We start from the raw sequence: 116325 nt of genomic DNA, 5'->3' as shown, positions 1-116325 counted from the left end.
GCTGCCTCCAAAGCTGGAAGTAGCACATAGCCACAATGACGAGTATCCACTGATAGCCTTATCCTCCACAGGTTTTGTCCAGTCCAGGGATCACCAACCTTTTGGGGTCAGTGGGGACCCTTGGAATTTTGAGAAACTACCATGGGCACCAGTCCAAAATTGGCTGCTATGGGAGCATAGCATAGCACAAACTATTTTCAGTTGGCGTAACAAACTTTGGCTGCTGTGAGGGAATGATATATAATGCAAAATGCCTGCTAAAATGCTGCTTCCATGCCCCTATCATCAAAAAGGCCCTGGACATCTGCCACCACACTACACCTCTCTTTTCAGAACAGATTATGCCTTGTCCTGGCGTCCAATGATGTAAGGATATGTTTAGGGCAGTGTGTTCAATGTAGGAGAATCTGAGACAGTGCAAACAGGAAGAGCAAACTGTCTCCCATTCATTTTTGGAGGGGATATTACTGACACATGTGGGTGTCTCATAGGATATACCACACTGGGCTCAGTGGCATCATGTTGACAACTCCAAAACCATCTAAATTGGTGGCCATGACCGTATCATATAGATGCGTTCCAACTTCAGATCGGGCAAAGAAGTCACGTGCCACCAGGAACTGGGTGTGCTTTGGCAGTGGCTGGACTGTAGGAAGAGAAGATGAAAGACCACGGTGTGGGGAAGACCAAGAATGGCTCAGGCAAAAACTCACACATTACCTAGTGTGGGGTTGTATGCAATCATGAAGGATAAGGTCACCGGTATCTCTTAGGCCTCCTCTGTCAAAGGCAGTGGCTTCTGAATTGCTTGACTCTGCAGGAGGAGAGGGAGTGCTGTACAGCTCAGGTCATGCTTGTGTGCTTCCTTCCCATAGGCATCTAGTTGGCCATTGTGAGAACAGCATGCTAGACTTGATGGGCCACAGGCCTGATCCAGGAGGGCTCTAGTTATGATTGTTTTGGACAGCTTCACACATATCCCATTGAAAGCCCAGCCAGATCTCTAGCTGAGGGTCCCCAGTCTAATTGCCTAACCACAGGAAACATTTATGTGTTAAAAAAACATGGCATATGGTTGTGCTTTTCTTGAAATATAGCTCTCTGCATTTGGCAGCAAACACAGTTGCTTCCAGCAGACACGGAGGGTGTTTGTTGTTCATCCCCCTGCACTCTCAGCAGGAGGCTTCCCCCTCATCAGATGGAACTAGGAGTATTACTGGCACACTCCTAGGGAAATGCCAGTGAGTAAAAACAACTGAATGTTCAAAGTGGGTATCCTTTCTTATTATTCTTTTTATCTGCACAAAGCTCACTCTAAGTGGGGGGCATACTGCTTTGGGGTGGCTTAAAGGAAATAAGATTTCACTGGCAATTTGACTAATGAGATCACTGGAATAAGGCTCAGTTCATAGCAGTCATGGGATGGCTTCTAGCTCCATAGCAAAGCACAGGATTTGTGTCCAAAAAGTTGCAGGTTAAAGGAAGAGACCACTGCCTTGGAACGCTTGAGAGCCACTGTCAATCACCAAAGACAATACTGGGCTGAGCCAATAAAAAGCAGATTCCTGTGTTCTTTTCTCTGCTATTAATGCTATTCCCCCGTCTACTTTATTATTAATGCTTTATTTTGCTGTTTTCCCTCAAAGGGAACATACTGGGTTCCTGTTTTTGGGAGAGCAAATTGGGGCACCCCCCCCATCCCACTGACACCATTGCTTGCCTGCTCGCCCTTCCCTTCCCCCTCCTACATTTGCCCACTGGCCTCCTCCTCCTCCTCAGCCGCAGGAAGCTGCACTGGTCTGCATGGCATCGGGAGACACTGTGCCAATCAGTGCGGCCTCTTCCTCCACTACCATCGGCACCACAGACAGAAGGAGGAAGAAGAGTAGTACTGTGTGAGTCAAAGTAAGTTTTCCTTCTGCTTTTTGGTCCTGCACTCTGGTGTTGAGCGGCCAGAGCACAGGAGTCAAAATGAGACACCCAGGACTGCGATCAGCTTCTGAGAATTCAGAATGTCCCGCTTAAAATGGGACACTTGGAGGGTATGGTATTCCCTCTCCCCTTAAAATTCCATAGACCGTTTTCTGGTTTAGTAAATTTCAGGACTTGTTTCATGAACCTGTTGTGGCCTCAGCCTTGCTGAACTATTGAACAAGGGATCTGGTGGCAGCTGGGGATTTCAAAGGGCAAGAATGGGGCGCATAGAGGGGTTCACTCTGTGTTAGCTGGGAGCACGCTACTGTCAAACAGCACATGACCAGGATAGCTGGGAGGCGGCCATCACAGATACCAATGCAAAAATGGAAGAATAGCATGCAAAAGATACTTTGCTCCAGATGATGCACCTGTACCCAATGGTTTGATTCCTTAATAAAGGTATTACTGTCATGACCCCTGACATGACCCCTTTTCACTTTTCAATTTCACTTTGTATGAAATTGTAAGGCATTTGTATACTGCCTTTCTATATTGCTATACACAAGGAGGTTTACAACAACAAAATATACAACAAAAATCACAACCTTATAATAACCTGACTCAATATAAAAAAATTACAATTACAACATAACTTTAAAATAAACTTATATCAAATAAAGTAATATTCAACAATCCATTAGCATGTAACAGTATACAACAAAACTAAATCTCGAAATATCGGCAAATAAGAATTAAACAGAAATTCATTCGTAACCATTACAATAAATCATTACAGTGGCACCTCGGGTTAAGTACTTAATTTGTTCCGGATGTCCATTCTTAACCTGAAACTGTTCTTCACCTGAAACACCACTTTAGCTAATGGGGCCTCCCGCTGCCGCCGTGCCACCATAGCACAATTTCTGTTCTCATCCTGAAGCAAAGTTCTTAACCCGAGGTAATATTTCTGGGTTAGCGGAGTCTGTAACCTGAAGTGTATGTAACCTGAAGCCTATGTAACCCGAGGTACCACTGTACTAAACTATAATCTATTTTTTTAAATAACAGCAAGTCACAATGCATAAAATACTGCAATACATACAGAAGCATGTAAAAGGGTCACATTGAGAAACAAAGACACACAATTCATAATAAACAGTATGTAATACATGCAAAATAGTAGTTGTAGCAGTTCAGGGCCTTTTGGGTGGTAGTTCCCCATTTATGGAATGCACTCCTCCAATGGCATAGGATGGGTTCCGAGCATCGAGGGCCATGCGGAGTGGGTGGGAGGGAAATGGACAGAGTATGCATTTGTATTCAACTGTCTAACAGTGTCCACATCACCCAGGAGACCGCAGTTGCAGAGGTAAGAAGGGTCATTCTGTTGTCTGGAGAGGTCACTTCTTGGTTTGCATGGAGAAGCTGGTTTTTCCCCCAACAGTTCCCAGTGACAGAAGTGCTCAGCTGTATTGAGGGAGCACCAGGTGTTTTGCACCCCTAACAATTATGTGCCTGGGGCGATTGCCCCTGTGCCCCCACCATGCTATGCCCCTCCCCTGTGAAGTGCATCTCTCTTCTATTGACATTTAGAGAAGCATTTAGACTCATGAACTTGAGATTCAGAATCTCATGTTCTACCAACTGAGCTATCCCAGCATCTAAATTTTTTTTACGCCAGATGGTATTTGAACCCACAATCTGTGGCTTAGGAGGCCATAGGTGACTGGGGCTCCACAAGCTGTGACAATGTCTGATTTTTTTTAAAAAAAACCAAACACTTTTCTAAACTTTTTGTGTTGTTGAGCTGTTTTGTTGTCTGCTGCTCAAGGCTCTTTTAGGAGGAAAGATGGGATAGAAATTTATTAAATGAATGAATGAATGAGCTGTTTTGCAAAAAAAGAAAAAAAAACACCAAACAAACCACCAGCCCACTTTTTCGCCTTAATTAAGAGGGAATGATAACTGTGAATGAGATTCTTCCTCTGTGGAGACAGTTAAGTGCAGATTTGTTTAAGAAAATGTTAATATCAACACAACACTTAGAACATCAAAGAGTGCAATAAGCTGAAACTTGCCTAGGAATGTACCTAGCTTCACCCTTTGATTTGCACTATTAAAGGAAGCTAATTGAATGATGTGAGTCACACATTTACATAGAGGGAATGGCATCCTACAAACGGCAGTTCCCAGCTTTCTTCGATCCAGGAATTTTGGAGCTCCAGGTCTAATACCAAAGTTGTCCAACCTCCAACCCCACCCTGGGTTTGGGAAGCCCTTGAGGCCCAGCCTCGTTCTCTTCCCCCCATCATTCCCACAGCTGTTCATACAGGCACTGCCCTGATGGGCTGGTGTCAGGAATGTGATCTCATTTGAATAGCTCTCCACTTTATTTTGATAATGTTGTATTTTATAACAAACACAGCCGACTGCTACCTCACTCAGTTTACTCCCTGTCCCCACTGTGGTCCAGCTTGGGTCCCATCCACATTGTACATTTAAAGCACATGGCTTTCCCCAAAGAATCCTGGGAACTGTACCCTACCCCTCACAAATCTACAATTCCCAGCACCTTTAACAAATTTAAGTTCCCAGGATTCTTTGGGTGAAGGGATATGGTTTAAATTAGGCTTCCTCAACCTCGGCCCTCCAGATGTTTTGAGACTACAGTTCCCACCATCTCTGACCACTGGTCCTGCTAGCTAGGGATCATGGGAGTTGTAGGCCAAAAACATCTGGAGGGCTGAGGTTGAGGAAGCCTGTTTTAAATGCATATGGTGTGGATGTACATGCTCATCCTACTCAGAGCAGTCCTGTTGATATTAATTGACTTAACTAACATAGATCCATTTATTTCAAGGAATCTACTCTGAGTTGGATTTGGTTGGATACAACCCATAGTCCAGCACTGGATCCAGCAGCACTGCCATTGGGAGTCCAAGTAGCTTCAGGGGACAAGGAGTGCCTATTGCCAGTTATGACCAGTTCATAAGCTTTGGCTTTTCCTGGATTGGGATAGCCTTACCCAATGCTTTTGCAACCTTGTGATGAGATTGCTACAGTGCACTTTATGTGGACCTTCCCCTAAAGATGGTCTGGAAACTGCAGCTAGTGCCAATCGCTGTAGTCAGAGTATCGACAGGTGCTTGGGCACGTAGCCGTATTACACTTATTTATGGAATCTGCACTGACTGCCCAGTTGCACCAACAGGAAGTATGTGGCAGTGGCTACACCCATCACAAAGAAGTGACCAATTTGACACATTGTCATTGTACCATGGAGCTATGGTGCATCAGAGGTGGCAGTTAAAAGCAAGAACACTACAGCATCTTCCGTATGAAAAGTTTGCTGGAAGCTGTGGACCATACAAGGATTGCTACATACATATGCCAAATGAACATCCTAAATTTTTTGAGGACTCAATTCTAATCAAATGCAGGAGTGCTTGTGATCACCCTGATACCTGTTCCTCAGTGCACGGTACAAAGTACATCTGGAGAGGTCCCACATATACAAAAACAGTAAAAATAAATCACACATCTAAAAGCAATTTCAGAACTGGTTTAGATACTGGCTGGGATAAAACTCTTCTCTCAAAAGGTTTGTTGAAAGAGGAACAACTTCAGCAGGTGCCCAAAGGACAAGAGCAAGGGCGCTTTTCTGAAATGTAAAGAGAAGGAATTTCAACATTGCGCAGAACAGACCTCCTGCTAAGATGAGATCTACAGGATGTCATCTCCCACGGAGTGCAGTGATTGGTTGAGTATTTAAGGGAGGAGACAATCTTTTAGATATCCTGTTCCCATGTTGTGTAGAGCTTTGTATTCTGGTACCAACACCTTGAACTTAGCCCAGTAGCTAACTGGCAGCCAGTGCAATTCTTGCAGCAGGAGCATAATATGATGGTGATACTCTGCCTCTGTCAACAGTCAAACTGTTGTATTCTGCACTAGCCGCAGCTACCTAGTCAAGCTTGAGGGCAGACCCATCACAGTGGACAGTGCCCTCTTTCTTGTTGTGCCTTTCTTGTGGTATGGAATTCCGTTTCCCAGGAGACATGGCTGCTGCAGTTCCACTGTCAAGGAAAAAAAGAACATGGCTGTTCTCATCCAAAGGAAAGGAAAGCTGAATGAGGCTACATGGACTTTCATGCCTACTTTGTTCTTCTAGTAAGATGATGGTGGATGTGACAGGGGAATATTTTGCTTATTAAGTTATTTTTCTTTTCAAGTAGCAGAGACCCATTTCAGGTGATGTTCTGGAGGAGAAGAGGAAACTCAGAAAGCTGGGGGTACATGGAAGGGGTCCCCAACTTTGGGGGAGTCCAGCAGAACGTATCAATTTCACAGGGAATAAACACCATCTCCTCCATAACAGGCAAAACTCCTACACAAATGCTCCCAAACAAATGAAACACAGACAAAAAAGGCCACCCCTAAAAGGTACAAAAAAACCAACCAACCAACCACACACACACACACACACACAACTCAGTTTTTAAAATGTGAGAGGAGTAGGGGGCTTTTGCAGGCATCTGGGGGGTATCTGAGGGTGCCAAGTTGAGAATCCCAGAGCTAAGGAATAATTAGGTTGTATCTTATGTAAGAATTCTTCCCAGTTGGGTTGTTTGTAAACAGCTCCTGCCATTTCCAATGTTATTTTCATTGTGATTCCCAAAGCATTGGAGGTAAAGTTGGGACGAGTGAGCAAGAGCAGGTCTGATTTATGTTCTCTTGATAGTGCAAGATGTTCTTCAGCAGCTGTGGACAGGTTACAGCATGCGCCTAATTATATATCACACAAACATGTTACTGCTGAGTTTCTATAGGCAAGGTTCCAGGAACAACATGGGTTTGTACCGAGTAGCAAAATAAATGGCACCAGTGAAGTGTGAGAAATAGTCATTGAATACCGGGCAGAAATCACTCCCCTTCTGTACGAGGTGTCACGTGTGCCTCATTATGCATGTCATAAAGCAAGAAAAATGGGTATAAGAGTTAAGAAATGGGACAGGCTGGTTTCTTGGTAAGAGTTAGTGAAGCAGGACAAAGTCAGGAGGAGGAGATCCATTTCAGTAGCAAATTCCTCTACTATGACACTTTGTAATCCCACCTGCAGGCCCAATCAGAGGTCAGGAGAGGCCCAGATCACTTCCAGCTTTTGAGGGCCATAGCAACAACAACAACAGCTAATGAAAAGAAAATATGGCAGAGAAGAAAATAAGAAGAGTGATATATATAATTTGATTTTTAAAATTTATTTAACACTCTTTTCTGTTTCCTGTGGAAATGCACTAATTATTCAGGGGAGGGGGTGGGGAGCTAGCTTCTGTGTACTGTCACAGTCAATATTAGGCATGGCAAGACAATTTGAACTCTCCTGAGAGAATGTGTCACATTTTGGTCTGATGTGCTTAAAAAACAGATTGTGAAACTGATCAAATATGAAAAAATTAATAAGGGCCTAAATTTGAGGCTCCTTTGGAGTTTAAGGCCCTGAGCTGAATGGCTCTCCTGACCACCATCCTCTGATTGGCCCTCATGATCTGATATTGTTAAACCAACACATGAAGGACCAGATGTTGGGGGAAAGCAGTGGAGCCAGAAAGAGCCACACACTCTGGGGCAAAGGTGGGAAGTCTGTTGCCCTCCAGGGGTTGCTAGACTACATCTCTAACCTTTTTTGGACCATTGGGAATGCTGGCTGGGGCTGGAAGGGGTTGGAGCCTAAAAACAAATGGAGGGCCAGTTATACAGATGCTAATAATTGTGAGTTATGCATTAGTGTTAATTTAGATGTTTTAATATGCATAGGCAGATACAGTTGGATGTACTGCAGGGATGGGGAACTGGTGGCCCTTTAGATGCTGATAGGCTCCAACTCCCACAAGTTCCAATCAACTTGGCCACTGGTCAGGGATGATTAGAGATGGAGTCCAGCAATATCTGGTGCAACCAGCCTACAGATCCCCAAATGAGGAACAGAGGAAGCTGCCTTATACGAAGTCGGGGCATTACTCCATCTAGCTCAGTATTACCTGCACGGCAGCTTTCCAGCATTTGAGGCAGATATTCCCCCCAGCCTTACCTGAATATGCTAAGGATTGAACCTGGTACCTCTTGCATGCAAAGCAGATGTTGTACCACTGAGATTCAGCCCTCTATTTTATGTATTTTTGCATGTATGTATATATATATATATATATATATATATATATATATATATATATATAACAACAAGCTTATTGTTCATTAGCCAATCAGGTAATTTGCACTGATGGGCAATAAGAATAATGCACATCCAAAATGAATTAAGCCATGCTACAATATGATTATTGTATTGCTTTTAACACTTGATTGGGAGCTGCCCAGAGTGGCTGAGGAAACTCAGCCAGATGGGCGGGGTATAAATAATAAATTATTATTATGTTATTATTATTAAAAATTATACCATGGCAACCAGCTGAAAGGAATTAACATGCATTATAATCTAAAACAGTAAGTATCTTCTACTTCTCTAAAGTCACTTTTACAAGTTTTACAAGTCCTAAATACAACGTAGTAATCTATTCTGGTCAATATTAATAAAGTTTTCCTTAACAGAGTTATTTCTTATCCCAACAACAAGGTACTCAAATTAAGGAATCCTCAGATCTAGAATCAAAGGACGTTCAAATGAAAAGTGTGCCCGTATCCTCTACCTTTGGGCATCCAGTAGGACAATGTCCAAGCTGAAGGAGTGCCTCTCCCTACAGAAACTGACAGGGACCCTGCAATCACCTGGGACCCTTTTTCTGTGCACCTTCCATGAAAGATACGGAAGGTAGCAACAGCAGAACAAGCTTTTTCAATGGTGGCTCCCTGCTTGTGGAATGCTGCCCTGCCTGGGGAGGCAACCTGGTGTCATCTTCATTTTTATTTAAATGCCACAAAAAACCTTTCCTTTTTAACTTGGCTTCTGGTCCTTAATCGAATGGTTTCATATATTTGTGGTGTCTTTTAGTGAGGCCAGCTCTTTAGGACAATTTTGTATAGATCAGTTTCTAAGCTGTGTGTGTTGTAATGTTTATACAATTTTTGTAAATCACCTTGCATCACTTTTGTATGGAAAGTTAGTATAATAACAATAAAAAACAACAACAATAAGCACCAAGCACCATAACTTTCTTTAACCTCCAACAAACTGCAAAGAATTCAAACTACATTTGGCCAAAAGCCATCTCAACTCCTGTGAACATATAAGGGACACATATGACTGCAATTTTCCCAGGAAGGGCAGAGGAACCTTCATATATCATATTGGAGCAACTCCTGGTCACCAGTTCAATGGAAGTCTGAAAATCCACATCAATTAATTGTCTAAAGACCTCCATCTGGGCACCGTCATAGCCGCTCATAATCAAGTGGGATAACAAAAAACTAATGTGGGGGAGGGGAGTGTAAACACCCTGCCTATCAGTGCAAGTTACCTAGGTTATGTAAATAATTATGTTAGTTGTGTAACTTACTTTAAATAGTGAGATGAAGAATGTAGCATTTGGCAGAAGCTGAACTGCAGGATAATAGGAGCAGCATTGATTGTGATGAGTACACTTTGGAATGGAAATTGTTGCCTTCTTACATCCCTGTTCTCCTCCCAAAAAAGGCTCCGCCTTTCGCCAATGCCCAGGTATTCCTTTCTGCACAGAATCATAGAAATATAGAATTGTAGCGTCGGAAGGAACGACAAGGGTTCTCTAGTCCAGCTCCTTGCAATGCAGGAAACTTTTGCCCCAATATGGGGCTCAAACCCATGAGTCTGTCTTCCTTTCGCTAATTCATCTGTAGAACTTCTATTTCTTTTACCCCACCCTCTCAGCTGAGCCCTTATCAAGAGGGACAGACAGCAAGGTCAGAGTGCACAAAGAGAGCTCATCTCCCTCCAGAACAGAGGGGAAGGAGGTGTGTTTACAAAATTCTAGGCTTCTGTGATCTGGCATGTTGTGTACACACCTGTGTAAATGGATCTATCCCTTTGAAACTGTTTGGTGGCTGGTTTTTAATTAAGTGGCTGTTGATCCCATGAACCTACCCAACTATTAGGGATTAGCTTAAGTGAAGCAAAACAAATCCTGGCCTCAACAGACAAGCATGGACTATGTATATATTTTTTCTTCTTCCCAAGAGCTCCAGGGTGTCAGAATTCATGCTCTCTCTGCCTCACCACAACCGTGTTAGGTGGGCTAGTTCTGCATAAACTGACCTAAGATTGCCTACCAAGCCTTGTGCCCAGCCCAAGCAAGTACTGAACCTAAATCTTCACAGTCAAAATTCAACGCTTAAACCATTGCACTGCACTATACTGGCTCCCATTCATATTTCTGTGTGGGGGTGATGGTAGCCTATTCTGCCATACCAATTTTGCTAGCTTGTAAACCAAAGGAGAGTCTTTGGTTGGGCCGGCCCTGCCTTTAAGCAGCATAAGGCAGCTACCTCAGGTGGCAGATTGGAGTCGTGGAGTGGTGGTGAAGTATTGAGGGACAGGGTTAAATGTGCACCAGCTACAATGTGCACCCAGCTACAGCAAGCCCTGCATCCCCTTAGCTAGCTTCCTGCCTGCAGATGCATTGGAGGATGCTGACCCACTGATAGGGGTGAACAACTGTCAATGTCAGTTTCTCCTTTTCCCATAGTTAAGTTCAATCCTTCGTTTTTCTGCGTCAGTATGCAATTGTGTGGTTTGTTGTTGTTGTTGTTTAAAAAACAACCTTCCAAAAATTCACCAGCATTTAACAGATACAGATAATTTTTCTTACATATACTGTTGCTATGAATAATAGAAAGCTTGCAAAAAAACAGTAACATAGGTTAATCCAATATATGAATATGTTTCAATAAAAATGTTTGCAAACGATTACATTGCTTATGGAACACTGTTATTCCTCTTCTTAAAAAATATTAAAGCCTTATTGAAATCTAAGTAAAGTTATTAGAATAATATATGCAATGTTAAATATTTCACCATGAACATAAGAGCACCAGAAGAGGCTGCAGAATCATGCCATGATACAGTGGTACCTCAGGTTAAGTACTTAATTCATTCCGGAGGTCCGTTCTTAACCTGAAACTGTTCTTAACCTGAAGCACCATGGAGCCTCCTGCTGCCGCTGCGTCACTGGAGCACGATTTCTGTTCTCATCCTGAAGCAAAGTTCTTAACCCGAGGTACTCTTTCTGGGTTAGCGGAGTCTGTAACCTGAAGCATATGTAACCTGAAGCGAATGTAACCCGAGGTACCACTGTACTAAAGTTTTATGATACTGCTTTAAATATATGCTGCAGGTGGGGACTTTGGTGTAGCAGCAACATATCTTGGACCATCCCTGAGTATTCCCAGGAAGAATAAAGAGGATTACTCACAGGGAGTCCCAGTTGAATATGGGACTACAGTCATACCTCAGGTTACAGACGCTTCGGGTTGCATGATTTCGGGTTACGCACCGTGCCAAACCCGGAAGTACTGGAATGGGTTACTTCCAGGTTTCGGTCCTTGTGCATGCGCAGAAGTGCTAAATTGCACTTTGTGCATGCGCAGAAGCACTGAATCACGATCTGCACGTGCGCAGACGCAGTGCTGTGGGTTGCGGACGCTGCGGGTTGCGAATGTGCTTCCCGCATGGATCACGTTTGCAACCCGAGCGTCCACTGTATTCTATTCCTTTTGCTCCTAGCATGGCTTGGTGGAACCATCCTTCCTGAACTTATTTTATCAATTGGACAAGGGATGTTTGAGAATTCTGATGAAAACAGAGACCGGAGTGGAAATTGCAGGTGCTCCGTTATTCAGTATTTGCTGCTTCTGTTTTCAGTCTGTAATTGATAATGCTTCCCCCTCCTCATTTGCACTGCATACCCGCCAACATTTTTCCGATGAAAATAGGAACGTTCTATTCCATAATGCTAATTTTACTATTTATACCTCACACATCTCATTGGGTTGCCTCAGCACTCTGGTCAGCTTCCAACACATATAAAAACATAACAAAACATTAAACATTTTTTTAAAAATTCCCTGTACAGGATTGCCTTCAGATGGAAAAGCGGGACATTCCGGGATCAAATCAGAAACTGGGACAGCTTCTCTAAATCAGGGACATCACTGGAAAATATGAACACCTGGAGGGTCTGGCATTGTGTTTCCTTTGCATTGCAATTAATAGGGTGCAATGGCATGATGCCAATGGAATTTACTTAATTTACTTACTGTATTTTTCCGTGTATAAGACTAGGTCCCCCCCCCTAAAAAATAATGTCCAAAATTTGGGGGCGTCTTATGTATGTATAGATCTGCCCCCATTTTCTTAAATCCGAGTCCCCAAAAATAAGGGGCGTCTTATAGACAGAAAAATACGGTAATTGCTTATGTAAGTTTTGCCACAGTGGACAGCAAGGTGAATAATGTAGTTTTTGGTGTAAGATGAACTGCAGCAGCATGGAAACAATGCTGTATGTGACAAATAGAAGGTGGAATAGAAAACAGTGCCTTCTTACATCCCCTGTAAAATGTTGCACCCTTAGTTGCCCTGGTAAGGGAAGGGAAAGGCAGGGCCAACACAAGGCACCTTGCTGCCTGAGATGAAGAAAAAGATGTTGTCTCTTCCCCATTCCTTGCACAGAAGGTGACTTCAGCACCTAGAGAACAGTGCTTCTGTATCTGCAGATGTCAGATAGTAGTGGACATCATTCAGTACATGTTGCAAGGCACATTATATGAAACTCCACGGGCAAAATATTTAAATAAAATTCTAGAGCCAACCGCCACCCTCGGTGACATTCATAAAATTAAACATCTGCTTAATTTTGTGGCTAAGCCTGCCATGCTTAATATAGCTATGTCTGCAGTAAAAAAGGCTCATCTCAGGAAATCCTACGAGTCTAGCCTTGCAGCCTGGGATGTATGCCACATGTGCAGGCATGTTTTATGTATTACATGTGTTTTATTACACATGTTTTATTATGCTGTTTTTATTATATTTGCTTGCCTGTTAAAATCTGTTTGCTCATTGGGGTTTTTGTTTCTTTGGCTATAACCTGAATTTAGTTGACCAATAAACTTTGGACTAATAATGAAACAGCACCCTTCACCATGGCCAGCTAGTTAGAGAATGCAGGGAGTTCTAGCTTATGAACTCAGAGGGTTGCTGCTTCCACCTCTCTGCCCCCCTCCCAAGATACACCACCTGAGGCATCTGTGTTACTCTGGTCAAGCCCAAGCCATTCATTTAAAGTATATGTCTCTCCCTTACCCCCACCCCCAAGAATCCTGGTGGACTGTAGATTACCTCTCACAGAGCTACAGTTCCAAACACCCTTAACAAACTACAATTGGTCTGCTGTTAATGTTTTTCTAAGCATGCCTTTTACAATATATGGGGCAGATGTGACCTCTGTCTAATGGTAGAGCATGGAGGAACCCTATGCTCTGATGGCATAACAAAACTGGATGTGCCATCCTATGTTGTAAAAGAGGGGAAAGAAAATAATTCAACACAGGGATGCCATTTTCTGCAGCAATCTTCTCTCATCAAGCATAAAGTGTAGATCTGCCTTAAGCTACGAATCTGTGATCATCGCTAGCCTGGAATATTTGTGCCTGTGCGTGCTAAAAACTAGAACTACAGAAAAGACATTTATTTGACTTGGCATTTCTTCTTTTTGTAATGCCATTATGTGCTAAAAGATTTCAAGTGCAAAATTAAGTTTAAATATCCCAGTGAAATCATCCAATTTCATATTATTTTCAGTAAGCTTAGTCATCTTATTTTTTATTTTATTTTTTGCACATTTTATGCTATACTGCTTTTATATCAAATGCTTATTTCTTTTGGTTCATTTACTTCCTCGACATTGCGTACATTTTTGTATTCAATTATTTGCAGTAAAAAAGACCAGACACAGAGATAACGGCACTTTTGATTGAAATGTAAGCTTCTGGGTGGGGAGAGGAAGGGGGGGGATAAATGGTAGTATTATTATTATTGTCTCAAATGTTGTCCATTCATCGAAGAACAATAAAGGAAGGTAATTTTGGTAGCCCATAATGGAAAATTGATCTCATTGAGAGAAATAAGTCCTCAGAAAATAATTCATGGAAAGTAATTTGTAAAGTGCTCAATGGGTATATAAAGAAAAATATGTTGAGATCCACAACATTTTATACTTTTAAAAAATCTAATAATACTAAAAGAATAAACTGATCCATGCAAAGTTGTGATTATAAGTCTTCTCTGCAATTACTTTGAGTTATTGAGTGAGTAATGATTCCAACTGGCAAGAGTTACTTTAGGAAATGTGAGTGCTTTCATAGTTCCAAGCAGAATGAAGTTGTGCTTTCAAAGGATAAAGGATAGGGATAAGGAACCTGTGGCTTTCAAGACGCAGTTGGACTCCAACTCCCATCAGGCCTGGTCAGCAGGCCCTGACACAGATCAACAGTCCAGAGGAAAAACAGTGTTTATAGTTAGTGATGTGAAAAATAGGTAGGGATGGGGGAATTGGTTCAGATGACACTGAAAAGCTAAATATTGCAGGGATGGCCTAACTTCTGTTGCCCATGCTCTGGTTAGATTATTGTAATGTGTTATGCATGGTGCTGCCTCTGAAGACAGTTTGGAAACTTCAGGTGGTGCAGAATTCAGTGGCCAGGTTGCTCACTGGCACAAGATGGTTTGAGCATATTATACCAACCCCGGCCCTACTACACTGGCTGGCAGTTAGTTTCTGGGGCCAATTAAAGTGCTGATTTCAACCTATATAGCCTTAAATGGCTCAGGACTGCAATACCTTAAGGACCACCTTTCCCCATATGAACTGACCTGGATCCTGCAATTATCATCTGAGACCCTTATTCCATGTGAGGTCCAGAGGGTGGCAACATGAGAACAGGCCTTTACTGTGGTGGCTCCCTGTTTGTGGAATGCTCTCCCCAGGGAGGCTTGCTTGGCATCTTCATATCTCTTCAGGCACCAGGTGAAAACAGGCTTTAACCAGGCTTTTGACTGATTAACATTCTATGTCCTTTTAATTGTGTTTGTTGGAGGACGGTTAATGATTTGATTTGTTCTTGTTTTTATTATGTATTTTGTGTTTTTATTTTGTATTTTCATGCTTTATACAATAATAAATAAAATTAAAATAAATAAGTAAAAAGGTAAACTTAGCTGCTCTGGACTTTCCAAACTGAAATGCAAGGATAAACATAGGCATCCTTCAAAATTTGCTGTTCTCCAGCTTTCTAGCTGAGTAATGATTTAAAAAAATGCATATAGCAGAGTAACGTGTACATATAGATGTATATATTAGTGGAAATAGCATATATAAATGCTTAATGTTACAGAAAATTGCCTTGGGGTTGTCACCAGTGATGGAAGGATATGTCAATTTTGTTTCACTAATTTTCTCATTTTTCCATTCTTAAATTCAGTTCTCCACATTTTGCAGCAATTAGAACTTTTTTATTTAAAATGACTTTGTGAAATTTTATCAGCATTTTAGTGAGAATTTCTCTTAATAAACATACTTTTGCCTGCAGTTTTGACACATTTTCCGAGCAGTTTCCACTAATATAATGCCTATTTATTGTACGTTATTTTTATTGGTATCTTCATCTTTATGCACACATTCCCCTAATATATGCAGTTCTGTAAATGTTGCTTGATAGGAGAACTGCATCGCAAAATTCAGACAAGTGCTGTGATTTGGTTTGCATATTGCTTTGGCAAGCAAAAATTCAACAGATTCAGTTTTAAATGCAAACCGGATTGATTTTCTTCCCCCACCCATAATTGCAACACAGAAGAAGGCAGAAGCTGGGTCTCTTCCGCCCAAAGGGAGGACTAGATCTAATTAGTTTTCAGTTGAACATTAGGAGAAACATTTTAATGGCTAGAGAGCATTGCTTGGGGTATAATATTTCCCTTGGGGGTGGGGGCAAAACCTAAGTGGCCATCCCATAAAAAAAAGACCTGTTATGTTAGGCAGACCTAACAGTCCCATTACAGTCCCTAGCAAACATCCCCAAATGAAACCTGGTCAGTAACAACTACTTGTTACCCTCATTGGTTTTGTCTCATATTTATTTGTTTAGAGAATTTGTACCCCGCTTTTCATCCCCAAAGGCTCCCAGAGCGGCCTACCTACATCAAAACAAGACTGTCCCTACCCGCAGGCTTGCAATATAAAAACACACGATATGCAAGGAAAAAGGGGCATTGATAGCCTAAGGTGGGAACAATGCTGTGGGAATTATGTTAAAGTTGATGTGGGAGAGGTACTGTTGACTATGATGACACTCACCCGATTATCATCTTGGGGTAACAGGCTATACAGGTTTTGGAGAGAGTTTAAAAAGCCTGAAAAACCTGTTTGAGATGAGATTATGGGAGGTACAAAAGAAACGTGTGTGTAAACGATGGACAGTAATGGCTCCATGTACCACTTCAAAGCTCCTTACAAGATGGAGACAGTTTGTAAGTAGAAGGTGCCTTCAATGTGCAAGGAAACTAGGTGCTTAAGCGCGTACCCTGCAACTGTCATGGAAAAACTGGGACATCCTGTTTTCCCCCTGTGAGACCATGGTGGCCATTTTGGGCACTGTGCCCGAAAAACATGCTTTTACCCAGGCCATGATCTAGCATGGATCATGCAGGAGTGTGGCCATGGAAGATGGCAACCTGGTTTTCCCCTGAATTGCGTTGGAGGGCATGTAAGGGTTACCTCTTGCTAGTGTCTCGCTTGAGGTGGCAAGCACTGGACCATGATCCTCCACCCCTTAGCATTGATGGAAAGGTGAGTGCCAATGCAGGGGAGCAGTTATAGCAGCCACTGGTCTTGCTAGCTAGGGATGATGAGATTTGTAATCCAACAACCTCTTGGGACCCAAGATTGAAAAAGGCTAGGTTAGACTGTCAGACTAGGGCCTGGGAGGCCAGGGTTCTAATCTGCACTCAGCCATGTAGCTCATTGGGTGGCCTTGAGCCAGACATTGCCTCTCATCCTTACCTACCTCACGGGGTTCTTGTGGGGATAAAATGGAGAGGTGCAGTAATGCGTATGCCACTTTGATAGTCCTCAGAGGAAAGATGGAATAGAAATGCAATATATGAATGAGTGAATAAAACAGAAGCAACAGCATTTGCTCCTTATGCTTCCTAGAACTGCCACTCACTTGTATTTGAAGGATGCCTATTAATAGGGAACTATGGGAAGAACAGGATACTCACAGGGCTCTATTTAATGGGCAGCCCAACACCTAAATGGGCAGTTAAAGAGAAAAATGGGTAGTTCAAAAATTCAAGTCCGTTGTATTATGTGAGGTGACTGATCACAATGCGAAAAGGAAACTAAGTAGTCACAGAATCATAGAATTGTAGAGTTGGAAGGGATCCCTGAGGGTCATCTAGTCCAACCTTCATGTAGGAATCTCAATTAAAGCCTGTGTGGCTTGCCCAAAACAGTCTCCCAGGCCAAAGCGGGAGGTCTGGTGGGCCAAATTTGGCTGAAAGCCTTACGTTCACCCTAACACACTTTACTGGAACCCTGTGCATAATTTCCATTTTTGTCTCTTAATGCAGACCTAGACTTAGTCCAAGCTCCTTTGGAACCCCAGACCTTTGATGAAGCACACCCATTTCTTCTCCCCTTCCCAAAGACACTCCCTGTGGGTTCCACAGCTACTGCTGGATGCTTCTTGCGTGATGCTTGACCAGAACACTCTTCTGCATTAGCATTGCCTGATTATCTTCTCCCACTCTGTGGAGGCACCTAAATGTCACAGAAGGGATTCTAAGCAAGAAGGGATGTGCGAGGAAAATGCACTTGTGTGCTGTAGCTGTAGCTTTGTGTGCAAATTAAAATTGCACACCAAGTGGGCAGTAATAAATTTTTCATTAAAATCCCTTGCCGACATATGAGCTTCCAAGCAGCATCCGGTTGGCCACTGTAAGAACAGGATGCTGGACTTGATGGGACTTTGGTTCTGATCCAGCAGGACTCTTCTTACGTTCTTAAAAGTCACGGGCATCTCCAGTTAAAGGACTTAGATGGAGAGTGATATGATATGAAAGCAATACGAATGGTATGCTTTCTCTGGCTGTGGAGGTACCAGTTTCTGGGCACAAGCTAGCAGGGATTTTGCTATGTTCTTATCCCCTGTGGGCCACAGTGGGAGCAAACAAATAGGTAACTATAATGACGAGGAGCAGGAGCCAGGGGCTCTTGATGATGGCCTTCCTGTTAGGGCGTGAACCTTGGAAGATGCCTGTCTAGGCCATCTCCTGACATTGCTTGGCATCAGTTGCTGCTTGCATATAACTTCTCCCCCTCCTTTATTTTCTGATCAGTTTTCAAGCAAAGAAAAGAGAGTGTTTAATCTTTGGGAAGGCATGCCTGCAGTTCACCTTCAGAGATATAGCCAGAGGGATGTGGTGTTTGAACAACATGATTCAGTTTCAGTATAGGCTACGCAGCTTGCCAGAAAAGAAAAGTGTAAGAGGCAGAGAGAGAAATCATACCATACCTGTATGGGTGTGAGTGAGCACTCAGAAACTCCCTTTCCTTGACCTACATTGGGTTAAACATCTACAGATGTTCCTCTGTTCTTTTAATTCTGAAATTAAGGGTTGGTGCCCCCCCCCCCCAGAAAAGCTTCTTTTTTCCTCCTGGGGGATCAGTAGGCAACAGGAAGTGTTTCTCTTATTCCTTGGCCTTTGGGATACCACAAGCTTCTTTTTCAGGTCTGACACATATAACTTGATTTGGTCTTCTGTTAACATTTGCACCAACAAACCCTTCTTTCCAACAAATATTAGAATACCTAGGGAGATGGATTGGATAGTAGAGGTTTAATGGTCCTGCAGCTGGCTGGACAGGTACACCTTTTGTTAGTCAAATATGGCAATACGTTTCCTTGGGAACCAACTGTTAGACTATAGTTGGGTTCTCTTCTGAAAAGAGAGAACCACGGGAATCAAGGATCAGTTTCCCTGCTCTCTTAGTTGGAGATTGTATTGTTACGACTTTGTGCGTGCGGGACAGCTATGATCTCTGGATCCAGTAAGTGTTAGCATTTAATCAAGGCTTGGGGTATTAAACAGGGTGCCAGACACTGAGTCCCTGGGACCTAGCAAGTGTTAAGGGAGCCAGTGTGGTGTAGTGGTTAAGAGCGGTAATCTGGTGAACTGGGTTTGCGTCTCCGCTCCTCCACATGCAGCTGCTAGTCCTTGGGCTAGTCACACTTCTCTGAAGTCTCTCAGCCTCACTCACCTCACAGAAGTGTTTGTTGTGGGGGAGGAAGGGAAAGGAGATTGTTAGCTGCTTTGAGACTCCTTCGGGTAGTGAAAAATCCAAACTCCTCCTCCTCCTCCTCCTCCTCCTCCTCCTCTTCTTCTTCTTCTTCTTCTTCTTCTTCTTCTTCTTCTTCTTCTTCTTCTTCTAGGCTAATCAAGCCAGGCTAGCTGTGTTCGGGTGATTGTGTGAGTGATAGGCCATTATGAAAGCATAGGAAAGGAGCCCTGTGTGTAGGGCTGCCACACGTCTGCCATTACCAGGATTTCAAAGGCAGAATTGATGTCTGGGAGGAATTTTTGAAAGGTGGAGCTTTGTCCTGGATCTTAGGCAAATCAATTGAAAAACCACGGGTTTTTGGTGTTATAATAATAATAATAATAATAATAATTTTAAAAGCCCAACAACTTTGGGGTTTGTCTAAAAAATGCTCAACAACTTTCGGGATGTTCTGGTTTTTACTTTTTGAAATATGGCAACTCTACCTGTGTGAGACTTGCAGGTAGTGAGAAGGACAAAAGCTAGAGTTCAGGGTTGAAAGTGTGTGTGATGTGACCTAGAGGAAAAAGCTTCAGGGTGGAAAGGCAGAGAGAGAGAGAGCCATGACTGATTTCTTCTTGCATCCAAGGCAGTGGCTATGGGAGAAACAAGCCCAGATGTCTAAACGAGTACCTATTCCTATATAAAATATCTGAAGGAGCAAGACCTTGTCCTATATAAATGTGTCTTTGCATTAAGATTGCCAGAAGAGGCTCTTTCCCATAACTCATCATTAGGAGAAGTGTATGCACACTTCTCCTAATGATGATGAGAGGCTTTCTCTGTGGTGGCTCCTCAGTTATGGAATGCTCTTTTTTGGGGCACCAGGTTAAATCCTTTTTATTTGCCAAGGCATTTTAGATTATAATATTTTTAGCTGATTTAAACCCCCCCCCCAATTTTATTGTATCATGGAATATATTTTATAATGAATTTGTAATTTGAACTTTCTTTGTATACCACCCTAAAATGCATTTAAAAAATAAAATAAAATAATACAAATTAAGTAAAACTTAAGCAGATATCTGTCACATCTCTATCAGTGAGTGCTGTTTTTCGTTTGTTTGTTAAAAAAACATTTTTATACCTACCCTTTGTCAGTTCTACAAGGGCAACTCAAAATAAAATAAAATTTCAAGAAAATCAACACACGAAGCATATCATACTCCACAGTATATTAGTTAGTATATTAGCCAATTGGCACCCAGGCTCAGTATTAGCAAACTATGGTTGCACATGTAGTTAAAGCAGCCCTATTGATGCACACACAACAAGGTATTAGCAGGATTCCATAAGCACACAAAATCTGTGGGGGTGGGGTCACTAACTTTTTAATCTGAGAGTTGTTGAGGAGGATGTATTAAAAACCACGTCACAATGACCCTGAAGGGTTGGGCCACATAAGTTGTGCTTATGGCGGTTCCCTGCACGTGTCCACTGGGACATTAGCCACAAGAAGAATGTGACGTGATGAACATCATTGCAAAACCCTCTGCCTAGGACAACTGGCTGTACAGAATTCCAGGTTTTGCTCATAACCTATGACTCAGGGCTAGCTTACTCAATCAAAAACAAGCAAGTGGTAAAGCTCTTCCAGAGCAAGAACTAAAAGGGGGGGGGCAGGAGATGCACATGCTAGACTACTGCTATGCTCTCTGTGTGGGGCTTCCCTTGACCTTAGCTCCAAAGCTGGTACAGATTCAGCAACTAGGTAGGTGACTGGGGCATCCCATCAACACCAGGGAACACCTCTGCTCAGGGAACTCATCATCCTCATCAAACCTTTTATTGGCATCACATACAAACATCCAAAACAAATCAATACAGAATTCCCACTTCCCCAGTGGCACAAAACATTTGCTAAAAAAGAGGAGGCAGAGCAGTCTGTCGTCACATCTCTAGGTCTGCAGGGAGATCAGACGTCTGCAGTGTGTTTCGATGACAAAAAACCAAATAGAGATATTTAGCCACTAACTTGGCGAGCTCCTGATCATTTCCCAGTAATAGAAAACGTATGACCTCCAACTCTGGTTTCCATTTGGGGATACAGAGTTGATCTAGAAATTGCTGACGGAGATCAGCATACAGTTTACGAACCATATGTGTAAGGGTTTCCACCAGGTGGTCTTCACATGTGCAAGTTCTTTCTCCTTCCACCCTGCCTGAGACCCTTCCCCAAAGGAGGTTTGATGGTTTTGAATTAAACCTGGCCAGCGAAAATGCCCTTCTTTCTTGAGGGTTAAGCAGAAATTCAAGGTAATTGTGGTTAGTTTCATGTGCCCAAGAAAGTTGAAAATAAAGAGGGGAACATGTTTTCTCTGCTGCTACTGTTAGTTCTTGGCGTTCAATATTCCACAACCTAATTTTTATAATAGCCTTGACAGATGGTAGGGACATCGATTGCAAAAGTTTCACTGACAACCCAAGTTGCTGTACCTTCTTGTTAAACTGTTGTAGCCCTGGGGAAAGAAAGGAGTCTAGCAAAACTTCGCTGAGGAGAGGATATTTATCTGATGTAAGGAAGATGTTTAACCAGCATAGAAGAAATCTCACCCAGGCAACAGTCTCTACCTTGTGTTGGATGTGAGGGCGATCTGGCTGTGACATCTGTCACCCCATTGATCACCAGGGTTGATTCGGCTGCTCTGGCTGGCTAGGCAGGTGTCCCCTTCCTCCCTCACCGCTCCATGTGCGTCCCTCCCGAAGCTGTGCACTCGGTGGAAGAGGACGACTATCCCAGATAGAAGGAGTGTACCATTCTTCGGCTCAGGGAACCGCAATGCCAGTATTGCTACCAGGCACAGTTCTAGGTTTTGCTTTTAGCAATAGCAGCGCTAAACAACTCAAAACCTGCTAACCTAACAGACTGCCTCAACTGCATATTTACCTGCCTGACAATTACACCTTAGATGAGGAATTGCAATGAGGACCACATGCCCCAGAGGTGCACTTAGTATGAGACCAGGCTTTTAGTATTGCCGCTCCAGCCCTCTGGAATCAGTTACCAACTGAAATGAGATATAAATATATGGTGTCTTGATGTTTAGGCAGCTGTGAAAGATATTTTTGTTTAGGAAGGCTTACCCTGAAGTGTGACCCAGTTATTTTATAGAATGTTAATTGAGCAATTGTAGATATGGTTTTGCTGATTTGAGTTAATTGTGCCAGCAATCTTTTGCATTTTATTTCATTGTACACTATTTTCTGTAGCATTTGGATTTGAAGCAGCTTATATATCTGCAATTAAATAAATACTTATGGGCCCATGTTGCTAGTAGGAATGGGAAATAAATTTAGTCCATTTCTCATTTACAGGTTAATATACCTAACTTGTTGTTTCTGAAATAGTGCATGAACTGAAAGACAGGAATATTTTGAAATGCACACTTTTCCAAATTTTGCAACACAGTTCCCCAAACCAGTAATGTGAGTAAAGTGTGCATTTAAAAAAATGTATATATTAGTGCAAACAGCATAGATATTAGGTGACATGCACACTAAAATGCTGACAATTTTTCATGAGGATTAAAAAACAAAATATCACAAACTGATGCTCAGATGTGGCGAACTAATTTAAGATTAGAAAAATGAGAAACCAAAATTGACAGATCCACTCATCTCTAGTTGCTAGTTGCCTGCTGATATGTCTACCAGCCCCTTCTCTCAAAGGTTGCTCAGCGAAGGTGGTTACTCGGCACAGATTTTCCTTCCCTTCCCACCCCATGCATTGCATATACTGTTACTCTCCACAAATGCAGTCAAAACTATCCTGCGCAAGAAATACTATGCTGGCTTGCAACTGCTTTGAAGGCTGACTAGATCAAGGCACAAAACAGACAAGAAACTGAGTTTCTCCTTCTGTGTTTACTCAGCAGTTTCTGTGGGCTTCCAAGTTCTACACAGCCTGCATTGCGGCAGAAGCTTGAGGTAGCCTTGCAGGACCAATTAGAGGCCTGAATTGCAGCAGTGTAGCAAATTATGTTTGCATTTCAGTGCTGCCTAGGCATCATCTCATTTGCAGATTTAGCGTAATTTATTTTATGAGATATGAATCAACAAGCGTGCATTATGTAACAGGTGTAGGCCTTTTTATATTCCCTCTCGGTTAGTGATGATGATTGCAGTCTATTATTCTTTGATCCTTGGTGGGTGGAGTTTCTGTGAAACCAGTTTGACTCCCGATTATACAATTATTTCTTCTACTCATGCGGCTGAAACAGTGCTCTCAGATTCCTCCTGGGTACAAAGCACACAAATACTGGGAAACAGTCAAACGTTTGAAAATTCACTCCTGTGCCAGTTGTCACTTTGTGGTGAATGGTTCATGAGTACCACAATCTTTGCACTCAACCTGATCATACACTCTGGAGCCAGGAATTGGTGGGTTGACTGTGACATGAAATCTGTCTGGTTTGACAAGGTTGCCCTTGCAATATATGTTCCACCCCAGCCCATAGTGGGGAGCTGTGAATTTTCAGCATGTTAGTGAGTGATGCAATTAGGTGATTATATACTCTTTACTTCAAATTGCAGTATGTCTGCCCTGATGTGTTTAAAGATCCTTTTGCTCATTCTGCTGAGTGGGGCCCTAGGCTTTTTGCCCCAAAGTCCTGTCTTGACAGCTTCACAGATGACAGCTCTTGGGTATCTGTGAAGTCTTAAATGCTGTAACATGGGGCCAAGACAGTTGTACATGAAAAAGAGACTCACAACACTGTGAACACACTTTGAGATGCTAAACAATGTCTCTGTGCACAATTAAAACACACTGTTCCACACACAGAATTCTGGGAAAAGTAGTTTCTTAAGGTTACTGGGAATTGTAGCTCTGTTGGGGGGGGGGGGACAACTAATCATGATCCAACATGGTAGGAACAGAGAATGTGACTGTGTGTTCAATTTTTGAAACACCTCACAAGTGGGTGGGGAAGAAGTTCCTAGAACTACATATTGCAAGGAGCTGCATTTTTTAGATTCCTGGTCAGGTCCCAGAACACTGTGAAGATCCTGATGAAACCGGAACAGGGCAGTTAAAATGTGCCTGCACTCACATTTTGAAACTGCCTGAGGATAAGGACTTAAGCTGAGCCCTGCTGAATCAGAGCAAATGTCCATCAGTTCTGGCATCCTGTTTCCAACACTGGTCAACCAAACCATCTTTGAGAAGTGCCCAAGCCTTCCTTCACTGTTGCCCTGCTTCAGCTACCAGTATACACACAGACTCTGAACTATGTAGTTGTCTTAGCTGATAGCCAACAAGCAGGACCTGTGACACAATACTGCAGCACAAATTGTTCTTGTTCAGGGCCCTCCGTTTTCAGGGATACACAATGTCATCCCCCCTCCCCAGCCAGTTTGCCATTTTCCTGCAGTCAACACCCTGCGGCTGCTGAGCATGCTCAGTCTTCAATAGGCTACTTCCCTCCCCTCTTCGGTTTTTTTTTTTTTTTTGGTCTTAGGATTTCTTCTTCTTTTTTTTACATCTGCAAACCTTGGGTTCCCCCAAGCCTGCCAGTACCTCCTTCTTGTGGTTGGGCGGTGCTGTTTGGGCAACATAGGCAACAGCACTCACACCCGAGGGAATAATAAAAGGAATTATAGACCTATATTCCCATGAATATCTCTCATCCGCTTTACAGCCTTCTAAACTAATGGGCACAGCCCACATCTTGTAGCACTGGATTTTATATGCCACTGATATGTTATGTGAAAGTACTTTCTTTTGTCTGGACTGAATCTACTTCCAAACAGTTTAATGGGATGAGCTCCATGTTCTAGTATTGGGGGGATAGGGGAGGGAGGAACCCTTCCATCTAACCCCCCTTCCCGAAAGCATAATGTCATAAAAAGAGGCCTTTCTCTGTTTCCCTCCCCTAAGGGGGGCTCAGAGTGTGATCCCAAGGGGCATGGCCTTTTCAGTTGTGGCTCCCCCGTGTGGAATGCTCTCTCCCCTGAGGCCCACCTGCTGCCTTTGTTGACATGTGCGTGATTCCAAGTAAAGAGTTGCCTTTCTCCCAGATCTTTGATGGTCTGAGTTGATTCTGTTTTACTGCCAGTGTGCTTCCAAAGCTTTCTATGGCTGTAATTGGGGGTGGGGTGGGGCATTAGAGAGCTGTTTCCTTGAATGGAGGCTGGGTGCAGGACAAACAACTCCCCCCACCAGGAATGACATGGGAAAGGGTGGACAAGGCATAAAGCTGTGCGGAGATAAACAACAAGAGGGGACAACTTTTGAGATTTCCCCTCACAGAGCTATAATCCCTAGAAATGGAAGGGACTATGTGATGTATGAAATGTCTCCCCCAGCCCCCCAGCCCCCATCCATGCATGTGCACCCTTGCACAGATAGTTGTGCACAGACTCCGTCTATTTCACACCCTTTGTTTTCTCTCACCTGCCAGGTTTCAAATTGATATTTCACTAAAACAGGGCTTGCATTCCAGCTCTGTAGTAATGGCCAGTAAGTCTGCCTTCACTGCATCAAAGGCATATTTGGGGCAGCATTACCAGTTCTGCCATGCTGGGAACCGAGCCTAGGGGCTGCTGCATGGCACTGCAACAATGACATAGTGAATTGAGTGGAATGAAAGGTGAGAGGCGAGGGGCCGCTGAATTTTGACCGTGCACAGAGTGCCACTGAAATGCAAGACCAAAGTCCACCCTGACCTTATACAGTGTTTGTCGACAGTACCTGGTCTTCATCTGGTTCCAGCTCCAACAGACACCCCGAGTGGCACCCCGAACACCAGAGGAGGTGCACAACATGAACTCCCCACAGAATGCAATTCCCAATATGCGGCTGGAATTTTGTCTTAGAGAGATGTGTGTGTGGTGTGGGGGTAAAGGCAGAAACGGTCAGCAAGCAGAATTTTTTTGACACCTCCTTCCCAAGCGCTTTTCCACATATATTCAGCCACTACCGATCTTCACCTCCCACACTGCATTTAAAGCGCGATGATGCCACTCGAAAAACAATAATGTCTTCCCTGCAAAGAATTCTGGAAGCTGTGGGTAGTTAAGGATGCTGTGAGATGTTAGGAGACCTCCATCACAGAGCTGTAATTGTCTGTGTGGTTTAAGAGTCAAACCCTCTGGTCTTAAAGGAACTTTGTGCTCAAGTTGCTTAGAGCTTTGTGAATTAACACAACAACCTTGAACCTGGCTTGGAGTTGAGCATTTGGGCAGGTTCACATTGGCGTAAATCATCCTTTAGTTGACTAAATGTACTGAATACATCCTGAACGATGACTTACGTAGCTAAGAAGAATTCCTTACTAATCACCTTAACTCCACACCCTGGTGCGGATGGGTATGTAACCATCTTCTGTCCACATCACCTTTCCTTTGCTCTTCATCCTCATTTGTTCAGCTTGTGTTAAATCTTCTTGGCTAAGGCAGAATTTGAAAGACAGCAGTGGGTGGGTGCCCCCCCCCTTGAGTGCCATTCAGCATTTCTGGGCATCGTGCCCATCTGTGTCCTTCGACTTGTACTCATTTTAAAACATGGACCAGGAAACAGCAGTGTACTTTGTCACCCAATATTCCTTCTGACTGGCGTTTGCATTGAGTAATTCTTAATATCATTGGCAGTGTAATTGCAGCATTCCAAATGGATCTAACTACACACAGAGAAAGAGAATATGAACCAACATAATTATTCCAGGAAGGAGGGGAAACCCAGGTTAACCTTTGCACAGCCCTTTAAAGGTTGAAGTTGTGCCTCTTCACATTCAACTTGCAGTTTGTTTGTTTGTTTTAGAATACAAATAGCAGGAAGAGGAGAGGGGAAAATTTAAGCTCTGCTGTGTCACTAGGGAAAATTATTTACTTCCAGGGGGAAATCCACCTGTTGGCACCATTTTTATCAGAGAAGGGATTTTGCTCCTGGCCCACCACATAGAGCCAGGTGCAAAACAGTGCCTCAAGGGTGGGTGTGTGGGTGGGTGTGTTTGTGTGCGTGTGTGTATGCATGTGTGTGTGTGGTCTACCTCACCACATGACGCTTAGTGGAATGACCTGCGTATAAAAGTACACACCTAGGTCAAAATTACCGCAAATCAGGAATTCAAACAGCATAATTTAGAGAAGAGGGAAAACCTTGGGGTTCTTGCTATTCTGACAACCGGGGGGGGGGGGGGCTTCAGACTTCAGTGTGCATTTTGCACATGAACTCATTAGATTTTTTACAATTTTGGTGAGATCTTGCAGGAAACTGGCACTGCTTCTCCATCAGATTACTGGCAGGTCACACTCGGGGAACAGAGGCTGGAGTCTGACTCGGGAGAGCGGGTCAGTGATTTGTACCAGCCAGGGGGCAAGAATTAGAGGCAGGAGAAGATTCAGAGCTGCCCAGTGTCACCCATCTCCGGCCTGCTAGGTGCCCTGCAACCGCTTTGGATGCCAAAGCCTTTAAGAGCTGCTGCCTCGCTAGTGCAACTTTTCTGACTGCAACCTACAGCCCTGGGGTGGCTTTGTGCTGCTCTGACCTCAGCAGGGTCTCCTCCTGCCGACTGAATGTGGCTCCTTGTGTTGCTCTGGTCTCCCCTCTGCTCTACGACCTGAGACTGATATTGTGGCAGCCGCCGTTGGGCTATCTGTGCAGGCACCCATCCCCTTGGCTGCGCATGCGTGCACCCATCCAGGCCCCAACCCGTTTCTCTGGAGCCCATATGATGTCACACGCGTGACATGTTGAGTTGCCCAGCCGAGCAGCCGCAGTGGAAATTTTGTTGGTGCCAAGATGCCCCGAGATGGTGCGTTTGCTGCAGGTGTAGTTTTGCACATTCTCAAGCAGGAAGACAACTGTGGCACAGATGTTGCAGGACGCTGCAGCAGCTCCCTTGCCGTTCACATGGATCTTGGTCCTACACACACTGAGAGACAGTGTTCAGGCCCTTACCCTCAAAATTCCCTCACCAACACCTCTGTTTAGAAGTCCTGGTCATGAGCTGGCAGAGGCTGCAATCACCTAAATATGCTGCTGGCTGCTAACTCCTCCTCCAACTCACATACTACTGGGGGGGGGTGACAATTTTTGTGTACTGAAGGATGAATGATGAAAGATAAATAAAATATACAGTGGTACTTCGGGTTAAGTACTTAATTTGTTCCGGAGGTCCGTACTGAACCTGAAACTGTTCTTAACCTGAAGCACCACTCTAGCTAATAGGGCCTCCTGCTGCTGCCGTGCCGCCGGAGCCGGATTTCTGTTCTTATCCTGAAGCAAAGTTCTTAACCTGAAACACTATTTCTGGGTTAGTGGAGTGTGTAACCTGAAGCGTATGTAACCTGAAGCGTATGTAACCCGAGGTACCACTGTATTTGGTTTTTGCATGTTCCTCCCCAAAGCTGGTATCTTGAAGGCAGGATAATGTCTGGCTATGAATAGGCTCCAGTTAGACAGAGTTGTAATTGGCCCAAAACATCCAGAAGCATTACTACTGATGACTAGTGTGTTGGTGTGCCTGTTTTTTGCCCCTTGGTTTCTGCAAGCGATGACTGTTGTTAGGTATAATAAGCAGACTGCAGGTTCTTCATATAATTTCCACCTGCTTGTTGGCAAAGAAGCTCATTGCCTGGCTTTAGGATTGCCACTTTTGCCTTTGGGAACCACAGACCAGACAGAATTTCAGGAGGTGAAGCATTCCTGTTGTTGCTTCTCCATGTTAGGAAAAGCTTCACTTAATGCATTTGTGATATTTTTTGTTTTTTGTCTTTGAGAAAAGTAAAAAAAACACACCAAAAGAGTCAGACGCCTTAAAGGCTTTGGTAGGGCTGTAAAAATTTTCCCATGTGTGAGAATTCTCTTAAACAAAAATCCTGTCCTCTCCTTACAACAGCTTGTGGCGTTGAGGTGCTGATCTTGCACAAAGTTCTTTGCCAATTAAAGGGTGTTGGCTGGATATGATCTCTCCTACTCCAAAAAAATAAAATATTTTTTTTTAAGTGCCCTGTTCCTGCGAGCCTATGTGAAATGCATTTGCATGGGAAGCTCAGAGAATGGTCTTCCCTACAAATTTAAGTGGCCTAGCTGTGATGCAGTAGGGTGAAGCTCCCAGCTTCAGGTGGCATTGTGAGGAAGAAGAAAATAGATGAACTGGTGTCTGAAGGGTCATCTTGGGCCATCCAGATGTGAGCTTCCATAATCCCTGGCCATTGGCCATTCTGGCTGGGGCTGATGGGAGTTGTAGTTCAGCAACATCTGGATGGTCAAAGGTTCCCTACACATGGATTAGACCAGGGGCGGCCAACTCCCAAGAGACTGCGATCTACTCTGAGTGACCGCTCCCCGCTTAAAACGGGGGGCGCCCTTTGCGTGGACGCGCGCAGCCCTGGATCTGGAGCGGCCCCATCAGCATAGGCTTGGCTTTGCCTTCCCTCAGGTGGGATACCTGGAGGTCCCCGCCTACCTCAGTCAGTTGTCCAATCCCACCTGGGGGAAGCGTTGCCAAGGAGATCAGGCCAGGTAGGGGGAGGGATTACCTGCCCACACAATAGAGGGAGGATCGGTCCCCGCCTACCTCAGTCAGTTGTCCAATCCCACCTGGGGGAAGCGTTGCCAAGGAGACCAGGCCAGGTAGGGGGAGGGATTACCTGCCCACACAATAGAGGGAGGATCTTACCTGGGAATCCTCACTTGGCTCCAGAGCTTCTCCCACCCTACCCACCCTCAGTTAATGTCTTCCTTTGCAGGTTAACTTTTCTTCATAGGTTTTGCAGGTTAACTTTTATTCACAGGTATGCGGGCGCTGCTACGATAAGGTCGCTGTTAAAGGGCCGGAAAGGAATTTCCCTGCATTGGCAGGTTTCGCCTTTCCCGTAGCAAAACGTCACAACTTTGGCGGTATCAGGCCTTGGGCGGAATCCTTTAGTCCATCTTCCTCTTTGCGGCGGCGATACCAGGGTTCCCCGTTAAAGTGGTTTCTGAAGGGAGGCTTTGACCGTACGCCGAAAGGTCGTCATTGCTCTCCCCTGTGGCGGTGGCGTAACGGGGGCCGCTATCTCTGCCTGAACATATGTTCTCCAGAGCCGGCCCATCCCCCCCCCCCCACACACTGGATAACCCTGAAGCTCCCTAGGTCCCCGGCTGGGGACTGGGGAGGGAGAACGCCCAATGCCTGAGCCAAGGTCTACCCACATTTGAAATTTAATAAAGTTGTGGCCAATTTAATCCCATAGCACGTTGTCTTGAGTCGTTACTCCACATGACGGGGGGGACCGCTCGGGATCTGGGGACTCCGCCTGTCCGCGCAATTAAAAACTGGCAGTGATCTACCCCCTTTTGTTGTTTTTTTCCAAAAAAATTATTAGTTTTCACATTAATCACATACAAAAGAAACAAAGAGAAAAGAGAAAGAAAAACATTACAATGCACAAAAATAAAGAAAAACACATTAAAAAAGTTTTCACTTCCAAATCCTAATTTCATTACATTGACAACTGACTTCCTCGAATCCCCTCTAACTGAATTTCATTTTATCACCTAATTAGCAGTTCTCCAAATTCATATTTCTAATAATATTAACTTCTTTCATTTACTTCTCCATTATTAATACTCCAAGCATTTGTATTTTTTTAACAACATGATCTACCCCCTTTTGGGGGGTTCAGGTCAAACTAGTTGAGGTTTTTTCGGAAGGAGGAAGGTCAGAAATGCTAAGCTTTTTTTTAGGGGAGCCAAAGTTGTTGAGCTTCTTTGGGGGGAGCCAGTGATCTACCAGTGATCTACCACAGATGTCCAGTGATCTACTAGTCACGATCTACCTGCTAGACATGCCTGAATTAGAGGATCAACACCAGAAGGGTGGGGTACAATTTTGGGTCTGCTTCAAATTATATCAGGACAGCTGCATCTGCTGAAATTTCCTTTTCTGCTTGCATTTAAAAGCAAGCCTACCTGCAAACCGAACAAAGCAACATGCAAACCAAAACAGAGCTATCATTTAAAACGGGCACATCTCTGATTTTGCAATGCAGTTCTCCAGCCAAGAAATGTGTAGTAAACAGCATGTGCTAGGGTGAAAAATGTGCAGAAAAATGTATGTGTTAGTGGAAAAAATATCATTCAAAAATCAATTATATTAGAAAATATTGCTTTGGAAAAAATGTGTGTTAGGCAAAACTGCACATGAAAATGTGTATATCAGGAGAAAGTCACACTTAAGATGTCGGTGAATTTTCTTGGCCATATGGAGGTGCCAGCAGGGATTGAAACTGGCACCTTCTGCTTGGGGTCTCAAATGTCAGCATTGCCCTGTGCGATGCCAAAATTTGCCCCCTTCCCCTGCCTCTCACCTTCCATTCTACATCATAGTTGTGGCGCCCCCTGCAGTGTCCCAGAGGCTATAACTCCCATCAGCTCTAGCAAGCATGGCTAATGGGACTAATGGGAGTTGTAGTTTAGTAACACCTGGAGGGCCCAAGGTCCCTCACACTTGACGTATTGCGCAACGTAACACTATAGCCACTTAATTCACACCATCCTTACCTTCCCAAATAGCATTTCTCTAGCAGTGTCTGGTAAACTGCATATGAAAAGGATACACACTTATTATAGGATTGCTCTCGTGTGGCTTTAATGAATACTATAACTAATTTGCATTGCCTGCTTCAAGATATGGGGATATAATAACAGTGCAGCCACTGCATGCCGATAAATTACAGTACAGATATGGTTATTATGTTACCGAGACAAAAAGCTTGCTAGAGGCAAGACTGGTGTTATTCTACCCTCAACAAGCACATTTTAACAGCTGTCTTTAAAAGCTGACATGAGGCAGAAGCCGTTGTCAGTCTCTTGCAAGAATTCGGGGGGAAATATATGATAGTAATAATTGGTTTAGGTATGTAATTTTAGGGTATGATCTTAATGCTTGTGGGGGTGTGGCGGGGCGGCTCTTTAGATGGCAACGGGCACTACTTCAGTGCCTTCAAAATGTGGCAAGCCAGTCCTGCTGAACTGTGGGGGGGGGGGCCGGGTTGCTCATTTGTTTTTTAAAACGTTTGAGCACCTCTTATTTCCTGGCATAAATCCAGTGCAAGTGGTTCTCTCTGTTTTGCATCACTCCTTCTTAAGAGCAAATTCAGTGTCCCCATGCCAACAGCATCGGGGCCAGTGGACTTACCGAGAAAGAGGCACTATCAGTATGCATCACAGAATTTTAGAGTCAGGAGGTACCTTGAAGGTAATCTAGTTTGACCCACGGCTCAGTGCTGGATCTGCAGTGCAGAATGCCTCCACAGCATCCCTGACAGGTGGGCCAGCCAGCCTCTGCTTAAAATATTTGCAGCAAAGGTGAACCCACCATTTCCCACAACAGTTCGCTCCACTGCTGAATGGCTCTTGCCATTAGGAGTTTTCTTTTCTTTTTTCTTTTTTTAAATATATTTTTATTATTTTCTTCCTTAAACAATACTTTCAACAATACAATAACAAACATAAAACTTTCTGCTCTACCGAGCATGCGACTTCCCTTCCTCCTTTCAGCAGGTTTTCCACTTTCAAATCCTGTCCTGCATTTTAGTTCTTTCATCTATTGTCAATAATAATAATAATAATAATAATAATACTTTATTATACTTTTATACCCCGCCCTCCCCAGCCAAAACCAGGCTCAGGGCGGCTAACACCAAATATAAAAACAATTGATTGAAATACAGCTTAAAAGAACAAGATTAAAACACATTAAAACCTTAAAATGCAGCCTCATTTCAGTGGAAACTCAATCAAAAACTTTTTTGGGGATGAAAACGTCAAGTCTTCACCAAGGCTACCTATCTACATGGGCCAGAGAAAACCCAGGAAAGTCCCCAAATAGGAGTTCCAACACAGAAGGAGAAAGAATTGTAGGATTTATTTCAATCCTGCTACTGTCTACAAATTTTTACAATTACTGTATGATTCAGATAAACAATAAATTTACTCCAGTCCCTTTGAAATTTTTGATGGTCCTGGTCTTGAATTCTGCAGGTCAGTCTGGCCAGTTCTGCCTGCCACTCTGCAATCGTAGGTACTTCCACTTTGGGGCCATTAAAGTTCTCGCTGCTGCTGTGGCATACATAAATAGTCTTTGATCTATCTTCGTAATTGCCTCTCCCATCAAACCTAGCAAAAATGCTTCCAGTTTTTTTGGGAAAGGTATATCTAAACATCTTTTTAAAATTCATTATAGATCTATTTCCAAAAGTCATTAGGAGAATGAATAGCTGAATTTCCCCCCATTTGTTCTAGATATGTCCTCTTGAGGAACAGTGAACAAGTCTTCTCTTCAGATATCTGAGGACCACTAGAATGTCTCCTCCCTTAACCTTCCCTTCTCTAGGATAAATATTCCAAGCCTTTCCATTGTTCTTCATGGGAACTAGTTTCCAGGCCCTGTTTTCGCCTTCTCTGGACATGCTCCCATTCATCAATGCCCCTCTTAAAATTTAGCATCCTGAACTGGACACAGTACCCCTGATTCAACCTGACCAGTGTCGACTGTGATCTGGAAAGTAGGCATTCTACCAAATGACATTGGGCATTTGGCTGACCCCAAATAATCCAGTGAACTTTATTTTCCATGTTCCTGTGCTATATGGAGGTGCTCCCCCTTGACAGGGCCTTCTCGGTGGCAGTTCCATCTGTGGAATGCTTCCCTGTGCTAGTGTCTTGATCATCACTTTTGACTTTCAGCAAAAGTGAAACTCCAGTCTTGTCTACCCAAACAGTTGATGGCTGAAAGATACTGGCCATGGCAACCTTCAAATTAGCAACTGTGAGGGCATGTGATTGTTTGTAAATTTCTTTAGATGTTCTAAATGTTTTGAATTGTTTTCAGCTGGGGTTTTAAAAATGTTTTAAAAGTGTGTTTTATTATTATTTTGAATTGCATTGTTTTAACTCTTTGATGTTTGCAACCTTGGGCTCCTTTGGAAGGAAGGATAGGCTAGAAATGTAATATAAAAATAAAAATGTGTAACTCATAGCAAAGTAACTTGGAAGAATTAAGAATATTCAGTCTGCTGAATCAGGTTAATGGTCCATGAAGTCCTGTTCACACAGGCAGAGGCCCATGGGAAACCCATATAGAATTCATTGCCACAAGATACTATTCCCGCGGCTTAGAATAATAGAATTTTAGACACTATTTGAGTGGCAATGCTCACCAATTTTTGCAGGGGGAGGCCCCCTCAAATATTTTATTGGGGGAGGCGAAGGGACTTCGCCCCCGTGGAGTGGCCCCTAGAAATTTGCTCCTATGCTTGGAACTAATCCCAAATGAACTCAATGGACAGCAAAGCTTAAGCAGTCCTTATACGGGAAGAAGAGTATTACACGCGATACGCAAAATTGCTTATAAGTTTGCACCGGAGGTTTTTTGCTTTTCAGATGAACCTAGACTGGGGGAGAGGAGCGGCCCAAATGACAGTGGCGAGTGCAGGACAGGCGCACCGTTGACCTTCGCCTGGAGGAAGGTGGCGCCCTGCTGTTCACAGGGCGGATTTTTGCCAAGTGGGTGGGCGTGTAAAAGGCATGAAAGTGTTATTATTAATAATAATAAGAAGAAAAAGAACGGATTCTTGGCCAAGAGAGAACGAACAAACGAAGTAATTTATTGATTTGTAAGAAACCACGGTAACTCTAAAGAAAACAGTATTAAAGCAAAGGGAAGAGACGAGTGGGGAGAGGCGGGGTGGAAGCGACTGTCGGCTTTCGTAGCCGCGCCTCCGATAGGGCCAAAGTCCCCTCTCGCCTGGCGCGGAGGCAGCAAGAGCGTTGCCCGGGCGGGTGCTTGCTTTGGCACCTGGGATCCTGGCTTCCTGCCCGTTTCCCTCCTGGCGGTCTGGCTCTGTGCCCGGGGCGGAGCGGACTCAGGTGAGCTGAGCCACGACGGCGCGGCAGGCGTGTCCCCAGCGGCGAGGGCGGCCCATCCTGCTAACCCCACGCCCGGCGCACCTGCCCGGCCAGTGCCAGCCCGCCAGCTTCCCTCGACGGTCCTCCAGCCAAAGCCAGCCATGTACGGCATCCAGCAACAAACCCAGGCGACGACGCTGCCGCCGTGCATGCGGCCGCCGCAGCCCTGCTACACCCCGCCGGCCCCTTGCTACGTGCCGCCCGCGCCGGCCCCCTGCTACGTGCCGCCACCGCCGGCCCCTTCCCGCCCTTGCTTCGAGCCTTGCGGCCCTCCGACGATTCCCAGGCCGCTGCCCCCGCAGACGTGCCCGGCCCAGCCGCCGGTGGTGACCGCCAGGCCCTGTTACGAGCCGTGCGGCCCGCCGTCGGTGTCCCGGCCGCTGCCCCAGCAGACGTGCCCGGTCCCTCTCCCAGCCACGCTGCCCCGCGCGCGGCAGAACCGCCCCGCGCCGCTGCCGATGCCCCTGCAGTGCCCAGACCCGGTGCCCTGCTCCCAGGACGGCTGCCACAGCGGAGGCAGCGTGGTCTACGAACGCGTCCGGACTTACAGCAGCCCCGGCGGGAAACGCGTGCAGCTCCTGGACCCGCCCAACTGCTTGCCTCGTGCGCCCTCCCCCTTGGAGACCACCCCGGGCTGCCAGCACGTCATCTGGAGCAGCGACCCCCCGCTGCAGGTAAATGATGGTTTTCCTTCCCGCCCCGTCGAAGGGCGCTGGCGTCACTCGGAGGGTTATCGGGGGCTTGGTTTCCGACTTTACTATTTTGGTCCCCAACCCGGCTTCCTCCGTGGCTCATTTTTCACGCGTTACGCTTAGCAAATGCACTCCCCTCCGAGGTAAGGGCAAACGTGTCCAAAAGGGCAGTTGCATTCATTTTCCTCTCTTATCAGTTTCCTTGTCCAGCATCATTTTATCAATTGGTCTTTTTATTGGGGGGGCATAGGAGGCAGCTCCTTGGAGGCCGAGGTCCATTGCCCCCCCATAAAACATTTGAGGGGGCTGCCCCCCAAGTTGATGGTCATTGCCATTCAAATGGTGTGTGATTGATCATATGGGGCAGGCCTTACCTGTCCCCTCCTGCCCATATTTTATTCAAGTTGGCACCCTTTTGGGGGGTGGGGGAGGTTACTGATTAGAACACAGCTGTGTTAATCAATGAGGCTCACCCTGATCCCCAAGATTAAGCACTTGCTAACTTTTGGGGGCATAATGTTAAACGGCAAGGAAAATTTTTGACTCACCGCATCCCCTTGGGTTGGTGGCTCATCTCCCTGTCAAATTCTGCATTTATGGCCTTGGTCTGTGGTGCTTTGCTTGTTGGAAATTGTCCCTGTGAATTCCTACCTGTGTCTTCTTCAAATTTAAGGGCCATTGAGTTCCATGGGACTTAATTCCCAGGGAAATATCAGTAGGATTCATAGAACCATAGATTTGGAAGAAACCTTGCGGCATCTAGTCCAGGGGTAGGCAACCTAAGGCCCGGGGGCCGGATGCAGCCCAAAAGCCTTCTCAATCTGCGGACTGTCCGGGAATCAGTGTGCTTTTACATGAGTAGAATGTGTCCTTTTATTTAAAAAGCATCTCTGGGTTATTTGTGGGGCATAGGAATTCATTCATTTTTTCCCCTTCAAAATATAGTCCGGCCCCCCCACATGGTCTGGGGGACGGTGGACCGGCCCATGGCTGAAAAAGGTTGCTGACCCCTGATCTAGTCCAGCCCCCTGCAATGCAGGAATATGCAGCACTCCCTTATGGGGATCTAACCAGCAACCCTGGTGTTACCAGCGCTGAACTGTATCCAGCCGAGCTATCCCATCTAAATCATCGGGAGGAATCCATTCATAACTGCTGAATGGTCACAGAATAAAAAGTATTTAAGAGCAGGGGGTTGGATTATATGACCCTACTTTTCCAACACTACAGTTCTGTGAGAAACTGCAATCCGCTTACAACCAATTCAGTTTCTAGTTTTCATTGGTGACTTGACCCAAAATATATTTTCACAAACACAACTTTATTTCAGGGATAGTGTGTGTGTGTGTGTGTGTGTGTGTGTGTGTGGTAAAGAGGAGCTGAGTCCATGTGCACATTTGTATTGGAAACGATTCGCCTCCCACAGGCATGAGTGGGAGCGAAAAGCCCACAGGCCTTGGTAAACACAGCTGCCTGTTTGCCTAGGGAAAAGCAAATTCTGTCTGAGCCAGATCATAGGGTGAAGAAGGGAAGATAGTGTCTGTTTATGTTGATGCACCAACAAGATATAGTAAGCTGTTGACAATGGGAATTGTTATTAGTATAGAAACATTTATTTCCTACTTTTCCTCCAAAGAGCTCAAGATGGCATGCATGATTCTTCATTTGGTCCATTTGATTTTTCCCAACAACCCTGTGAGGTATGTTAGGTATGTTAGACAGCAAGTGGTCCATTGTCACCTGGTGGACTTCATAGGTGATGGGGAATCAAATCCAGTTGTTATACTCCAGCTTCCATAATCCCTCACTCTCTTGGGTTGCAAACATTGGTCTCTCCCAGCCGTACCTGGAAATGCCAGGGAAAAGAACCTGTGATCTTCCTCATGCAAATCTGATGCTTTACTACTGAGCTATGCCATTTCCCCCCAAAAAAGGAGTTGAACATGTTCTATGACCCCCTGCTGGATTTGTGTCTGGACACGCCTTTGGGAAATAACTTTAGGGAACATAATATTTGGTACAGAGGAAGTTCCATTTGTTTCTCTGGAACAACTTGAAATATCTTTTCCTGTGAAATGGATAATCTGTATGTGTTGTGTTATCTCCATGGTCAGTGGACTTTGGACTATGATAAAAGCAATGTAGTGTTTTCACTGAGAAGGAAAGGCAGGACAGTAAGAACAGCATGAAAGAAATGAGCATAACATAGACCAGCTTTCCTCATTCTGCTCCCTGCAAGGCGTTGGCCGTGCTGGTCGGGGCTGATTGGAATTATAGTCCATCAACGTCAGGAGGGCACCAGGTTGGGAAAGGCTGCTATCGGCCTTCAAGACACACTAGTTCCTTAACAGTGAATCCGAAATAGTTACCAGAAAGAAGACAATCCTTATATCTTTGAAGGTGGCTTTTTGGGTTTATAGTATATTCTGATACTAAAAAACAATAAAAAAACAATAGGGCTAATTTTCATCTAGATGTTAGAAGGCAGAACTGGGAGAGTACTGTATGATGAAATTTACAATTACTTGCAGTAGCACAATGTTTAAAGATTGCTCAGGGGACAGTCCATTCAGGGTTAGCTGCAGGGCTTTGTGATTTGCTAACTACATCTAAAGGTTTTGCCTGCGCAACAGTTTCATATGCAACCACCAATGAGGATAATTGGATTCTGACTGATCTGAACAATTTTATCCAAATCTGCTTTTTCAGAATTGCTACTGTTCATAGGATCAAAGGAATCTGCCTTTTATTGAGTCAGACCATTGGTCCATCTAAGCTACAGGTTGCCAACTCTACTCGCTTAGCCTGGTTTTCACATCACGCCTAGTCAGCCATGTCTTAGCTCAGCAGCAGAACAGCCAGGGAGGAGCGATCGGCGTCGTGGGAGCCAGCATGCTCTCTTGTTCATGCTAAACCATGGTGAACTAACTGGCAGTGGCTCTCCAAAGTTTTTAGATGGGGGGGGGGCTTTCCCCAGCCCTACCAAGCGATGCCAGGGATTGAAGCTGGGACCTTTGGCATGCAAACCAGATAACTCTACTGTGGCTATTAGTTAAAATTAGGGGGCAAGTACTCAATATACTGTGGAAAGTTAGTTTCTGCTAATTCCAAAGGAAATAATGTTTTGTACGCTAAACATGATTTAAAAAAACAACAACTTGTGTAGGTGTGTTGTGCCACATCAGCTTTTTGGGCTGTCCCGATGTTGCGAGGAAGGAGGTATGTCAACTCTAAATGTCAGGCAGGGTAACTCCCTGCAACTGCATTTGGTGGATTTGTCAGATGCATGGGTTTTTCCTTCCTCCACAATTGACCTTTCGGATGGCAGCCCACTCCATCTGGAGAAGGGGAAATCATGGAAGCTGGTGACTGGGGAAAGCCACAGACTTTCGTGACGTCTGCGCCATACATGTAAAGCACCAGGTTTCCGTGTGTGGATGTGACTTCAGTTGTTCCCAGAGGCCAGGGGATGGTACCTCACCAGCAGTTCTCTTGCTCCTGCCCAAGCCATCCTTTTCCACTCCCGCTTCACATTGCCCACCCATTCCACCTCTGAGTAATTCTTGGCAGCTGAATCGTCTTATTGCACTGAATTCTTGTGTCATAAAAAAATTACACAAAGTGCAGCAGAGAAGAAAGCATGTGTAGAGTTTACCTTTGTGCTAAATATGGATCTCATGGGGATATAGGGAGCTGCCTTGTTCTGAGTCAGATCCTTGGACCATTCAGCTCAATATCGTCCGCACTGATTGGCAGTGGAGAGTGTTTTCCCCCCTAGATCTACCCAGAGCTGTTGGGGACTGAACCTAGGATTTTTTTTTCATGATAGGCAGATACTGTGCTACTGAGCTAGTCTGCAGCCTTTCTTAACATCTTGGTGTGTTGAACCTGTCCATCTGTAACCTCTCTCTGTACAAGCTGGGCATGAAACAAAACCTATCATAGATATTTCAGAACCTTGCATTTGGCATTTATATCCCATTGTCTTTGCCCCTTTTGGCCAGTACTCTGGAAGAAGAGAGTCAGCTTGCTTCTGACTGAGCAACTGGGCGTAAATGCAGCTTGTGTATCATCCTGTATATATTAACAGAAAAATCATTCTCTGGTTGTGGATCTGTCTGAAGTCAAAGTGGCACCGTTCAAGCACAATAAAAAGGAAGTAGCAGCAGGCTCAGTGAAAAACCCTACTGTTTGCAGAATGATGGCTCACTGACTCTAAGCGGGGATGAAAAACAAGGGAGAAAGAATGAGATGGATTATCCTGGAATAAGACATGTCTGACAGGCTGGGACCCTGAAACATGTGCAGTCTGCACTGTAACATTTCATACCCTCCAACATTTCTCCGATGAAAATAGGGATGTTGTAAGGAAAAGTGGGACATTCTGGGATCAAATCAGAAACTGAGACAGCTTCAGTAAATCCAGGACTGTCCCTGGAAAATAAGAACATGTGGGGGGTCTGACATTTTGCTGCAGCTCTTGCTTGTTTTCATTCATAGCTCTTAATGTACTTGAACTTCAAAGATATAAGAAGCCATACCTCAGTTATCATAGTTATACCCAAACCACAAAAAGACCTCAAATAAGTTGAATCATAAAGACCTATTTCATTGATTGACATGGATGCTAAATTATTTACAGGCATAGTAGGCTAGTAGGCATTCAGAAATTTTACCCAACTATGTCCACCATGATGAAGTCAAATTCATAAGTTAAAGATCCATGGCCTTCCTATTAGAGGAGTTCTCAGTACAGTGGTGCCTCGCAAGACGAAATTAATCCGTTCCGCAAGTCTCTTCGTCTTGCGGTTTTTTCGTCTTGCGAAGCACGGCTATTAGCGGCTTAGCGGCTATTAACGGCTTAGCGGCTTGGCGGCTTTAAGAAAAAGGAAACAAACTCGCAAGAACTCGCAAGACGTTTCGTCTTGCGAAGCAAGCCCATAGGGAAATTCGTCTTGTGGAACGATTCAAAAAACGCAAAACCCTTTCGTCTAGCGAGTTTTTCGTCTTGCGAGGCATTCGTCTTGCGGGGCACCACTGTACAATTTTCTGAAGTCCATAACTTACTGTTCTGCTGATGCTGGATGCAGTCAAGGCATTTGATTGTTTAGACTGGTAATATCACTTTGAAATTCTACATTCCTTTTGTATTAGTGCATCCTGGGTTGATATGCTTTATAATTTTTACTATGGGTCAGTGGTCCAAGTTTTAATGAATGGGGAATGTTCTTCAACATTTCCTATTGACCTGGGCATGAAGCAAGGCTGCTGACTACCTCCCCTGCTTTTTGCTCTGACCATGAAACCCTTAGCTTTGGCATTGAAAGCAGAAGATGATGCAAAATGTTTTTGAATTATTTGGATAAACCTATATTATCAGTATGTTCACAGATGGTGTTGCACTATTCCTTTCTGATCCTGAAACCTTGTTACCTGCTAGAGCCAGTGTGGTGTAGTGGTTAAGAGCGGTAGTCTCCTAATCTGGGGAACCGGGTTCGCGTCTCCGCTCCTCCACATGCAGCTGCTGGGTGACCTTGGGCTAGTCACACTTCTTTGAAGTCTCTCAGCCCCACTCACCTCACAGAGTGTTTGTTGTGGGGGAGGAAGGGAAAGGAGAATGTTAGCCGCTTTGAGACTCCTGAAGGGGAGTGAAAGGCGGGATATCAAATCCAAACTCTTCTTCTTCTTCTTCTATTATGCACCAACTTGCTATATATAGCAAGATATTTGGGTTCACTGATAGCTTCACTAAATCTGAATTGATACACAACCTGCCAAACCAACAACTGCATTGGCACAAAACAACTGGCCTGAAACTCTGTGGTGCTTCTTTTAAATACCTGAGAGAGAATGTACTGAATAATCTGTCTTAACTAGAGAAATTGAACTTTTCTCACTTGCTAAAATATTTAACAACTAAGCTCAAAAATTGGTCAAAGCTCACAGTCTCATGGTTGGACATAGTTTCTACAACAAAAAAGATTCAATTTCTGCACCTTCTTTACTTATTCCAAGTCTTACCAGCAGCAGGGCCTTTTTTAAAATTGGAACTCGCTGGAACTCAGTTCTGGCACCTCTCAGGTGGGTGCCATTGCCATTCTAAGAGAACAAGAGAGGTAGGTGTTCATGGTGAGTTCCGGCACCTATTTTTCTAGAAAAATAACACTGCCAACAAGCATACCTGTCTCTCATGTGAATAATTGGCAAAAAATAATACTGAATTTTATTCATGCAAGCAAGAGGCCTCGGCTACCTCATAAAACCCTTTAAAAGGTCAAGAAAGAAGTATAGCAATGCCTAACCTCAAATGGCAAACAACTAATAAGCTCTGTTCTCCTTGTATGGGTATGTTTTGTTATTTGAAATTAAAAATCAATTAAAAAGAAAAGAAAAGAAGGCCCATGCTATATATCCTGTGAGGCCCAGACAGAGCTAATATTATAATCTGTGTTATGTTTCTGCATTGCAATGGTAATATCTAATCCCAGTTATCAAACAGAAGGCCCTTCATCATCAGCACTGATGACCCTAGAGAGATACACACTTTGGTGATGTTCATAACATAGGGTTGTTTGCAACTAAGTTCTGCTCCGAGTAGAACTATTGAAATTAATGAACCTGGTCATGCTCATGAATTTTAACGGATCTGCTCTAAGCATTGCATACAATGTTTAATGCATGGGACGTATGAAAATGGCATTGCTTAGTACACTATTCCCATTCAGATAAATAGGATCTGGCTTGCCTGCATTGCACCTGGCAATGGTACAGTTTATGCCTCTGGCTCATTAACCGGGAACTAGTCTAGGGCACTTGGAACTACTTCATTTATGCTGTGTACAAAAACAAGGAGCAGAAAACAAGAAAACAAGGAGCTTTTAACCCTTCCTCATCTTTGCCATTGACAAAGCTGACACCAACTTCAATGCTGATTTAATCATTGTCACTGTTGAACCTTCCCTCCATGCATTAGGTGTCTGCCTTTTTCTTGAAGATCATTTGGCAACTTTTAAAACACGCACACATATACTATTTGCTCTAGACTGAAGGAATGGGTTTGTGGCATCACAGGTACTGGCCAGTCAGTGCTCAGCCAGCTCCTAAAAACAGACAAAACCTGTTTCCCCAGCTCAGTCTTGGAGACAAGTCTGAAACAAAATGCAGCAGGTGTGTTTCTATGGCTACTAAAATAAGTTTAGTTTTCCTGCACCCTTAAGATGAAGTGTTGTCTCGGAGAGTTCTTTGTTTATGCTCTTCTGTTGTGTCTGGAAAAATCCTCACCCGGTCACCCGGGTGTCTAAAAATTCTATGAATTTGAAACTTTCTGCTCCCCCAACCCTTTTGTCACATTCTGATCTCTGCACCCAGAGAGAGAGATTTATAGAAAATCAATATTTCTGGTTGGCCTTTGTCACTGGAGCTTAAAATGCCAGAGTTGAACATTTTTTGACATTCTAAAAACTGAAGATGAATGCTCTCTCATTACAGAAGTAGTAAAGGTCATCCTGAATCTAGTTTCTGCTTATCTGAAAGAGAGCATTTGAACAGAAATCTTGTCAGTGCTATAGACTCAATATATCAAAACTCTTTTAGCACAAACTATGGTTTATATATCAGACCTAGTCATATCTTGTAGATGTTTCCTTACTGTCATAAGGAACTTACAGCACGATCAATAAATAAGTCCCAATGTATTCATTGAGGGTTCCTCCCTAATATGTTTACTTAGAATCACAGCCTTAATTTATGAGTGTTTTTCCTACTTTGTAAGTTTTCCTTATTGATAGTACACACAATATTATTACTGGGGAGAGGGCTGTAGCTCAGTGCTAGAGCAGCTGCTTTGCATGTAGAAGGCTCTAGCTTCAATCCCTGGCATCTTCAGGTAGGGCTGCCTAAAACTCCGGAGAGCTGCTGCCAGTCCGTGTAGACAATACTGAGCTCAATGGACCAATTGTCTGACTCAGTATTAGGCAGCTTCTGTGTTCCTAATTTATCTTATTATTGCTCCTAATATGCATTATAAGGCAGCTTCCTATATTAATAACAATAATAAAATCTCATTGCAGCTAAACTTGTGACACCTCAGGACCAACCCAAAACATTTTGCGGTCTAGAGCAGAGAAGCAAATGGTACCAACCGTCCCCCCAGCTCAAGGTACACCTTGAGTGCCCAGGTGCCCAAGGCCAGCCTATTCATTTTCATGGCTGAGATGGAAAACCCACAAGTCCTCCTCTTGGGGAGTAAACAACAGCAATTCAAAGAACTAGCAATTTGCTGCCTTTTCACGAGCCCCAAAAATCAGCTGCCTGAGGCAACTGTTATGTACTGAAGTTCTCACCCTGGGCCAGCAGGGGGATACTGTAGATAGTTTTCACTCAGGTCCACATATGCAAATAAGGAATTGAAAGTGATGTTCAGTGATTGGATAGTTACAGAAAGTTGTTACTGTTGCTTTGTAGTTGAGCTCTATATAAGCAGGTTGGCTGAACCCTTCAACCCTGTTCTGTTCTGGGCCTGTGAATAAACAAGAGCTGTTTGAAGAATCGCTGTGTCATCTGATATGTTTACCCACAACTTAACAGTAACCATCTCACTCCATCTAATGGTAGGGGCGGCCCTAATACATTGCATATAGACACTAGCTTGTGGCACAAAGCCAAAACTAACACTTATTGCTCTACCGGCTTTTGCCCTTAGTCTCCGTGTGATGAGTGAAGTGTGTGCTTCTCATCTACCAGAACTCCAAAGCCCAGGCCATTCACAAGTATATGGCCCTTTGAAGGTTGCACAGAAGTTCAGTGCTGATGGCTGCAGCTCTTAAATGTTGATTGGTCTGACCTTTCTGTCTGAGCTCCTGGGCCTTATAATGTTTGCATGGCAAGGATAAATCAACCCGGGAAACTTTCTCAAGTGTTTGCAGAGGCACAGAAGAATGCAAGAAAGAGAGATAAAGGGGTGGGGGATGGCGGCAAAAAAGATGCCAACCCAACAACCAGAATCATAGAGTTGGAAGTTGCCACATGGCTCATCTATCCCAACCCCTTTCAATGCAGGAATATTTTGCCCAACATGGGGCTCAAACTGACAACTCTGAGATTAAGAGTCTCATACTTTACTGACTAAGCTGTCCTGTGTGTCTGTCTTCTTTAGACCACACTAGTAATAATGCCTCTGGCCCTGCCCACAATTGATATGTGACCCTGGAAAGATGGAAAATTTGTCTCCCATCCCTGTCTTAACTGCCATCTCTCAGGATGGCAACCTGTTTGAACATCACTTTCTATCAATCCCCAATTGAAGGCATATTGCATGTTTGCAATATGCTATTGCCAGAAAAGATGGTTCATTTGATAGGTAACTCACAGAATGTTACCTGTCATCTGGGGAGGAACTGAATGCCATCAGCATTAACTGGCTCCTGAGTTTCCACAAAGTGTACATGGTCTACTCAGGAGGAGAGGATTGGGAAGGAACGGTTTGAAGTGGTTGCAGGTGAGGGATCTGCTCCATGCGTTGGCAACGTTATTCAGCCAGGTCAAAATTGAAATGAAAGGAGTGGAATGCGAGTCTCAAAGCTCAGATATGTTGTCCAACTAGTAGTGCCAGAAAAATCTCTCTCAAGAGCAGGGGAGGTCATCAGTTTGGAGTGTCTGTTCTACGTAGTCAGACTGCTACTTTCTTTACCGTTTTGAAGGCAGTCAGTGTACAACTATCTTTGGATTATGTCAGTTTCGAAAACAAGTTGGGGACCAGGTGCTCAGATGCTTGGAGCCAAAAAAACTATAATGCAAGGAAGAGAAAGGAAAGACTAGTTTATCAAATACAGGGTTTTGTTTTGTTTTCCATGTGAGGGAGCATTTAGTACAAGGATGACCAGGACTGGCCAAATACATTTTGGTACCTGAGGCGTACCACAAAATGGTGCTGCCCTCCCTGTCAGAGAAGAAAGGATGTGTGAAGACCTACATCAGGAACAAAGGGGGAATAAAGAACATTGGGTTCTGCTGCCTCTGTGGTCACCTCACCTTGCCTCACGAGTGGGCTGGCCCTGGGATGGCCAACATGGAGCCCTCCAGATCTTGATGGGCTACAGTTCTCATCATCCCAGACCAGCAACTATGCTGGCTGGGGCTGATGGGAGTTGTAATCTGATGTCATGTGGAGGGTGCCAGGTTGTCTACCACTGATTTAATAATATAACCCTGCTGCTACCTTGCGTCTTGAAGTGATGCAGTTCCAGAAGATTTGTATGTTTTACATAGGAATGGGCAAACTTGCCCCTTGGAAAACATAATTGTCTCACTATTTGCCAAAACCCACAGTATATACTCAGCTGAATGTTTGCCATCTCCCCAGAATCCTGTAATATTTTTTTTTGCATGAGAGAGAGAGAGACCCAGAGACCCATGCTTGTTACAGACCTGCTCATTTTGAAACCGATTAAATATGACCTTTGAACCATTTTTGAGTTTGGGTAGTATTGCTAGTTTTACATGGGTGGGCTTGCTCTAGGGTGTGCATGCTGCCTCCTTGGTTCTGCCTTGGTTTTTTGAACCTGCCATGTTGTTGATCCACCCCTCAGACCTAGGCTCCCATTAATACAAAAGAGATGATCCCATCCACATGTGGAAAGGACATGGAAGGCAACGGGGCCACATGGGCTAGCACCGCCAACATGCCTCGTGAATGCACCTCCATTCCTTCAAATCGTGCCATTCAGACTCTGCTCTGAATCTGTGGGAGGATTAGCTGCTGGGCATGGTGGTGGAGGTCTTTGTGAGGGTAGCCCACAAGCTCCCCCTCATGGGCTGTTTCAATGACGGGAGGTCATTAGAGAGTTAAACCAATGCATATTAATTCCCTAACATTCTTTGGGAGTGTTGCAGTGCTTGGATGGAACAGCCAAGCCTGATGGAATCAGCTTTGTGAGAGAGGCTGCCTCTGCCTGCTCAGTTGTGATCTCTACCTGTTAGGCAAACCTGTTAAACAGAACATGATGGGCTGCATTCTGCCATTTGCAGTCTGAGGGGCGGTGCAGCAGCCTGAGCAGGAATTGCCATCTTCCCAGCTGCCCAGAGAGTCTTGATTCCCTCACACTGCAGGGGCTTTCTTCATTGGCTGTAGAGATTGTCTGGACAGGTAACTTCCTGGTTTGTTTGGAGGAGCCATTTTCAATGGAGTCCAGTGACGGAAGCTGCACTGAGGCAGTACTGGGTGCTGAAATTCTGTGCCCCCTAACCATTTTGTGCCCGGGGCACACTACACCACTGGCAGGGCAGGGGCAGGGCATCCTTTTGGTTCCATGGGCCCGATCCTTATGGGGATTGGGCTTCTGGGCTAAATCTGAATGGTGCAAGGTGCTACTAAAAATAAATTTATTCCCCTTCATTTTAGCAGGGGGTTGAGATGCAAACCGCTCCTTTAATCACCCAGGAATGGGTCTGCCAGGAATCCTGCAGAACTGCTCAGATGGCTGCCCTGGGAACAGGCACACATAGTCAACGCAGGATTTAACCTCTCCCTCCTTCCCATTAGGTGACATCATAAGTAATGGCAGCTGATGGGCTGGGTAATATCTGGTTTTCAACATCACAATATATCACCCGTTAAACATTGCGATATTTCAGTATATCATGAAATCTGAAATAAGGCTGGAGCTATGTAGAGGTGAACCTGGTAATGTCCTGGCAACTGGTACTTATCGGTCTAGCTCTAAAACCGATAAATTTTTACTTAACATATGGTTACAAGTGTTCTGTTATAGTAGTACTGTACCAATAATAGCACATTTTCTTTAAAATTAAATCTGTAGAAGTAATTAGTAGCATAGATATCAAAGGTTCTGTTGCAATTTGTACCAATTTGCTTCTCCTGCAGGAGGCAGAAGGAAGGTTGTCAATGACTGCTAACCGGTTCCCAAAGCTCTGTTTGGCGATATCTGCTGGGCGATATTTTAGTCAGCCTGCTGTAGTGATTTGTAGGTGTTTCATGTTGTTGCAGGAGGCAGGAAGAGCTGACTGAGGTGGAATTACGAGCAAGGGCTGCACACACAGGAAGAAGCATCGGCTTCCTGGTTTTTCAAGTATTGCGATTTTTTAATACCACAGACACAATATACCATATTGGCCTTAAAATAAGCCACATTTTCCCCCAAATTCCAACCATGAAAAGTTAAAGTGCGATTTCAGTTTGTGACAAAAATTGGCTTTTATGATATTGCTGCTGAAACAGACATACAGTAAAACAGAACATTTGCCATTTACAGGTGTGAGTGCCTGCAGAATTTCAAGGGAGCGGCTTATATTCGGGAATTGTATTTTTTTCTCTCCCCCCCCCCAATGAATTTTAAAGGCGCGGCTTATTTGCAGGTGCGGCTTATATTCGTGCCAATATGGTACGATAAATTGCAAGATCATTTTTTAAAAAACGGTTATCACGATTTGATCTAAAACTCGATATCAGACAATATATCAATTTATACCACAGCCCTAATGGGTGGGTGGCTGTGGTTGGGAGAAAATTGACATGTGGGTCAACTTGGTGTTGCTGGTGGGTCAAGATTCATTCCCAGGCTTTGTGGTAAGGCTAGGGAAATCTACACTGAGTAAACAGATAAGACTCCCCTTCTAATCTAGTTTGGCCTTAAGTGATCTAACTTTTTCATAAATTCCGTTTGCAAAATTCTGATGGTCATTAGACATTTTCTGGTACAATCATATGTGGGACTCAGTCCCTCCTGTGAAATAGCTCTTAGCTGACTGGAATCAGGTTTGGCAAAATTGAAGCCTTCCTTACTTTGGGAAACTGGCAAGCATCTTCCTAGTTCAGAGAAACACCCCGCAGGGCTTCTTAAGTATCTTATTCTCTACAGGATTTGGAAACCCATCCTTATAAATCTCCAAAGATTAGACCTTGATTCAACTTTAATATCTTCTTTCATTCCCCGCAACCAATATGAGCTTGTGGGCCGATACGAGACGGGTTCAATAATTTTTGCAGCTTACTCCGCTTAAGCTGAGAAGCTTAAAAGTATGACTTCTTTATTTCCCAGGCCCCTGAGGCTACAGGGCGCTGTCTGGGCAAGTTTATGAGGATCTGCTGAAAACTGTTTGCTTTGAGAATATGAATGAAATGTTTATTGTTATTATCATTATAATAAAAAAAACCTGAGTGTGATACAGGCTGTGTACACACCATACATTTAAAGGACATGGCTACCCCTAAAGAATTTGGGAACTGTAGTTTGCACCTAACAGAGCTATGATCCTCAGCTTCCTTAAACTACAGTTCCCATGATTCTTTTGGAGAATTGGCCACAGTTTGAATTTAATATGATGACTGACACCTACTTTGGCCAGTAGGGCAGTTTAGAGCAGTGGACTGAAGAACTGGGTCGTGCTTCCATTTAATCTTTTAGCCCTTCCAGAAGTCCTTTTTCGTGTGTCCTCATGATGCTTTGTGCTCGTGATGGTATCAAGGCGGTTATGGGCACTTCTGCTTTCAAGACTCTTTGCACCTGCAGAAGTTTTGGGGTGGATGTACTTTGTTGGTTCCTACCAGTGTATGTCCCGTGAATTGCTCCCGAAATCCTGTAACTTTTAATACCACAAATGAGGGTTGTTTTGTTTTGTCCTGGGCTGTTGTTGTGCCATAGTGTAAGGGTCCTGCTCTAGATGCAGTAATGTTGGGGGACCATCACAGAACAACTAATAAAGCAGAATGATGTGTGGACAGTCTGGTACAAACCCATTACTAATGCACTATGGTTGTGCTAGTTCCATGTTGCAGAATATACCCGAAAAAGTTAAACACAGAAAATGAAGTCAGTTATAAGGAGGAGGTGGCCAGACTGGTTCTTTGATTCTGGTGGTGGGAAACCTGTAGACCTCCAGATGTTGATGGGCTACCAACTCCCATCATCCCTGGACATTGACCATCCCAACTGGGGTTGTTGGAAGTTGCAGTCAAACAACTTCTGGAGGGCTGGGCTGTAACTCCCATCTTCTCAGACCACTGGCCCTCCTGGTTGGGGCTGGTGGCTGCTGCAATTTAGCATCATCTGGGGGGGGGGCACAGGTCCCCACCCCTTCTGAAGCCCTTAAGGAGCATTGGCGGAAGTGGAAGGCAGCTGGTCAAAGCCAGGGTTTGGTCCATCCTTTGTTGCCACCTGTCTGTCCCCGATATGCAACCACTGGAACATACATCTTGTAATTTATAACGGTTAAAGCAATTGCAATTACAGATCACCTGCAACTTACGCGTGTTTAACATGTGCAATTTCAACTTTACGCAGTTTGCTTACCAGGCTCTGGGAGGCTCTCAAGAGATCTTAGATGGTCCCACAAGTTCTCACACAAGAACCTCCAAGAGCTGAGAAGGCAAAGCTCTCTGCCTTGCGTTTAAATTGCTCGCACTGGGGTGGTTCAAAAGGGGTGATTTGAGTATACACACTTTTGCATATGGGCGTCATCCCTGGAAAGTAACACCTGCACAAGGTGCAAGTTACCTGTATATCATTTAATAATAATAATAATAATAATAATAATAATAATAATAATAATAATAATTTATTATTTGTACCCTGCCCATCTGGCTGGGTTTCCCCAGCCACTCTGGGCGGCTTCCACAGAAACCAAAAATACACTAAAATATCACACATTAAAAACTTCCCTGAACAGGGCTGCCTTTAGATGTCTTCTGAATGTCAGGTAGTTGTTTATTGCTTTGACATCTGATGGGAGGGCGTTCCACAGGGCGGGCACCACTACCTTGAAGGCCCTCTGCCTGGTTCCCTGTAGCTTGCTTCTTGCAATGAGGGAACTACCAGAAGGCCCTCGGCACTGGACCTCAGCGTCCGGGCAGAACGATGGGGGTGGAGACGCTCCTTCAGGTATACTGGGTCTATTTAAACAACATAGTGTTTCTTGGAAGAGTCTTAAGCAAAAGACAGGCCTCTGCCCTGATAATTTAGGTTTTAGATTCTGGGCACTGAAGAGAGAGATGAGAAAAGGTGAAGGGGCATAGCTCAGTCGTGGAGTATCTACTTTGCAGGAAGGAGTTTACAGGTTCAATCCCGGGCGTCTCCAGGTGGGGATGGGAGAGAACCCTGCCTTGAAACTCTGGAGAGCAAAGGTCCTGAGCAGAGGTCTTTCACATTTCCTGTGACTTGGTCCTTTGAATGGGAGAAGCCAAGGACTGAACCTGCGACCTCCTGCACTACAAGCTTGTGTGCTACCATTGAGCTTGGAGGCATTGTCAACAAAGTTCCTGCACCCAACTTTAGCTTACTTCACTTAATGCAAACTTTTATCATCATAACTGGAAGAACTGTGGGAGGCAGAGAGAGAGGGAGGGAGGGAGACAACTTTGTACCTCTGTGGCAAGTCAGCAACACTCCTACCTTTGCGGTTTTCTAATTTATAATAATTGGCATTTAGTTAAGATCCTTTTCTGCAGCGAATTATTGTTCTGACTCATCTGTTATAGGAGGCAGCTTGAAAAGTTGCTCCAGGCTTTTCGCACAGTGTGTGTGTGTGTTTGCTTGAGAGAGAGAGGTGCACTAATTCTGTGCATGAGATCAGTTGACCTACTTTGAAATGGCTGTTATCTAATAAGGGACCATGCCTTCTTGCAAAATATATATGCAACAAACAGGGTCCTTGCTTTTAAACAATAGTTTGATGGTTGGAATGAGTCACGGCAGCATAAAGAATATCAAATCTAATTTGGGGGCATGATCCAGCCAACGTTAAGCAATGGAGAAGCATCACAGAACAAATTAAAACTGAGGGTGGGGAATCCACCACTATTGCACTATTATTGTATCAAGAACACAGAATCATAGAGTTGGAAGGGGTTCCAAGGGTCATATAGTCCAACCCCTGAAATCCAGGAATCTCAACATGTGTGTTGCAGAATATACCTACAACCGTGGTCTTGTCAGCACCGTTCTCTAACCAACTGAGCTATCCAGCAAGGCTTGGAGGGGCCCTAAAGCTGCTCTCAATAGGTTTATCAGTTTGCATAAGGAATGCAACTCCTACTTTCTGGTTGTGTCAACTTATTTTCATCACTGAATTTGCAAACTGATTTCTGTACATAGCCAAGAAATGTATTGCAGGGTAATGCTCTTTTTACAACAGCCCTTAAGCAGCAATCCTTTCTACCAGAAGTAGAGGTGAATGTGTCAAATCCACACATTCCCAAACAATATGAGAGCCGAAGTATCCCCATCCTTGGAAATCTGCACATACCCAAATTTTGTGATGCAGTTCTTCCAACTAAGCAATTTTTACAAAAGGGATATTTTAGGGGAAAGTGTGCTTAACAAATATATTAGCGGAAATAGCATGACAAAATATTAGCAACAACAACAAAAAATGCTTGCAAAAATTACTCGAAACTGTGTGACACATAAAATTGTTTATTACAAGACGTTTGCACTAAAATCCTGGTGAATTTTTTTGTAATGCAAATTGCTGTAGAAAGATGAAGAAATGAATTTAATATTGGAACAATGAGAAACAGACAAACGAAATTGACAGCACCTTCAATCCCTAACCAGGAATACCCAACATGGTGCTATTGATATGCTTTTGTTACTTATTTCGTATATTTATATACCACTTAATTTTTAAAACAGTCTTAAGCAGTTTACAAAATGACAAATGCCGTGTAGTGGTGCCTCAGGTTACGAACTTAATTCGTTCCGGAGGTCTGTTCTTAACCCAAAACCGTTCTTAGCCTGAGGTGTGCTTTCGCTAATGGGGCCTCCTGCTGCCACCGCTGCACGATTTCCATTCTCATCCTGGAGCGAAGTTCTCAACCTGAGGTACTACTTCCGGGTTAGCGGAGTTTGTAACCTGAAGAGTTTGTAACCCGAGGTACCGCTGTATGTTTGTTTGAATTGTATATACAAAGACATTGAGAAACTACAATATAAATACAATGCAGTACAATATTAAATGATAACAAAGTAATAATTACAATAATGATAACAAAGCAAAATTATAGTAGCATATTTTGAAAACAACTTTAGAATCAAGGGCCCTTTCCTTCCGCTGCCTTTCTTTTGATAAGGCACACCCTGATTCACAAAATGCAACATTCACCCACTAACAGTTACATATCACATGCCCAAATTCTGCCATGCATTTACACAAATCACGCAGTACCTACTTCTCACGCTGGCTGGAGCTAATGGTGGTTGGGGTCTAACAATATCTGTAAGGCATCATGTTTGCTACCCCTCCTATCTCACTGGGAGAAAGCTGCACTGAACTTAGTGGGGCTTAGCGTCGAAATCAGAGCTTTCCAAACTGTGTGTTGCAACACATTTGTGTCGGCTGTGTGTAAGTGTATCATGTGGATGCTCCCCATGCTCCTCCTGGGGCTGGAAAGGGGTTAGTTTAACCTCCGGTTTGCTAGTAAAACTGAATTACTGTGTTGTGAAATGATGCATGTCTAAAAAGTGTGTCACCAACATGAAAAGTTTGGAAAGCACTGGTCTAAATGGATATGCATAGGGTAGTGCTGTTGACCAACTGCTAAGGGGTAATCTGCTTGCTTGGTTTCAAGGAAAGGCACTGAGGATTCCACTCCGCTTAGAGGAGTTCTATTTTACTGCACAGCCATACAGTATTAAATGTTTAACTTCTCTCTTCCCTACAGGAAGTCCAATCTCCGTCCTTGAAATTGTCTCCTTATTCCCAAGGCAGTGTCCGGAGGGTCATATTGGAGAATCCTGGCCAGGTAAGAAAACTTTGTTGCTTTCATAATGGTTAGGTAAAGGTAAAGGGACCCCTGACCATTAGGTCCAGTCATGGCTGACTCTGGGGTTGCGGCGCTCATCTCGCTTTATTGGCCAAGGGAGCCAGCGTACAGCTTCCGGGTCATGTGGCCAGCATGACTAAGCCGCTTCTGGCGAACCAGAGCAGTGCACGGAAACGCCGTTTACCTTCCCGCCAGAGCGGTACCTATTTATCTACTTGCACTTTGACGTGCTTTCGAACTGCTAGGTTGGCAGGAACAGGGACCGAGCAATGGAAGCTCACCCAGTCGCAGGGATTTGAACCGCTGACCTTCTGATTGGCAAGCCCTAGGCTCTGTGGTTTAACCCACAGCGCCTATTCTCCAAAAGCTGGGTCCAAGCTGTTACTGGGGTTTGGCATGGTTTGATATACTTTTGCAAAATTTAATACTCAGACAGGTTCATTCAAATACTTATATTCCCTTTCCCTTTCAGCTTTTTCCTTTTGTGCCAGTAGCAGTGAATTCAGGCTCACTAGCAGAGGGATTTAGGATTCCCTCAAAACAATCTGAAATCTGAAAATTTGTCACTGCCTTGAATTAATCTGAGATCTCATTTAGCATGTCATATTTATTAGTAAAACAAAATGAAAAAAGAAAAGAAAACAACCATGACACATTAACCTTTATATGCTATATATGTTTTTCAAATAGTCAAAAGTGGTTGAACTGAAAATTTTGATTAAAAAGCAATCAACAAGGCACACTTTGCAGAACATTCCTATGCATGTTTACTCAGAAACAAATTCCATTGTTTCCAGAAGGGCTTATTCTCAGGAAAGTATGTCTAGTATTGCCATCTAAGGCTACAGTCCCAACTCCAGTTTCCTGGGAGTAAACCCCATTCAATTCAATGGGACTTACTTCTGAATAGACACAGTTAGGATTGCAGCCTTAAAAAGCGGTGCAAAGAAACCCAGGCTTTACTTGGAAGTTAATTTCATTGAAATAACTTGTAAACATTTTTTAAAAAAATGTTTATTAAATAAAGCTTTCTACACTGATATTTAGCCACTAAAGCGCCTAGGGAAATCAATAGCAAACAAAACAGTCCTCAAATTTTCAGTCACAACAGGAAAGGAAAAAAAGATGAGGAGAAAAAAAAGAAGGAAACTCAGGCATCAGTGTGTAGAGTTATCAAGTTCCTATGATGACCAGCTTGAAAATAAGCTGTTCAGAGAGAGGAAGGCCCAATCCTGTTTTCTTGACTCTTTCTTTTGTAGCCTGATGGAGTATCTGTGGCTAGATGCCAGTTGAGGGGGTTTCAAATGAAGCTGAGCCCTCAAGTGAACTGAGGGTGTGGACCCTGCTTCCCATCTCTCCCTTCACTTCAGCCTGATTGAATGGATACTACTAGGTGGCAGTTAAGGGAGAGGAGGAGCCAAATGCTAACTAAACTCGTAGCAGAACCAATGAAGTGGATCTTGCTTCTCTCTCTCTCAGCCAGATGGAGTGTTTTAAATTGAGGAGGAGATCCTCAGGCCTTTAGCCCATATCTCACCCTCAGCAATCTCCTGAGGCCACACCCCTCACTACCAATGCCTCTTGCTTGCCTGAACAGAGGATGGAGAGTAGAAAGAGGCTTTGTGTACATGTAGAACTTCCTGGCTCTTGTGTGGGTGAAATGTAACCTAAAGAGAAGAGTCATATCCATTGTTCTGCCTACGTTCCCCACTGGTGCCTCCCACTGCTAGAAGGTGGCCCCCAAAAGACTTCCCATGGGGGAATGTGGCCTTGGACTTGGTTTTAAGTCATGGCGACTCACTTTCTGTTATTTTGCTTTTTAAGAAAGCTGAAGCTGCTAAAAATTCCTCCAAACATTATTATTTTTTGCCTGCCTAGAGAGCTCTGTACATAAATATACGCGCTCCCTAGGGATAGTCTCATGAGAAAAAAGTTAATTACAACTTTGATTTTTGTTTTTCCCCTAATCGCCCAATTTAACTATTGTTGTATCTGTTCATTATGTTACCAGTTAATTTTATGAAACAATGCATTTCTTTAAAATAATGAATTCCCCCAATTCCCGCAGAAAAAAAAAAACCCCAGCATCAGGAAACGGTCCTGAGGGGAAAATGTTCTGCTCAATATCGCTGCATTCCAACTTAACATCTCCATCTGGAACTCAAATAGAGACAGCCTCTTTTATTTCTTAGTTGCTGCTGATGATTTGAATCACACAAGTGCTGTTATGCAAACGTGTAATGGTTGTTTTATATTTGCAGGAGCCCCTGTCTCCACTTCTAAGAGATGGAAATAAGGTGATATATGAAAAGACAATAAGAAAATATGAACTGCTAAATCCAGATCAGGTAAGTGTCCCTAGCTTTTAAGAGGAACCCTCACCAGAAAAACCCCCAAACTCATAACATTTAAAAGTAGTTTTCTCAGATCTAAGGATTGCTGTCAGGAGCCAATAAGAACAGAGCTAAGTTTAAGTTGTCTGAATCCCTAAATAGATCTCCTACCCTCTCCCCTTTCACCATTGTTTGATCTTCTGGACACAAAGAAGCACCTGTTTCTTTTCAGACTTTTCAGTCCTGCCTTTGCAATGAACACTGTCCCTGCGACAGATGAATGGAAACCTTTTTAAAAGACTGAATGGATAGTATTGTTTTTGCAATCCCTATTTCCCCCAGGAGTATAATGTTCCAGGGAAATACTTTTTCGGAGTTTGTTTCCTTGTGGGGAAAAGGGTACTGGAGGTGTATTTTGAATATCTATCTATTTCCACACATTCAAGTTGAGAAGGGAAGTGTAGATGGACCATTCTAACCTTGAAATAAATATAAGTCACCCTACAAAAGCAATACATATGTCCTAGGGAGTCCCCAAAGGCAATCGCTTTTCAGGTAGCTGCAAAATCTCAAGTCAGAAAGGTAGGTAGGTAGACAGACAAAGTTTGAAGGAGTAGGTTGGAATGTAGACCCAGGCACAGAAACAAGCCTAGAGACCTAAACCAGTAGTTTCAGCACTTGAAAAGGAGCTTGAATTTCTCAGCAGCCTTGCTTAATAGTTCCAGTAGCCAAGGAAGCCTCAACTGGTCAGAGCTAGGGTACTAAAATAGCTTTCATCAGCCTGGTGCACTCCAGATGTTTTGGATAAGAAGTCTCATCATCCCCAGCCAGTGAATCCATGCTGGCTGAGACTGATTGGAGTTGTAGTACAAAAAATTTGGAGGGCACCAGGTTAGCAAAGGCTGCATTAAAACAACACTGGCCAAGAAGATACAGCCAGTAAGAACTAATCACCAGCTTTTGAACTAGAAGTAGAGTCTTGAATTCCTAGCTTTTACAGCACCAAATGTTTAATGAAGCCTACTACAGAGCAGAGAAAATGTTTGCAATCTGGGATGACCACATCAGAGTCTTCAGAGTCTGTATGTTGACCAGGAACCTACATGTATTTGGCTCCAGCACCAATCTGGCCAAAAGCCAGAAGCAAGAGAGCAAGAAAATTTGGTCTCAACTAGTGTTTTTGCAACAGAGGCAACCTGAAGACTGGCATCAAAGATGACAGTGGTGGACGTTTTCCAACCCTTCCCCCTAGCTCAGCTAATCTGACTCCACATCTTAAAGATTACGATGCCTACAAAGTGATTGAGTTCCAGGTTACTTAAGCAAGTGCGCAGCTGCATCATCTTGACGCCCCCATAGAGCTCCTCCTGAGCTGAATCAGCAAAACTCAGGTCAGGCAGGTGCATGGTGTTCCATGGGGAAAATGAGGATGGAGACCTAGCCCTAGAGACCAGCGTGGACACTCGACACCCTGTGGAGGAAGGGATTTCCTCTAAGGACATGTCAACACCACAAGTTCTAGGCCATTTTCAAACTTGTTTTAAGGATGCAATCTGATGCATGCTCTACCTGAGCATAAGACCCAGTGTACATAGTGTGTCAGTAAATGTGCACAGGATTATGCTTCAGGAGTCTTGACTCTCAATCAAGGAACTCTAGAACTAAGACTTCTCTAGCAAAGCATTGTCAGTGTCATGGTCCAATTTTCAAAGGTCATCTGAAGAAGCTATAATGGAGATACAAGATTAAGATAATGGAAAAAAGGGGAGGGAGAAAAATGGGGGAATTAAGGATGATATGTTTTCAGATAATATGTTTTGTTTAAATTCCTAATAAAAAATTTATATATAAAAAAGATAATGGGAAAAAGCTCTCATGTTGGATTCCTTACAAACCTGTTTAAACTTGAAGTGTGGGTGTGCCCTCTGTATCAAATGAAGCACATTTGGCTACTCAGAAGCATTTAAATAGCTAGTGGTGATGTTTCAAATAATGTACTAAGGTGCAAAAATGCAAATACTAGGGCAAAGAGTCCCTATAAATACATATATATAAACACACATATACATATCCAGTATAGAATATAGAAAATGGAATATGGAATATAGAATGTGTGTGTATGTGTATGTATGTGTGTGTGTAAGTGTAAACATTATATAATATATTCAAATATATACAAAATGTATAGATACAAAGTATACAAAGGTGCACTGTATTAGGGAAAATTGCTTTGCAAAAAAAGTGTATATTAGACAAAAATGTGCACTATAATGTTGGCGAATCTTCACGAGGACTTTATGAAACATTGCAAATAGATGTGGAGAACTGAGACAACAGAAATAAATTGAAATTGACCGGTTCGCCCACCACTAGTTATGACTGGGAAGGGTTTGAGTGCAATGCTTCAGTTCTGAATGAATTCTGTTTCTTTTAATGAAAAAGCAATACCAATATGGCCTCCAGTCTGACCAGTGCCAAGTCAGCCAACCAGTGGAACATGTCCAAGTGGTCCAGCAGTGCCAGCAAACCCAGACGGGCAATTGCTATGACGTAAGTCCCATCTGTGTCAATGATTTCGGAAGTGGGAATGTGAAGAAGGTCACCCTTCAGACCTGTGAACCGGTAAGAATGGCTCCTCTTTAGAATAGACTTCAGGTTCCCACAAATGTTTCTGCTTGTTTCTTTTTGACTTGAGTCTTCTAAAGCCGCAACATGGCTTGATGATAACCAGACGGAGACTAGCATGGGAAGCTCTGAGAAGTGGCTGTATGGAAAATCCTAGCCCAATGAAGCTTACAGTGCTTAGGCCTAGTCTTTAGATATAGTGGTCTTTGCTGAGAAATATGTAAAGATGTGTATTGTTGGTTTGCCTGCTTTTTATTTGCTACCCTGGGACCCCGTGCAAGCATAGTTTATTCTTAAATAGAGAATAAAAGATGTGAATAAAAAACACTGGGCCTGACAATTATACACCATGACTATATTGTCTAACAATACCCAATGATGGAAGAGCAGTTTTGTTGTCATGTTTTAACATGTTACCCTCCAAGGTACTAGATGGGAGATTTTTTTGAAGTTGTCCCCAAGGGCAGATGCTATCCTTGTAACATTTAGCGCCTGGGGGTGATGGGGGTTGTACTCCAACAACATCTGGAGAGCGCCAGGTTGGTGAAAATTGTTTTGGAGCCTGTCTGTTGTTTTTTGGGGGGGGGGGGGGCGGAGATCAGAGAACAGTTTCCAGGTCAATATTTAGGAGATCCTACTGAGTATTTTCCTTGTGAGGATTTGTGTGTGTTTAATAATTCCATTGCCGAATAGGTGGCAATATAACTGAATGTTGTAATATCTCTTAGACCTGCTATGATTTTTAACTCTTAGCTTCTCACTTTTGTTCTTCTGAGGTTGCATTTAGAAATACAGTTGGGACTTCTAATGAAATGTTGCAGTGTAGAATTCTGTCCAGCATTCTGTCCAGCAGATGCTCCCTCGCAAGGTGCTCTAATCCACCCACCCCCCAGCTGAGTTAGCATTCTATAGCTGCTGAGCACACTCAGTCAATATTGGGTGGTGGATAGGAGGAAACAAATTACTATTTTGGCAAACCTTGGGACCAGCGTTTGAAATTCACCTGGTGACAGGTGCATTTTGCACCTGCTATAATAATAATAATTTATTATTTATACCCTGCCCATCTGGCTGGGTTTCCCCAGCCATTCTGGGCGGCTTCCAACAGAACACTAAAATAAAATACAGTGGTGCCTCGCAAGACGAAATTAATTCGTTCCGCAAGTCTCTTCGTCTTGCGAGTTTTTCGTCTTGCGATGCACGGTTTCCCATAGGAATGCATTGAAAATCAATCAATGCGTTCCTAGGGAAACCGCCTTCAGACCAGGTCCGGGGACAGTCTGTCCCCGGACCTCTTCTGAAGGCTGGGGGGGGGGACAAGGGCTTTTCTTCCCACCCCCAGCATTTTAAAAAACCCCAGGACAGCGGAGGACTTCTCCGCTGTCCGGGCGATCTTAAAATGCTGGCGGGCGGCATTTTAAAATCGCCCCGGACAGCGGAGGACTTCTCCGCTGTCCGGGGCGATTTAAAAGCCCCTGGGAAGGCAGGCAGGGGGGACAAAGACTTTCACCCCCCGCCCGCCTTCAGAAGGTGTTCCCGCCCCCCGCCCCGCTTCGGAGCAGCGTTCCGAAGTGGGGCGGCTGGGGCAGGTGTTCCCGCCCCCCCGCCCCGCTTCGGAGCAGCGTTCCGAAGTGGGGCGGCTGGGGCAGGTGTTCCCGCCCCCCCGCCCCGCTTCGGAACAGCGTTCCGAAGTGGGGCGGCTGGGGCAGGTGTTCCCGGCCCCCCGCCCCGCTTCGGAACAGCGTTCCGAAGTGGGGCGGCTGGGGCAGGTGTTCCCGCCCCCCCCGCCCCGCTTCGGAACAGCGTTCCGAAGTGGGGCGGCTGGGGCAGGTGTTCCCGCCCCCCGCCCCGCTTCGGAACAGCGTTTTAAAATGCTGGGGGTCGGGAGCGAAGCGTTCACTGCCGACCCCCAGCATTTAAAAATCTCCCCGGGACAGCAGAGAAGTCTCTGCTGTCCCGGGGAGATTTTAAAATGCTGGGGGTCGGGAGCGAAGCGTTCACTGCCGACCCCCAGCATTTAAAAATCTCCCCGGGACAGCAGAGAAGTCTCTGCTGTCCCGGGGAGATTTTAAAATGCTGGGGGTCGGCAGTGAACGCTTCGCTCCCGACCCCCAGCATTTTAAAATCTCCCCGGGACAGCAGAGACTTCTCTGCTGTCCCGGGGAGATTTTAAAATGCTGGGGGTCGGCAGCGAACGCTTCGCTCCCGCCCGCCAGCATTTTAAGATCGCCCGGGGCAGGCGGGGGGGGAAGGCAGGCGGGGGGAGCAAAGACTTTTGCCCCCCGCCGGCCTTCAGAAGAGGTCCTCTTCTGAAGGCCGGCTGTGGGCGAAAGTCTTTGCTCCCGACCGCCAGCATTTCCCTATGGGCTTTCGTCTTGCGATGCAAGCCCATAGGGAAATTCGTCTTGCGAAGCGCCTCCAAAACAGAAAACCCTTTCATCTTGCGGGTTTTCCGTCTTGCGAGGCATTCGTCTTGCGGGGCACCACTGTAACTATAGGCCACTTGCAACCAAGTGAAGATGCCTGGATGTCTCAACCATCTGGAGGTGCATGCCTGGGGATCCTTGGATTGTGGCTGTTTTCACACACTAGCAACAACACATCCTGTAGTATTCTGTCAGTTAAATTTTATCTATACAATCAGAATGAATTTCAGGAACCAAAAAGTCGTATTGAAAAATACAACTTTCGAACCTTTTGGCCTCAAAATTGCAACTAGGCATTCCATTTGGGCGGCTGTAACCCTGGTTTAAGGAGCCATTTTGCACTTGGCTTATATATCTGAGTTTCTGACACTGCTTGGGATTCTTCTGAGCCTGCTAATAACCTCCTCTCCTCTGCATGGATAGTGGGGGTTTTGTTTGTTTGCTACATAAAGATCCACACTTGCTATTAGCATCTAGGATAAAAGCTGGATCTTGTTTTCTCAACCATTTTGCTTACGGTTGCAACATGAGTAATGTGCAGCTGGGTAGCACAGGACCACTCTTGCTCTGAGCTTCTGTGCTGATGGTATTGGGAACTAGAGTCAAAATGTGTGTTCATTTGCCTCCAGCAAAAGGCAGGCAATTTTGCAAGTACCTTAGCAGAAAAGTGCTGTTAGCCACAGAATTAAGAAACCGAACGTACTAAGGTGGAGCGCTTGCAGGCAGAGAGGAGAAGACTGGATTCTAATAACATGAATTAAATACAGGACATGCCAACAGGCCTTAGGCCCCTCAGGAGGTCAAATGCACATTGTGGGAACAGCTGGAATTGAAGCTGGTGGCTTTCCTAAGCCAATACTGCTGCTTTTATTCTGGTGTGTCTGGGGGGTGGGAGAGAAGAAATGGAGTCTAATAAGGATGAATCATTTTCGTCTGTTTTGTCTCCTCTCTCTCACACAAACTTTTTAGCTGACTAGGCTTGTTTCAATGAGCCCCTGGGGGTTCTGGCTATAGTTCTTTACTTTTGCATCTTCTCTTCACCTTTCCTCCGCAAAGTTGGAGCTCACATCCTCTGAGAGTAGGATTTTATTTTATGATTTAAAATTTCTTATAGCTCACCTTGCAGGGTACACTGCCCTGACAAGGCACACAAAAAATAAATAAAACACATTAAAAATATAAACAACAGCCCATGAATACAGCAAATTAAATATTTAACCATTAGTTTTAAGCTAGCAGCAGCTAAAGAATATTAGACACAGGGCATTAAGCAAATGCAAGCTGGAATCAGCATGCATGGAGAGTTCTTAGGTGTGATGAGCCTTTATGTACTTCCCGGGGGAGGTGTTCCAGAAATGTGGGGCCACCACTGAGAAGACCCCATTCCAGACACCAATCCTAAGGGTTTCACCAGCAGACCAGAGAGCAAACCTTGGATATAATTAAGCAATAATTAGTCATAATGATTTTACAGTGCATGCGGGTCCTTTTCATCTCTAGCAAAGTTCCTCTTTCCAGTTTGCTCATGCACATTTTTCATTCTGTATTGGCTCTCTGGTGGTCGCATGCACCGTATTGCTTCAGACTGCCATTTCTTTTGTGTTTCCGGTACTTAATTGAATATCTTCTTTTCCGAACAAGACTCTTTAAAAGGAAATTCTTATACAGTCTGGGTGTCTGTACTGAAATTGTTTTTAAGTATGTTTTAATTGTTGACATTTTTCTCTTAATCACATTGGGATGATGTTGTTGCTGCTGTTGTTTTAAAGAACGATTGCAAATGCCCCAAATCATTTCCCACATTCATGGGCAAAGCAGACCCTAAAGCGGTCTTTTATTTGTCTCCCACCAGGTGAAATGTGTTTATGAAGTAAATGATCAGTTGGACTCTCGGTTCTTTGGCGAGCTCCTGGCAGAACTGCACCGCAAGAGCAGCGAACTCTATAGCTGTTTACTCCAGCATATCGAGAAGCTAGGTGGAAGGTAACTTTGTGCCTACCCCTATTTCTGGTGCTCTGGGAATCTTAAGAATGTTAGTCAGAGTTTTATAGATGGAAGGAGGAATGGTCAGTTCAGCTGCATTCTGCAACTCCATTCTGCTTGTGAGTAGTTAACCATTTGATTGCCTGTTTTTTGAGAAATTCTGTGAATTTAGAAAGCAGGAGGTCATGAATTCTGAATTTGAAGATGAGTCTCCCCAGTTCTGCAACCAGTCACATAATCCAAGTTACATGATTGGAGCATGTTGTGAAAATTTTGTTTGATTGTATACATGTCAATCATTATGGAGCCCTTCTGCAAATAGGCACAGTTAATGAACTGTTGGACTGTGTGCATGTGTGTGTGTATTTTGAATGGTGTGTGTTTCTTGTTTATAAATGTATGCATTTTGTCTGCTTCTGTCTGCATTTGCAGCTATAGGAACGAAAAGGTTATATTTAAGAATGAAAGCTTACCTCTTGCCTGAATCACCCAAGAGGACTTTAAAGAAATGTTGAAAACGTTACACAGCTGGCTAATGAAAATTATGTGCATTTGGAAATACTCTGTGCTAATGATGTCCTGTTTTTCTTACAGGAGATATGAAATCGACTCTCTGAATCAAGTAAGTACTCTTAAAGATTTTTAGTATCCTCCATCAATGGTCCATGGCTGCAGTCCAGTGAATCTCACAACAAATATCCTGAACTTGTACAGACATTACCTAAGCATAGTTAGCTACCTTACACCAGGGTTTTTGATCGCTTGAATTAAGCACTAGCCTGTGGAGGGATGTGTGGAGATAGTAATGCCTACTTGCCAAATTGCAAGCAGAAAGTGTTGAAGAGGTAGGGAAAGTGTCTTAGCCATGGTTTCTTAATGCAAACCATGGAAAGCAAACCTGTTTCTCACACTGGTTTGTGATCAGTCATTAAACCATGGTTAGGTGTTCAAACTAATGCTTCCTTAAATGATTATGAAATCATAGATGGGTTATATATTCTATAACATATTTCTATCATAATCCCACTTTATCAAAATGATGGGCAAAAACTATTTCCACAATGAGCAGATTGAGTGTGCAAAAGATTTAGTGGTCGCCATGCTCTTAGCAAGTTGTAGATAATGAGGCCTGTAACCAAACATTTTGCAGGAAGGCTGCTGTAAAGTTGATGAATACTTTAATTGCTTAAGTCCATCAGTTGCTGAAAACTTGTGACATTTTCTTTTTTGCTTGGTTGAAGAAAAAGGCTACATTGTCTGAAGTTCTTCACAAGGAACTCCTCTTTTCAGTACAATCCCTAAGTGTGCACTTTGCTAATTACTGAGGTGCAAGCTCTCTAATGAGGGTGAACCACAAGGTCCCTTGATGCCTCAGAGATACTGCGCTTTCCAGTCCTCACAGCCCTTTTACCAGAAGAAGCTAATTGTGTTGGATGGAGCTGCTTCACTAGTGTCATGGCAGGTGGGTTGCTGTTGCCTACTGGGAGTGGGGAGGTCAGCTAATGCAGATGCACCAACAAGAGCACTATATTGGTTCTGCCAGGGTGCTTGCACCGTGCTGCCCTGTCTCTCTCCCTCCTAGCAAGCAACAGTGACTAACCTGCCAGAGAGTTAGCATAGTGGTTCTGCCCCACCTGGCATTTAACTCTAATAGGCAACAAGAGTCTGTTGCCATTCTGCTTTCTCTGTCTTTCAGTTGCTCATAATATTTTGTGCTTGTTCCATGATTTATTTTTTGCTGCTATCAGTAGATGAGAACCAGTTCTAATACTCACTCTGTCTTTTTTGTCTCCTGTTTCTAAATTAATAGACGGAAGATATTGAGAGTTTGATTCCTAAAGGGATTTCTGAATCAACAAAGCAACAAATCCGTTATCTCCTGGAGGTAGGGCATTCCGTATGTGGGCGTGAGGTGGAAAGTAATCTGCAAAAACTAAAAGGGAATATTTCCTGGCTTTGTGTTATGAAAACACTTTTAAAAAAATACCATCGTTCTCATTTGCAGCGACTTGTCTGAACAAATCAACAGATTCCATTGTGGATGCTGATCCATGCTTTACATGTGTGATTTGAAAATGCCAGGTTTCTCCCTAGTCTTATTTTGTAGTCTTTATTTTAACTTCTAAGCATACAACAATCAGAACATATTTTTAAACAAGCAACAGCAAACTCTGGACAAATTTAAAATTATAATCAGGAATCAGATATTGGCTAGAAAGAACTCTTTCATTCCTGCATGTGTGCATATAATAGGCAGGAAGAACACTATATCTTTAGAGAGGGGTGTTGGGATTACAAGCCCATATAAATTCTATAAATAAAACCAATTCGCAACAAAAGTGTAAATAAAATAAAAATCAGCAAGGGGGAGGTCTTACCTACTTTGATTTTTAGGGATGGGGGAGAAATTCACTCTAATTCACAGTATCCAAAACAATATGAGGACCAAAACACAGCTATTCTTTCCAATGTGCCGTTCTTCAAATTTTGCAACACAGTTGCCTGGCTAAGTGCCAAGCACAAAAATGTATATACTAGGGTAAAGTGTGCATAGACATGCATTTATAAGTGAAAGTAACATACATGAATGTACTTTGTAAGGCGGAAACACTCTGCAAAAATGTGTACATTGGATACAGATTTGCCCATCTCTTACAGCAACCATAAGATTCAGTTCAGATCCTGATTCAGTGCTTTGGAAAACACCCTGATTTGCTTTGAAGCACTCCAGAGGCAGATACAGATTGGGTTCTGAATCTGAATCCCATTTCTGAAAAATGAAAAGTTGTACTTCTCTCATTCAATATTAAAAATGATGTAGATTTTTTAAATTTCCCCATGATGTTGAATGGGCTATATAATTTTTATTCTTTTTGGCAGAACTTGTTGAAATTGGCTTGCCTTGTATAGCTCTTACTAAGAGGATAAAACTTGCTACATCCCAGACAAACAGATGCAAGGGTGTTGTTGTTTTTTTACTGGGCACCTTAAACTTATTTTATTTTGAATTAATGGGTTGTATCCAGTGTTAGTTCTACTCAGAGAAGGCCAATTGAAAATAATGGACTTTGCTAACTTAGGTATATTAATATTAATGGACTTATTCTGAGTAGAACTTAGTTGGAGTAACTAGATTATTTTGCTTCTCTGAAATGACCCTGAAATTTGCTTTTCCTTTCTTTCTCTCCTTCTTTCCTAGATGAGAGTAACTGCTGATAAGTCAATGAGGCTTGTCCTTGCTACATTCAACAACCTTCGAGAAGAGCTTGTTCATCTTCAGGATGACTTAGGGGTGAGTGGCTGTCCTGGTTAGTCTGTGTCCAAATGTATTTGATTAGTTCATCAATTGGTATACAAGAGTGGGATTCCCAAATCTACTTAGGGTGCGACTACCAGAATTGTTGACCCCGCCTCTGCTTGCATGGCAGACCCTTCTACTGTACACTACCTCCTTTTGAAACCCTCCTTGATTTCAAAGACCACTGTCACGTGACATGTTCTTGATAAACACAATTTTTCCTTTGTCCAATTGGGCAGAGGCAAGTGACTTCAGCATTTCCAAATGAAACTTCTTGTTAGCTGTTTCTTCTCAAGCATTTTGTAGGAACTTGTCATCTTCGTTTTTGGTTGATCAAATCAAAGGCTATGGATGCTTTATGGTCCTCTCTGAAAGTGACCCTTAGGCATGCACTGTAGCAATTCCTCAGAAGCGAGTCCTTCGCTGAGAACTTGAGCTTGCTTCCTCTCTCTCCTCTTCCCTTCTCTTCCCCTTTTCCTTTAATGCTGTTTCTTTTAGATATGTGGGCAAGGGCTGCCTTGTTTTAATTGATTGCATATAAGCCACTCTGGGAGCTTCTTCAGCCGAAGTGCAGAGTACAGATGTTATCTAAATAAGTAAATAAAATACATACCAAAAGAGAACCCTTGCCCCCCCCCAAAGGTTCCTAGTCCTCCCAGCTCTTTTTTGGGGATATAGTCCCCTTGGACCAGTATGTGACTGAGTTGCAGTTGCTGATGGAACAGTAGTATGTGCCCCTATTCTGCTGTCCTTCAAACTGTGTTTTTGAACCACTTCCTGGCTTCCTGGCTACCATTCAAATCACCTGAGAGATTTTTAGCTTTGGGCCCAGTAAGGAGGAGTTTCAGGTTTGTCTCTACACATTGCAATAAGCATGTTAGTTTCCCCATTAGAATTCTTGGTCCTGCGCGTCCACCATCATAGCAGCATGGGCCCATCTGAATTTTCAAAATTGTCATCTGAATTTTCCAAAAAAAAAAAAAAAAAGTCCTTTTCATAATGAGCATTTTGCTTTCACAGAAACTGGAAACTGACAAAGTGCTGCTTGAGAAAGACCTGGCTTTTAAAGAGTCCCAAGTAAAGGAGTATGAAACCCTTCTGGAGTCGGTGCGAGAGAATAATCGCCAACAGCAGGTAGGTTTGCATGCTTATCGGACTGAAACAATAAATCTTAGTGGACCTGAGCTGAGCCTTAGGAGCACGTGGCAATGTTAAGCGTGCTTGCTCTGAGGATCAAAGTACCTTGGTGGTAGGGGGTACGCAAGGTACAGCATTCCCACTGGTAAATTGGCCCCAGGTTGTCTAAGCTGACCTGCTTCCTGCCATGTGTGTTCACAGCAAGCCCTCAGGGAGTACACTCTGAAGTGCCGCTCGCTGGAAGAGCAGCTCCTCTCTCTCCGGCACAACGACGGAGACCGAGAGTTCCGGCTGAAAGACCTGGAATACAGCAAGCGAGCCTTGGAGCAAGAAATCCAGAATCTGAGACTCCAGGTAAAGGCAGGCCTTTGTTTCTATTAACGTGTGGCCTAATGACGGGTGACTGGGCCTCCCCAGCCTTAGTTCAGTAATCTAACCCAGGCACAGGGAACCTTTTATTGTTATTTTTTGTCCTGCCAAGGGCCTCATTCACTTGGAAGGAATGAGGGTCAAAGGTTGCATTGCTGGCACTTGGGGGGTGGGGGGCAAATGCCAATATTGGTAGGTGCTGGAGCCCAAAATGGGTGGGTCACCCTTTTCTCTCTCTCATGCGCTTTCTGCTGCTCCCTTCATAGGGACGGAGGAATGCTGCCTTGAGCATAGGCCCATCCAGCTCAATATTCCCTGCACTCAAATTTGGAGCTATACTTGACAATCTGATAAAGTTGACAGTTTACGTGGACTTTGTGATTTTAACTCACTTGCAAAGTACTCATTCTGTGTGCCTTATTTCATAATTTTGTTTTTCACCTTTTAACTTTTGTCTGTTGATGTAATCGTTCTCTCTGTTTTATATGCATTATAAAATGAAATACTGATAATAAACTTTGCAAGGGGGGGGGGGGGAATGCTGCCCACACTGGCTGACAGCAGTGCTCCAGAGTTTCATACAGTGGCACCCCCCAGCTTTATCTCAATGGGGTGAACGTTGAATCTGAGATCTTCTGCATGCAAAGCAGAGCATGCAAAGAGAGCCCTCCTCTCTTTCTCATTCTGCCACCCTGTTTTCTCCCTCGTTGGCACCCACATGAAACTGGGCTTGAAAGCTGCATGTAGATGAGAGGCTTCAGGTTGCCCCCCTGTGGTCTAAGGGCTATGCTACAACCATGAGCCAGAAATCAGTGAATACTTGCTATTTTCTGGTTAAACCAGCAAGATAGGCAGGATAGGCAGAGAAGCCTTTTATGGCCTTCTGGTGATGAGAATTACACCATCCTCTGCATAAGAACATAAGAAAAGCCTGGCTGCTGGATCAGGCTAATGGTCCTTCTGCTTCAGCATCCTCTTCTCAACAGTGCCCAGGTCTAGGGGTTCCTGGTTCTAGCCACAGGAGCTTCTGATGCCTCCAGTTAATTAAAAAAAGGGAACGTGGTGTGGTTTGAAAACAAGTAAAATCTATATTGGAGAACCCTTGGCAAACTGCTGCTGGTCTGCAGGCAGTTCTAGGCTGCAAGTAGCAATAAAAGAAGGTAAGAAGAGCCTACTGGATCAAGCCAATAGCCCAACTAGTCCAGCATCCTGTTCTCACAGTGGCCAATCAGATGCATGCGGGAAACCCACAAGCAGACTCAAGCTCAAGATCCTTCTCCCTCGTGTGGTTTCCAGCAACTGGTATTCAAAAGCATCATTTCCTCTGCCTGTGGAGGCAGCCATCTTAATTGATAGCCACTGCCAGGGATAGCCTTTATCCTCCATGAATTTGTCCAGTCTTCTTTTAACACCTTCCAAGTTTGTGGCCATGACCACCTTCGTTAGGAGTGAACTCAGTGAGTTCAACTATGCGCCATGTGAAGAAGAAAAGGTAAAGGGACCCCTGACCGTTAGGTCCAGTTGTGGATGACTCTGGGGTTGCAGTGCTCATCTTGCTCTATAGGCCGAGGGAGCTGGCGTACAGCTTCCGGGTCATGTGGCCAGCATGACTAAGCCGCTTCTGGCGAACCAGAGCAGCACACGGAAACGCTGTTTACCTTCAGACACAAGAACTTCCCACGCTGGAGGAATGGCAGATGAAACTTATGGACTATATGGAATTGGCGGAAATGACTGGCAGAATCCGTGACCAGGGAGAAGAGTCGATGGAGGAAGACTGGAAGAAATTCAAAGACTATCTTCAGAAACACTGCAAAATTAAGGAATGTTAGAGTGATGTTGGATTGAAAATAAGTGGTTTCCAGCTGTACAGGTTAAAGTTAAGGATAGATTAAGATTAAAGGCTAAGATTAAAGATGTTTAAAGAAATGGAAATTTGATAATAAAAGGGAAAAATTTAAAGCTATATGACATTAAGAGTAAGGATTAGGTTTAAAAAAGTTGAAGTTATATATTTTAACATTTTAGTAAATTAAAGATTGGGATTAAAAAAAGTGGAAAAGGAACTGCTGGACAAATAATGTGGATTGGAATACAAAAAAAGGAGGTATGAGGAAGTCCAGAAAATAAGTAATCTAAAATTGGAAATGGAAAAGAGAGTTTGTTTTTAATTGTTATGTTCTGTTTTTATTGTTAAGTTTTGTATTGTTTTTTGTGTGTGTTGTTTTTCTTTTTTCTATGTTTAAAACCTTAATAAAAAATTATAAAAAAAAAAAAAGGAAACGCTGTTTACCTTCCTGCCGGAGCGGTACCTATTTATCTACTTGCACTTTGACGTGCTTTTGAACTGCTAGGTTGGCAGGAGCAGGGACCGAGCAACGGGAGTTCACCCCCTCGCGGGGATTCGAACCACCAACCTTCTGATCGGCAAGCCCCAGGCTCTGTGGTTTAACCCACAGCGCCACCCTCATCTCTTTTATGTGAAGAAGTACTTTCTTTTATATGTCCCGACTCTTCCAACGTTCAGCTTCCTTGGGTGTCAACTGGTTCTAGAGATGCGAGAGAGGGAGATGAGGGAAATTTCTTTGAACATCAGTTTTGTGACGGAGCTCAGTGAAAGTGACCCTGCTTTTTATCATCTGTGCCGTTTGCAAAAGTCAAACTAAATTAAGCATTTTGCTCTTGCACAGGCTTCCTCTAACACTCCAGGCCAGACCACCGTTGACGAACTATCCAGCCGATATGTGGAGATGATCAACCAGCTTAGAGAGGATAAGGACAGGGAGATCCGCAACCTCAGGGTATGTCAGCTTTCCTTGTGGGGACACCACAGGGGGAGAAAGTCCATATCGAACCTCTCCAAGTACACCTCTGCGTTTGTACAGCTCAGGGCCACAGTGGTTGTGGCATCGGGAAATCAGTGATTGAACTGCCTGCTTTCTAAAATTATTCCTACTATTAAAAAGGTTAATGGCAGCCACTGGGATGCTATTAACCTTTTTAACAGTATGAATAATGGGCACTGGCAGTGTTGTTAGCCCTGTCCCTTTATATCATTTTTGCCTTTTAAATTGCCCTCCACCCGAAGCTGCTACCTGCTCCATGGAACAAATAGCAGCTTCAAGGAAAAGAGATTTTAATCAGGGGGGTGCAATGAGCGCAGTGGGTCGACCCCTTCCATATGCATAGCCCCAGTTAGTTTTAAACACACAATTACTATTGCACATTAGAAAACCCAGAAGGACAGCTGAACCACAAATCTCCCGATGTCACTGGGGGTGTGAAAATTCTTGCTGCTCACTATGAATGCTGGCAGTAGCATCTTATTAATCGTTGTTTTTATTCTGAGGGTCGTAAGCCTCTGGGTGGGTGTCTTCGGATCCAAAGGGTGAGGTATTTTTATTTAGATTAATTTGTTTTTTATTGTATCCTTTGCTGAAAGTTTCAATGAAAATACATTTATTTATTTTTTTAAAAAGGGTGGGGTACCAGTATTTTAATAAGCAACAAAATAAAGAGTACCAGTGTTAAAAAATAAAATTTAAGTTAGTAGTTTTGCTTGTTTTTGCAACAACAACCCTTTATGAAAGGGGGTTAGTATTACTGTAACCACACTGCAGAGGTGGTGAGATTCATAGTGGAGACTCCCTACATTTGCTCTGAAAATCCTGGCTTTCCCATATTCTCCAGTTCCATTCCTTGACTTTTTATCGCTTGCCTTTTTTTTATTGTTTTCTTTTTAAAAAAATATCTGTATCTGAGCATGTGACCTGCTGTTCTTGTTTTCTAGTCCAAATTATGTGAATTCCAGCGGGATTTTTCAAGGAAGCAGGGGAGTGACACTGACCTCCAGATTAGACTGCAAGACCTGACTTTAAGGCTGGAAGAGAGAGATGCCACATTGAAGCAGTTGGAAGATGTAAGTAGCGCTGCTTTGCAGACCGTGGTTTGGAACTGCCCAGGCAGTCTCCCCCACTTTTATTATTATTAAATGTCTTTACCAGTCTTCATTAAAGGATCACAGGGTGGTTCACAAGATAAAAACACAAAAATACAGAACATGGTAACAGACCGAAACAATACGCCCGCCCCCCCCAGTTCAAAAGACCATAGGTTGTTTAATTAGCCAAAAGCTATGTTTTAGGAACATAGAATCATAGAAATGTAGAGTTGGAAGGGGCCACAAGGATCCTGTAGTCCAATCCCCTGCAATGCAGGAATCTTTTGCCCAACGTGGGGCTTGAACCCACAATGCTGAGATTAAGAGTCTCATGCTGTACCGACTGAGCTATCCAGGAAGCTGCCTTCTACTGAGTCAGACCATTAGTTTGTTGCTTGGCTGTGGTACACCTAGCTTTCAGGGAGAGGTCTCCCAGTCCTACCTGGAGATGCCAGGGATTGAACTTGGGAACTTTTGTATCCAAGGCAGATGCTCTACCATGGAGCTATGACCCTTCCCCAAAGAGAAGGTTTTCCTGCTGCCTCTCTTGATTCCTTAATGCAAGCAGATAAATCAAGGAATAGCCCATGTTGCATGATCTGGAGTTCTTTCATGATAACTGCTCAGTACTTTGAGTTCCCAGCCTTTCATTTGTCTACATGCTCAGCAACACAAGGTTTGTACACCTGCATGGAGGTTGACAGGCACACCAGTACAGAGCAGAAGTCTCAAGAGTTTTCCATTTCTCCAGTCTGCCTTCTTCTCCTTCCTTGTGAGATAATTTGGCATTTAGTAAGCATTCTGTAAACATTCATATCCATCCTTGGCTCAGTGATAGAGCATCTGCTAGCACAGAGGAAATCCCAGGGTCATTCTTCAGGCAAGACTGGGAATGTTCCCTATCTGAAACCTTGGAGAACCATTGCTAGTCAGTATTGATTAGTGTGGCACCCAGCTTAACACCCCAAACTCATAACAATACTGAGGCAGATGGGCCAATGTTCTGGCTTGGTCAAAGGAGCCCAGTTAAGAATGTTATTGATATAAATGTGTTGAATGATACAAGCAAAGCCCACTAAGGGATAGCAAACAGAATACCACTATGTAAACAACGCAGCAGTTTTCCAAACACACAGTGAGATCTCCAGGATTCAAACTCATTTTGCACTTGTTCAACAAATGGGTGGCAGCTATTAACCTCTTATTGCTTTAATTTCTTCTTCCTGTTAAGGAAGTGCTGTCGCTGTGAATCCTGAAAACATATTATTGTAAAAATCACCCACTGCATAATATGGAGTATACAATATAAGACCATAGTCCAAAATATAAATGGAATACCTATTGAATTATATTATACATGCATCTCAATGCAACCCCTGATGTTCCCAAGGTGCCTTAGTTTGGCCTGGTTCAGGCATGTGTGTGTGTATCAGCCTACTAAGCCCAGAAATACATAGGTCTTGTGCCTCCATCCTCCATCCTTATGCCATTTCTTCCTTTTTCTTCTTCCATTCAACATTTCCTGGCTAATTAACCATAGTTCAGCGACCTCTTGATCAATATCCCAATATGAAGTGTTCTTTAGTTATGACAAGCCTCTACCTTTCAAAGAACTGGATTTTACTTGTGATCATCACTGTGTTAATGCCTTGATAAAGATTTTGAGTGAAATAGCCTTTTTAAAAAATCTCTCTCTCTCTCTCTCTCTCTCTCTCTCTCTCTCTCTCTCTCTCAGGAAATCTTCAGATTGAAACAAGAAAAACTAGCAAACAATTCATCCCAAGGAGTAACAAAGACTATCATCACTAAAAAGTAAGGGCACTGCATGCAACTCTTTTTCTTTCTGACTGTCTGTCTCTCTTGTGCTGCAGGTGTGTGCAATGCTTTACAGCAGGAGTGGGGAACCTTGAGCCCATTTGGTTCTCCATTTGACTCTCCATTTGGCTCTCCAGGCTGTTTTGGAGAAGCCACACTCACCCGCCCAAAACCTGATGTCACACATAGAGCTGGCACTTATCAGCTGATTTTCAAACTCTTGGGAACCCCATGCAAGGAATTTTGGCAGACGGGCAGGACATCCTACCTGTCAGTCATGTGATAATGGTGTCATTATTATTATAAATAATTATTATTATTTATTCCCCACCCATCTGGCTGAGTTTCCCCAGCCACTCTGGGTGGCTTCCAACATAATAATAATAATAATAATAATAATAATAATAATAATAATAAATAAAGCGATAAAACATCAAACATTTAAAACTTCTCTAAACAGGGCTGCCTTCAGATGTCTTCTAAAAGTCAGATAGTTGTTAATTTCTTTGACATCTGATGAGAGGATGTTCCACAGGGTGGACACCACTACCAAGACGGCCCTCTGCCTGGTTCGCTGTAACTTGGCTTCTCGCAGTGAGGGAACTGCCAGAAGGCCCTTGGAGCTGGACCTCAGTGTCCGGGCAGAACCATGGGAGGTTCTTCAGGTATACTGGGCCAAGGCTGTTTAGGGCTTTAAAGGTCAGCACCAACACTTTGAATTGTGCTTGGAAATGTACTGGGAAGGATCTGGCTCATGGAGCCGAAAAGATTTCCATTCCTGACCTTACAGAACATAAGAGATACAAATCCCGGAGTGGTCAATCCCTCCTTTCAGAGAACTCTTAGAATTATAGCTCTGAACTGAATGGGAGAGTGGGTCTCCTAACAGCCCTCAGGACCTTTAATAATCTACTGGTCTCCAAATGCTTTGGGGGAAGCCAAGACTATTGCCATGGTATAAGAGTGCTTTAAACGTATCATGCGGATCTGATGCCAGAATGTTTTGCACACTATAGGTAAAGGTAAAGGTAAAGGTACCCCTGCCTGTACAGGCCAGTCGTGACAGACTCTGGGGTTGTGCGCCCATCTCGCTTAATACCACACTATATGTGGTATTAAAATAGAAATGCTGATAGATCCTTTTGAAATTCCAGGTACAGGAATCAGTATCCTATCCTTGGCCTCTTGTCTGATGACTACAATGTCACATCACCTGTAAAGGAATCGCAGACAATTGTAATTGAAAAAACTGGAGAAATGTGGAAGCAGGTAAGTCATCCCTAGGGGAATGTTTGTTCCGGAAGTCACTTAAGAAAGATGTACAGCTACAGTGACTGTTTTTCTGAGCATTATTAATTCTCAGAAAGACAATTCATTTAATTAAGTAATATACTGCTTTGTGCCAAAATGGCTTCTAAGCAGTTTATAACTAAAAATCCATACATCAGTTCTGGCACTTCTCAGGTGGATTCCGCTGCCATTCTAAGAGAACAAGGGTAGTGTTCATGGCAAGTTCTGGCACCTCTTTTTCTAGAAAAATAGCATTGCCATGCATAATTAAAATGCACAATAAAACAATTCCACTGAAGCATTCATACGCCTTTAATTAAAATGTAAATAAAGCAAGCCAGTTAAAAAGTATGACATTTAAAAAGCATTTAAAGCAATAAGATGTCAAGTTCAAGTTGTGGGCGTGCTTGCCTAAACAAATGTGTCTTCAGGACACAGTAGAATGCCATGGGGCATTTAGTATTTCAGCAGGGAGGGCATTCCACAACACTGGTAATACCAGTTAAAGAAACACCTCTGTTACCATATGCCAATATTTATCAGGCCATGGCAAAACTAACTGGGTTTCATGTAGTGGATGGGCATAGTGGGTTCCCCACAGTTACCTTTTGTGAGGGATATCCTAGGATTGCCATATTTCAAAAAGTGAAGATCCAGACACAAAAGTTGTTGAGTTGATTTTGGTTTGCCAAAGTTGTTGTGTGAAAAATGAAAAATTGGCAAAAACGACACTGCCAACATGGGTTGCCATATGTCCAGATTTTCACAGACATTTTGCCGATTTCTTCCTGGACACTGCTTCCTACTACAGTATTCAGGATACCTCTGGGAAATTCTGGACATATGGCAACCCTAGGATTTCCCAGGTGTGGGCAGCAGCCCATATGCAACATTTCTTCATGGGCAGCCATTTTGGATCAACATAGGAAGCTGCTTTATACCAGGTCAGACCAATGGTCCATCTAGCTTGGTAGTATCTACATTGACTGGCAGCCGCTCTCCAGGGTTTCAAGGAGGAATCTTTCCCAGCCCTCCCTGGGGATTGAATGTTGGATTATCTACATGTAAAGCTCTGCCGTTCTGCTACCACAGCCCTTCCCCCAAGACATTGTTCTCAGACAATTTTTTTCAGATTGCTGGATATTGTGAACTGGGTTGTAATCTGTTTCAGTGCCCCCCAAACTTTATAGGATGTGGCACCCTGGGCTGGGGTGCTGAGGTGAACAATTGGCAGAAATCTGGGATGGCCCTCCCAATGGCATCTGTAGACAAGAGGTAGTGGCAGTGCGGGGAAATTAGGATATATGGAGTGAGACCCAGGTTTTGCCAGCAAAGACTTGCTTGTCATAGATGTATCCCAGTACAGAAAATTTGTGCTAAAAGTTAAAAGGCGTATTAATCCTAAATCTTGAGAACAAGGTCCAAATATTGAAAGTCTGCCCAGCTAGTTCCACATACCCAATGGGACTTTACGGTTGTGTTCTTAAACAACAGCAATTCCCCAGGCTCCATGGCCAACTGCTTTTGAAACCTTGGGAGTTCAAAAACAGTTTGCAAAATGATTGCAGAAAGACTTCGTATGCAAAATCAACAACAACAACCCCAGCCAACTAAACCTACATAAGAGCAACGTTCCCAATTAGATGTTTGAAAAGGGTGTGTTGAAGTTGCCCTTTGCATGCCAGACAGGAAATCTTTCATTTTTCAGTTGATTTTTCTTTCTTTCTTCAAAATGTTGCAAAGTGCCCTTTGCGGTGTTACAGTTTATTTAAACTGATTAGGGCACAAAACCTTAGCTTCTTGCATTTGCTGTATGAAACTTGAGCTTTCAGAATAAATAGCAAATAATTATTATTTTTAAAATCCAATGAATGTACGCAGACGTACAGCATGAATGATAATGTGTTTTCTTTGTTTTGCAACAGGAGGCCTTTATGGCTGATTAAAGAACTGCTTCCTTTCTTTCAAGTATGAACAAGTTCCCTGGACAAGCCACAGCTGATCAGAGGAGTTCATGTGCAAATGAATGTTGTTACATTATTTTTCTGCTTTTCTTCTTCTCCTATTGATTTTTCAAGTCTGAAACGCAAAACAGTCACGGTTAGGGAAAAAATGTTACAGGCACACTATATAATGGTGTGTGTGGAATGGGGGTGTCTTGGCTTTGATTGTTCACATATGAGTGGTTTTCAAACATTCTTCTTCCTTCAGTCTTAATTATATTGGCTCATCAGCAAAGATACTCTGATGTGTCTTGAAAAGGAGTTTGAGGTGTATGAGTTCATACAAGGGACTGCCAAGTTTGTCCTCCCCATTGACCCATGGGAACAGAGAATGTCACTTAGAATGTACCCAGTTCACTGCAAAGGTGAGTAGCAATGGGTGAATGGTTTTTCAGGAAAGCTCATAAGATGTTAGGAAGCTGCCTTGTACTGAGAGCATTAGTCCATCTCAGTACTGTTTGAAGTGATTTCAGGTGGGATGCTTCACAGTCAGTCCTACATGGAGAGGCCAGGAGTTGAACCAGTTGATCTTCTGCGTGCAAGGCAGATACTCTAGCACTGAGCTATGAACTGAGCTTTTCATCAAGGGATGCTTGTGTTCCCTCAAATGCAATGTGGCAACTACTATAGCAAATTGTCTTTTGAATGAATTCCCCACCCCCTACTGCCCTGTCCTATAATCTCACTGAAAAACAGACACACACAACTCGTTATGCTTTGGATAAAATAAGTTTCTCCTCTCCCTCCCTCTCTCTCTTTTTTCGAAAAGTTCAGGTGTGCCACTTTTGAAATTAATCCATCATGCTGGATAGTTAGCAATGTCTATGGGTTGACTTCATCACTTTGCAGTGCAAGGTCAATTGACAAAACTGAACAGTCAGGGTTGAGTTGTATATAGTAAACTTGCTTGCATGATTTTCGTGGTGTCAAAGGGCAGGGGGTGGGGAGCCCGACACGCTGGGGTGTGTGAATTGACTAGAAAGGACCATTTCCCATGGTAGATATAATGGTCAACTTAAGTTGGGAGGTTATTAGCAGGTGTCATTCAGAGAAAATGACATGATGCTTATGCCCATTTTTCAAGTGTGACTTGGAAATGGTGTGATCACACAGTGACCATATTGGGAGCTTTAAATAGTGCAGAAGTCACACCATGCTCCCCCTCAAGCTAATGAAGACCCTTCTCCAACTTGCCTAATCTGGGAAGGTCACAGCTATAGGGTAGTAATGGTGGGTTGTTGTGTTCACTGATAAAACTTGTTAGCCATGCACTTAAACCTCATTGATTTTTCAATCGGATAGAGAGGTGCCTATCTCCATTTGGGCAGTGCTCATTGTAAATAGAAAACTTGTGGGGCAGCATAGCAGGAAGGGTGTGTATGACACTTACCCAGAATCAGCCTAATGATGTGTTTGATGGCAAACACTCATACTGGTGTGTCTGCCGAAATAACATCATGTTTCCTGATTCACATTGGTGTTGCAGCTAGTATTCATGTGGCTGTTTAGCTTTTCCATAAGGCCAATGAGTGTTAAGCACCAGTATGTTGTCACCACTGCCATAATCACTCTTGCAAGGGGATGAGGTGGGCTGATAAAAAGAATAATGAAAATGTGCTTTCGAGGAGTGTGGCTGGTGATTGTTATATCCCTTGGGACTAAGCTTTTAAGCAGTTATTATCAAATTTGTTTTACCAATTGTGACTGTTATTATTATCTTGATAGCATATAATTTTCTGTTTTGCATGTAGAGCTTTTTGTTTTCTTGTTCAGTCCTCTATACAGTACTGAAAAAAAATGAAACAAACCCCGAGTTTTGCCCAGCAAAGTTGTTTTGTTAACAAAATAACTCCAGTTTTACTCCCACCTAAAATATTGGAACTCTGGACCAGAGTAAACTGTGGTCTACTGTTGTAAATCATCTCAATTTCTGATCCACAAGTAGCATATGCTTTCCCTACCCTTCAATTTTGCATTCCCAGGCAGGCTGCAAAAACAGGTTAATCCACCCGAAGCGAGCTTCCATTTATGCTTTGTTGGCTGCCATTATACCTTGCATTGGCCTATTTATTGGTAAAAATGAGGGCAGCACCCAAAATAGAAATCAGAGAGAGAGAGATGGAGAGACACAATCTGTAGGAGGGGAAAATAATAATCAAGGTTTCCATTTGAAATGCATTCGGTATTTTCTACTTTTTTCCAGAACTTTGAGATTTGCCTCTCTCTTTTTTAAAATCTTTATTTAAAAAAATGTTTTCCCAGATTCTGCAAATTAAAGAGGCATACCCAAGGAGCACCATCAATTAGGAACCCAATAAAACGAACTAAATTGGACAAGAGCACATTCCACACTCTTGAACACTCTTGATCTAGCTTTGAGGGCCTTCTGCCGATTCCCTGTGAGAAGTAAGGTTACAGGGAACCGGGTTGAGGGCCTTCTGTGGAATGCCCTTCCATCAGATGTCATGACTTTTAGAAGACATCTGAAGGCAGCCCTGCTCAGGGAAGTTTTTCATGTTTGATGTCGTATTGTGTTTTAATTTGTTGGAAGCTGCCCAGAGTGCCTGGGGAAACCCTGTCAGATGGGCAGCAAATAAATAAATTATTAATAGTATTATTTTTATTATTAGTATTATTATTGGACACTTCCCAATCATTTCATTATAACACCAACTGGAGATGTTTGTAGCTCAACAGCAGAGTGGTGTTGGTTATGCAGCTACAAAATAACACTTTACTAGGTTTTTGTAGGGATTTGTTTTGTGGGTACATGGGCGCTCCCTTCCCTCTCTTTTCTCACAGCGTGATGGATGTTGGTCATTTTGGGAGCTGACACATAACAGTCTGTATCTGTATCAATAAGCCCTTAACAGTTTACAGGGGGCAAGCCTACATATATCTTTGTTAAAACAAAATAAATATATTTGTAAGCTTGATTTCTTAGCTGTCGCCTGAAGTTTTTAGATTATTGGTGTATGAAGTTGGCAACTCTACGAGATGATAATATCAAGTATGAAATGTTCTTTTTAAAAGTCAATTATATTTTTTAATTGGGGTGGGGAGGATTCAAGTCCCCTGATTTTTTAAACATGTAATACATGTTCTTCAGTGCAGCAGTCTCTAGCAGTAATGGGCTCACTAATGAGCAGAACTTGCCTGCAGAGCGCATTTTTCTCCATTTCACGGGGTTTGCCATACACATATCATGAAATACCTTTTTACCTGGAGCTTAGTTCTTCCCATTGAAGTATATGGGACAGGCAGCATCTATACATACAAAACCTCTTGGCTATGTGGAATAGCCAGAAGTCGCAACATTGCCTAAAGGGTTAACATAATGGACTTTAATAGGGGAAGAGGAAGTCATGAATGATGGGCAAGATGACCAAACCTTCCGGGCAATTATTGCTTTTTAAGAATGCGGTACAAAAGAGACTGGAGCTGCACTGAAATTCCCACCAGGGACACAACAGGTCCCCAGAGGTTTTCACAATGCAAGCTGACATACTCCTAAGGAATCTTGGGGAAGCCATCTCATCTTATCTCCAGAACTGACACATCTAAAGCAACAAAAAGATGAGGTTGTAAATCACAGCTCTGAAGCAATTAAGAAATTAAAGGACTTCCCTACCCATCCCTCACATTTTATTTTTACACTGTATTGAAGCTGGTACATACAATTCTCCCAAGTTCAGTAGGTGTTATGGCACAGCCCAGAGCTATGTAGCTAACCCCTTAGAAATATGATTTAGTCCTATGCTGATGTGGCTTCTTGGGCAAAATCACCCGAGTTTACTTCTCAACCTTTCTAAAGTCGTTTCAATGTGTGCTACTCAGTTAAAAAATGGTTAGGAGAGTAGGAACATGGCGTATTCACTATTTCTCCCCTTTCACACATAATCCAGTCTCCCTGATTAGTCCTAACTATGTATTATTCTGCAGGTATACTTTTGGAATATTTTTTTGCAAGCTAGATGAGGAGGGATTTCTGTCTTTTTTTCCAGGAAAATACAAACAAAAAATGAAATGAAATGATAATTTAAAAAATGAAACAAAACACCACAACCCAATGTATCCCAAAGCATTTTATCCACACTTTGCAAACTTGTTTTTTCTAAATAAACTATCTTGCGTGTACATATTTTTGAAACTTGGAATGTTTTGCTGTTACACACACCCACACTTTCCACAGAAGCACAAACTCCAATACCAGAATTGCTGCTGGAATTTGAATACCGGGGAATCCATATACTATTAGTGCTAGGACAAATATCACCCTGTGGCGGAGAATTCAGTGAATCCTGGTTTGGAACAGCTAATTCAACTCAACCATGCCTGCAATCCATGGCTCATGTTGCCCTGGGAAGGGAGGCGAGAACGGCTGCATCTGAGGGGAAGAAGGAACATGAGCCTGTTCCAGAATTCAAAACCCTGGCTGGAAGATTAGGAAAGAAGCTGAATCAGCGTCTACTGCAGCCTGTCACCGCCTTTTTTGGAGCTCTTTTTTTTAAAAAAAAATGGTCACTTGTAGTTCCCTTGCAATTAAGGTAAAAATAAAACAAAGAATCGCCCATCCCAGTGTAAAGCTATATAACAAATAGTCATACACTTTGGTCACTTATCAACAAGATTTTGAAGAGCCACCACAAGTAAGTGCAGGATGGATTGGGTAATAGTCTGGAGCCATAAAATACTTGAATGAGACATCAGGGAACCAAAGGGTGCAAAGTCTTAAGCAAAGGTACTTTTTATATGCCCCACTGGATACTTTTGGAGGGTACACCTCCATGTTACTGCTACATCACAGTGAAGATCTGGTATCAAAAGTGATCTCAGTTTCAAAAGTGGTTTGCCAAGTGGGTTCTGTGGGGCAGCAAAATATAAGCCCAGGAAACATCTGGGAAAAGTTGAGCAGTAATCTGAATCTTTTTGAAAAAAATACATATTTTTTTAGTATTGCTTGATGAAATAGATGTGCAGAGGTGTTTTGGAAGCTGCTATAAAAAGTCACTTTTCCATCAGTGATTTGGTCATTCTAACTAAGGCTCATGTGCAAATTAGCCCTTTTCCTCAGTGCATCTAACTTCTACGACTCACTGGCTGATGAAAGGGAGGAGTTTGAAGGCAGAGTCAATTTGAATATTGCAGGACCATGTTATGGAAAGCACTAGGAAGCAAAATTAAATGTTAACATTAGAAATATGGACCAAGCACACACATCCTGATCCTAAATATGCTTCAAAATTTACTTTGCAGCAAGTCTCACTTTATTGGCGCTTATTTTCAAGTTAAGTGAATTTAAATTTTAGGTGCAAGGTCACTTAATATAAAAACAGTACTGGAATGCTATTTCATAATAAAATTAATGCACCCCCCTATGCTGTGTGGCATTTGCCAAGCAGAGATATCATTAGTACTTCCTTTTTGGAGCACTCAGGCAAATGCAGCAAGCTGTTTTACCCTGCTATGTTTCTACCGGCATTGATCCAAATCAGAGTAGCTGTTCTGTTACTGTTATTTTGAACAGCCTTGTTCCAATACTTGCACTATGATCAGCGTGCACGCATGGGAGCAAGCTGCCTGCTTCCACACAAGCCTGCTAGTAGTATATGTGCATGCACAAACTCACATACAGTGCACACTCAGGAATGAGGTGATGCCATTTAGTCAACAAGTTCTTCAAAAACACTAAAGGGAGGGGTGCAAGTACACTTGTTAACACAGGTACATACTGTAATACCACATCATGATGGAGCTTAAAATGAATTTAGTTGTACTTTTTGTCTGCTTTCAGTATCACTGTTCCAGCTCTCAGTGAACTACTGCAGATTCAATGAACGGGCAATATTGGTTCACTCAATAGAATTTAAGAGGAGGCAAGACTGAATATGAACACAATTTTTAAAATCACACACTAACAATTAAATGAAAAAAGTCTTAACCACCATCTTTTTCTGTAAATGAGAGTTCTGTCTTTGCACTCTTAATCAATTACAATTTTTTAAAAAATCTGACGCTTAATGTGATTGTGATTTACAATAAATCCTCAAAAACAGTGATCAGGAGGTCAACAATTAAAATTTGAACTAAATGATGAGTAAGCAAAACAAATATCTAGCCTGAGCAAGGAATGCAAACTTTTTCAAGAAGCTTGGAGTGCAAGAGATGCATTTTATTGTATGCTCATTACAATGAGTAACACATTTTGAAATAATAGTCCCACATAACAGTGACAATCTTATTTTACATCGTGTACATCATTTTTTACAGCCACATAAAACACAAGGTTTCCCAAAGTTAACTTTCTGAAGTTTAGAAATATAAAAAAAATTTATTCTCAAGGAACTGATTCTCATCTGGTGCAAAAACAAAGTATGAACATTATCTGAAACACAAAGCCACAATATAGTAGCATGAAGTAAAGTTACAATTTATTATGTGAACAGCTGTGTGCAAACATAAAGCAACTTAAAAAAAAAAGTTTTAAAAAAGTACACATTATATGCATAACATTTATGAACAGTTTTTAATTATTAAATAGCCCTAGACCAGCTTGTTATATTAAGCGCCATTTTGATTTGCAGCATGCTAACACAAAGCATTGTTTAAAGGGATGCATATTTCAAATGTATACACTGTAAACTGAAGATCCACCTCCAAACTCTAGCGGCAGCATATTGTTCTGGTTAAATACTGCATATATAACTTTCTTACAGATTGAAAATGCATGTTTATAGTATGGTATATGTTTTGTATGAATTGATTAAAAGGTGCAATTTTCATTTCTATATGGAAAGATTTTTAATTTGCAAGGAAGGACCACAGTAGTCTACCCTTGCCAGGAACACTGCCCCCTAAGATTCCCTAGGCATTTCCAACTAATGTAATCTTGATACTCTTTTTTGAAAAAGGAAAACAGTAAAATAGCAAGAAAAACAGTGCCAAATCATAGCACCAACAGCCGCAGCCATTAATTTTTTATTCTTTTTCAAAAATATTATAATAATTAGATCGGCCAAAAGGTAATTTTTTTATATGTGCCATACTGAACATTCAACTGCAGTTTTCAGATAAAAAGGGAAATTATATACACACACATCTTCAATCCTAGTACTGAACAACACCTTTTGAGCTCAAAAACAATGCTGTATTTTTAACACCATATCCTGCGATAACATAGGTCAGCAGCTCTGGAAAAAAAAAGTTTAAATATTGCTCATTGAACCTAAATAAAGGAAGGAAACTATGTTTCCTGGTGAAATGTGTGTTTGCTTTAACAACAACAAAAAAGACAGATCTCAAAATCTAACCAATTCTTGTTTCCCAGCACAGTTAAAAAATGTAATGACAAAGCAACTGACTTCTACCTGCATATTGTAGACTTGCCATAGCAAACATTTCTAAAAACTCCCACCCCCAGTTTTCATTAAGGATATAAATGGCGTTATTGATAAAGGGCTAAGATAACGGTCTTAGTATTTTCTTTAGCTTAATTATATATAACACTTTAAACAGAAGACATTCAAGGTCTCTTTCCGCAGCTTTTCAAACATTCATCTCTGCATTTTATAGTGTTCTTTAGGTTTTGATGAGCAACAATCATAGGGCTATGAGATCCCCTGTCAACCCTAATACTTTTAAAGACTTGTAATACAAAGAATGTAAAGTTATGATTTAATATCAAGCTTTGAAACCAGGAGAAACAGTTCATGAGAGTTTTCTTCCCCAATTAAGCAGATCACAGTTTCTAAACCGTTTTCTTCTACAGCTCATATGTTACATTAGGGCCTCTTTGTGATGCCTCATTATATGCTGATTTTTCTCTGATGGTCTACGGAATCCCTTTTTGCAGTACTCACACCTGTGCGGATAGTCTTTTGTGTGTATTGATATGACATGCCGCTTGAAGCCTGATGCATCTGTAGTGCTATACTCACAATACTGGCATTGATAGACTTTCCTTCCACTGTGGGTCTTCATGTGCTTCTTCAGTTCAGTTTGTTGCCTAAATCCTCTCTTGCATCTTTTGCATTTGAAAGGCAGGTCCTTAGTGTGAACTGAGAGAATATGCCCACTAAGTACAAAAGGATCTGAAGTCTTAAAGTCACAGTGCCTGCACTGATGTACCTTTTTACCTTTATGCGTTTCACTGTGCTTCTTGAGCTCCGATGGACGGTGGAAACCTTTTTCACACACCTCACATTTGTGAGGAAAGTCCTTTGTGTGAACAGATATTATGTGCCGTTTCAGGTCACTCGAGTTGGTGCTCTTGTGGTCACAATGTGGGCACTGATGAGTCTTATGCCCTTGAAACAACTCTGTGTGCTGCTGGAGTTCTTTCTCATCTGTGAATGCCTGCGGACAATGTTCACATTTAAAGGGCAGGTCAGTACCATGCTTGGTTTTGATGTGTGTCTTCAAATTGGACTGATCAGCACAACGGAAGACACAATGCTGGCACTGGTAAGGCTTCTCCCCTGTGTGGGTCCTCATATGCTTTTTGAGCTCAGAAGGATGGCGGAATCCTTTCCCACACTCAACACAAACATGAGGGAAGTTCTTGCTGTGAACCGCAAGCAGATGTCTATTAAGCAGTCCTTGCTCTGCTGTCTCATAGTCACAATATTTGCACTTGTGCAGTTTAGGTTCCTTGTCCCTTAAGATCAGTTTATTTGAACTCAGTGGGCTTGCTTCTCTGTATCGCCTGGTGTACTCTGTGAATTCATGCGTTTTGTCAACTTTGTTGATGAGCTTATGGCTTTCCAAATGATTATGAAAGCTTACTTTCTTGTTAGTTGTAAAATCACAGTCTGTGCATTGGTATTTCTTCTTAATCATGTGATCTGGGTGGTTTTTCATATGCCTTTTCAAGAATCCCCTGGATTTAAATTTTTTCCCACATATGTGACAAGGGTAGACGGTTAAGGGTTGTCCATCAGGACCTATTATAACAGCTGTTTTAAACAAACAGAAAATATTATGAAATAAATTGTAACAAGAAAAAGAATGATTCAGACATCAATGAAGCAGAACACAGTATCATTTTTAAAAAAACACCAATCATGTAATGTTTTGAATAAAGAACAGAGCAATCCAAAAGTGGGAGAGTGAGAACTAAAGGCAGATTAATTGCTTTTTCCTATGACCAACTAGGTTCTTGCCAGCAGGGGAGAAAGTATTGGGCCCCCACATTTTGCCTTTTTAATGTTCCTTTCCTATGCTAGGATTTATTTATTTTTAAGTTTCCCTCCCACTGATTTCAATAGGATATCAGTGAAGTGGGAGTGGGTTGAATTCTGTGGATCCAGTCTCAGCACATTTGTGGAACATTCTTTTTGCCATTTTCAAAATCTGTGCCTCCGCAGTCTCAGGCATACAAAGTTGGATCACCCTCTTCTAGGGTCAACCTCTCTCCCATTCACTAGATCTTAAGAATCCTATCACGACTAGAATTTGTATTTATTGCTTATAATTCTTATAGTCTTTTCACTTTCTATTATTCAACCATATTTTCAATTCTTCATAATTTTGTCAACGTATGCTGAAATTTACTGCTGATAACAATTAAACAAATCTTCACTTCTGAGGATTCACCAAGAGGCACTGAAATTTAACACTTTTACAAAAGAGACTGAGGAATGAAAGACAGTTCTTGTGTCCAAAGCTGAAGCTAAGAACTTCAAACTTAGCAAGCTTCTAGCTGGATAAGCTCAAAACACTTGTCATCAATATTTGGGCTAACAAGTATGGAGATTAAGTCCTAAAACAATACCGGAAAAACAACTTTACATGGATGGCTTTCAAAGACAACTGACCACCTCAACCAAAATTCCAAAGTCAGGGTAGTACAATATTCCAAAGTGAAAAAGTGTGGTGCTAGAAGGATGATGGTTAAGTCTATTTCCCTGTATCAGTTTTTGTTTGAAAAATGGCGTGGGACATTTTTACCAACACATTAAGTTGGCTGGAACAAAAAAACTTCCTAATAAGGCATATTCTATGCACCCTGGTGTTTAGAAGCACACACAAACATCTCCAAGGTTTGGGTATTTATATGTATTCCTGGATAGTTTCTGTTTGACATTTTTACTCCAGTATTTTACACTGGCTGGGGTAAAGGAGTACTTCTATTGAAAAATTCAGTTGATTTCCTTGGAATTTTTATGCGGAGACTTTTTATTTTTGTTTTCAGAAAGAAAACTGTAAATCTAAGTGGCGGAATTACCGAAACATTGATTTCTGCTGTGCAAATGACTATGTCCCATAATGACTACACTGTAGTCTAATATTGTGTAAATTCTACAATGAAAAATGCACTGAGTGGTGGTTCTTTGCCCTTGCTGATTTTTTAAAAAATAAATATTTGTGCTGGCTGTGCACAAGCTGACAGTTCAACACAACAAAGAATAATCTCTTATAAATTACCTTTTAGAAATTTCCAATCCACATGCCTCCTACTATGTTAATATAACAAGAACTTAGCTACTGCAGAAATACTACATGAACTTGTAGTATAAGAAAGTCAGGAAATACTCTTCTGACTATGCAGCTAATAAGATAAGAGAAAACTGGATGAAATCGTAAGGTATCTTTTCCCAAAAAAGAAAAACTCCTAACGCTGTAAGAATACGGAATCAACTACACTTTTATCTTCTAATTTAAGAATGCTAAAAGCTACAGATAAGTAGGTAAAAGCTAGCCAAGGAAGTCGTTTTACCTGTTTGCCACTGCCTTGCTTCCCCTCTCCTCCTTTTCTTGGCTTTCTGTTTAAGCAGTCTGTTTGTGCTAATGCTATCACAGATTTGCAGGAATTGTGTTGCATTAACATTTTTGTTTTCTAATCTTGCATCCAAGTTGGTTCCTGATGTGAAAGACCAGATACGCATCACAATGTGGCAAGAGGCTCCCTTATAAGAGCTTATTTTGAACACTGAAGCTGTTTAGAGAAAGGACCATCTGTTGCAATTGTGTTTGCGCTGAGATTGGGACAATGGGATTCTGCTTCATCATAAGATGCTAGAAACACACACTGGATAATAGCTACATATATTTTTTAATACAACACACAGAAAGCAATGATTTGCTTTTGTTTCTATTCATCTTACACAAGCTGTTCTGAAGCTAAGACTGTGAAGAACAGGAGGAAATACTTTGAATTAATAAATGAAAAAAATGTCAGCCAACATCATTCTCACATTCAGGCTGTGATCATATGCACGTTACTAGGAGTAACTCTCAATGAACTCAGTGGGGTTTATTTCTGAGTAGACATACTTAAGGTAACATATTGAAAAGAACTCCTATAATGAAAGATTCACCGGATCCAGCACTGGGGATAGAGCAGAAAGGCACAAAAATTGCTCCAGCATAGCTTCTTCTTGCTTCCTTTAGCATTTTAATGGAGTATTTCATCCAAAAATGAAACAGAGGTAGCTGCTTGTAAGAGCTGGTGCCAAGTTTAAAAGGAAAGAGGGTTTGTTTTGGGAATGTCACAGCAGGGCTATTGACAGCCCTACGCAAGGAGCTGGTTAATATCATAATTGTGTTTTCGTTTACCTTGAATTATCTGCTGTATTAATATTAATGTGCCAATTCTTATATAGTTGCTGATGAAGCCTAAATGTAGTTCACAACATCTCTGAAATACTAGACATATGAGCAATTCTTCATCTACTGACCTGTTGTTTGACAGTCTTCATACCTCCGGGGAAGTCTTCTATCATCTCCTAGGGGAACAGGTAGTTCATTGAAACAGTTCACACATTCCAACTGCATAATGATTTCAAAGCAGTCCAACACAGAAAACAACTAAGCTAATCATTTCTATTTCCAAGTTACTTTTTTACCAACCAACCCCCCCCCCAATTTCCCACTAACTTTCACTTTAGATACATGATTTGCTGTCAGTTGCTTCAAAATAAAACTTACTAATAGTCACTGCTTTCCAGACATTCATCTTTTTTATGCCATAAATGTGTCTTCATTATTATTTTTCATTACACACAAAAATAAGTAGCAACTAGCCTTTAAATGTTTGTATGAAGCTATTCTACAAAATAACATTTGCACATTAGTTCACAGCATTAACAGAAACACCATACAACTTGTTAGCACTGAGCCTCTGATTTGTAAGAATCATATGAAGCAGCCTTACACGGAGTGTGACCATTAGTCTTTCCTAGTTTTGTCAACTTTGACAGTAACTTTCTAGGGTATTAGATATTGTCTTTTTTAGCATCTTCTGCTTGCGATCACTTTTTAATAGAGATGCTGTGGATTTAACCTGAGACCTTCTACAAGCAAAGCATATTCTCTACCACTGAGCTACTGTCCCTTCCCATAGGAACATAGGTATGTTCACACATTGCTACACATCAGCAGTTGTTTGGCTAACCAGGACCTTCAAGCTACAGGCTAACCCTCCGTTTTCCCTTTGCTACAATCTTTTATTCCAGTGCAAAGATTCAGACACGCATATATATGTAAGAGGGAACTAAACAGAATGAGGAAAGTTAAAAGGAAGTTTAAAAATTATGCTCTTGCTCAGCCAGTTGTGAGGACATGGGACAGGATAGAAGACATGACAGCAGTCTATACTGCAGCAGACTTGGGCTGCTTAAAAGGAAAAATGTTGGCACTTTAAAAAACCAAAAGGGCAAAATATAAGAGCTTTTCTATTCTGGAGACCATACCACAATTCTGACTACCAGAATTAAATTGTTGTCTGCCATGGAAAGTGTGTTAACAGTATTTGTGGGCCTCTGCTTTGTACAGTGGTCAGACAGCATATGACTTTTGTCACATTTGTAACACCATCTGAATTTGCCATCTAGTGAGGAGTTTTTAAAAAAATGAAATATATATTTGTGTTTTGGGGATCTGGGTTTCAAATGCTTCTCTAATTTCATTAGGTGAATTCAGCCATTTTTGTAACATTTTCTGGAAAAAGAGAATGGGTAGCACAGGGGTAAACCTCAGAGGCCTAGGAGCAGCACTTTGAAGTCTAAGTGTAGGTGGGCTGACAATTTCCTTTAATTACAAACAGAATATGCAGACACGTGCATGAAAATGGGTTCTTTGAGCAAGTGTTTGAAGTTCCCTTACTATTATTAAATATTAAAACTTAAGACTTATTTTTGAAAGCTTCATTTCAATTGCCACATTAACTGCTAAAGACAGAAAGAACTCTGGAGAGTCTTTAAAACGAATCCATGGTCCTCTGTACAATACGTTTTATTATGCTTTTATGTCCACTAAATGTTAAAATTATTATTTGGGCAGAGATGGGTTAGTGCAATTAGAAAGGAGAGAAGGGACTCTCATGAAGTCATAATCTAGCATCCTACCATAAGCAGCAGCCCATGCAACAGGAACAAAAGTTTTATTCACACCAGTGTCTTCAAGCTGTGCTTCAGGCAGCGATGTGGCTTCTTCTTCACCAACAATAACCTCCATGTAAACTTCATCAGCTATTTCAGCACAACCTATATTTAGTTTTAAAGGGTATAGAAATTAATGACACTATATATGCCATTTTCCAGCTTTGCTCAATTACCGCATTTTTCGCACCATAGGGCGCACCGGACCATAGGGCGCACCCAGTTTTTAGGGGGGGAAATCAAGGAAAAAATATTCCCCCCCCCCAGCCCCAAAGAGCAGCGTACAGGCTGCACACAACCTCTCCCTGCCAGAGGGGTTGTGCGCAGCTATGGAAGAAGGCAAGGCAGAGAGCGGGATGGATCCCGCTCACTGTTTTGCCTTCCCCTTTAGCCCCGTGCAGCCTCTCCTTGCAGGGAGAGGCTGCGTGGGGCTAAAGAAGCCATAGCCCCGTGCAGCCTCTCCTTGCGGAGGGGTTGCGCGCAGCTATGGAAGAAGGCAAGGCAGCAAGTGGGATGGATCCCGCTCGCTGTTTTGGCTTCCCCTTTAGCCCCGTGCAGCCTCTCCTTGCCGGGAGAGGCTGCGTGGGGCTAAAGAAGCCATAGCCCCGTGCAGCCTCTCCTTGCCCGAGGGGTTGCGCGCAGCTATGGAAGAAGGCAAGGCAGCGAGCGGGATGAATCCCGCTTGCTGTTTTGGCTTCCCCTTTAGCCCCGTGCAGCCTCTCCTTGCCGGGAGACACTGCGCAGGGCTAAAGAAGCCATAGCCCCGTGCAGCCTCTCCCTGCCGGAGGGGTTGCGCGCGGCTATGGCGCAAGCCTGCATTCGCTCTATAGGACGCACACACATTTCCCCTCAATTTTTGGAGAGGAAAAACTGCGTCCAATAGAGCGAAAAATACGGTAATTCGTATTTGATTTAGTAGTTATCTCCTAAACCAGAAGCTACCAATCTATTTGTGAAAATCCAAAATCAGAACGCCAGATTCATGAAATTGCCATCAAGAGTTTCCCCTCTATGTTCAAGACTACAAACTGATACATATCTCATAGGAAAGAAGCCCACTTAACTTGGTAGGGTTTGTTTCTCAGCAAGAGCAGACAAGCGGGGAGGGGCGCACCTACATAGCTGACTTCCTGTTAGTGGGGTCAATGTGCATACCAGGAGAAAGCTCTGGTGGGGAGGTTGGTGCGGTTGGGGAGGTTGGTGCGGTATAGGCTGCACCTAGTTCTAAATAAAAATGCTGAGGATTGCATTTCAAAGAAAACTGTCCATCTATGTATCAGATCACAATCCATCTATGTATCAGATCATGATGTGCAATATAGTGCAAACAACAGCACACATGACAAGGTTTGCAATGACCTCTCATTTGCAGTTGATTGAATTTCAGCTTGTTTGTGGACTGGTGCACATAACTTAAGTGGGAGGTGTGTGTTAGGATCTCTATCCTCATTTGAAGTATAAAATAATCATATAACAATATAGGGATAAAATCCCTTCATATTCACAGTGGTTGGGGGGGGGGGAGAGAAATGACAAGATTACTTTTTTAGCAACACAAAAATATAATTCTTACCAATATCTTCATCCTCTTGAGAGGAATCTTTAACAGCCATATAAACCATCTTCTCTCGCTGTACTCTGCCGACACCTCCTTGCTCTAAAACTCCAGCTACAGAATGCCCATTATGAAAGTCACTCTCTGTTACAATTTCTGTTCCACCTTGAAGAGAATAAGTAATTTTTATTTGATAACATTTTGATAGGAACAGTAAAATTTTTCATTTCTTTTCTGTGCGCTTGATGAAATAACAAGACAACAACTGTCATTAGGAGGGAAAGACAGCACGGTGGGGCAGCATTTTAATTTCCATTTAGCATGACAAATTGTCATGGGTTGGACATATGGGAGAAAGGAACAAACTCAGAGGAGTCCTTACAAGGGCATGGGGAAAAGGGTTGGTTCTGGAAGTTGAGTGAGATAGCCCAGGCAGAACCTGGGGGTGCTTCAAGCTATATGTAATCTATGGGCAGAGTTTTCATGGTTTTGTTTTGGTATCTTAGTTATTTTAGATTCCCTTATGAAAGACAATGGAAGGAATTTAATTGGAAACCGCTACAAAGAAGTATTTGTTTTACACAATGTAGGCAACTGGATTTTGTAAACACCACAAACTAGCAACATCAGAAGTTGCGATACTTACCTATTTCCACATCATCCTCAGCTTCAGCTTTAAATATGTAAACTTTAATGACTTCAGAACCAAAACCATCATCTTTAGATACATCATCATGTGAAACCTCAGTGCTGATTTTTAAAGGTGTGTTTCCAATATGGTCTAGCTTTTCCCCAACATCATCCACTATAAAAAACAAACAACAATAAAAACCAGTTAGAAGGAAGCAAGAAGCAAGTATTAGCAATGTTGCTCAATTGTTCTTAGCTCATTTATGCAAAACACAACATGATTCGCAATATAAAGCTGGCATGCAGACCAATCACCTTATTTTGCTTGTTTTGTGAATATTTCACATATGAATAGATTTGTTTTATTTTACTGTTTTAATAAATTTCACCACCAAAAATTACAAGCACACTGTTGAAACGTGTCTGTTACATTATAATCTAGAGCGAGATGAGCACGCAACCCTAGAGTCGGATATGACTGGCCTGTACGGGCAGGGGTATTCTTTAACCCAGAATTGTTTTTGTATTGCTGTCCCTTCCCTTTCTCCATATACATAGTATAAAATGTTAGCGAGTCACTCTGTAAGGCTGTAAGACTCCCTGTTAAGACACCCTGTAAGACTCCAGGAGAGATGTAACACTTCAGATTTATAAATCAGAACAGGATAGCATTATCGCTCCAATATACCCCTTCCCAACAGGCATTATTAAATTTATGCCAAACTAACCTTAACCACGGTTGGCCTAATGAGGGTTCTTTCTTAACTAGAGTATGCTAAACAATTCTAGATATTGATCAGTATGAGTTGTATTCAACTAAGTCCTACTCAGAATAGACCCACTAAAATTATGTATGTTAACTTCAGTGGGTCTATCCTGAGTAAGATTGGTGTTGAATGCCACATTATATCTTGTTTAACTATGCTTCAGGCCAGTGCCAATGCGTATCCTAACCTGAGTTAGACTTACAGTGCAAGCACAGGAAGAATGAAAGAAAGCATGTGATATGGCCTTGCTTCTCATCTTTTAATCATGATTTAAGAGATTTGGAACATTACTTGTATATTGAGCTTAATTCTGAACTCATAAACAACATACCAATTATTCCCTTTCAATACTATGAGCAGTATCATCAAGTCAAAGTGCTTTAAACTAACAAAATACAGTATAATTTCCTTTGCTTGGAACTTGGAATTAAATGCCCAATATGACACCTCTCTGCAATTGCTCAGCAATAGGCAAATCAGGCTCATTTTCACATAATACATATTTACATGTACTAATGATATGTAACACTTGGATTTAACAGTGCAAATTTGTGTGTGCTCATATTGCCTGTGCTGGATGTCATTTAATACCTGCTAAACAGCAGCAGTATTTGGTGTCATTGATGAAAGTGGTATTACAGAAATCTGTGAACGAATCAGAACACTGCTGGAACTACTGAAAACAGAAGGGGAAAAAAAGCTAAGCACTATTTTTGTTTTTAAATTTATCAGTAATGCTATTGTGAATCATTTTTTTAAAAAACTTCCAGTTATTTTTAAATGGGTACTTGGTTTTTTCTGGGGGGGGGGGTTGCAAAATGGGCATTATCCATCCCTCCTTATGCAACCTGCTTGTGAGAGAGGGCATCTCTGTGGCATAAAGTAGCCTTCCCCAACCTTTGGTCCTCAGATTTTGGAATGCAATCTCTGTAATCCCCAGCCAGCATGACCAATGGTTGGGGATGATGAGGACTGCAGCCTAAAATCTGGACTCAAGGCTGAGAAGTTTGGCAAGTATAATGGGAGCCTTTGCTCATCAGAGTAAATAGTGTGCATGCTGAAAACTTGGGGGACTGCATTATTGGGGGATCTCCTCCAATTTGCACAGGAAGGGAGGATCGTGCCACCAGCACAAAAAAAGAGTTGTTCTTTCAAAAATATGGTTAATAAATACCGTATTTTTTGCTCTATAGGACGCATTTTTCCCCCTCCAAAAATGAAGGGGAAATGTGTGTGCGTCCTATGGAGTGAATGCAGGCTTTCACTGAAGCCTGGAGAGTGAGAGGGGTTGGTGCGCACCGACCCCTCTCGCTCTCCAGGCTTCAGGCAGCTATCCGCAAGTCTTCGGAGCGCTCCGAAGGCTTGCGGATAGCAGGCTGAAGCCCAGCGAGCGCAGCGCCAACTCCCGCTGCGCTCGCTGGGCTTCAGGCAGCCATCCACAAGCCTTCTGAGCGCAGCGGGAGTTCCCGCTGCGCTAGGAAGGCTTGCGGATAGCTGCCTGTTCTGGGGGCTGGGGTCGGGGGAAGCTTGGGCTTCCTCGCCCCCAGCCCCGCAAGCTCCGGGAGCGGCAGCGAGGTTGCACGCAATCTTGCCGCCGCTCCTGGACCTGGAGGGGGGGGGATAAAATGTTTTTTCTTTATTCCCCCCCCAAAAAACGAGGTGCGCCCTATGGTCCGGTGCGCCCTATGGAGCGAAAAATACGGTAACCCCTTAACTACTCACTTAATGGAGAACCTAATCCCAGATTGGAACAATGAACATTTTATTCTTCTATAATAGTCCCTTGTTTTTAAAATGCAAAGTATTCTTTTTAAAATTACATGGATCAGTATTATCAGTATACCTATGTCACAGTGGGATTTTAAAAAGGCAATATTCTCTATAGAGAATATTGGTGATAAAAAGTAATGTGTAAACGCTTGTGGCTAGAAAGCCTAAAAATTACAAACTATTCATTAACAGTGAAGCAATAATTCAGCAATCAAAAGATGTGTACTCAAATGTCAAAACTAAAAGATGGTAAGCATGCATAAAATGTGACATTTTTGAAGTTAACCTTAGTGCCTTGCCTATTGTTTTTTTCCTTCTGTTTCCTTCCTTCATGGTTCTGATTGAAAAACCCCGTTTGATGCAGAACAGCCCAGATCTGCAAATTTTCATGCACTGGTTTAATTTTAGTCATCAAACATAATTCTCGGAGAACAAGTATAAGGCAATAAGAACATAATTGTAAATCATAAGGCAAAGAATACCATTAAAAATTCAAAGTTCCTGAGATGCTAAATGCATAGGAATAAGCAAAAACAAAATGACAATGCTTAATCTCTAGCTGAGGAAAAAAGTGAAGAAAAATGGGCAGGCATTTTTTTGAAATGAACCAGTCTAGTTGCTCCTACCTGTTGGTGTTCTTAGCCAATGAGTGAAGTCAGAGCTGTGACTGATGAGTTGTTTGGATACTAGGCAACGTAACTGCCTTTCACCCTCCACTTTAGTATTTTTCTTACTTCTGTCTTATTTGCTAGTCCCTGGATCTACACAACTGCTGTTCTATCTGTTTTGTTTTGCTGCCTGCCAGCCACACAGAGCAATATGCAGGTAGCCACTTGAACTGCTTAAAAACTGGGAGTAGAAGAAGCAACTCCCCAATAACTGCCTGTGGGCCATATGGAACAACTTTTTGAAAATGTGAGGAAAAAATTATGGGGATCCTGCTGATGCCGCACTGTCTGTTTAGTTTGCCTGCTGGAACATGCAGCGGAAAGCTGCTTGAGAGGCCTCCACTGAATACAGGAGTGGGTGTGGATATGGTAACCCTTTTCTTGTTTCTGCTGCATACCCTACAACATGGATTGTCCCAAAGTTGTGGGGTGGACTCATTGCAGAGGTGTCATAACAACAATAAATTAATTCTAGCTATTCCCAAATTGTGGAAGCAGTAATGCTGAGTCATTATTTTATCATCACATTTTTCCTGATTGTTTCCAAGTTGTTGTTGGGGGTGCATTTTAGAGGCATCATTATCATCACGAACTTTTCCTCCTGTGTAGTGCCTAGCAAGGATTGCTCCCAATATGTTTTCGGAAGGGAGTGTTCAGTACAAAGGCCAGAAACATTACTATTATCATCTCCTCATACAGCCCTAATTTTGAAAAAAAACTTCTAAATGACAGTCAACCTCAAGCATTGAAATGTTCAATGCCTACTGTGGTGAGTTTTATATTCATTTTGTTATTTTCCTTGTCTATCTATTTTTTCTATTCAATGCAGACAGCCAGAAAAGAAAAGAAAAGAAAAGAAAAGAAAAGAAAAGAAAAGAAAAGAAAAGAAAAGAAAAGGCTTGCCAGCTAGCATCATGCCTTTATTTGTGGCTATGTATGTATATGGCTGGCTATAGTAATTTAAAATTATTTCAGGATTCAGTTATATTTTATTTTCCAGTTCTAATCTATAGCAGCACACCAGCAACAAACATAACATCCAAGACTTAACAGCGTTTGGAAAAGTAGAAAGCATTTCAAAACTTATTTGCTAACAAATTAACACAAAAGAATAGCTTTTCCTCCATTTTTGAACCATGTTCTATTCCTGTCTGGTTTCTTTTTCTGCTCTTTTGGAAGTGCCAGCCATTTTCTGACTGGTGCCCTTAGCACCTTCTTAAAATTCCAAATGTTCCTTCAGGCCAAAATGTTGGAAACCAGTGGTTTACATGTCATCCAAACCAGAGAGGTGAAGGTATCTCCTCTTTATCCACCAAGGTTGTTTTACAGGTGTGTATTGTAGTTAAAGAGGAGAGATCTTTTTTTTAAAAAAAGAAAAACTTTTATTGGTTTTCAGAAAAGGAAATACTCCCCAAAAGTAAAATACAAAATATAACAATACAACCAAAAAAAAGAGGTAATTAGCATGTTGTATGGCTTTCATATTATTATTATTTTAAAAAATTCTATACCACCCTTCATTCGAGGATCACATATGACAAAGGTGCTAACAAGGAGAGACTTTAACCACAATCCCTGGTTCTGATGACATACTAAATGAAACACTGGCTTAGATACCACTCTATGCTGAAAGGACCGAGGAGAAGCAAAGGAGGTACAAGTTCCTCTCTTGAAACAAGCAGGTTTGCACAGTCCTAGCAAGCCATAACATGGTGAATGAGGTTGCTGAATTCCTAAAAAAAAAAATTCTCCTCTGTAAATTTCAGTGCATGACTTATGCATGAGATGAGATTAGACATTAAGTCACTGAGTTGATGATAAGAACTGAAGTATTCCAATGGTCAAGTGTAATTATATTCTTCACCATTTCTTGCCCATTTATCCTATATAAATGTATTCTATCAAATAGTAACTATATGGCGTGGCAGGTGGGGGGAAGCCAGGAAAAATATTTTAATCACAAAAATAGTACCTTCAGGTAAAACATTAGTACCAGCATTATTGTAACACTTAAAAAACACATAACTTACCTTTCTTTCTCTCCCAAACACTTCTGTTTAAAATTGTTAAGTCTTGCCTGAAAGGCAGCAGCATTACAACAGGCAATATAATAATGAAGTAGTATCTTGAAATGATCATCCATGGTTCAAAGGTGTGTACCACACAACAAATTAACACCTGCTTAACAAAGTCCTTTAAACATAATAAAGTTTGCATCCAGTCACAAAATGTCTGCAATGTAGGATATTTTAATTGAATATAGTAATTTCTGCTTTTAGAATGTCTAGTGTTGCAGACAAAACACTCTTCCCTGTTCAGGTGGTTCAAGCAGTAGGGAGTGCAGTGGTACCTTGGTTTAAGAACAGTCCTGTTTAAGAACGATTTGGTTTACGAACTCAGCAAAACCGGAAGTAGTATCCCGGTTAGCAAACTTTACCTCGGTCTAAGAACGGAATCCAAACAGTGGAAGGGCACCAGCGGCGGGAGGCCTCATTAGGGAAAGCGCGCCTCAGTTTAAGAATGGTTTCGGTTTAAGAACAGACTTCCAGAACAGATTAAGTTCGTAAACCAAGGTACCACTGTACTAACATTTCTTTCCCACACATACTGCCTTAAAAATGTGGAACAGTGACATGGATTTAGTCGGATGCAAACAGAGGAGACATTTAGGATACAGCCCTACACTTACCGGAAAGTAAGCCTGACTGAACTCAGACAGGATTACTTCTAAGTAGATATTACATTGTTAAACTCTACTGAAAACAGCTGCTTGAAAAGAAAGCTTTTCAGCTGGAATCACAGGAAGTCATAAATAGCATACTGTTTCTGAAGTGGTTATCAACGTTCTGTGTTATTTTTATTTATTTATTTATTTAAGGTGTTTATATATTGCTTTTCGGGTAGACCTTACAAGTGGTTACAAAACATTATCACACTGTTGTTGTTTTTCCATTTTTTAAAGCCCTTGTTACCGAGACATGTTAGGTGCTTAAAATATTGGAAACAAGGGGTCAAATAAAAATGTCGCAAACGTGCTCACATTTTTCAACTCTTGCAAGGTATTTTAAGGGATGCTACCATATTTGTGTGTGTGTGTGTGTGTGTGTGTGTGTGTGAGATACTTCAGACACTATAGAAATGTACTGTATCGATCAACCATAGCTTGACATCGAAGTTAATTACTTATGTCAATTCCATTCAATATGCACACTCTGGATTCCTCCTTCAACCCATGCTTCTTTCTCAACAAAATATACCTAGGTGTAACAAGATTTGCACAGACATCATCATAATTATATAGATATGAACTAAATGAAGAAATTTCAGTTTCATGCATTAATAATCCCACAACTCTCCTCACCAAAATTTTCATTTTAAAGTAATAGCTGCAGGACTATTACTTTCTGGTCTGGTCCACATAGTAAACCCATTAGTGGAAGAAACTGAATAAATTCTGTAAATTCCAGTTATATTGTTGCTCTCAGCACAAATAAGTGTGAAGGGATTGTTTGCAAGAGAAATTCTGCAGAAAAGCCTGTTTACCAAAGAAGAAAAAGGGTAATATTTGCCACCTCTAACTTACCTTTTCAGCTGTTTCCAGATGTGAGATGTTCAGATTCACTGTAGATTGCCAGCTCTCAATTCATATGATGTCTCAGCATACACTATGCTGGTGATGTCACACCAAGCACAGAAGTCCATGAGACGTAGTTTTACAGTTGTGCTTTTATTAAGTAAGTTTACATTTGCTTTACCTAGGTTCTATCTCAATAGAGGAATGTATTCTTAATTTTAGCAAACTATGTAGCACCATATTGCAGGACTAGGTAACTTTTGGCCAGCATACGAGATGTGGCTTAGCCACCCATATTATGGCTCAAATAATAATTTCTGAACATGTGGTCTACAGCATGACCCACAATGTGAATCTAAACATTGCTTGTAAGAAACTCCACTACCATTCCAGATTGCCGTGATGACATTACTGGTGGTGGAATCCTTGCTAAGGGAAGTGGCGTGATACCATGAAAAAGTTGTCAACCTACTATACTGTAGTAAGCAATAAGAATAAGATTGGACCCTGTTATTACTAGGTTTTTTTGTGGTTTTTATGTTACTTTTTGTTTTTACTGTTTTCATGTCTGCATTTTTGTATACCACTTAGAGACTTTCAATTTTAAGTTGTTTAGAAATTGCTTTAAATAAAATAACAGATTTTTGAAAGAAGCTGGTAGTGGAATATTATGTTACCCCTAAAGAACAGCTGCAATGGGTAGCATAGGATTACCAGTACTGTGCATGCAGGGCTATCATATGGATCAAGAGCTAGCAATCCACTGTGGGTGTTTGAACATCACAAACATAAAAAACAAAAACAAAGAGATATTTCATTATTTGTGTGGGGTTTTTTTTAGCTTACACAGACTGATGTCTTCCTTGTAACAGTTGTCATACCATGTTAGTTTCCCTCAGCAAAATCAACAAAGGAGTCTTGGTGGCACCTTAACGGCAACACAAACAAACATCTTTCTAGCTCAGAAAACCCTGCATGCATCTGATGAAGTGGGTCATAATCCACAGAAGCTCATGTCATGGTAATTTTGTAAGTCTTTAAAGATGCCACAAGTCTGTTGTTCTTACTATCCGATCTTCAATTCATGTACCTTGGAAGTCGAACGGAATCTGTTCCGGAAGTCCATTCGACTTCCAAAACGTTCACAAACCAAAGCATGGCTTCCGATTGGCTGCAGGAAGCTCCTGTAGCCAATCAGAAGCCGCGGAAGCCCCGTCAGACGTTCAGGTTCCAAATAATGTTCGCAAACTGGAACACTCACTTCCAGGTTTGCGGCATTTGGGAGCCAAAACGTTAGACTTGCAAGGCGTTCGGGATCCAAGGTACGATTGTATTGCCACTAATTCCCATAACTGCCCCTTATAAAATTAGTTTTTTGTTGTTGTTTTTTTCAAATTAACCTTTAAAAATGTCTACTTATTTAACATTGAAGTATTCCATTTGGAAATGTGTTCTAAAGAATGCAAAGAATTGAAATGTTGTATGTGCACTGCTATGGAAGTTTTTTGTTTTGTTTTTGAAGAGTCTTTCATAAGAATTGTCAAGTCCTCCCAGCCATGGTTCCAAGAATATATATATATTAGAATGTTGTACTGTTCCCATAAACCTCTTTAACTGTGAAAACAAAATCTCACTGTGAGCTGTATTCTATCCTATCGTGTTCTTCTGCTGATAGAAGGCTCTTTGATCTAAGAGGTTTCTGTTAGCAGAAAGGGAAGGTAGAATTTATTTTCTCAAATTCTCTTTCCTCTGCAACTCCTCCAAAATCTGCTCAAGAGAGCTGGTGAACCCTTTGGAAGTGAAGTAGGAAGTGTGAATAATTGCAGGAGAAAGGGGAATTTGCAGAAATTTCCATTTTGGCTCACGGAAGCCTCTTCTCAATCCAACAGTATTCTTTAAGCAGAGGGGTACAACTGGATAAAGATTTATGTACACTAGCCACCTACCGCTACTAACTAGAAACCATTTTTAAGCAGTATTGAGTATTTTACGGTTGTAATGCTATTTCTTCCAAAATTTTATTGGGAAAATTATATTCAAACTAACAACCAATTATACTTCATAATCTCTCATCACTGGATCACTTCTAGTCTGAACAGACTCAAATGTCATATAAACCTTAACTTACAAGATATCATTAAGTAGTCTTCAGATGTGCTCTTGCCATCATCATCATCTTCAGTCTTTATAGTAACTGTAGAACCAGGAACAGTGCCAGCTGCCTGAATCACAGTTTCTGTATCTGAATTGGTTACAAGAACCTCTTCTGAAACCATTGTGGGAGAATCTGCTCCTGACACAGAATCTTGTACCACATGTTCCAAATGACCATCAGGGCCCGTAACAAGATCAGCCACAAAAACCTGATCAGGAACTCTAACAGTTTCTGTAATTAGATCTGAAGTCAAAACATGATCACTGGTATCAAGTGCTTCTTCAATAGCTACATCAGCCTCCAATACAGATTCAGGAACTATCACCCCTTCTGTGACAACATCGGTTTCGGTTATGATATCAGGTCCTTGGACAACTTCAGCCGCTAAGCCATGATCAAGAGTTATTCCATCATCTGTGACAACATCGGAAACGAGTACAGCTTCAGGAACTGACACAACAATATGATCTCCATCAATGTGAGCAGTACCAGCCATTCCAGCCACTATGAAACAAATGTAAATGAGATAAAGTATTAATAGTTATATTGCTGTAGAACAATACTATGCATCTAAGAAATACATAGAATGAATGCAGTCAGACAAACTACTCTCCTACCTTTCATTACATTTAATTTTAGTTTAAGAAGGGCATATTAGGAGAGTGTTCTGTAATTGAGCTATCCTCCCCATAGGTAGGATAGGTGACATAGGTAGGATAGCTCATGTGAAGCTATCCCATAGGTAGGATAGCTCATGTGAAGTCTGGTCTTCTGAAGGGAAGGGGAGGTTTTGCTGGAAATATTTGATAACCATATTCAGAAAAAATGGTGACATTCAATAATGTCCTCTTGCTTGTGCAACAAAACTCCACTACCACAATGAAGTTTTTGGTTTCTATTCTCCAGCCCCCAAGATCTGCTCCAAAGACTCATCCAACCCTCTGGATCATATTTTAGGTGCACATGAAGACCGCAGGGTGAGGAGACAAAAGAGAAATCCCACTACAGGAGCAGGCACCCTCTTGTGTTATCCTAGATATCACCCAATGCTTAAGGAATTCAATTAAGTTGTTCAATTATATCATTATGCATATAATGATCAACTTTGGCAAGTATTTGTGCTATAGTACAACACACCTACTAGAGATTAAAAATCAGTACATTCAAAGAACTTACTTCTGAGTATACATGCTTAGGTTGTTATAGAGCAATTCTATACACAAGAAGCTGGTGTAAAGCAAGCCAGTATAAGTTAACTGGCTTACACCAGAAAGTTACACCGATTCAAATGCTACTCAGGAGCACAGTTACTGCCCTAAGTCTGGCAGAGAGAAAACAAGCCTTACAATTTTTTATTTTTTTTTTGAGATATAGTACCTTTTTTGCTAGCTTGACTTATGCCAGATCACATGACTGAGCTGAACAGGTTACGATCCAGCCTAAGTCTCTCTAATTCTGCACACACCATGTTATTTTTACAAGACTTATGCCAGCTTAAGATCCACTGGGCTCAAGTGAGTCAGTTGAGTTACAGCTGAGCTGCGATGGGGGAGATAAACTGGTGTGCAATGAATGAGAGAGTTAAACCAGCATAACCTAGCTGTGCTGGAATCTCCTGGATGAGCTGAAGATTTGATGGATCCTAACCCACTCATCTTGGCAGATCTAGTTATAGAATTGCTTTCCTAGTATATGGAATACAACTAATTAAAAAATAATTTTAACTCTCTACTGCCATCTAATATTGCAGATTCCATTATTTCAAAAATTAAATACAAGAATTTTATAAACAATTGTGTATACTGCAGTCCATACACATTCCCCATGCCTCTGGTCTACTAAGGCAGCAAGCCAGCAATACTGCTACGCAGAAGAGGTAGCCAAAAGTGTCAGCTACCCACTGTGGTACAGTGACTGTCAGGCTCCTCTCCTACTATCTATGCCACGTTTTGCACCCATGACATTCGTTATTCATTCATAATATACAGCAGGTGATTAGTAAACAGTCAAGTTAAAAATAAAAGTTTGTTGTTGTTTTACCAAAATCCTGCATAATCATAGTGTGAGGCATTTTGGACTCCTGTGTCTGCAACCCAAGACTTCCACCACCTGGATCCATAATCTTCTATGCTCACAAACTGAGAAAAGAAAGTGAATAGAAATTACTACTTGTAGTAACATAACTATCTTAGAATGTGTTTCATACAGAATTCAGTGCACACATATTTAGCAAGTGCATGTGTGCATCTTCTTCTTACTAGACCAAGAGCAAATATCAGCATGACTCCTCAGCCTCTCCTGGTAGGGCAGGGGAAATAAAATAATGAATGCATTTATTTTGTGCTTTGACAGATAACGATTTTTGTTGCAGTTTTTGCACATTTATAGAGTGTGAAATAGTAAAGAGTCATGCAACAGGTGTGTAAAGCCACTGGGACAAGGCTGCAGCAATAATTTTACCACCACATAACAAAGACCATTTCAGGTTCTCTGTCCATAAACATACCTGCACAATGACAGCTGCCAGAATCCTATACGTGCACAATTGGAAGGAAGAAAAAGTCCCAACCAAAGAGGAATGGGTTGCAAACCTAAAGGACTATGCAGAACTGGTGAAGTTGAGAGTGAGAGACCAAAGTGACCAACTTTTTATTGAAGAATGGAAACCCTTTTCGCAGTATTTGAGAAAAAACTATACTCAAAATTATGGACAGGATTTGAACTATGAGCAGTGGATTGAGAATGACAATAAATGTAACAAAGGAAACATGTATTAGATATAGTTTGACATATAATACAACAGAATATGGGTGGTAATAAAAACAGCACAGAGGTAAGGGTGGGAAGTCACCTTGTTTGTTTTGCAAAAGAAACATATCTTGAATTTGAGGTTAATGTGTTTAAGCTTTTAAAATTGAATAAAATGTATTATTACATAAAAAAGGAATATGAAGCAGCTCACACAGGTATGAATCAATGCATGGTATATCCCTCAGCATTGTTAACACTTGTGCCTATGTTCACCAGAATCCCACCAGAATCCCACAGTGTCTGAATGAGACAAACTGGAATCTTCCTGATTGCCCTACCCTTCCTTTCTAATCATCCTTTAGTCATGGTGGGCCAGTGTGAGAAAAAGGATGGCCCCGAGATGGTCCAGTCAACAGGGCTTTCCTCTTACGTTTTACTAACCATGCTCTAACCTTGTGGAGCAGTAAGTAGCAACCTGCCTTATGTTGAATAATTAAGGCTTCCATTTGTTGCCCACATCCCAAGCAGTAACTTGGGGGAATGGAAGATACCACCTATGTGATTTCAGGGGCTTATGACATATTTATTTATACCTTAACCTTCTGACCATGCACACAAAAGATAATTTCCCCTTATCTTCCAACAATGCATGTTTACAGGTAAAATTAACTTAGCAGGGCCTGAATAGCCTTGTTCAGTACTGTATGAAAAGGAGTGCCACCTCGGAGGAGTACCCAATCTAGCAGATCAGGAAGTGTTCCCTCTGTGTGAGAAAGTGAATGTGTTGCTTCATTTTTATATGTGAGAAGAGTGTATGACAGTGACAGGAGACCCACCAAAAGTCATATTCACAAGGCTCAGAAAAACCTGGAGCTAGCCCTGGTTCAATGGGGGCTTGCTCCTAAGAAATGTCCACAGCAAGGGTAGGCAAATCTTTCTGTTAAAGGGCCACATCTGGGTACTGAAATTGCAGGGTGGGTAATAAATAGCACTGCAAGCATTCCACTCATGAGGGATCCATCTTTTTGCAATGCATATAGAGTGCCTCCTGGGCAAGACCAAATCCCTGTCAACAGCAGTAACTCTGAGTCACTCAGCTGTTAGGCAGCAAATGTTTGCAGGTAGTTGTTGTTTTTTTTAAGTGGCTGCTGCAGCTGCAATTGTCTCGCCCGCCACTCTCCCAACCAGCACAGCAGATGAGCTAAGCAGGACCAAGTCAACAGAGCTGCCATTAGGCACTAATAATAATAATAATAATTTATTACTTATACCCCGCCCATCTGGTGGGGTTTCCCCAGCCTCTCTGGGCGGCTTCCAATCTTCCAATAAGAGATAAAAAATACATTAAAACATCAGTCGTTAAATACAGGGCTGCCTTCAGATGTCTTCTAAACATCAGATAGTTGTTTATTTCTTTTTAAAGTGTGGAATTACAGATGCTAATAAAGAAACACCTAAATTTTGTACAATTATTTTGTACAACCAGGCATTTTGTACAATTAAATATAAATGGAAATGTCCAGGACATATGGAAAAGGACTTGACCTACCCAATGAAGACTGTGGATGCAAAATTATACTTCCCCAAGTAAAAAATAAACTATGCTTGCTTGCAGTAAGAAATCTAGGTCTACAGCCCTACTGAATGTCAGCTGCACTTACTTCCCACAGCAAAAAAGTCTGTTGCAGCCATGCACAAGATCAGATGTTTTTAATCATATGCATCCGATGAAGTAGGCTCTAGGCCATTGAGGTTTATAGCATAAATCTGCAGCATCTTAAGGAAGTCAAAGATTGGGTTGGGATTTTTTCTGAATCATTTCCCAGTAAACCCGAACAGGCTAAGCTCTGCAAAACTAAAGCACACGGGCGAGTGAGTTCCAACTGAACTTAAAAGTAAACATGCAGAGGAGATCGGACTGCTTATGAGAATCAAAAACACATGTTCGAGACCAAGGCGCGTTGCTTTGCTACCTAAATTTATATGCTTCATTTCTGTAAGGCTTCTAGCTTGCTATTCCTCAGCGCGCAACAGACAGCTGGGGAAATGCGCGTGCATGGGGCGGAGACGCGCATACTATATACAAACACACACAAAAACACACACACACACACAACCCTCCTCTTCCTCTCGCTTCCAATCAGCGCCCGTGATGAGCAAACAATAAAGCGGCGCTTTGGAGCCCGAGTCGGGCAAAAGGGGGTGGGGTTGTACCCATCCTTCCCCGGGGCGGTGTTGCGCGGCCGAGGGAGGGCAGGGAGCCAGCGGTGCCTAGCGCGGGGCCCGAGAGGAAGCACGGTAGCGAGGGGGCCCGTCGGCTGTGAGAGACAAAAGACTCTCTCGGGGAAGGCGGGAGGCGGCTTCCACCAGGGACAGCTCCCCTAGCAGGAGTTGCGAGGTGGGAAAGCAACGCTTTCCCCCGCATCGCCGGGCCTCGTCTTCACCGGACTGCCGCCGCTTTCTTCTCTCTCCCCCCCCCTTTTCTGTCGTGCTTCTACGTCCCGCGGCACTATGAGGCGCAAGAGGGAGGACGGTTTGTCTGATTGCTACAGCCGCTGGGTGTCAGTTAGCGGGCGGGCGGGCGTGTGTGTGTGTGTGTGTGGACGCGCGTGTTTTAAAGAGCTTCTGTAAGGTGAAGGGAGACGAGGGCCTCTGCCGAGCTGCGCTTCTCTGCTGCAACGGGCGCCATTTTATTTTCCGCCATTTTCTGGCCGCCTTCGGGCCCGGCCACAGCCCCGGCCGAGCAGTATGCGGAGGGGGAGAAGCCCGAGCGCTCGCTCGCGGCCGCCTGGCTGTGAGGCGCGAGCCGGTTCATACGCTTCGTATTTTTGCTTCGTTCGGTTTTTTAAATAAAAAAAAAGGCGGTTGTTTAGATGAGCGGCCCTGTAGGCCTCGGGGCGCGGCCTGCTCCGGGGCCTATGCGGCCTGGCGCCTCCTCCCCCGCCGCCTCCCCGTTTTTTAAAAAATAAAATCGAATTTGTGCTCAATTTCCTTGTCGCGGCTGAGCGCACATCCCCTTCCCCGCTTCCCCCCACACCGCCGCCGCTCTCCTCCTCACCTTCGCTTGGCGGGCTCGGGCCCGAGCGGGTGGGGAGTGCAGGCCCGAGGACCCGGCCGCCTCGGCTGTCGCTTTTCGGGGCCTGGCATTCGGGGTCCGCCAGGTCCGAGGCCTGCACCAATCACAGGCTAGGGCTAGGAAACGGCAGGCGGGCGGGAGCGCGCGCGGCCTGCTCACTCGCAAACTCACTACCCCTCCCTTTCTCTCTTCACCCTCGGCCCCCCCCCCCAACGCAACCACCAGCAGTCTCGCGACCAGCCGTTGCTGGAACACACGTCACCCAGGCGCAAGCATCAACCACGCGCACTTGCGCGCCCCCCTCATCTTGTTTAACCCCCCCATCTCTCTCATCTTTTGAGACCCTGCCGCCGCCGCCGATGTCCAGAGCATGCGTAGCAAAAGCGAATGAGGCTTTCTATATGCCAGTACTTTCCTTGCCATTAGTTGTCGCGCGCGGAGGGGGGAGCCAAAGCAAAACAAAAGCCAGTCGAGAGGCGCCCAGGATTGACTGCAGTGACTGGGGAGGGGGGAGGATCGCGACCACCGAAGATGCGCGAGCGCTCGGTGGTCCGTAGCTTCACGCCATCGCTGACCAGAAAGGAGAGGTGATGTGGTCTTGACGATACCCCAGAAAAATAAATGATGGAAAATAACCGACCTGATTTTTTGGGTTGGGGGGTGGGTGGGTAAGGCAGGAGTTCTGCTCTCGAAACCCGCCCCAGTCAAAAAAACCACGGGAACTTAACAGGTCATTTCAGCACCGTTACAATAAACGATAACTGAGTTTGGTACCTCAAAACGCGTCGAATGGTTATTTCAAAGAGGCAATAAAAGACATGGCAGGTGTCCCCCTCCCCACAAAAAACACACAACTGAGTTTCTCTACCGTTCGCTTTTTCTCATGTACAAGTCGTGATTCTTGCTCCCCCAACTCGTTTTTAAACGTCGCCGCGGTTGTATCTGGCCAGCCCTTTAAGGAATCTTTTGTCCCCCAGCGGTTGGCAAAGGGGTCGCGGCTGCCATCCTAACCAAGGACTACTTTGGAGTAAGCCTTGTGGAACCCAGTGGGCTTGCATTTTTAAGTCGGCAAGCCTTTGGATCGCACGCCAAGCCTCGCTGAATATTCAGCTGGGCTTCGGACGCATAAGATGGCGCTGTTGCTCTACTGGAGAGTTTCCCATTTGAAAATAGGAAACAGCTAATCACCCTGAACCCAGAGTATTTTAGGCTATAATCCTCAACACACTAATTACGTTCACTGAGATCAAATAATACAGTTGGGAGGAACCCCAAGGGTCATCTAGTCCAACCGCTGCTATGCAGGAATTTCAACGAAAGCAACTGTGATAGATGGCCATCCAAACTCTGCTTATAAACCTCTAATGAAGGAGACTCATACCAACTTCTGAAAGCTTTTGCCATCATAAAGTTCTTCCTAATGTTTAATCAAGAGTCCATTGGACAGGAGCAGGAGAAAACAAAGCTTGCGCCATCTTCCATGTGAAAGCCCTTTAGACATTTGAGAATGGCTGTCGTATATCCTCTCAGTCTCAACTTATCCAGGCTAAACATTTCCAATTCAACCATTCCCCAAAAGGTTTGGTTTCCAGACCCTTGATCATCCGCTCCTGCACATATTCCAGCTTGTCTGTATCCTTAAATTGCAGCACGCAGAACTAGACACAGAAGACCAAGACACAATAGAGCAGTACCAGTGCTATTTTTCTAGAAGGTGCCATGAACTACCTGGATGAAAGGATGCTCATAAAACTTGCTGATGATTTCAAAATGGGATGAGCATCCCTTCAACTCCTTCATCCAAGTAGCTCCATAAAGACGTTGAACAAGACAGAACCCTGCACCCCACTTGTTTGTGCTATTAATATCCATTTCAACACATAGCAAATGCTGTATTGTTTTTAACACTTGATTGGAAGCCGCCCAGAGTGGCTGGGGTAACTCAGCCAGATGGGCGGGGTATAAATAATAAATTATTATTGTTATTATAGCAAATATATTCTCTTCCACTCTTCCATTTTATTGAAAACAGATTTGAATTCAAGTGTGAATGGATCATGTTTGTGATTTTTTGTATCATTTCTATTGATAAAAAATGCTATATAATACTTTCAAAAATCTGATTTGTATTGAATAAGTACTTTGTCCTTATGGAACCAATGGAAAATATCAAGGGGGGGGGGGGATTCCTACTTTCTCACACAGTACACAATTTTATGAACCTTTACCTTCTTTCTGAACTAAAAAGCCCTAAATACAACCTTTTCTCATATAGGAGTTTCTCTAGCCATCAACAGTTAGCATGATTGGGAATGGTTCAAAGATCCACACCACAGCATGTGGTCTACTGGCAAGACTCCCCTGGAACTACTATAGAGAGGAGACAGTTTCGCTGGGGGGGGGGGGGGTGCATGGAGAAAACCGGGACTCAAGACTTGTTATCAAGATAAGAAACTGCCAATATGGTGATACAATCAAGCTCGGTAAACACCATGCCAAATCCTGCCCAATGCTCCAATTTTTATTGGATCCCAATAAGTTCAATTTTGCTATGAAGTAGCCAAGTGAAACTCGGTAAAGCTACCGGTAACACAGTTTTAAAAATCCTCACTGACAACTGAATGTAACTGAAACACATTACATATTACTTGATATACAAAGCTTAATAGAAATGAAATGAAATGAAAATAAATTAAATGAAAAAATTTGAAATGAAAATTGTAAATGCTATTAAATAGAATTATGAGTGATACAAAATTCATATAGAAAATGGAAACAATGTATATGATTGGCATATGGGTTAAAAAGTAGCATTCAAAGTAAATAATGCAACTCCTACACCTGCAGCAAATCTAGTTGAGAAATAATTTGAAGTTCCTAGCATATTAGAGCAGTAAAAATTCACTTACCGAACGTAGAACAGGCCCTGTCCTTACCACAGGCAACAGACACAAAGCAAGGCAGATATCAGCAAGAAGAAAGAAAAACACAGCGATGTTACCTCCTTCGCTCCAAAAAAGTTAAAGGAAGAGCGCAAGAGCTGGGTTGCTTTTTAATTGTTGAGCAGGCGGAGCAGGAGGGTTGGACCTTCCCACCAGTTGCTCTATTCATAGGGGTGGACCAACATAAAACCCATATGAATGAGCTAAGGACAACCTGGTTGTATAAGCAGTCCCCCCACGCAATAACCTTTGTGAAACTTGCAGAGTTGGCTTGCAAGAAGCGTTATGCCCCCACGTTGTTTGGGTTACATGTACGCTTTCCCACCACGCTAATCAAGCTGCACTGCCAAGCTCTTCATGAGCTTTTTATCAGAAGCAGCAAAAGTGTTCACAGATCCAAGCAGCTTCCACAGGAAAGACACAGACTGGCATAGCATAATCCATATTGATCCACCATGGCTCATCTACTCTGTGCATAAAATACACCTTAACTGCTGGTTGTGATGCATATGGAGGTCCAGCAGGGCCTGGGATTAACAGCCCTGATAACCTGTTAGGCTAAGGTCTAACATAGATAGCACAACCTATTGGATCAAATTGTCTCATCCTTATTCATTGAGCAACACAAAAGAACATAACTACTCTCTGAAACATTTAGCATCAGAAAGTCTGCATCAAAATACAAACAACCTGAAAGCTTTCAAATGAACACATTTTACAAGGTGAAGATAAAGGTAAAAATCAAAGAATGAACACCATGAAAATGAAATAAATTACCGGATCCAGGGTCTTCGAGCCACTGGTGCCCAGTCTCACTTATGACTATATTGCCAAAAGCCCAGTTCTGGAAGCGGGATTGGTCTTAAATTATACAGAGTACATTCAGCCTGATACCTAACAAAGTGCTCGTTGCATTTTGCAAAATATTCAGATCAATCCTATCCCCATTGCAAACAATGTAATCCCAATGGACCTTTCCAAACTGCTTCTACTGGTTGACCAAGCACTGGGCAAACTGATCCTGGGTTGACCAAGCACTGGGCAAGCTTCCAGGCCTTGTAACCCATTTGTCTTAATAGCATATCTCATACCCTTCAAGTGTCCCAATTTTCCAGGGTCACTCCCAGAATTCTGGAAGCCATCTTGGCTTCTGATTTGATCCTGGAATGTCCTTGTTTCTCCCACCAGTGATACTGCCACCAAGATCGGGGAGGAGGAGGATCTGGCGCTTCTCCCAAGCAACAGCGATGGCAGCGGCTGTGAGGGAACACCCTGTTGCCTCTCCATGGCCACTGCTGGCTTCCTCCCTTGGGCAGCTCATAGCAGCTACTGGAGAGTGGAGGAGGAGAACAAATAACAGAATAAATAACACTAGCCCAAGGTACAAGACAAGGATGTCCTCTTTTCCCAATTTTATTTGTATTGGTCATTCATTGTATTGTATTGGTCATTCTGAGAGGCAGGCAGAGGGCAGGGCTGCCCTAGGTGGGAGAAAGGGGGAGTGGGGTGCCCCTTTCTAAAAATAATAATAAATGGTGCATGTTTCTCATTTTGTAAAATCTGGATTAAGGTGTTTTTGCTGGACACGTGTGTGCCGTGTCCCACTGGTGTAATGACTGTAGCATTCACCTTTCTTCTGATGGGAAATGCTTGGGGGTGGGGAGCAATAAACAAGAGATTGAGGAAGGTAAGTTGGGGAGAGTGAGAAATGTCCCTATTTTCATCTGAGGAATGTTGGAAGATATGGCAATATTTTATTGCAACTGAACCTGCAAATTCCTGCGATGTAGGCACAATATTTGGGTCTGCCTTAGGCCGTATTTCATCCAAGCAGATCAAAGGGTATGAAAAATCACCCTGTATTCACAAACCCAGTTTCAGTTGAAACATTTGGAAACCAAATTAGAAGACATTCAGAATGTGGCCACAAGGCTTGATTCTCTTCCATCTGTTTATATGGGAGGGCCCATATACTGGATGCCTCCTCTCAAGAGTCTGAGATCAGGGGTTACATTCTCTCTTGTTGTCTGAAAGCCACCATAACTCAAATTGTAGAATGAGCACTAGTCTTAATCCATGATGTCAAAGACAATTCAAGTACAGTATCCATACCCATCAACTGTTCCAATCTAAGCAGGGCATTCAATTTTTTGATGCTGTACTTTCAGCATGCTACCCAACAATGTGTGAGGCTCTGACCTCATATGAGACCATGGAGCCTGAAAACACACATTTTGGGGCAAAACATGCAAGATTGCGATCTGATGCAAAATCAGAGAGCCCAGAAATGTGCTTTTTTGAGCATTGTAATTTTGTGTGAGGTTGCGATTTTGTGAGTTTTGCCCCAAAACACATGTTTTCTGGCTCAGTGATCCCACACAGATAATCTGACTTGTGGAGGATCAGGGCTGGGAAGACGCACGTTCCGGTTTCTGGCATCAAGGTACCTTGTTGGAAAGTATACAGTATCTATTTTTCGTTTTACAAGGGGACCATATATTTGATGCATGATTTCTCAAGTGGACCATAATTTTCCTTAAATATTTCCAATTTTCAAACTTGGCAAAAAAGTTCCTGAGGTCAGGGCAGGCTAATATTGCTGTAGTATGCTTAGAATTATTTCACAACCAGATGGGCTGGAGGGAGATAGGAGTTATTTCGTTTACTTTAGTGGCTTTGTCAATGCTACTTTTAAATTCATTTGCCAGTCATATCCAGCTACTACCTAATTAATAATATTATCCTTTACCCCATTTTGTATCAATTTCTAGCCATTCAATTTTATATTTTTCCATTTTGCATGTAAATTATATGATTCTATTTTGTATCATTTCCATTAATCTTGGGATATTAATAAGCCAAGTAATTCATTTCAGTTACATTCAGTAGTCTATTTCGGGTGGGTGGGTGGGTGGCTGTAGGTAAGCTTTACTCCCCATTCTACTAGAGAACTACAGAATCCTCCTGCCCTAAATATTTAGCTTCTGTATCACCTCGCCCACCATTTTTTCTCTTTTGCCAATTATTTTTATTGATATTCCATAATTTTTAACAAATTGTCACAAAATTAATACAAATGGGGTGGGTAGAAAGACAACTTTTGAATTTATATTAATTTAAAAGTTGTCTTTCTACCCACCCCATATGTCCCCTCTATTTTCCTTCCTCATTTGCTGCTCTCAATAATATAACTTTTCCAACTATCATTTCATTCATCCCTTCTCCCTACACATCACCTGTTCAGTTACCAATTTCTGCTATAGCTTTTATACATTGTTATAACATGTCCTCAAAATAGTCAAGTAGAGTAAATCCTCTTCTATCTATCTATAATAGCCATTCATCAATTTTCAAACATTTCCTTCTGATACATCTTGAGTAACACTTTGCCTGGGGGGAAAAACAGACCTTGCTTCCTCACTGACGACATACACATATTCCTCCTTAACATGGCCTTGAACATTGCTATCGGACATCTGGCCCCAGTAATCAACAACTCAGCCTCACAAGTGCAGTATGCAGAGAGTGAAAACGAAACCTCTAGAAACTTTTTGGTTTATATAATTGACATTCTACCCCTCTAACGCTGCCAGTCTCCTAGCGTCACCAAACCTGCACATTTCGCCATATTTTATCCTCAATTTGACACACAACAAGTTCATTAATAAAGAAAGACAATCCATATCTCTTCTTTTTTGTCTGAAATTCTCAAAAGCCGACAACACACTGTGGTCCATCCTGTCCCGTTCACTGTTCTTATTTCCAGCTTCAAGCTTCAAAGAGGGAGGCTGGTGTAGTCTCAACAAAATCCCTATCTCCTCTCCATCCTCCTCCTCCCCAACTAATTAATTTTCCTGCAGTCCATCCTGCCAATCCTCAGATCCATTAGTCCTTAGTTATAAAATAAATGCAACGCAAGGAGGTATCTTTAAAGTCCACTCTTCCCAAAAACTTTGCATTCCATTGCTTTAGGGGAGGGTAGATAACACATACCCCCCCAAAAAAACCCATTACTTACAACATTGACTTCCTTTCCCCTCCTTACACCATTCAAGCAAAGCAGAAATTAGCATCTTTCATTCTTTTCAAGCCTTTCCAAACCGATGATTTTTTCCTCCAGCATAAATCAGGATCTTTTTAGCGGGTTGCCTCTTCACTTGCCAATTATGTCCTAATTCAAAGGTATTCCAGAGTTTACCATGGTAGCTTGCTGGGGCTGTCCTTGGATGCAGCAATTAAGCCCAGCGCCCTTACCTTTTCATCTAGGAGACAGGGATTTCCATCCCTGTTCACACACAAAAAAGCATTAATGGACGACTGTGGATTGTGACCTTTTGATACCCTCAAAATGTTAGGGGAGACATGCCCCTTACCCAGTGCTTTCTTTCTTTAAAAAAAATGTTTAGGGATACTCCCATTTTCCAACTCATATTGAAATACTGCCGCTCAACGAGGCCAAACTTAGATTCACAAATGTTTAGGGGTATGTGAAATATACTCAGAGTCGCAAAGTGATTTCATGCTCTTTATTCAGCTCATAGTGGTGAGGAGGAATGAATGAAAGTCCCCTCAAAGTATCTGCTTTATATACATTATTTACACAATGGGCTGCACATGATTGGCTAATTCCGGAATTCTACTGTAAGCCAATCAGGTTGTGGATTCACTTCTATCTGGAGCATGATTGGGTGGTTCCTGCCAACCAATCATACTGCTGCATTGTTCTAGGACCAATCAGACTGCTGCATTCTGAATCCTATTGTTCTATGACCAATCAGACTGCTGCATTTTGGATCCTATTCAACTCAGTACATAACACCCCTACCCTCTAAGTTCCAGTCCTGCCCGGGAGGTCGCATTCATAGTCCTCAAGGTACGCCGGGGGCCTACGTATGCGGTGTGGCCTGGGGTGTTCCCTGGTCTGGGGTTCAGGTTCTGGCTCGTGTTCCAAGGATGCTGGCTGTGATGGGGCTGTTTGGTCTGGCGCAACCGGTTCGCTCAGTCGTGGTTCTGGTTCTGGTGCCCTTTTGGCCTCGCGGATCCTCTCTGTATTTACTGATTCTGCCTCTCCTGCTGGCCCCTCCTGCTCTATGGGCCTCACTGCCCCACTGTTCCCTTGGGACTCCTCTAACCTGTCCTCCTCCTGGTTGTCTCCTGGGAATCGTCGCTGTATCTGGTCGCAGTGGCGGCGCCAGCATTGCCCCCCATCCGTTAGCACCTCGTATGACACGGGGCCAGTGACCCTGGTGACTGTGGCGGGTACCCATGCTGGGCCTGCCCCAAAATTCTTTGCGTACACTGGGTCCTGGGCCTCGAAGGTCCGCGGGTTCCTGCCTTCCCCCACCACTACCTCATCCTGAGCTCTATCGGGGTGAAGGCGGTCCAATCTGATTGCAAGGCGCCGACCCATTAGTAGTTCAGCGGGGCTCCGGCCAGTCGTTGAGCTGGGGGTGCTTTGCTGTGCTAGAAGGAATGCGGCAAGGCGGTACTCCCAATCCCCTTTGCGTCATGCGGCGACGGGTGTCCTTGGTGGTCCGCACCATGCGTTCTGCTTGGCCATTGGTGGCAGGGTGGAATGGTGCCGAACGGATGTGGCGGATGGCGTTCTGCGCTGTGAAGGTTTGGAATTCTCCTGACGTAAATGCGGTCCCATTATCTGAGACGAGAGTGTCAGGGAGCCTGTGGGTTGCAAACAGCCTGCGTAGTACCCGGATGGCTGCGGACATGGAAGTGGACGGTACCAGTGCGACTTCCAGCCATTTGGTGTAGGAGTCCACCACTATGAAGAATGTTTTCCCCTGAAAGGGGCCAGCGAAGTCCACATGCAGGCGTGACCATGGTGCTCGGGCGGATTCCCAGGACTGGACTGGGGCCCTTGGGGGATCTGGGCGGGATTCTTGGCAGGCCTGGCAGTGTTTGACCCAGGCCTCTATCTCTCCGTCGATCCCCGGCCACCACACATAACTCCTGGCAAGGGCCTTCATTCTTACTACCCCTGGGTGTGTCTTGTGTAGGGCTGTGAGGACCCTTTTGCGGAGGGGCTGGGGAACAATGACCCTGCTTCCCCATAACAGGCACCCCTTGTGGGCCGACAGTTCATGCTTGCGGGTTGTGTAGCCGGCGAATTCTGGCCCGGGGCTGCTGCTGGGCCATCCCCTCCACACCCAGTCCAGGACCCGGGAGATGACCCTATCTTTCT

General features: G+C 42.9%; 2 protein-coding genes across 10 annotated transcripts; one reads left to right on the top strand and one right to left on the bottom strand.

The window, feature by feature from the left end:
- Positions 1-35258: 35258 nt before the first annotated feature.
- POF1B (POF1B actin binding protein) lies at positions 35259-79795 on the top strand. The gene is made up of 15 exons (XM_080989519.1): positions 35259-35846; positions 53539-53619; positions 55902-55988; positions 58416-58595; positions 62877-63007; positions 63602-63629; positions 64818-64892; positions 66207-66299; positions 67326-67439; positions 67644-67796; positions 70502-70612; positions 71602-71730; positions 73487-73563; positions 74721-74835; positions 76782-79795. The coding sequence occupies exons 1-15, from the start codon at positions 35274-35276 to the stop codon at positions 76800-76802; spliced, it is 1968 nt and encodes a 655-aa protein (XP_080845645.1). The 5' UTR covers positions 35259-35273; the 3' UTR covers positions 76803-79795.
- Positions 79796-83010: 3215 nt separating this feature from the next.
- Positions 83011-108225, bottom strand: ZNF711 (zinc finger protein 711). 9 transcript variants are annotated; one of them, XM_080989512.1, is made up of 9 exons: positions 108053-108225; positions 103398-103495; positions 101331-101861; positions 92440-92598; positions 91812-91958; positions 90206-90343; positions 88538-88585; positions 87577-87720; positions 83011-85813 (listed from the first exon to the last, which is right to left on the bottom strand). In XM_080989512.1, the coding sequence occupies exons 2-9, from the start codon at positions 103474-103476 to the stop codon at positions 84636-84638; spliced, it is 2424 nt and encodes an 807-aa protein (XP_080845638.1). In that variant the 5' UTR covers positions 103477-103495; positions 108053-108225; the 3' UTR covers positions 83011-84635. The 9 variants fall into 9 exon arrangements, with proteins under 9 accessions (XP_080845638.1, XP_080845636.1, XP_080845639.1 ...); XM_080989510.1 differs by lacking the exon at positions 108053-108225 and adding an exon at positions 107167-107413; XM_080989513.1 differs by lacking the exon at positions 108053-108225 and adding an exon at positions 107167-107413 and having other exon boundaries at positions 88538-88582.
- Between the last annotated feature and the right edge of the window lie 8100 nt (positions 108226-116325).

The sequence above is a fragment of the Podarcis pityusensis genome, assembly GCF_964106645.2.
Source record: "Podarcis pityusensis genome assembly, chromosome: Z".
Taxonomy (NCBI): Eukaryota; Metazoa; Chordata; class Lepidosauria; order Squamata; family Lacertidae; genus Podarcis; species Podarcis pityusensis.
This window is presented reverse-complemented; position numbering and strand designations above follow the sequence as displayed.

Bases quoted from the DNA above. Each gene is read 5' to 3' on its own strand.
- POF1B (XM_080989519.1), top strand. From the start codon at position 35,274: ATGTACGGCATCCAGCAACAAACCCAGGCGACGACGCTGCCGCCGTGC. The intron at 58,596-62,876 runs GTAAGAATGGCT...GTCTCCCACCAG, and splicing joins CCCTTCAGACCTGTGAACCG to GTGAAATGTGTTTATGAAGT. The intron at 66,300-67,325 runs GTGAGTGGCTGT...TTGCTTTCACAG, and splicing joins ATCTTCAGGATGACTTAGGG to AAACTGGAAACTGACAAAGT.
- ZNF711 (XM_080989512.1), bottom strand. From the start codon at position 103,476: ATGGATCCAGGTGGTGGAAGTCTTGGGTTGCAGACACAGGAGTCCAAA. The intron at 101,862-103,397 runs GTAAAACAACAA...TTTGTTTCATAG, and splicing joins TATGATTATGCAGGATTTTG to TGGCTGGAATGGCTGGTACT. The intron at 85,814-87,576 runs GTAAAACGACTT...TGTTTAAAACAG, and splicing joins AGCAAGGCAGTGGCAAACAG to CTGTTATAATAGGTCCTGAT.